This window comes from Ornithorhynchus anatinus, chromosome 4 (genome assembly GCF_004115215.2).
Source record: "Ornithorhynchus anatinus isolate Pmale09 chromosome 4, mOrnAna1.pri.v4, whole genome shotgun sequence".
NCBI lineage: Eukaryota > Metazoa > Chordata > Mammalia > Monotremata > Ornithorhynchidae > Ornithorhynchus > Ornithorhynchus anatinus.
Window position 1 is genome coordinate 58,327,176 of NC_041731.1, and position 144,179 is coordinate 58,471,354.

Sequence of the window (144,179 nt, forward strand, 5' to 3'; positions counted from 1 at the left end):
GAAATATTGGAAAGTTGATAAATTATTCTAGATGGAACTGAATTTATTTCAGAATGCCCAATTTTATTGCCACTGGATCCTTTCTATAGGTGCTTTGGCCCATTATTCCAATTCTCCTGGCTTTCACGGGGTAAAGATGCTACAAATTGCTTCTTTCCCTCTTGATGACATCGTAGTTCCATACACCCACATGTATAATTTGACCCCGGAACATAGTAACGAATAATTTGACCCCGGAACATATTAAGGAGTTGAGCTCAAAGCTCCTACAAAATCTAAGTATCTTAACACGGGAATGAAACTAGCAAAGAATGGTTCGTAACTCACAAATGAGGTCTTAGGTATTGGTTCCATATTGATTCATCCTGTTAGCAAAATATTTTCAAGTAGAAAATAGGAAGAGCAACAGAAGATATCGTGTGGCATCTTGTGAAGCTATAACTATATGCTGCGATTCACTTAGTCTCAATGAACGCCAAACTGACAGTATGAGTCTTAAATTTATAAATGTTTAATTTTTGAAAGGGAAAGCAAGTTGCGACTGGCTGACTTTTAGGTTAAACCGAGTCGAACCGGTTGTTACAATAGAAGATGGCTGATTTGCGGGAAGGACTTTTTGCAGAGACTCCGGCATTGCTTTCATTGCAACTCTCCTCTTCTTGCTGCATTCATTCTGATCTGTTTAGTTTTGAACGCTAATGACATCCAAGAGCTGAAGGTGGCTAAAGAGAGAGCAAATGACAGGAAGATGAGGTGGCGAACCTGCTTTTCCCGAAGAAGTAAAGGTCTTACCGTGGGAGTTGAAGGCTCCATGTCTCCCAAAGAGAAGCCCGAGGTTGCTTTCTTAATTTTGAACCGACGTGGAGTGAAACCAGTGATTCAGTGGTAGGAAAACAGATCTGGAAAAAACCTCAGTGAAATCTGCTCCAGCCCCCTGCCATAGCACCATTGGGTGTATTAGAATGAAAAGCAGCAGGGCCTAGTGGACAGATCACGGACTTGGGAGTCAGAGGACCTGGTTCTAATCCCGGCTCCTCCTCTCGCCTGCTGTGTGACCCTGGGCAAGTCACTTCTATTCTCTGGGCCTCAGTTTCCTCAACAGTAAAGTGGGGATTCAGTACCTGTTTTCCCTCCTGCTTAGACCGTAAGCCCCATGTGGGACAGGAACTTCGAGCTGATCGATTCAAATCTTAGAACAGTGCTTGACACGTAAACACTTAAATACCAAAAAACAACAAAACCAGTTCTCCAGGAATGTTGCGTTATGTCCAGGAAGATTCTAGTCACCTCAAATAGTGTGGGATTCGTTTCATTGATCTGCTTTTTTACATCAGCATTTATCCTCATTCTCCTTTTAGAACAGGGAGGGAGGAAGTATGCTTGAAAAGTTTGAAGAATGTGGGTCAATCCTGAAAAGGTAAGCCTGGTTAACAAAACTCTGGGCTTAACTAGTGAACGGGCCCAAATGCAAAAGATTTCCAGGTCGCAGAGAGGAGGAGAGGGAGGCGGCAGGGATTTTGGCAGAAAATCAAGTTTTAACATATGGATTGAAGCTGAAAAAAGATGTGTGGGAAGGGATTTGGCAGGGCACCATCTTAGATTTGCTTAGAGGCAAGTGCACTGGCTTGGGAGTCAGAGGATGTGGGTTCTAATCCCAGCTCCACCACTTGTCTGCTGTGTGACCTTGGGTAACTCACATAACTTCTCTGTGCCTCAATTACCTCATCTGCCAAATGGGGATTAAGACTGTGAGCCCCATGTGGGGCAGGGACTGTGACCAACCTGATTACCTTGTATCTACCCCAGTGCTTAGAATAGCACTTGGCACAGCGTAAGCATTTAACAAAATATCGTAATAATACCTATTTAGACCAGTTGCCAGTTTGGTGTAGCCGTGATGGCCTTGGAGGGGACCTGGAGGTGGATGGTCAGTCCTCTCCCTCCACCCAGCCCCTCCCCCTGCAAAAAAAAAGTGGAGTAAAGTCTTCAAAGCCTGTAGAGGATACTTCCAAAGGCGCCTATGATCTTGCCAGGTACTCATATGAGGTGTCGCTCAGAAGAGGCCCAAAGCCCTTGAAGTCGTCAAAGCTTCAGGGCGGAGCTGCTCGAGAGAAGCAGCATGGCCTAATATCTAGAGCATGGGCCTGGGAGTCAGAAGAACCTGGGCTTTAATCCCAGCTTTGTCACATGTCTGTGTGCCCTTGGGCAAGTCACTTCCCCTCTCTGAGCCTCAGTTACCTCATCTGTAAAATGGGGTTTAAGACTGTGAGCGCTATGTGGAACAGGTACTGCATCCAACCTAAATAACCTATATCTACCATAGTGCTTAGTACAGTACCTGGCGCACATTAAGCGCTTAACAAATACCACAGTTATTAATAACCAGGGCAGTGCTCTGCACAGAGTAGACACTCAAGTAGGAGGCTGACTGGCATTGACTACTTGGAATTACCACCAAAAACCTAATTTGGTATAAGAAGTTCGGGTGAAGGAACAGGACCTAGTTTCACACCTGATTCCAAGTTCAGTTTCCTAAGTTTCCCTATACATTATTAATAAAAATAATAATAATGGCACTTGTTAAGCGCTTACTATGTGCTAAGCTCTGTTCTAAACACTGGGGTAGATACAAGTTAGGTTGGACATAGTCACTGTCCCACAAGAGGCGCACAGTCTTAATCCCCATTTTACAGATGAGGTAACAGGCCCCGAGAAGTGAAGTGACTTGCCCAAGGTCACACAGACATGTGACAGAGCCAGGATTAGAACTCGTGACCTAAGCGCTTAATTAAACACTTCTTAGAGTGCTTTGCACACAGTAAGTGCTCAATAAATACGATTGAATGAATTTAGCAGATCGTGGGCTCAATAGGACACAGATAAAATGGATTTGAGCTGTGTCCTTCCTACATAAATCCCTTAAAAACTAGGATTTACATTTTTATATTTAACATATTCAGTCCCTCCACTGTCCCCTCTGCCCCCGCAAGCCTCCCCCTGCCACCCATCAAAACCATGTCTGCATAGTTTCAAACTTTTTCTCGCAGAAAAAAGTGAAGGAAAATTCTTTCCTATGTGATGAACTGAAACTCCCAAGTTTCAACTCAATGGATGGTTTAAATAAGACTTTATGTAAGCACTGAATTTGAAAAGTTCCAGGAGAGGCAGTGATGTTGTTCTTAAATACAGCATTGTGAAAGTGACGCGTGTGCTAATTTTGAAAATACCTAAGAGGAGCCACAGAAATAGGGAGAAAAATTATATTTTGGCCTTCTAAAGATCAACGATCGCTCTAAAGAAAGTATAAGATTAGCAAAAATCGAGCCATATTTATTTAGGTCAGTAGTTTGTTTTTATTCCCTTTTATTCATTCCTAAAATGGTGTGGTTTAACAACTGCTGATTTTTTTTTTCCAACTCCCCTCTGTTTAGCTTAAGAAAATCCCTGGAACAGCGTCAAACTGTCATGTACTTTATTATGACAGTCAAAAGTGTTTTAATTAGAGTTCCATCTGCCAACTGCCTTGCTAAGCTCCAAAGATCCCTTGGGACTGTTTCGCTGCAGGACTAAGATGGTTTGGTGTCAGTGACTCAGGACTACTGCAAGCACAATCCTCTTTAGGTAAGAACCAGCCTGACTTGAGGAGGACAGTTGACTTTACCAAGTTAAAAGAAACAAATTCTTACTGTGGTTTTCCTTCCTGGTCTTCGAGTAGGGAGTGGATCGACCATGGAACTGAACAGAAAAATGGCCCCACCGATTAAGCGTCCATTTAGGATTAATACCGCTGAGTCCATAAATGAGCAACCAAACCGCTTTAAAGGCAGTTGGACGACTGTACTGTTTTTTGCCATCCGATACACTTTAACCTTTAAGCCTCCTGCTCTTAAACTGGAAGTATATCGAGGCCCATTCATGGGTAAAGCGTTTTATAGCTTAAATTGTGAAATTTCTAACACCCAAATCATTCAGATTTCAATCACATTTAATAATGTGTGGCATTTAAGTGCTCACTATGTGCCAGGCACTGTACTGAACACTGGGGTAGATATAGGGTGATTGGGAGACTGGCTTGGAAACTCCCTTTCCCACATAGGAGTCACCATCTTAATCCCCATTTTAGAGATGAGGTAATTGAGACACAGAGAAGTTAAGTAACTCACCCAGGGGCACAGCTGACAAGGGGAGGAGCTGGAATTAGAACCCAGGTCCCTTTGTCTCTCAGGCCCATGCGCTATCCACAAGACCACGCTGCTTGTCCATAAGCACTTGTGTAAGAGTACTGTAATAAGCACTTGGGAGAGCACAGTACGACAGAATTAGCAGACAGGTTCCCGGCCTACAGTGAATTTACAGTCAAGAGGGGGAGACTGATATTAATATGAATAAAAGATGACCGTATTTTGAGAGGAGTCAGTAACTCGAGGACCTCTTTGGATGCTCTGATCCATGGTGAAGTTAATGTCTACCTGGCTTTTTCCTTAGGATGCTGTGAAACTCTAGAGCATAGCTTGGTGGACGGAGACCTGGTTTCTAATCCCAGGCCTACTTGTGGCCTGTTGTGAGATTTTGGTAAAAGTTCACTCTCTGGGCCTGTTCTTCTGTAAAATGGAAATAAAATAGATTATGAATCCTGTGTGAGAGAGAGAGCAGCATGGTGTTGTGGAGAGAGCAGAGGCCTGGAAGTCAGAAGGTCTTGAGTCTAATCCCGGCTCTGCCACTTATCTGCTGTGTGACCTTGGGCAAGTCACTTCACTTCTCGGTGCCTCAGCTCCCTCATCTGTAAAATGGAGATTGAGGCTGTGAGCCCCTGTGGGGCAGGGACTGTGTCCAACCCCATTTGCTTGTATCCACCCCAGCGCTTAGTACAGTGCTTGACACATAGTAAGCGCTTAACAAATGCCATAATATTATACTAATAGCCTTTTATCTACAGCAGTGCTTAGCATACAGCAGGTGCTTAGAAAATGTTGTCATCCTACGGAACATTGAAGTTATTCAATGTTTGCCTGTATAAACAAAGAGAGGAACACGGTTTTCAATTTGGATGCTGGGGCAAGGTGAAAAGGGGACAGGGATTTTAGGGAGGGATGAGAACTGGGAAAGGGATCGGCTATCCGGAAAGCCATAGGCTGCATAGAGCCAACAATCCAGAATGCCACCATTTGGCTCTTTTCATCCGAGTGGAGACTCTCCGGTCATGTATGAGGCCTGGGTTGTGCAAGGCTAGGAGTCCAGCCGAGAAAACCACAGGGACTGCCATCCCAGGTAGTGGGCACCTTTATCAATAATCCCCAAATAGAATAATAATAATTATGGTATTTAAGTGCTTACTCTGTGCCGAGCACTGTTCTAAGCGCTGGGGTAGATACAAGGTAATCAGATTGGACACATTCCCTATCCCACATGGGGCTCAGAGTTTTAATTCCCATTTTACAGGTGAGGTAAATGACGCCCAGAGAAGTGAAGTGATTTACGCAAGGTCACACAACAGGCGAGTGGCGTAGCTGGGATTAGAACCCACATCTGCTGACTCCCAAGCCTGGGCTCTTGCCACTAGGCCATGCTGCTTCTCTAGCACTGGTCTATTAAGGAAGTGTTGCAGATTTTGTAAGAAGTAGGGTAAAATTAGGACTCATCTTTTCAGATAACTGACTTGTACAGAGCACGAGTCCCTTTCTTTGGATTTCAATCTAAATTGTGTGTAGGACTTTTTATTAGGAAAACTGGAGATGGTCAGATAAGATTGTATGAGGGTAACATTCTTGTGTGTGCATGTAGTGTGGCCTTTGCCAGTCAGGTTCATGCGGGGCTAGAAAGCTAGCAGAAGTGCCAGAAGCTCTGTGGTGTGTGCCCATGTGGATAGCCTGCTGAATGTCATTCCCTCCCAGTTAATATCACCAGGTTGAGGGTCGGTAGGTGAAGCATTTGTAGTCCTCACTGAGTCACTGAGGACATTGAATCGCTGCGGTTTTTTTGGATATTTGTTAAGCACTTAATAGTTATGGTACTTCTAAGTGCTTACTATGCACCAAGCAGTTTTCTAAGCGCTGGAGTAGATAGAAGTTAATTAGGTTGGACACAATCCCTGTCCCACCTGCGGCTCACAGTCTTAATCCACATTACAGCTTAGGTAAGTGAGGCACAGAGAAGTCAAGTGACATGCCTAAAGTCCCACAGTAGACGTGGTGGAGCTGGGATTAGAACCTAGGTACTTCTGATTCCCAGGTCTGTGCTCTGTCCACTAAACCATGCTGCTTCCTGTGCCAGCCACTGTACTAGGTGGTGGGGTAGATACAAGGTAATCAAGTTGGACACAGTCTGGGTCATTCATTCATTCAACTGTATTTATTGAGTGCTTACTCTGTGCAGACCACTCTACTAAGTGCTTGGGAGAGTAAAATATAATAGTAAACAGACACATTCCCTGCCCTCAACAAGCTTACAGTCTAGAGTGGGGGAGACAGACATCAGTACAGATAAATCCCACATGACGCTCACAGTCTTAATCCCCATTTTACAGAGGAGGGAACTGAGGCAGCGAGAAGCTAAGCGAGTTGCCCAAGGTCACACAGCAGACAATGTGGCAGAGTTGGGATTAGAACTCAGGCCCTGTGACTCCCAGGCCCGTGCTGCATCCCCTATGCCATACTCTGTTCCACTGGGTGTGCGGTGTAGCGTAATGATATCGTCAGCATCGTTTTGCGGAAAGTCAGTCTGAATCCAGAGCATTTCTCCAGGTGCTCTAGGGGTTCCATTTAAGTTCCGTTTCCAGGTCGTTTTTATCACAGATGCCAGTTTTGAGCCACAAAACTCCATCTCAGGCTGGAAGCTGAAAATAATAATAATGGTGGTATTTGTTAAGCGCTTACTATGTGCAAAGCACTGTTCTAAGCACTGGGGGGGATACAGGGTGATCAGATTGTCCCACGTGGGGCTCACAGTTTTAATCCCCATTTTACAGATGAGGTATCTGAGGCCCAGAGAAGTTAAGTGACTTGCCCACAGTCACACAGCTGACAAGTGGCAGAGCCAGGAGTCGAACCCATGACCTCTGACTCCGAAGCCCAGGCTCTTTCCACTGAGCCATGCTGCTTCCCCAATAGAAAATAGAAATACCAGGCATAAAAGTGTCTGATGTCTTATCCCTACTGGACAGACAGACCAGCTAAAAACTGGGTTATTTGATATCAAATCAGGCAACAGGCTATCAGGTGATTGTCTCAAAATTAGAAACCGTCGGGGGAAGGAACACGTATTAAAAGGACTGTGAGGAGTCTGAACCGCACAGAATTCCTAAAACGGTCTTTTAAATGAGTTTGTTCTGCAGCTATTGAGCAGCTACTGTGTGCCGTGCTGTGTACAGTGCTGTGCACCTGTACCAAATGGTCTAGACTGTAAGCTCGCGGTGGGCAGGGCATGTGTCTGGAATATTGTGAGACTGTACTCTCCCAAGATCTTCGCACAGTGCTCTGCACACAGTAAGCGCTCACTAAATACCATTAATTGATGGAGAGGACGAAAAAGTTAGAAGACGTGATTCCTCTGTCCTCGAGGAGTTTACAAGTCATTTTTGTTGCCTCTTCGGATCTGGTTTGGTGCACAGTGGGTGTGCCTGCCTCAAGATGAAGTCAGCGTGGAAGGGAACGGGTGTACAGCAAGCGACTCTGTCAGTGCCTTTGGATAATCATGGCCTTGGACGCGGCCACCGCTGCTGTTGAGGGGGTTGGGGTTTCTGCCTCCTGCCCGGGATTCCTGCCATCAGTAACTACGCTGTACTACCCCCATCGGGGGGGGGGTGGGGGAGAGAAAGAGAGAGATTGAGATTGAGAGACATTTACACTGAAGGAGGTGACCAAAGGCGAGGCGGTTCCAGAAGGGTAGGTACCTTTTGCCCCTCTCTCTCCAACTCCAGGGATATCTGGGAAATTCCCCTTCACAGCATAAAGTCATACCACTCAAATCCCAGGATCAAAAGCAGAAACCGAAGTAGCTCTGCCCTTTGCAATTCCATAATTGTCTCCAAATGATCATCCTCCAGCTCGGCAGGGAAAACCCCTTTTCTTAGTCATGTTCGGGGAATATGTTTATCACTTAGTGGTATTTATTGAGCACTTGCTGTGCGGAGCACCGTACTAAGCATTTGGGAGAGAACAGTACAATCAATCAATTTATTGGGTACTTACTGTGTGCAGAGCACTGTACCAAGCACTTGGGAGAGTGCAATATAACAGTGTAACATGTTTCCTGCCCACAGTGAGCTTAGAGTCTAGAGGGCTAATGGAGTCCCACGGGGGGCTCACAGTTAAAAGTAGGAGGGAGAACGGGTATTAAATCTCATTTTGCAGATGAGGGAACTGAGGTACAAAGAAGTTAAGCAACTTACCCAAAGTCACACAGCGGGTAAGTGGCCGATCTTGGGATTACAGCCCAGGTCTTCTAACTCCCAGGCCCGAGGTCTTTCCACCAGGCCACGCTGCTTCCCAACTTCGTTGTACTTTTCCCAAACGTTTAGTACACTGTTGAATTAATGCCATTGGTTGATGTTCATTCCTGGTAGAGACCATCGGAAAAACCGTGCAGAGATATGAAACCTCACCTTGCCATGGCAATGCATAGAGAGGCAGAATTTTGTTTGAGGATGAAACGGTTGCGCCTCATTCCAGAAACAACGCTATCAGGATGTGAGCCAACTTGTGTCTGAACTCGAGGTTAGGTGAATTGAAAATATTTCTAAATATCTGTTTCCTGTTCCATCCTTGATCATTGGATGAAAAGCTTAGAAGGTTTCTGTTTTCAGTGCAATTCCACTGTTTTTATTTGGCAACCAAGCACAACCAGTAGTGATCACACTGTATTTACGGAATGTTGATCTCTGCTGCTTTGCTGCTATGCTCCAGAACTGAACCTGGGAAAATCCCTTAGGAGGTTCTGCTAATTAGACACCAAGGTAAAAAGTTCAGTATTGGCTAAAAGCGACCACCACCCCATAACCCCAAACCCCATAACCCCACGTGCTAACAAAGAAGAATCTTTTCTCCATTCATGGGTCATATTTCGTTTCATCTTTCCGGCATCATTTTCTGTTTAACTAAGGCCCCTGTGCGTGGTTCTCTATGTTTGAGTCCCTCGTGTCAGTTGGCCGAGTCGTGCGGCCCATCCCATTCCCAAGTCACGTGATTTGACGGGTGCAGGAGGGTGGATTTATTAGCCTCTCTGCCAAGTGCCGGAAGGACAAGCTGTCCCCGGCGACTTTTTTTTTTCCACTCGATCTTACAACCCTTTGGGTCTGGTGCCATTTGTGTTTTCTGTTCTCGTCGAGGTGGCCAAACTATCTGTCAGCAAAACTACCCAGCCGGAGTCCTCAAAAGCCCTTCCTGGTTTTCAGGAGAGTGTCCGTGGCAATTACATTACTCATCCGGTCCTACAGCCCCCTCCCTTCTCTCTGTTGGACAGGGAAGTGGAGTCGGTTTAACACGGACCAGTTTTCATCACGTGTCTTACAATCGTTGCTGTGCCTTTTCTATTGGTATTTTCTTCCAACTTTTCAAATTCCTCCGCTCACTGATTTATGAGGTCCTTAAGTTTGGAATTCGGCGTTTATGGATCTCTCGCGTTTGCCAGCCGAAAAGTCCCCTCTGAGAACTGCGTTCTTCATTTCTCCCAGCTGAATGGGCTCCGGACTTCAACATCCTTAAAGCGAAAGTGCTGTTGAATTAACGTCCTCCTATTTTCTGGGCTCAGAGGGTCAGGGGTTGGGACCAATGGAGGGAGGAAGAAAAGAGTAAGATAATCAGTGGTATTTATTGAGCGCTTATTAAGTGCAGAGCACCGTACTGAGCATTTGGGAGAGTACAAAAGATGAAGACAGAGGGAGCACACATAGGGATGAGCCAGAGGGGCAACAGCCAGGAACAGCTCCCCTAACAACAGCTTCTGGGAGCTCTTTTTTATGGTATTTGTTAAACACTATGTGTCAAACACTCTGCTAAGCTTCTAAGCGCCAGGGTAGGTACAAGTTAATCAGGTCGGACACAGTCCCTGTCCCGCATTGGGCTCAAAGTCTAGGTAGCAGGGAGAACAGGTATTTAATCCCCATTTTACAGTTGAGGAAAGAGAAACAGAGAAATTGAGTGACTTGCTCAAGGTCACAGAGCAAGCATGTGGCGGAGTCAGGATTAGAACCCAGGTCCTCTGACTTCCAGTCTCATGCTTTTTCCACCAGGCCACACTACTGCTCTTGCCATGACTCCCTGGCCCTCAGGACCTCTTGTAGCGTGACTGGCGGAAGGGGAACGCAGAGCACCGCTTCAGTTACCTCCTACTGCTCCATTCCCTGCGATAGTGTTCCACCACCGCTGCCTCAGCCAAAAATGAGATGGTTTGCAAGTCCTGCTGATCACGTGGGGAACCAATCATCCCAGTCCAATGAATGATACCTGGAACTGGGTGTTCCCAATCAAGGCGGAGGCCACTGGTAAGTTCAGTTGGATTACTGTAACAATAATAATAATAATAATAGTGATAAATGAGGTATTTGTCAAGCGCTTACTATGTGCCAAGCACTGTACTAAGCACTGTAGTTACAGGGTAATCGGGTTGGACACAGTCCCTGTCCCTTATAGGGCACCATCTTAATCTCCATTTTCCAGATGAGGTAATTGAGGCCCAGAGAAATGAAGCGACTTGCCCAAGGTCACACAGCAGACCTGTGACAGAGGTGGGATTTGAACCCAGGTCCTTCTGACTCCCAGACTCCTACTCTCTCCACTAAGCCACATCGCTTCTCTGGTGAATGCAAGCCAGGTCGGTTGACCTCTTCCCGTAGGCCCCATCCAGAGTGTAAGGACGATTCTGGGGAAGTCAGTGGGGGCGTGGAAGGAGTTCGGGTTCGGCCAGTGATTATAAATCCGCTAGCGACTATCCGTACATCCCAGATGCTCGCTTGAGTCCTTTGGTGAAATGGGCTCTTGGAAGATTATTCTTGATGGAATTTGGGGTAGTCTAGAAATTCATCCAGATATTATCCCAGAAATGTTTTCCATGGTTTGAAAAACTCGGGGACCGTCAGGAATAAGGTCGGGCCGCCTCTGGATCGTTAGGTTGACGGCACTCGTTCTGTAGAGCAGACCTCTGATTGGCACCGGGACTGCTTTGGAGCTGCACTTTTTCCTTAGGAGTTGAAATTGCCATGTAAGGGCTTTAGAAAACCGAGCACAGTTCCTGTTAGATAAGGTCAGAATGGGCTCAGGAGCACAGCCTGACCCTGAGAAGCTGCTCACCACCACAGATTCTAATTCTGTTTTTAGCAGAGAATCGAGACCGATCTAGGTAGTGACATCAGGAACAAACCTGGGCTCCCGTGTGGCCGCAAGATAGGTATTGGGGTTATTTATCTGATGACACAAGGGAAGTGCTCAGGGATCGATTTCCCCCTAAGCCTGGGTTGTTTGTTTGGTGAGATTAGTCGACTTAGATGCTTTTGAAAAATTCCTCTGCCGGGTACGTGAAGTGAGAGAGGCTGAGTAGTTCTGCAAGCCCAGCCATGCTGTTTTCAAATTCTTCGGCCGCTGAATCAGAGCGGCCAAGAACAAATCCAGTTTTGTGCCCCTAGGTCGGTTTTCTTGCCTGCCAATTGGCAGCGATGCTGCCGACATCCCATAATAGCACGGCACTATTAGCGACAAGGCTCCTAAAGAACACTTTGAAGATAAAGAGTTTTCTAAGGGTCAGGAGGGATTCTGTTGTCGTGCACTTGGCAATGTTATTTCACCTATGTCGTGTCAAGGAAGGTACTCCACAAAGTGTATTATAAAGGGCCTTTTGCTTGCTACAGGTTTTGTTACCATTCGTTGCGTATAAATTCCCCGAGGCTGCTCAGGATTATATTCATTTTGCTTTGGGAAAATGACGCTAGAGAGATTAAAATGATCTCACCAAGCAGAGAAGCAGCGTGATCTAGTGGAAAGAGCACGGGCCTGGGAGTCGGAGGATCTGCGGTCTGACCCCCACTCTTCCAACTGCTTGCTGTGTGACCTTGGGCAAGTGACCTAATTTCTCTGTGTCTCACTTTCCTCAACTGTAAAATGGGGATTCAGTATCTGCTCTCCCATCTACTTAAACTGTGAGCTCCGTGCAGGACAGGGATTGTGTCCAACCTAATTAACTTGTACCTTCCCCAGTGCTTAGAGCAATGGTTGACACATAATAAGTGCTTAATAAGACCATAAAAAGCAATGTTATTTATTGAGCTCTTAGCTAAGGTTCTGGGAGAGTGCAGTAGAGTAAGTACAAAGAGTCCCTGCCCTCAAGGACTTCTCAATCTAGAGAGGAGACTGAAACTCCCTTCAAAACCCAGAGTCTGGTCCATTTCCCCTCACAGAACACTTAGAAGATTTGGACCAAAATGCTAGATTCCCTTCTGCGTTCAAGTGATTATTTCCCCCAGGGCTAACCAATAGAAATTTAGGAAGAAATCTTTTGCTTGCTCTTTTGGTGGATATGATCTCATTTAGAGGTTGCAGTGGGTATGAAGGACCCAATTTTTGGTAGACACCAGACATTTAAATGTCTCTTGGTAGAGAAGCAGTGTGGCTCAGTGGAAAGAGCCTGGGCTTGGGAGTCAGAGGTCATGAGTTCTAATCCCAACTCTGCCGCTTGCCAGCTGTGTGACTTTGGGCAAGTCACTTAACTTCTCTGGGCCTCAGTTGCCTCATCTGTAAAATAGGGATTAAAACTGTGAGCCCCACGTGGGACAACATGATCACCTTGTATCTCCCCCAGCGCTTAGTACAGTGCTTTGCACATAGTAAGCGCTTAACAAATACCACCATTATTATTATTAATCCAGTCAAAAGCCATGAAGCAGTGAGCAGATGCTAACGTGATCCACTGGGGCCTACGGTATCACGAAGTTCCAGATGACCGCTAGTTTCCTGTCTACGCTGGATACCATGGGTCATGTCTTGCCTGTTTGCAGGGTTGCACCAAGCCATTTACTCTTTAGCAGGTAGTTGACACTTAATTCACCAAGTAAGTGTTGGCTCAGGGCAAATATCCGTAGATTATATGTCTGTCTTTCATTCACTTTCTCTGTCTCTCCCTCTCTGTCTCTGTGTCACTCTCTGTTACTTGCTCACTGTCTCTGTCACTTAGCTCACTCGCTCACTCTTGTTCTCTCACACTCTTTCTCACCTCTCTCACTTACTATCTCTCTCTCTCTCTCTCTAATAATGTGACTTGAAGTGAACTAAGTGAACTAAGCATTGGGAAAAATATAAGATACAATCCCTATCCCATATGGGACTCAAAGCCCAAGTAATAATAATAATAATAATAGTATTTGTTACTATGTGCAAGGCACTGTACTAATAGCTGGGGTAGATACAGACTAATCAAGCTGGACATAGTCCGTGTCCCAAATGGGGCTCAGAGTCTTAATCCCCATTTTCCAGATGAGGTAACTGAGGCACATAGAAGTCAAGTGATTTGCCTAAGATCACACAGCAGAATCATGGTAAAGCTGGAATTAGAACCCAGGTTCTTCTAACTCCAAGGCCTGTACTCTATTCACTAGACCACGCTGCTTCCCTAGAAGGGAGAATAAGAATTGAATCCCCATTTTATAGATAATAAAACTGGGGTACAGAGAAGTGACTTGCTCATGGTCACACAGCTAGAAATGGCAGAGCCCGGACTAGAACCCCAGACCTCTGACTTCCAGGCTTGTGCTCTTCCCACTAGGTCATGCTGCTTCTCAAGCAAGAGCCCCTCTGGGGTCAAGCAAAGACTGTAAAGGCCATGAGAGAGGATAAAAATGGATTATAATCCTGGAAATCTAGCAGAAGATTTGATAATTCACTCCCCTCTCCCCTCCTGGTGGGATGAAATGTCTTCTCTGGGTAGTTTCCCCCACTCCTGGCTGGACATTTCAGTGCCCGTCAATGGGCAGGAACTGTCTCTCTCTGTTGCCGATTTGTACATTCCAAGTGCTTAGTCCAGTGCTCTGCACCTAGTAAGCGCTCAATAAATACTATTGAATGAGTGAATGAATCTTGCTCACACTGACCCCAGACCCTGCTCCTAGGCCCCATATCTTAAACTCCCTCGTCCTCAAAGTCTTACCTAAGTTTCAACTTCTGTATCTTCAACTGCTTCTTGAACTTTATTCCCATTCCTCAATATAGGTTTGTGTGTGTGAGAGAAAGAGGGAGAGAAAGCATTCACTTTTCTAATTTCGGATTCCACTGCCTGTAAATAATTCTGTGTCCTTCTCCCCCCTTAGACTACCTTCTGGGCAGGGACTAGGTTTTGGGCTTCTGTGTTATGTCTCAAGGACTTTGTGCAGTAAACTCTCAAGAAATAACGTTACTACTGCTTTTACCAGGAATGGTGGAAGGAGCAGAGCAAGAGCTTGACAATGACCCAAAAACCAAGGGCAAGGGAAACAAGTGAATGCCAAGAGGAACAGGAATCAATACTGCATGGCGGTCACCGTTAGAGACAACCATTTGGACCAAAAGCAGAAATTGGTGAGCAGGCAACTGCTCCTTGCCCTCCAAAAAAGAATGTGAAAGTGTAGAATTTTGGGTTGATCAGCATCTTTTATCCTACAGTAAAAGATAAACATTTCCGTGTTGCAGATGATAAAACAGCTGCAGAAAGGATCTACTTGTTTTTACAGCAGTAAAGCTCTGTAATCTAGACTTTTAACTTGTCATGGGCAGGGAACGTGGCTACCAACTCTGCTGTATTGTACTCTCCCAAGCACTTACTACAGTGTCCTGCACACAGTAAGGGCTCAAAAAATACCATTGATTTAATCAGGAGAAAAGAGTGGCAAGTTTTCAAGTCCATAGAAAAATGGGAAACTTTTTTCTGTAAACTTCACTGTGCAAAGCAGAATTTGTAGATATTTCAAATATCTGATGCCCACCAAAAGAACAAAATAACAGTGGAAGCAACACATTGGTTTTAGGAGAAATCAAATTACTGTTTTTTTATTTGTCCCTAAAGGGGAGAGAGTACATTTTAACCATCCCCAAAAGTCACTCATTCAGTAGCATTTACTGAGCGCTTACCATGTGCAGAGTAGTATACTAAGCACTTGGGAGAATACAATATAGCAGACAACTAGAAATTGTCCCAACTAGACTCTGCTAACAGCCAGTACCAAGGTACACACTGGGAGTCCTAAGAGGACTAAGACCCAAGTTAGAGGGGATGGTAAATATTTTTATTTATCTGGAAGGCTTGTATCAGCATCAATCAAACCAATGTTCAAAAGCCCTCTCACAGTAATAGTGGGTTGGTTGTTTGAGTTGAAGACATTGCTGACAGGCTTCATCTGTGAATGCGAATGTCTATGAGAGAGAATCTTTTCCCAGGAAATAAATGAATCATAACTACCACTCAAGGTCCATCAGGGCAAGAGAAGTTGGGAAATCATCTCATGCAACTTCAGAAATAGCTCCTGGTCACCTCGCCTGGGGTGATTTTGCCAAGTGAGAGCCAGAGCCTGATTTCATTCTACCCTTGTAAACTCTATGGATGTGGTTGAGAGTGTAAAACATTTGTGGGGGTTCATAGATGGTTTGTTCTTAAATACATTGACACTTCTCTATTCTTCCCCCATTCCAATAGGACCACTCCTGCAACCATTCTGGATCAGAGTAACAAGATGCTGTTTACTTTGGGTTCATGCAGCATTTTACTGTTCCCCAAATTCAGGTCTCTGGGCTTTGGATCTAGATTCTTTCTGCCAAAATTTTGTCATTCTGTGGGATGCCGAGTGGCTTAGGAGAACTCAGGCACTGAAACATTCATGACTGGAGAAAAGTTTGTGGCCTGCTCTGAATTGATTTTTATTACCCTGAAACAGTGCATTCTGTGTCAGCCAAGGCTCCAGAGGCTCCTCGTGACTCAGGCCTTATCAAGAACGGGAAGAGACAGTTTAGTTTTTTATGGACAAATCAGTTAGCATCTATTAGGGCCCTCCGGGCGATAAGCTTTCTACGGGGTGATGATTACTAGACTGTGATGGGATGATGGAGGAGTTCAGAACAGTCAAATATAAGAAACGTCATCCTTGCCCTCAAGAAGCAGAAAAATCTAAATCAGTAAGTTAAACTTAGGTGATATGTAATAATTGTGGTATTTAGTAAGCAATTACTATGTGCTAGACACTTTACTAAGCTCTGGGGTGGATACATTTATATCGGGTCAGACACAGTCCCTGTCCCACGTGGGGTGCACAGTCTCAATCTCCATTTTACCGATGAGGTTACCGAGGCACAGAGAAGGTCAGTGACTTGCCCAAGGTCACACAGCAGACGAGTGGCAGAGTTGTGTATAGCCTATATTACAAAGGGACAGGACAGTAAATCAATCAATCAGTTGTATTTATTGAGTGCTTACTGTGTGCAGAGCACTGTACTAAGCACTTGGGAGAGTACAATACCACCAAATTAGCAGACACGTTCCCTGCCTATAACAAGCTTACAGTCTATAAGGGGAAACAGGCATAAATAAGTAATTTATGATATATAATTTAAAGATATGAATATAAGTGCTTTGGGGTTGGGGGTGGGGAGAATATCAAATGTCCAAAGGTCACAGATTGATTTGCCTAGGTGGATTGTAAATGGATCGTAGGGGGGAATGGAAGTAAACTGGAATGATCTGCAACTTGGTCCGGTAAGAGGAAAAAATTTCTCAATTAAATGGTTCCAGAATGAACATTATTAGTAAGAACTTTAGCTTTGGTAGTCATTTTGGCCATTGTGTGTGTGTGGGGGGGGTGGTCTGTTTCCCCTGCCCCCCTCCCTTCCCAAATCTGTGCAGCTCTGGGCCAGGGAGGGGCTGTGGAGCCCACCTCATCCCAGTCCCTCCTAGGGCCCATCTCACCCCGTCACATGGTCAGAAAATATTCTTACTTTCACTCCTGAATGTAGGATTACTCATACATTCCTCAGCTTGATTCAACCACTGATCTTTACGCTAACTCTGTTTACAATATACATAGTAGGTTTCATTCTTGATAATATAGTCATGTAATTATTTGGGGCCTTGTCCATTTTGGGATATTTATTTTTTGTGGGGATGGGATACTTTACAGAAAGCACAAGGCAGCAAAGCAAAACTGAATCTAGGCAATCATATCCATGGCCAAGAGGAAGAAAGTGGAATATTTTTTATGGTATTTAAGCGCTTACTATGTGCCAGGCACTGTACTAAGTGCTGGGGTAGATACAAGTTAATCAGGTTAGACACGGTCCATGTTCCATATCGGGCCTCACTGTCTTAATCTCCATTTTACAGATGAGGTAACTGAGGGCCAGAGAAGTTAAATGAGTTGCCCAAGGTCACACAGCAGACAGTTGGCAGAGCTAGGATTAGAAGCCAGGTCCTTCCAACTCCCTGATTGACCAGGGAAAATGTGTAGGTTGGTGAAGTGTTTTCTAGTTCTTCAGTGCAAAGAAAAGCAAACTCTTTGACAGGCGGGCTGACCCTTGGGATTTAGTGAATGTGACCCCTGGTTGAACCTTGTTGAGGTCAAAAATGTGGTAGGTGGAGAACAGTGGATAAGATGACATTTAGGATTGTTAGTGATTCCAGTTCCCTACGCCGAGGCTATAGCCACAGCTTCTGGAATGGGGAAGTGAGTTGCAGACCAAGAAGAGGAGGTGTTTTTCTGGCCAGTTCACCAGCCGTAGGTTTGGATCTATGCATCTAATCTCCCATCAGGAATGATGGACCGGCCTCAGCCCTGAAACTTCAGGATCGAGATCCGGTGAGCAAGAATCGTTTGTTGTGCCAGTAGTTTGCTTAATGCCACTCACATTCTCGTCCCTGCAAACTGACTCCTTCGGGGCCCAGAGTAATAATATAATCATAATAATAATTGCGGTGTTTTAGCGCCTACTACGTGCCTAAGCACTGGGGTGGATACAAACAAATTGGGTTGGATACGGTCCCTTTCTCATGTGGGGTTCGCAGGCTCGATCTCCATTTTACAGATGAGGTAACTGAGGCACAGAGAAGTGAGGGACTTGCCCAAGGTCACACAGCAGACATGTGGCGGAGCTGGGATTAGAACCCGTGACCTTCTGACTTCCAGGCCCGTCCACTACCACTCCGCCATGCTGAAGAACATTCACAGCTGCTAAAGGTAGGTGCCAGAGTGACCTTCCGCTGTTCCATTTTCATCGCCTGGCCCGGTGCTGATTATTTAGCGTCTGAGTACAGTGCCTTTCACCGAGGAGATGCTCAATAATGATGATGATGATGATGGCATTTAAGTGCTTACTGTGTGCAGAGCACTGTTCTAAGCACTGGGGAGGATACAAGGTGATCAGGTTGTCCCACATGGGCTCACAGTCTTAATCCCCATTTTACATTTGAGGGAATTGAGGCACAGAGAAGTGAAGTGACTTGCCCAAAGTCACACAGCTGACAAGCGGCGGAGCTGGGATTTGAACCCATGAGCTCTGACTCCCCAGCCCGGGCTCTTTCCAGTGAGCCACGCTGCTTCTCGAAATAAATACTACTACTCTAGACTATAAGCTCATTGTGGACAGCCAAGTCTCAAGCGCTTGGCATAGTGCTTTGCACACGGTAAGCACTCAATAAATAAGATCAACTGAGTAATCCTCCTCCTCCTCCTCCTCCTCCTCCTCCTGCTAATAATGTTGCTATTTGTAAAGCGCTTACTATGTGCAGAGCACTGTTCTAAGCTCTGGGGTAGATACAGGGTAATCAGGTTGTCCCACGTGAGGCTCACAGTTGATTCCCATTTTACAGATGAGGGAACAGAGGCATAGAGAAGTTAAGTGACTTGCCCACAGTCACACAGCTGACAAGTGGCAGAGCAGGGATTCGAACCCAAGACCTCTGACTCCCAAGCCCGGGCTCTTTCCACTGAGCCAGGCTGCTTCTCTGGGGTAGGTTCCTACTAGGGTAGGAACCACTGAGAAGGGCATAAACTGTGCCTTCATTAATCAAAGCAAGTTGCCTCTCTCCAGGGATGAGAAAGCTGGAAGGGGCAAGGCCTTCTGAGAGTCTCCAGTGAGGTGCTCGGTTTGCCCGTGACCATAAATCGGCTCTGCCCAGGAGAAGCATTCCACCCAGTTTTCGTTTAAACAAATGCACTTTGTTGTTTATATCTGACTCATGCTCGGCCTGACCTATTTGTGAAACTCCTTCCCTACCAAACTGGCTGGAGAAGATAAATGCAGGAAATTATACGGTGGAGTCCCCTATTCTCTCATTTTTCTACGTTCCTGCCCTCTCATTGGCACGGGCCGATGGGGAGAAAAGTGGAACGGCGGGTGATGTCGCTTGGTGAACGAGACCTTTACACATTCAAAGACCTTCGTGGGTTGGATGCGTCTTGAGGTGGGGTGAGCATCATGGAGGTCGTAGTTGGGGGGTGAGGTGATTAGAGTTCTGGGGATCCGTTTCTGATTCTGCTTTTGGTTTATAATAATGATAAATGATAATAATGGTATTTGTTAAGCTCTTACTATGTGCCAAGCACTGTTCTAACCACTGGGGTATATACAAGGTAATTAGGTTGTCCCACATGGGGCTCACAGTCTTCATCCCCGTTTTAAGGATGAGGCAACTGAGGCACAACAAAGTGAAGTGACTTTCCCAAGGTCACCCATGGCGGACAAGTGGTGGAGCTGGGATTTTCATTCATTCAGTGGTATTGAGTGCTTACTATGTGCAGAGCACTGTACAGAGATCTTGGAAACTACAATTATAGTGTCCCCTTGCCCCCATCCTGCACACTCCTTCCTAGGCCCCCACTGAAAATGAAATTGTTCCCTGAGTACAAAGCTGGTTATGTAAAGGCTGGTTATAAACCCATTCAAAAGCCTGAGAAATCAATGCTACTAGAGCCAACTGCTGCACACTAAGAGGGGAACATCCCATCACTTGCACCCTAGGGGCTATTCTCTAGGATAATAATAATAATGATATTTGTCAAACACTATGTGCCAAGGCACTGTTCTAAGCGCTGGGGTGGATATAAGGTAATCAGGGTGGACACATGGGACTCACAATCTCCATCCCCGTTTTACAGATGAGGTAACCGAGGCACAGAGAAATGAAGTGACTTGCTCAGGGTCACACAGCAGACAAGTGGCAGAGCCAGGATTAGAACCCAGGTCCTCCTGACTCCCAGGCCCGGGCTTTCTCCACTATGCCATGCTGATGGTGAGTGGGTATGATGCTCTAACAGGGTCAGTGTTCTAAGAGGGCATGGGATAGCCAGTTTCCACTGAATAGGTTTCTAGAGGAATGTTGTATTTGCGTATGACTGATAGAATAGCGACTGTTATCAAAGAAGCTTCCCCTGTAATAATAATGATGTTATTTGTTAAGCGCTTATTATGCCAAGCACTCTTTTCATGGTGGGGCCTACAACAGTCACGATAGGACAGTTAGAGATGCAGGCGGATAGGTTGAAGAAGATTGAAAATACGTAAGCGATATTCAGGGGCAGACCAACAGTCCAGATATTCTTATGGCTGCCCTTCTTGATGTCCTTCCTAGCGGTTATAGATGTATCATGGAACAGTCAGTCAGTCGATCGTGTTTATTGAGCACTTACTCTGTGCAAAGTACTGTCCTAAGCTCTTGGGAGGGTACAATGTAACAATATATAGACACAGTCCCTGCCCACAGTGAGCTTACAGTCTAGAGAGGGAAATGGATGTTAATATAAATAAATAAATTACAGATATGGACCTAAGTGCTGTGGGGCTGGGAGCCGGTGATGACTAAAGAGAGCAAGTCAGGGTGACGCAGAAGGGAGTGGGAGAAAAGGAAAGGAGGGCTCAGACAGGGAAAGCCCCTTGGAGGAGATGTACCTTCAATAAAGCTTGGAAGCGGGGGAGAGTCGTCATCTGTCGGATATGAGGAGGAAAGGTGTTCCAGGTCAGAGGCAGCGGGTGGGCGAGAAGAGCCGTTAACCTTTCTTATCTCCTCACCAAATTTCCTTCCAGTAGTCCATTATGGCCCCTCTCAGGATGGCACCTGGAGAGTTTCCAGTACTCTACCAGTCTCGACTATGGGAGGGAGAGTCAACTAGAGGCATACCCATTCCAGTCCTAGCTTGGGCAGTGGGTAGCGAGTGGAAGGCAATCTGCTACAAGTCAAAACTAACCTGGGCTGGGCAACAGCGGCATGGGAGAGAGTCAAGGGGGAAGACATAAGTTTACAGTGCGGAAGAGGGCAATGGTAAACCACTTCCTTTTTTTTACCAAGAAAACACTATGGATACACTACCAGAATGCCTGCAGATGGAGGCAGGGTGTTCTGGGAGAGATGTGTCCATGTGCTATGGGTCGGAGAGGACTCGACGACGTAAGACAAGTCCATTATGAATCTCCCAAATGTGAATTTATACCAACTCTTAAGATTACTGACAGTTTCAGCCAGCATGACTTCCTCTGGGAACTAATTCTAAATGTTGACCAACTGCCGTTCTTCTAGGTTTGACTCTTCGGAAAGCCACGTTCTGCTGGAGTGAATCAGCCGGTGTTGATATCAAATGAGGCTCCATGAACAAAGGTCATGAGATGGTTTTCTTTTTCTTTTCACACTGCATAATCCTGAGGACAATGGGTAGGAGCACTCTGCCTCCTGTTTTCTGGCCCAGGATTGTAACTTTTCAAGTTGTGCCAAGATGTGCCCTTCCTATGAGAAGCAGCATGGCTCAGTGAAAAAAGCACGGGCTTGGGAGTCAGAGGTCATGGGTTCTAATGCCGGCTCCGCTGCTTGTCAACTGTGTGACCTTGGGCAAGTCACTTCACTTCTTTGTGCCTCAGTTACCTCATTTGTAAGATGGGGATGAAGACTGCGAGCACTTCGTGGGACAACCTGATTACCTTGTATCTACCCCAGTGTTTAGAACAGTGGTTGGCATATAGTAAGTGCTTAACAAATGCAACATTATTATTATTATAGACGCGTTCCTTCCTCACTTGCTCCACTTGGCGGGAGTATAAATATCTGTGTGTCACTCTTCACTCTTCCTACGTGTTTCTAGAATCTTGATTCCCCTTCTCTGTTTTGAGCCCCTTGTTGCCTTGGTCTACATATTAATCAATCAGTGGTATTTATTGAGGACTTAATTGTGTGCAGAACACTCTACTACTAAGTGCTTGGGATAGTTGATTACACATTCCCTACGCATAGGAGCTTACAGTCTGTGGGGAGACGGACATTAAAATAAATTGTGGTTATGTACATAAGTGCTGTGGTGCTGAGGGTGGGGCGAATATCAAGTGCTTAAAGAGTACAGATCTAAATGCATAGGCGACCCAGAAGGGAGAGTAAGGAGAGGGAAAGAGGTTTCCTGGAGGAGATATGATTTTAATAAGGGTTATGAAGGTGGGGAGAGTAATGGTCTGTCAGATATGAAAGGGGAGGGAGTTCCAGACTAGAGGGAAGATGTGGGCAAGGGGTGGGTGGTGAGATAGATAAGATTGAAGTACAGGGAGTAGGTGGCGTTGGAGGAGTGAGACGTGGTCTGGGTTGTAGTAGGAAATCAGTGAGGTAAGATACAGAGCGGGCAAGGTGATGGAGTGCTTTAAAGCCAATGGTAAGGAGTTTCTGTTTGGTGCGGAGGTGGGCGGGCAACCACTGGAGGGTCTTGAGGAGTAGGAAGATGTGAATTGAACAGTTTTTTAGAAAAACGATCAGGGCAGCAGAGTGAAGTTAGGACCGAAGTCGGGATAGGCAGGAGACTGATGCAGTAGTCAAAGTGTGTTATCATAAGTGTTTGGATCAGCATAGTAGCAGTTTGGATAGATTCTGCAGATACTGTCAAGGTAGAAGGAACAGAATTTGGTGATAGATTGAATCTGTGGGTTGAATGGGAGAGATTATCTCACAAAAAATAATCCTTGTGAGACAGGGAGAATCATGGTGTTGTCTACGGGGATGAGAGAGACTGGGGGAGGGTTTGGGTGGGAAGGTGAGGAGTTCTGTTTTGGACATGTTTAATTTGAGGTGTAAGTGGGACCTTCAGGTAGAGATGTACTGAAGGAGGAGGAAATTTGAAGGAGAGAGATCAGGGTGGAGAGTAGATTTGGAAATCATCTGCATAGAGATGGTAGGTGAAGCCAAGAAAATAAGTGAATTTTCTAAGGGAGTGGGTGTAGATGGGGAATTGAAGGGGATCTAGAACTGTGCCTTGAGGGACACCCCCAGTTAGAGGTTCGGAGCCAGAGAAGGAGCCTGCGAGAGCCTGAGAATGAGCAGCCAGAGATAGGAGGAGAACCAGGAGAGGACAGGGTCTGTGAAGCCGAGGTTAGATAATGTTTCCAGGAGAAAGGAGGTGGTCCACAGAGTTGAAGGCAGCTGAGAAGTCAAGGAGGATTAGGATGAAGTAGAAGCTGTTGGATTTTTAGAAGATGCGACCTATCCATGGAGTCCCTTTCCTAAATAATTATGGTATTTAAGCGCTTCTTATGTGCCAAGAACTTTTCTAAGCACTGGGGTAGGTACAAGGTGATCAGGTTGGACACAGTCCCTGTGCCACATGGGACTCGGTCTCAGTCCCCATTTTACAGATGAGGTAACTGAGGCACAGAGAAGCGGAGTGACTTGCCCAAGGCCACCCAGCAGACAAGTGGAGGAGCTGGGATTAGAATCCATGACCTTCTGGGTGAGGCCCATGCTCTATACATTACACCATGCTCTTTCCTCCTCCTTGATTGTTCACCTCGGTTATTGCATTAGACAGAATTTCTTTTAGATGAATTTGAAAGTTAGTTTTGTCCCTACGGAGAGCTGATCTGGGTTGTACTAAGAATAGGCAATTTCCCCCAAAAGAATACAAATCCTGTTTGGGCCCCAATGTAGGGAGAGAACGGATAAGGCTTGGTCTTGAATTTAGCCTCTCGAGATTTCCCATTCACCCTTCCTGATAATCTGGCTTGGGAGAGGGGAAGGGCAGGGAGGAGAAGGGGGAGGAAGAAATGGAGGGGGGCAGGCAGGACAGGACAATTGAATGGGAAGGAAGCTAAAGTGGTTCCCTTGCTAGAATTCGCCTTCTGTGACTCCCGCAGTTTTAGAATCTGACCATTAATGATTAGCACTTGCTGCCCACCCAAACCTCTGCTATCATTGGTTAAGCAAGCCGGGCGGAAAGTTTGCCTGGGGCTGCTTCCCAGTCTCCCGAGGAGAAAACCGATCCTCGAATGGCAAAGTCCACCCCACTCAAGCGAAGAGGATCGGCTACAGCTTGTGAGGATCGCTCAGGAGTGTGTCTCTAGCTGTTTTATTAACCAAATCAGAGTTCTGACAGGCTCAGGTAGGTCCCAGAGGCAGAAATAAGCTAGACTCGGTCAGGATGCAGTTCCGGTAAAGCGGTCTGCCAGGACGGATGGTCCAGAAGGAACCGTTTGGTTGGGCCAAGCCTCCCTCGGACGTGGCGCCTCTTGTCGAGTTGGCGATTGGGCCCGGCCTGGTGCCCGACCAGGTGGGGAACAGGAAGTCTCGGGAGTCCACGGGCAGGAACAAGAAGTCCCTAGGATGAGGAAAGGGACGGTCATGGGTCGGGTGCGGCGGGGCCGCTCCCTTAGTGGGTCTAGCCTGGCTTTGAGTGGAGGCAGCTTGGGTGCCCCAGTCCTCTAGCTGGACAGTGGGAGGTGGGGGGGGTGGGGAGCAAGAGCCTCTGGTCTGGGCACCACCCGCAGCAGTGACGCATTGGCAGCAGAGGCAGGTGGGCTGCGTGCTGGGCAGGGGAGTCCTGTACTAGACTGTACTATACTAGACTGTGAGCAATAAAAATCATCATAATCGTGGTATTTGTTAAGCACTATGTTCCAGGCACAGTCCTAAGCGCTGGGGTGGATACAAGCCAGTCAGGTCAGATACAGTCCCTGTCCCAATACAGTCCCTGTCCCACATCAGTCTTAATCCCCATTTTACAGATGAGGTAACTTGAGGACCAGAGAAGTGAAGTGACTTACCCAAGATAACACAGCAGGCAAGTGGTGGAGCTGGGTTTAGAACCCAAGTCCTTCTGACTCCCAGGCCCGTATTCTATCCACTAGGCCACGCTGCTTTGAGAATGTGTCTGCTATGTTGTTATATTGTACTCTCCCAAGTGCTCAGTACAGTGCTCTGCACGTAGTAAGCGCTCAAAAAATACGATCGATTGGCATCCACGGCCCAGTCATGGTGGCAGCAGCAGGCAGATGGGGATCATTGCGGGTGCCTGTCCCTACTGGGTACAGAGGGCTAAACTAGGCACCAGGGAGGGTGAAAACGACCCTTTCCTCAAGGATCTTGTTTGTCACCCCAGTCAATCAATGGTATTTATTGAGCGCTTATTGTATGCAGAACACTGTACTAAGCACTTGGGAGAGTACAATAGAAACGAATAACTAAATTATGGACGTGTACAGAAGTGTTATGGGGCTGAGGGAGGGGTGAATAAAGGGTGCAAATCTGAGTGCCAGGGTGACGCAGAAGGGAGTGGGAGAAGAGGAAAGGAGGGCTTAGTTAGGGAAGGTCTTTTGGAGAAAGATGTGTCTTCAATAAGGCTTTGAAGGTGGAGAGAGTCATTGTCAGCTGTGAGGAGGGAGGGCGTTCCAGGCCGGAGGCAGGACGTGGGTGAGAGGTTCCCCCCTCTGATGTTGGTTATGCCCTCACGACTGGTAAGAACGCTTTTTCCGTCCACCCCCGAGGGTTCCTCCTCATCCTCTGTCAGATGGGGAGCATCTCTGCTACCTCCCGGAACTGCCCTTCCCAAGCAGGTTCCCGGACGTCCAATCGACGTCTGGGCTGATGCGCGGCTCCTCCCCATTGCCCTTCGCCCACTCAGTGAAATGATGCTGCCTGCCCGAGTAGGAGATAAGAAAGCATTAGAGCAGCAGCATGCTGACGCCCCAGACCCGATCTTTGGGTTTCTCTGATTCTAGCCTCGCTCGGGGCACCGATGAGCCACTGGGATAAATGCGTTCTTACGTCGCTGGTGACAGCAGCTCAAATCCAGTAGCTCAGAAGAGAAACCGGCTCAGGGCTGCTTTGTGGCAAGTAGCCGGGCCCTGCCCTGATTCTGCGGCCCGATTTGGGAAGCCAGCCAGTCGGTCGTCAACTGGAGCACTGTACTAAGCGCTCGGGAGAGTACAAGATAATTTACACATTCCCTGCCCACAACAGGCTTACAGTTAAAAGGGGGAGACAATCATTAATATAAATAATTGAATTAGAGATATGTACATAAGTACCGTGGGGCTGGGGGCGGGGATGAACAAAGGAAGCAGAGTCGGGGCGATGCAGAAGGGAGTTGAGAAAAAGGAAAAGAGGGCAGAGGAAAGGCCTGTTGGAGGAGATGTGCGTTCAATAAGGCTCTGAAGAGGGGGAGAGGAATTGTCTGTCAGACAGACGTGAGGAGGGAGAGCGTTCCAGGCCAGAGGCAGGATGTGAGCGAGAGGTCGGTGGCGAGAGAGACGAGGTAGATAGAAGGCTCTCTCATTTGGGAGGCCAAATGAGGTGATTATACGAGGTCATCTGGGATGCCAAAACGGAGCTGTGAAATAAGTAACCAAATGATCTATGGGAAAGAGGCCCAACGACAGCAGCTTGCAAATATGTAAATTCAAGTTCTTGTCCAAACATGTTTAGACTTGCTGGAATCCTGTTAATACAGTTAAATGACTGAAGTCTGGGGATTAAAAGTCAATTGCTTACTAACTCCATTATGATAAACTGATTACCGGTGAAAAGGTATGTGCTAATCACCGGTTACATTTTAGAAAGTCATTGTTGTGAATTGAGGGGGCCCGTTTGGATCATCTTCAATTTTGGATTACTAGGTTTATGAGGGCAACTGCCAGTCCCCTAGTAGGAGGAGAATAATGAGGATATCTGTAATTCTAAGCCAAGGCTGGTCACTGGGATCGAAATGGGTGTAGACGATCCAATTAAAACTGTACCTGACCCCCACGAGAGCTGGGAAGTCTCCATTCTGCAGATTAAAAAAGCAAGCCCCAGAAAGGTTAAGTGACTTACCCCAATGTCAACTAAAAGAGCAGAGGCGTATGAGATGCATAAGAGAATTAAGACAGTTGTGCGTAATGGCAAAGTAATAATAATAGTAGCTGTGGTATTTAAGTGCTTAAGGTGTGCCAGGCACTGTGCTAAGCGCTGGGTGGATACAAGCAAATTGGGTTGGACACAGTCCCCATCCCACACGGAGCTCACAGTCTCAATCCCCATTTTCCAGATGAGGTAACTGAGGCCCAGAGAAGTGAAGTGACTTGCCCGTGGTCACACAGCGGACAAGTGGTGGAGCCGGGATTAGAACCCGTTGCCTTCTGACTCCCAGGCCCGTGCTCTATCCACCGTGCCACGCTGCACGGCCTTTTTGCATTAGTAGTGGTATTTATTGAGCACCCACTGTGAGAGGTGCACTGTACTAGACCCTCTGGGATGAAGTTTAGCTGCCATTCCTTTGGAATCCCGTACTGGCCAGGCAGATGGGGCTCCTAAGCCTAAACCTGGATAGGCTATAGTGTATCGACCCCAGTTTTTTAGTAGAGCCTCGACACAGAATACGTGCTTAATAAATACCATTATTATTATTATCATTGTTGGCAGGAAAGGCACGCGGGGAAGAGCTGCGCTGGCATGGTAGGATCCAGAGCTGGCCTGTGGCCAGAGTTTGGCATGTGGGATGGAGGTTGCCAGGGCCGGGGCAAGAGTTCAGTGATTTTCTACTTTAATCAGAGCCCTTCTCTGCCACCCCTGTTTGGATTAGCCATTAACTCTCTTTGTCACCAACCAACTCTCACCGAAACTTCCCCGCAGAGGGGTGGGGGAAGGGGCCGCCCCAATTTCGTACAACCCTACCTCGGGTGAGGTCTAGCTGCCGACACTGATCTTTATTTTTGATTTTTACGGTATTTAAGCGCTTACTATGTGCTAGGCACTGTATACTCAAGCTTCAGGGTAGATACAAGGTAATCGAGTGGGACACCATCTAAGTCCCGCATGGGGCTCCTGGTTTTAATCCCCATTTTACAGATGTGGTAACTGAGCCACAGAGAAGTGAAGTGACTTGCTCAAGGACACACAGCAGATAAGTGGCATTTGTTGGAACAGGATAAGAGGATGAGGGCTAATTAGTAATAAATTCAGAAAATATCCCCGTAGCCTCCTTTTTGACCAGGCAGGGCAAGAGGTGATTAAAGCACTGAAGCAGCGTGGCTCAGTGGAAGGAGCCCGGGCTTGGGAGTCAGAGGTCGTGGGTTCTAATCCCGTCTCTGCCACTTGTCTGCTGTGTGACCTTGGGCAAGTCACTTAACATCTCTGTGCCTCAGTTACCTCGTCTGTAAAAATGGAGATTTAAAAAAAAAAAAATGAGTCCCACGTGGGACAATCTGATTACCCTCTATCTACCCCAGTGCTTACAACAGTGCTCTGTACATAGTAAGCGCTTAACAAATACCATAATTATTATTAAAGCATCTGGTGTGATAGGGGCTTATTTGTATTTTTAGGGGAAAGTTCAGCCTCTGGCCGGTCTGAGCGAAGGGAAGACCAGAGCGGGAGGAGTTTCCCCCTGAAGGGGAGTAAAAAGAAGGGCGGAGCGGGCCCGTGGCCCTGCCTGGAACAAATCCCTGGCCCTGCTGGATGTACAAGAGGCCACGCTGCGGGTTCAGCCAAGCACCGACATGACGGCTTATATTGCCTTGACAGGGTGGAGCATGGGGGAGGAGTGGTGTGTGTATGTGTGAGAGAGAGAGTGAGGGAGAGACTTCAAAATCAAATATGAAAAAGCTTGAGGGCACCGTTCACTGTCCGTGCCCCAAATACCAATCTGTGCCCCAGGTGGGGACAGCCTGGTTTCTCCTGGATGGCCTAGTGGATAGAGCACAGGCCTGGGAGTCAGAAAGTCATGGATTCTAATCCTGGCTCTGCCACTTGTCTGCTGTGTGACCTTCGGCAAGTCATTTCGCTTCTCTGGGCCTCAGTTACCTCATCTGTAAAATGGGAATTACGACTGTGAGCTCCATATGGGACAGGGACCGTGTCCAACCTGATTATCTTGTATCTACCCCAGTGCTTAGAACAGCGCTTGGCACTTCATAATGTTGGTATCTGTTAAGCGCTTACTATGTGCCGAGCACTGTTCTAAGCGCTGGGGTAGACACAGGGGAATCAGGTTGTCCCACGTGGGGCTCACAGTCTTCATCCCCATTTTACAGATGAGGTAACTGAGGCACAGAGAAGTGAAGTGACTTGCCCACAGTCACACAGCTGACGAGTGGCAGAGCTGGGATTCGAACTCATGACCTCTGACTCCAAAGCCCGTGCTCTTTCCACTGAGCCAAGCTGCTTCAAAGCCAAGCTGCTGCCGCTTAGTAAATACCACAAATATAATTATTATTTTCCTCAGGCTCCCAGCCTGCCCGAGCTGCCTGTCCTACCGCAGCGTGACACAGACAAGCCATCAAAGTTATTTCACTTCCAGCTTGGCCTCTGACAGGCTGGACATCTTCAGAAAAGCCAGGTCCCCTCTCTGGGCAGGCAGTCTCGGGGCTGGGAATGTGGGTTGCGTCACCCATGGAGTCTGAAGAGACGATCTCGGTTGCTTGTGGGCAGAGCATCCTGAGTTAGAAAACCTTGCCCTGCTGGCCTTTCTGATCTCATACACTACTTGGAATAGTGCTTGGCACATAGTAAGCGCTTAACAAATACCAGAATTATCATCATTTTTATCATTGGGGAGGGACCCTGGGAACTCAGGCAGTCCAACCCCCTGCCTCTGGGCAAAAGTGAGGCAATCAAAGAATTCATTTTATTTATTATGCAGCATGGCCTAGTGGATAGATCACGGGCCTGGAAGTCAGAAGACCAGGGTTCTGATCCTGTTCTTAGTCCACTGCTTGGCACATAGTAATAATAATGTTGGTATTTGTTAAGGGCTTACTATGTGCAGAGCACTGTTCTAAGCGCTGGGGTGGACACAGGGTAATCAGGTTGTCCCACATGAGGCTCACAGTTAATCCCCATTTTACAGATGAGGTCACTGAGGCCCAGAGAAGTGAAGTGACTTGCCCACAGTCACACAGCTGACAAGTGGCAGAGCTGGGATTCGAACCCATGACCTCGGACTCCCAAGCCCAGGCTCTTTCCACTGAGCCAAGCTGCTTCAAAGTAAGCAGCTTCATACTGCTTCATAGTAAGCGCTTAACAAGGACCATTTCCCACAAAGGAGTTCCTGTGGGACCTGATTATCTGGTTTCTACTCCAGCACTTAGGAGTAGTAATAATAATAATAATAATGGTATTTGTTAAGCGCATACTATGTGCCAGGCACTGTACTAAGCACTGGGGTGGATACAAGCAAATCGAGTTGGACACAGATCTTTGTCCCATGTGGCGGCTCACAATCTCGATCCCATTTACAGATGAGGTAAATGAGGCCCAGAAAAGTTTAATGATTTGCCCAAGGTTACATAGACAAGTGGCAGAGCCAGGATCAGAGTCTTCCGACTCCCTGGCCCGTGCTCTATCCACCACGCCATGCTCCTTGGCACATAGTGAGTGCTTAACAAATATCAGTTATTATTAAGTGCTTACTGTGTACAGAGCACTGTACTAAGCGTTTGGGAAAGAACAATCGAATAGAGTTGGTAGACATGATCTCTGCCCACGCCTTTGGCGATCTGGAGAGACGGGCACCTGCCTAATCTTTAAAGACCAACAAAGCCCAAGCTGCTTCAGGGGTCTAGCCCAGGGTTTTAAAAAAATACCAGACCTGACAACTCCAGCTCCCGGGAGGAGGAAGCATCTCTGGCATCAGACATTACAAACACACTGAGAAGCAGGGTGGCCTATTGGATAGAGCATGGGCCTGGGAGTCAGGACCCGGACTCTGATTTCAGCTCCAACACGTATCTGCTGTGTGATCTTGGGCAAGTCACTTCCTTTCTCTGTGCCTCAGCTACTTCTTCTGTAAAATGGGGATCAAGATTGTGAGCCCCATGTGGGAAATGGACGGTGTCCTACCTAATTAGCTTGCATTTACCCCAGCGCGTAATACAGTGCCTGGCACATAGTGAGCACTTAACAAATGCCAGTAAAAACATAAAATAAAAATTACAAGCCTGGTAATTTCCTGACTAAGCCCTCATTTCCTTTTCTTCCCCTCCCTTCCGCATCATGCTGATTTGCTCCCTTTATTCACCCCTCCCTCAGCCTCACAGAACTTACGTCCATATCTGTAATTTATTTATTTATATTAATGTCTGTCTCCCACTCTAGACTGTAAGCTTGCTGTGAGCAGGGAATGTGTCTTGTTATATTGTACTCGCCCAAGCCCTTTTGTGCATATCTTTAAATTAGATATTATAAATTACTTATATTAATATCTGTCTCCTCTTCTAGTCTGTAAGCTCGTTACGGGCAGGGAACGTGTCTGCTAATTCTGCTGTACTGTACTTTCCCAAGAGCTTAATACAGTGCTCTGCACATAGTAAGTGCTTAAGAAATATGATTAATTGCTTGATTGCTGTGCACACAGTAGTGCTCAGTAAGTATGATTGATTGACTGTTGATTGGTGGTCACCCAGGGAAGGAGACCCCACTGCATTTTAGAAGGAAGTCCTTCCAAATGAGGAATCTGTGGAGCTGAGCAGGTTCCAGGGCTCAGGTTTGGCATCCTGTGATCTAGCAGCATCCATCCCAAAGGCTGGGGACTCTGTAGACCGAGGTGCAGAAAGGGAGTTGCAGAGAAGCAGGAAAAACGTTGTCAATGCTGAGGGGAGGGTGTGGAGCTGGAAAGGCCACGGCCCAGGTGCCGGGGATGGTCCGGCGTGGGGGGCTTTTGTGCTTTTGATGACTTTTGGCAGCTCTCCAAGGGCCTCAGTTCACTGCTGCAAGACAAGTGTCCTTCGATGGCTCCAGGTGGAGATTCTAGCTGTCGGGGGGTGCTTCTCGTCCATGAGGACAGCTTCCTAGCTTCTTTGTGGTAGAGGGGGGCGGGGGTGGGCGGCCCCCCAGCTCAGGAAGTCTTCTGGGACTTGCTGCCAGTCATCAGGCTGCAGAAGAGGTTTCTTGGTTGGGCGGAGGGAGAGGTTCCCATTGTAGATCCTGTTAACTTGCGGGCAGAGAATGGGTCTGTTTATTGTTAGATTATACTCCCAATCATTTAGTACAGTGCTCTGCACACAGTAAGCAATCATCAATTAATTAATGAACAAATAATCGATGATTGGGCGGGGGGACGGGAAGGGGAGGCCAATAATCCATGGAATTTATCATTCATTCATTCAATTGTATTTATTGAATGCTTACTATGTGCAGATCACTGTACTAAGCACTTGGGAAAATACAGTACAACCTTGAACAGTGACATTCCCGGCCCACAACGCGCTCACAGTCTAGAGGTGGGAGACAGACATCGATATAAATAAATAAAATGACAGAGGTGTACATAAGTGCTGTGGGGCTGGGAGCCGGGGAGGAGCAAAGGGAGCAAGGGTGATGCAGACGGGAGTGGGAGATGAGGAAAATTGGGGCTTAGTCTAGGAAGGCTTCTAGGAGATGTGCCTTCCATAAGGCTTTGAAGATGGGGGAGTAATTGTCTGCCATATTTGAGGAAGGAGGGTGCTGCAGGACGTGGGCGAGGGGTCGGCTGCGAGACAGGTGAGATGGAGGCACGGTGAGAAGTTTAGCACTAGAGGAGCGAAGTGTGCGGGCTGAGTTGTAGAAGGAGAGAAGTGAGGTGAGGTAGGAGGGGGTAAGGTGATGGACTTCTTTAAAGCCAATGATGAGGAGTTTTTGTTTGATATGGACGTGGATGGGCAACCACTGGAGTTTGATGAGGAGCGGGGTGACATCCTGAACGTTTTGGTAGAACAACGAAGGGTATGGGGAAGTACGTAGAGTTGGTAAATATGGTCTCTGCACTCAAAGGGCTTACAGTTCTGGGTGGGGTAGGGAGTCACTAAAATAAAGTACAGATGGTGGGGAGTGATAAAGTATAAATATAGTACATAAGTGCTTGGTGGGGGGAATCCCCAATAATAATAATAATAATTATGGTACCTGTTAGGCACTTACTATGTGCCAAGCACTGTTTTAAGCGTTGGGGTAGATACGAGTTAATCACATTGGACACAGTCCCTGTCCCACATGTGGCTCACAGTCTTAATCCCCATTTTGCAGATGAGGGAACTGAGGCACAGAGAAGTGAAGTGACTTGCCCAAGTTAACACAGCAGACAAGCGGCGGAGCCGGGGTTAGGTCCTTCTGATTCCCAAGCCTGTGCTCTATCCGCTAAATGACGCTGCTTCTCTAAGTACTTAGGTAGTGCAATTGTGCAATTGGAGCATAGAGGGTGGGGAGATGAGAAATTAATCGGCCAACTCATCTGGGAAAAGTTCTGATTTCAGAAGGGCTTTGAAGACGGAGAGGGAGAGTGGCAGGAGGTAAAGATAATAATTACAATAATTATGGTATTTGTTAAGCGTTTACTATGTGCAGAACACTGTTCTAAGCGCTGGGGGAGATACAGAGTAATCAGGTTGTCCCACGTGAGGCTCACAGTCTTAATCCCCATTTTACAAATGAGGGAACCGAGGCACAGAGAAGTGAAGTGACCTGCCCACAGTCACACAGCTGACAAGTGGCAGAGCTGGGATTCGAACCCATGACCTCTGACTCCCAAGCCCAGGCTCTTTCCACAGAGCCACGCTGATGATAGCATGGTTCTCTCAAGCCCATGGTAAGAGGATGGTGATGCTGTCAACTGTGATGGGTAGAGGAGAGGATTTAGGAGGGAACATGAAGAGTTCAGTTCTGAGCCCATTTTTTACAGTATTTGTTAAATGCTTTCTTTGTGCCAGGCAGTGCTGGACTAGATACAGGTCTAATCAGATTGGACACAATCTCTGTCCCACATGGGGTGGTGCTTCTTAATCCCCATTTTACAGATGGAGTAACTGAGGCACAGAGAAGTGAAATGACTTGCCCAAGGTCACGCAGCAGACAAGTAGCAGAGCTGGGATTAGAACCCAGGATGTTCTGACTTCCAGGCCAGTTCCCTCCTAGGCCATGCCGTCTCTTGAGGTGCCTTTGGATTATCTATGTGAAATCAAAACTGCAGAGGTGGGGGATCAGAAGCAAAGGTGGGTAGACTTGGGAGTCATCCACATAGAAGAGCACAGGTCTGGGAGTCAGAAAGTCATGGATTCTAATCCCGGATCTGCCACTTGTCTGCTGTGTGACCTTGGGCAAGTCGCTTCACTTCTCTGGGCCTCAGTTCCCTCATCTGAAAAATGGGGATTGAGACTGTGAGCCTCACATGGGACAGGGGCCGTGACCAACCCGATTTGCCTGCATCAGCTGCAGCACTCAGAATGCTTGGCACATAGTGCTTAACAAGTACCAAATTATTATTATTGTTATTATTATTATTATTGAGTGTGGTGTTCAAAGCCATGGGAGCAGTCAGTCCGGGTCCCCGTCTACTCTGCATCTATCTACCCTGCATCTACACCCGCTCCGTTGGAGAACTCACTTGCCTCCCGTGGCTTCAACGACCGTCTCTACATGGATGATTCCATATCTCCATCTCCAGCCCTCACCTCTCTCCTTCCCTGCGGTCTCGCATTTCCTCCTGCCTTCCTGACATCTCTACTTGGATGTCCGACGCCATATGCTGCCGACGCCTGAAACTTAACACGTCCAAAGCAACTCGTCTGCCCTCCCAAACCCATCCTCCCTGAATCTCTCTTATCACTGTAGTCCTGTAACCTCGGTATTATCCTCAACTCATCTCTCTTACACAACCCGCATATTCATTCTGTGGACTCTACCTTTGCAGCGTCGCTAGAATCCACCCTGTCTTTTTTTATCCAAACTGTTACTAAGCTGAGCCAAGCACTTATCCTGTCCCAACTTGACGACTGCATCAGCCTCCTCTCTGACCCCTCTGCCTTCTGTCTCTCCCCACTTCAGTCCTTACTTCACTCTGCTGCTTGTATCATTTTAAAAAACACCATTCAGTTCACATCTCTCCACTCCTCAGAAACCTCCGGTGGTTACCCATCCACCTACGCGTCAAACAGAAACTCCTTACCATTGGCTTTAAAGCAATCAGCTTGCCCCATCCTACCTTACCTTGCTGATTGCCTATTAAACCCCAGCTCAAATGCCTCGCTCCTCCGACGCCAACCAACTCGCCACTTCAGTCTTGTCTATCTCGCCACCAACCCCATGCCCCCGTCCTCCTGGCCTGTGATTTCCTCCCCTTTCATATATGACAGGCCATCACTCACCCCAACTCCAAAGCCTTATTAAAAATCATATCTCCTCCAAGAGGCCTTCCCTGATTAAGCCCTCATTTCCCCTACCCCTGCTCCCTTCTGGGTTGCCCTTGAACTTGGATCTGTATCCCTTATCCACTCCGTCAGCCCCTCGGCACTTACTTACCAATCAATCAATGATATTTACTGAGTGCTTACTGCGCGCAGAGCACTTTACTAAGCACTTGGGAGAGTACAGTACAACAGAGTTGATAGACACCTTCCCTGCCCTCATCAAGCTTCCAGTCTAGGGACCGTTGGGGAAATAACAAATGGGTACTCTGCGTTTGTTGCGGAAGTAACCCAAAAGGCTCTTTTAATTTGAATTATGCGGTGTACAAGCGATTGCTCGGAGGACTTGTTGGTCCAGAGGAGTTTCATCTCCTAGACCGAGGAGCTCTCCCTCCCGACAGGAGTTACAGAGAGAGTACATACCGTTGGCTGATGCAATCCTAGTCGAGGCTGAAACAAGGAAGATGGATACATGTTTCCACATAAGGTAGGGAGTAGGAAGATTGTGACACCTTTCCCTACAAGTTAGGGAGGTCTTTAGTTTCGGTGTCAGGGGTCTCCACTGACTAAGGAATTTGAACTGCACGGGCACGTTTACTGAATGAGTAGATCTAAGGATGGAGTTCAGTTGGTGGATCTTTTCCCTCCACAAGATCCATAATTTCTTTTAATGTCTGCCCCTCTAGACTGTAAACTCTGGGCCGGGAACAAGTCTAGTGACTCAGTACTGTGCTCTCCTGAGTGCTTAGTACAGTGCTCTGCACACAGTAAGCGCTCAATAAATACCACCGATTGATTGACTGATGGAGGGCATGGGTGCAATTTGAGAAGGGGATCCAGAACTAAACCTTGCGGAGAGTCAGAGGAAATAGAAGGAGGTTATTGGATGTCCTGAAAGTGGAGTTAAGGCTGCTAGAGAGTCAAGGGAGGAGTTGGAGCAGCAGGTTTATAAAACCTGTTCTAGGAGTTTGGACAGGAATGGGAGGAGGGAGCGATAGCCCGTGCAGAGGGGCCTAAGGAAGGAATTTTTTTTAAGACAGTGGAGACCTGGGCATGTTTGAAGGCAGAGGTGGGATAGGAGCTAGCAGGGCCCGAGTGGTTGAAGATGACAGATTGGAAAGGAAATTGTAGTGCAAACTGTAGTACGAAAGTTTGGAACTGTGAAATGTCGATTTTAATACAGTGAACTAAGAGAAGCAGCATGGTCTAATGGGAAGAGTACAGGCCTGGGGGTGAGAAGGACCTGGGTTCTAATCTTGGCTCCACCTCTTGTCTGCTGTGTGACCTTGGGCAAGTCACTTCACTTCTCTGGGCCTCAGTTACCTCATCTGTAAAGTGGGGATTAAGCTTCAAAGCCTTATTGAAGACACATCTCCTCCAAGAGGCCTTCCCTGACTAAACCCTCCTTTCCTCCTCTCCCACTCCCTTCTGCATCACCCTGCCTTGCTCCCTTTATTCACCCCCTCCCAGCCCCACAGCACTTATGTGTATTTCTGTAATTTATTTATTTATATTAATGTGGGTCTTCCTCTCTACATAAGGGGAATGTCTGCTTATTGTTATATTGTTCTCTTCTAAGTGCTTAGCATAGTGCTCTACACACAGAAAGCGCTCAATAATACATGAACCGTGAGCCCCATGTGGGACATGGACTGTCCAACCTGAATACTTTGTATCTACCCCGGCCGCTTAGAACAGTGCTTGGCACATAGTAAGCACTTAACAAATACCATCATTATAAATGCCATCGTTATATAGTAAGTGCTTAACAAATGCTATAAAAAAAAAAAGGCCAGAACCTCCTCCCGGGCATGCAGATACGGTGAAATGGCAGAGAAAGCGTGTTGCGGTCAGTATCCGCGAGGTATCTGAGCCTTCCCACCCCTGGGGATGTCATCGAATGCTGCTGGGGTGGCCGAGAAGGAGGCCAGCACAGGCATGGAGAGATGGGATTTAGTCACGCCCTGGGCTGCTTCTGTTAAAACACCTGCCACTAGAGCATCCCCTGCCCCGGGACACTGGTTGGCAAATAGGAATCCTTTAAGAAAGCCGACGTCCATCTAAATGACTCCTACCTGGAGAAGGAAATGCGGGGGCTGGAATTCTGCCCGTTGGAGTTTGCCTCGTTATTAACTAGCCAATAGTCACACCACGGGAGCGGATGGGGATCAGGGAGGGACAGAGGGGCCCGGAGCAGAGAGCCCCGCTAGTCCCACTTCCACTCTCGGACCTTCCTGAGTCTATGTGCTGGGCTGGAGACCCGAGCACCGGGCTTCCCCCTCTCCCTTTGAGCTAGAGAAAATCAGTTTAGAAAACTCCAGGCCCCAGTGAGGCGTATGGCAGGAGTCCCAGCGTATAAACTTCCTGAAGAGGAAAAGGAAGAAGCTTATGAGAACAAGGCAGAGCTAAGCGCTCAGCCCAGGGTTTGGCTCTGGATCCGTGTCGGAAAGGGACCTCCCCGCCCCTGGGCCCCCGGATCTGTCCTGTAAAGCAGGAAGTCCAGCAGGAAATGGAGCTTGGACCCTGAAACGATTATTCAAGGGGCCGAAAGTTTGTGAAGGGGAAAGTCCCTGGGGAAGAAATGTCTGTGTTAATTGGAGGAAGGCTGAGGGAGAGACCCACGGCGTGCATTTCTCAACAGCTCGGCTCAGGGCCGGGCCATCCGGTGGTCAGGGACTCTCGAGAAGAGAGTCACGTGTTTGGCTCCCCTTTTGTAACTTTCGAATGGGGGGTGTGTGCCGGGGAGAGAGGAAGCATCTGCATTCTGATGGCGTTCCTGCTCACTGACACCGTATCTCTCTTCCTCTCATTCTCTCAGCCCCTTCCTCATCGTGCCACCGCCTCTCCCAGCTGGTCACCTGGGCTTTGCACTCACTCCCTTGGGCTACCCTTGCAAATCCTTTGAGCCTTTCAGGATGGCCTAGTGGGTAAACACACGGGCCTGGGAATTAGGAGGACAGGGATTGTATCCAACCTTGTATCTTGTATTAATTATCTACCCCAGTGCTTAGTACAGTACCTGACACATAGTAAGCACTTATCAAATGACACCATTATTATTATCCTACTATTATTATTCAGTGTCGGCACAGCCTTTGGTTCTACGTAAGGTTTCCCGGCGGTGGACTGGTCCACGACTTCTGCTTCCTTCAGACTTTTTGTCAGCACTGTGCTGAATCAGCACTGTCTTCTCGTATACATGGAGTCATCTGAATATGGCGGTTTCTGAGCCACCATCTCCAGGACCGTTGGTCGAAAATGCCTTTGGCCCGTTGAACTGGAAGGATTTCCCGGCGGGTTGGAAGCATAGACTTACTCCAGCTTGCAGATTGCACAGAACAGGTCGATCGGGGCCCGGTCTGCCGCACGGTCTCGTGTCATCCTGGGGTAGCCTGAAGATCTTGGTGGACTTAACGGCAATACTAATTAATAATTATGGTATTTGGTAAGCTCTTACTACTTGCCAGGCACCGTACTAAGTGCTGGGGTGGATTCAAGCCAATCGGGATGGGCACAGTCCCTGACCCAAGTGGGGCTCACGGTCTCGATCCCCATTTTACAGATGAGGGAACTGAGGCCCAGAGAAATGAAGTGACTTGCCCAAGGCCACGCAGCAGCCAAGCGGCAGAGCCGGGATTAGAACCTTCTGACTCCCGGGCCTGTGCTCTATCCACTGATGCCGAACTTCTCTGAACAGCCAAATTTACTTAACAGATTTCTGGGCCCTGGCCTCGTTGACGGTAAGAGAATGCCAGAGATTATAATTATAGTATTTTAGCATTTCTGAACCGGATCAGGCAGAGTGCCCATCCCAGAAGGGGCTCCTGCCGCCGTGAGCAGCCTCGGCGGGCCTAGGGACACCCTCCCACAGCCTACGCGGACTCTGCCACGGTGAGTCTCCCTCTCACAGGGAGAGGGAGAAGGAGCATTTCGTCCTCGTTTTACAGATGAAAGAACCAAAGCACAGAGAAGTGAAGTGACTTGCCCAAGGTCACCAAGCAGACAAGTGACAGTCGTCGGGTTTAGAACCCAGGTCTTCTGACTCCCAGGCCCGTGCTCTTTCCCCTAGGCCACGCTGCTTCAGAGCTGGGTCAGACCCCCGGGCTGGAACTGGAGCGCAGTCATGGGCAGGGAACGTGTCTGCTAATTCTGTTGTTTCATACCCACCCAGGTGCTTAGAACAGTGCTCTGCACATAGTAAGCGCTCAATAAAACAGTGCTCTGCACATAGTAAGCGCTCAATAAATGCCATTGATTGATTACAGGGAGAATACAGACGGTAGGGAAGGAGCATGACATAGCAGAAAGATCATGGGTATGGAAGTCAGAGGACCTGGGTTCTAGTCTGCTGTGTGACCTTGGGTAAGTCACTTAACTTCTCTGGACCTCAGTTCCCTCATCTGCAGAATGGGGATTCAATATCTGTACTCCCTCCTACTTAGACTGTGAGCCCCATGAGGGGCTTGATGATCTTGTATCTACCCCAGTGCATAGAAAAGTGCTTGGCACAAAGTAAGCACTTAACAATTAAGTTTCATAATTATTACAGTTGGAGGCAGCTAGACCAGTTGGTTCCTTGAGTTTAAAGATTTGGAGTGGGGGAGTTCTGCAGGTAGGCTCAGATAATCAGGGCTCTAATGGTTAAAAATAACGCCCCCCACCCCCCCCCCCGGGCTCAGAGCCTTGGCCTGTCCTCTTGCGGATGGGCTGTCTCTTTTCGCTCTTCTTTTTCCTGGATTCGGGTCTTCCTTCCCCCAGTTCTGCTGCCTCTTGATTCTCTCCTGTTTGTTGGCCAGCCTTCCCGGCCGGCTCCCTGGATGAAGTAATAATAATGTTAATGATGTTGGTATTTAAGCGCTTTCTATGTGCCAAGCACTGTTCTAAGCACTGGGGGAGATACAAGGTTATTAGATTGTCCCATGTAGGGCTCAGAGTCTTCATCCCCATTTTACAGGTGAAGTAACTGAGGCACAGAGAAGAGAAGCAGTGTGGCTCAGTGGAAAAGAGCACAGGCTTTGGAGTCAGAGGTCATGGGTTCAAACCCCGGCTCTGCCACTTGTCAGCTGTGTGACTTTGGGCAAGTCACTTCACTTCTCGGTGCCTCAGTTACCTCATCTGTAAAATGGGGATTAAGACTGTGAGCCCCACGTGGGACAACCTGATTCCCCTGTGTCTACCCCAGCGCTTAGAACAGTGCTCGGCACATAGTAAGCGCTTAACAAATACCAACATTATTATTATTATTATTAAGTTGTGACTTACCTAAGGTCACACAGCAGACTAGCGGCGGAGCAGGGATTAGAACCCATGACCTCTGACTCCCAACCCTGGGCTCTTTCCTCTGAGCCATGCTGCTTCTCCAATGATGGTATCTGTTAAGCGCTTACTATGTGCAAAGCACTGTTGTAAGCGCTGGGGGGCTACAAGGTGATCAGGTTGTCCCACATCTTAATCCCCATTTTACAGATGAGGTCACCGAGGGCCAGAGAAGTGAAGGGACTTGCCCAAAGTCACACAGCTGACCAGTGGCGGATCCGGGATTAGAACCCATGATCTCTGACTCCCCAGCCCGGGCTCTTTCCACTGAGCCACGCTGAAGGCCACCCTAGTGGTCCCAGGTCCCGGGCAAGGGTCACAAGACCAGGTTTTGTAGGTGGAGTGAAATGGCAGCAGGTAGAGGCTGGCAGGCTCAGCTGGACCTGCATTTAAAGATGACTTTTGGAGGGAATAATAATGTTGGTATTTGGTATTTGTTAAGCACTTACTATGTGCAGAGCACTGTTCTAAGCGCTGGGGTATTTACAGGGTAATCAGGTTGTCCCACGTGAGGCTCACAGTCAATCCCCATTTTACAGATGAGGTCACTGAGGCCCAGAGAAGTGAAGTGACTCGCCCACAGTCAGCTGACAAGTGGCAGAGCCGGGAGTCGAACTCGTGACCTCTGCCTCCGAAGCCCAGGCTCTTTCCACGGAGCCACGCTGCTTCCCCAGTAATAATAATGTTGGTATTTGTTAAGCGCTTACTATGTGCAGAGCACTGTTCTAAGCGCTGGGGGAGATACAGGGTAATCAGGTTGTCCCACGTGAGGCTCACATTTAATCCCATTTTACAGATGAGGTCACTGAGGCCCAGAGAAGTGAAGTGACTCGCCCACAGTCACACAGCTGACAAGTGGCGGAGCCGGGAGCCGAACTCACGACTTCCGACTCCCAAGCCCAGGCTCTTTCCACCGAGCCACGCTGCTTATCATAAATGGTGTTTGTCAAGCGCTTACTATGTGCAAAGCACTGTTCAAAGCGCTGGGGGATACCAGGTGATCAGGTTGTCCCACGTGGGGCTCACAGTTTTAATCCCCATTTTACAGATGGGGTATCTGAGGCACAGAGAAGTTAAGTGACTTGGCCACAGTCACACAGCTGACAAGCGGCAGAGATGGGATCGTGCAGCAGGCAGTGGGCCTGGAGCCCGCCCCCGCAAGCCTTTCTGGGGGGTCGCTGGCCATCGGGCAGGGACCTCCCGCCCCGCCGGGCTCTGAGACAGGCACCAGCTGGTGGCCCCCAAACCTGGCCTGTCAACATACGGGGCTGATGGCGGTAAACCAGGCTCCACCCTGTGCAGGCCTAACTCGTGTCACCAGACCCGCTTGCTGGAGAATGGGGGTGCGCGTGTGGTGGTGGTTGTGGGGGAGGAGGCGGCAGGGGCAGCAGCAGTGTGGCCTAATGGATAGAGCACGGGCCCGGGAGGCAGGAGGACCTGGGTTCTAATTCCGGCTCCGCCATTTGTCCGACGCGTGACCTTGGGCAATGTCACTTCTCTGGGCCTCAGTTCCCCCCTCTGTAAAATGGGGATTAAGACTGAGAGCCCCATGCGGGACAGAGATCGGGTCCAACCTGATCGGCTTGGATGACCTACTATGCGACAAGCACTGTTCCGTGGGCTGGGGAGTCGGGTTGGACACCTTCCCTGGCCCACGGGGGGCTCCCAGTCTCAGAGAAGCGGCGCGGCTCAGTGGAAAGAGCCCGGGCTTGGGAGTCAGAGGTCATGGGTTCGAATGCCGGCTCTGCCACTTGTCAGCTGTGTGACTGTGGGCTAGTCGCTTCACTTCCCTGTGCCTCAGTCACCTCATCGTAAAATGGGGATTAACTGGGACCCTCACGTGGGACAACCTGATTACCCTGTATAATAATGTTGGTATTTGTTAAGCGATTACTATGTGCAGAGCACTGTTCTAAGCGCTGGGGTAGATTCAGGGTAATCAGGTTGTCCCACGTGTATCTATCCAAGCGCTTAGAACAGTGCTCTTCACATAGTGAGCGCTTAACAAATACCAACGTTATTATTATTATTAATCCCCGTTTTCTAGACGGGGGATCTGAGGCCCAGAGAAGTGACTTGTCCAAGATCATCCAGCGGACAAGTGGGGGAGCGGGAACCGGAACCCCAGGTCCTTCTGCCTCCCAGCCCCGTGCTCTATCAGGCCACGGTTTAGTACAGTGCCTGACCCAAAGTAAGCACTTATATACCGTAAAAAAAAGAAAAGAGAACGGGGAAGCAGCAAGGGGGCTTGGGAGCTTCAGTTCCGTGGCAGCGGGGGCCTTGTCAGGGGAAGCGTGTGGGGATGGGGAGGAGGCCGGTGGGCCCTGGAAGAGAAAGCGGCTTCTGCCTTGCTCCCCACAGAGACCGCTTCCCCCCAAGAAACCCAGTCACCAGCTGTGGCAGGGGACAGGCGCGGTGGGAGAGGGACCCGGCAAGCGAGGAAACGGAAAGGAAGAGAACACCACCCGCTTAGGCCAAGGTCCCTGTTGTCTCCCTCCCTGCCTCCTCTGTCGCCTTCAGGATCTAACCGTAAGCTCGTCGTGGGTGGGGAATGTGTCCGTTAGACTGTGCTCTCCCCGGCGCCTAGCACAGTGACCTGCGCTCTGTAATTACGGTCGATGGACGGATCGATTCCACCTGGGGAGGCCGGCGGGTCCGAGAGCGGGGGCTGCTTCAGCTGCCTCCGGCGCCGCTGGTTGGCGCCAGGTCCGGCCTGCAGCCTCAGACCAGGAGCTTGTAGGACGCTTTGGCGTGGCTCAGTGGAAAGAGCCCGGGCTTGGGAGTCAAAGGTCCTGGGTTCGAATCCCGGCTCTGCCACTCGTCAGCTGTGTGACTGTGGGCAAGTCACTTCACTTCTCTGGGCCTCAGTGACCTCATCTGTAAAATGGGGATGAAGACTGTGAGCCTCACGTGGGACAACCTGATTACCCTGTATCTACCCCAGCGCTTAAGCGCTTAACAAATACCAACATTATAATTATTATTAATCCTTCCTCCCCGTTTTCTTTGCTCCCCATCCCCACCCTGGGCTTGCCTCTCCCTCCCCATGTGACCCTTCCCATTGTCGGAGAGGCACCTGCAACTCAGCAAAAACTAAGCAAAACCTTGTCCCGAAAGAACTAAAGGGGGAGACAGGGTAGATCTCCCAATTTTGGTATGCGATCTAAGGTGGACAACTGTCCCACCTCCTGCTGCACCTTCCCTGCGCCAGCCTGGGTAGGGAGGGACGGGGGCGGAGTAGGAGGGAGGGGAACCTGTTGGAGGAGAGTTGGGATGTCAAGCACTTAGTACAGTGCTCTGCACACAGTAAGCACTCACTGAGCGCTCACGAAAGGCTGCCCGGCCTATGAGATGCAGCATGGCCTAGTGGAAAGGGCACTGGCCTGGGCCTCAGAGGACAGGGGTTCTAATCCCCTGGGAGATTCATTCATTCATTCACTCAGGTGTATTTATTGAGCGCTTACTTTGTGCAAAACACTGTACTAAGCGCTTGGGAGAGTACAACGTAACAATAAACTGACACATTCTGTGAGCCCACAACGAGCTCAGTCTAGAGGAAAATGGGAATTCCCCATGTGGGACGTAGACTGTTTCCAACCTGATTAGCTTGTATCTACCCCAGCGCTTAGTACAGTGCCTGGCACGGAGTAAGCACTTAACAGATACGGTTAAAACACATAAATTCCATTGATTTACCTACTGATGCCATCAACCTCCGACGTGGCCAGCTCTGAGTCCTGGCGCCAGCTCTGCTCAGAACACCCCTTTCCTCTGCGGCCTGAAAAGTTACGGGGCAACTGGGAGCCAAGTTGGCTTTGACCAACTGGATCCCGCAGGTGTCTCAGGGTCTTTGCTAGCAGCGTAGCTCAGTGGAAAGAGCCCGGGCTTGGGAGTTAGAGGTCATGGGTTCGAATCCCGGCTCTGCCACCTGTCAGCTGTGTGGCAAGTCACTTCACTTCTCTGTGCCTCAGTCACCTTATCTGTAAAATGGGGATTAAGACTGTGAGCCTCATGTGGGACAACCTGATTACCCTGTATCTACCCCAGCGCTTAGAACAGTTCTTAGGACATAGTAAGCGCTTAACAAATACCAACATTATTGTTATTATCCTTGGAGGGAATTAATAAAAAATGATAAAGGGTGAAATATATTAGACAGGAGAAGCAGCATGACGTAGTGGAAAGATCGCAGGCCTGGGAGTCAGAGGACCTGGGTTCTCATCCTGGTTCTGTCAATTGCCTGCGTTTGTGACCTTAGGCAAGTCAACCAACTTCTCTGGGCCTCAGTTTCCTCAACTGTAAAATGGGGATTCAATACCTGTTTTCCCTCCTGTTTAGACTGTGAACCCCATGTAGGCAGGGATTGTCTCCAACCCGATGAACTAGAATCAACCCCGGTGCTTAGAACGGTATTTGGCCCATAGTAAGGGCTTAACAAACCATGGTGATTTTTACTTAGAATGTGAGCCCCACGTGGTGCAGGGACTGTATCCGACCTAATTGACTTGTACCCTACCTCGGTGCTTGGAACGGTGTTTGACACATAGTAATCGTTTAACAAATACCGTAAAACAAAAATAGGGCTGATGGTGGCTCGCCGTCCGGCTGGGGAATTACCAGAAACGGAGGCTCAGAATGTTGCCTTTCACCAGGAGACTTAGGAGGTTGAGGAAGTTACTATCTGGTAGTAATCAGTAGAAAGACACCGCTCCCAGGACGGCACATGATCACTTCTCTGGACACCCTGGGGCTGTTTTAGTGTCGGTTTGTATTTTGGTTTTCTTATTTTTTTTTGAGGACTCCCTCCCCAGGGAGTTTCTGGAAAGATCAAGGAGTTCAGAACCCAGAGCTGCAGAGGTCTGAGCAGCCGCTCAGACCTCAATCATTCAATGGTATTTATTATAATAATAATCGTGGCATTTGTTGAGCGCTTACTACGTGCCAGGCATTGTTCTAAGCGCTGGGGTAGATACTAGGTAATCGGGTTGGACACAGTCCCTGTCCCACATAAGGGCTCATTGTCTTAATCCCCATTTTCCAGATGAGGGAACTGAGGCCCAGAGCAGTGAAGCGACTTGCCCAAGGTCACACGGCGGACAAGTTGCAGAGCCAGAATTAGAGCCCAGGTCCTCCTGACTCCCAGGCCTGGGCTCTATCCACTGAGCCATGCCACGAGTGCTTACTGTAGAAGCTGTGTGGCTCAGTGGAAAGAGCCTGGGCTTGGGAGTCAGAGGTCATGGGTTCTAATCCTAGCTCTGCCACTTGTCAGCTGTGTGACTTTGGGTAAGTCACTTCACTTTTCTGGGCCGCAGTTACCTCGTTTGTAAAATTGGGGAATGACCGTGAGCCCCACGTGGGACAACCTGATTACCTTATATCTACATCAGCGCTTAGAACAGTGCTTGGCACATAGTAAGCGCTTAACGAGTACCATTATTCTCGTGGGGAGAGAATAGTGGGGAGAGTTAGATACGATCCCTGCTCTCAAGGAGTTTACAATCTAGTGGGGTGGCAGCTGCCAATGGAGGGGACAAGGAGAATGTCTTCTCCTAACTTACGCGTCCCCCCACCTCCCTGCCTGTTTGCACGTACGCTTTCTCCGTCTTGGAGACAGGATCCCTGGGGCTGCTGTGTCGATGCTCGATGACAACGTTTCATCTTTGGAAAAACAAACGATCTCAATTTTACCCTCCAGAGCTGTCTTAGAGCAAGGCCTGGAATCCCCTCTTGGCACGCTTTGAGGAAGCTGGGCCAAACAGTTGATCTCTGAAAATAATGATGATGCTGATGGCGGTAGTTAAGCCCGTGTCAAGCACTGTTCATTCAATAGTATTTATTGAGCACTTACTATGTGCAGAGCACTGTACTAAGCGCTTGGAAAGTACAATTTGGCAACAGAGACAATCCCTGCCCAATAAAGGGCTCACAGTCTAAACAATAGCAATGATGGTATTTAAGTGCTTACTATGTGCCAAGCACTGTTCTAAGCGCTGGGGTAGATACAAGGTAATAGGTTGTCCCACGTGGGGCTCACACTCCTAATCCCCATTTTACAGATGAGGTCACTGAGGCACAGAGAAGTGAAGTGACTTGCCCAGGGTAACACCGCAGACAAGTGGCGGAGCTGGGATTAGAACCCACGTCCTCTGACTCCCAAGCCCGGGCTCTTTCCACTGAGCCACGCTGTTCTAAGCGTTGGGGTACATATAAGCTAGTATCTGTATCCCTGTCCCACACGGGGCTCACGGTCTTCATCCTCATTTTACAGATGAGGGAACCGGGGCACAGAGAAGTCAAGTGATTTGCCCGAGGACACAGCAGACAAGTTGCAGAGTGAGGATTAGAACCCAGGACCTTCTGACTCCCAGGCCTCTGCTCTAAGGGCTAGGCCACTGTGAGAACGCACGTTACAGCGTGGCCAAGTGGATGGAGCTCGGGCCTGGGAGTCAGAACATAAATGACTCTGGGAAAACCCCGGAGGCTTTCGTTCCCCTGGTCCCGTCTGCGGCATCCGGGGCAGAAAGAGGGGGTCCGTGGGGGGGCGGAAGCTTGACAGTCGGACCAGCTCGGCCCGGCACTGCAAGCGGCACCTGGAACCCCTCCCCATAACATTGGGAAATCGAACATTACCCCTTAATAAGCAACCGATGAGCTAGAGGAAGTGCTTTGGTTGCTATCACCACCCATCGCTTGCCACTGTTGACTTCTCTTTCGAGAGATAGCCGTAGATAAAGAAAATGCTCAAAAAGCCCCTGCAGCTGGAAGCTTGAGATTGGTGACTTTTTAACCTCATGCTTGCCGCGCTAGATTTCCAGAGAAAAAGAATGAGCTTTCTTTAAATACTCTCCTCTCTCTGCCATGCTGTCTGGTCCCCGTGAACCTCTGAACCTGTGGCAGAGTGACGGGGGAAAGTCACCAACTCTCCCCCGGCCCTGGTATCGGTCAGGTGCTGTGGCGAATGTGCTCTTCCCTGTTTGTGATGCCAGGGGCCGTCGATCAAGCAGTGGTATTTATTGAACAGCTACTGTGTGTGGGGCCCCGAGGTATTAAATGCTGGGGCGTCTACAGTGTAACAGAGTTGGTAGACACGTTCCCTGCCCACAGCGAGCTCACGGGCCAGAGGGGGAGACAGACATTCCTATAAATTATGGAGATGTGTGTACGTGCTGAGGCTGAGGGAGGGGTGAATAAAGGGTACAAATCCAAGTGCAAAGGCGATAGGGCACGGGCCTGGGTGTCAGAAGGTCACGGGTTCTAATCCCGGCTCCGCCACTTATCTTCTGTGTGGCCTTGGACAAGTCACTTCACTTCCCTGTGCCTCGGTTACCTCGTCCGTAGAATGGGGATTAAGACTGTGAGTTCCATGTGGAATTGGGACTGTGTCCAACCTGATTTGCTTGGATCCATTCCGGCGCTTACTCCAGCGCTTGACACGTAGTAAGCGATTAACAAATGCCCCAGTTATTATTATGGGGGGAGTGGGAGAAGAGGAAACGAAGGCTTAGTCGAGGAAGGCCTCTTGGAGGAGATGAGCTTTTAGTGAGGCTTTGGCGTCATGTAATTTGCCCCCCTGAGGGGCAAGGCAGTGCCGGCTAGGTGGCTTAATGGGGTCATGTGGGTTCTGCGGCCCTATGCCGTCTTTTCAGATAAGCAAGAGAGAGACCCCGTGCCTCATCTCCACATAAACACCGAGAGCTGGTCTCGGTTATGCGGCCCTATGCCGACTCTTCAGATAAGCACGAGAGAGACCCCGTGCCTCATCTCCACATAAACACTGAGAGCTGGTCTCGGCAAGTATGACGGGGTCCCGAGGGCACACTCCTAGGGCAGCTCAGAGCATGTGGAGCCAGGCGGGACCTATCCTCCCTCCAACCGACCCTCTGCCCTTTAGTGCTGAGGGACACTTTAGACTGTAAGCCCGTCAATGGGCAGGGACTGTCTCTATCTGTTGCCCATTTGCACATTCCAAGCGCTTAGTACAGTGCTCTGCACATAGCGCTCAATAAATACTATTGAATGAATGAATGGTACTTGTTAAGCGCTTACTAGGTGCCAGGCACCGGACTAAGCGCTGGGGTGGATACGGAAGCAGCGTGGCCTAGTGGATAGAGTACAGGCCCGGGAGTCAGAAAGACCTGGGTTCTCAGCCACTTGTCTGCCGGGTGTGACCTTGGACGGGTCACTTCACTCTGAGCCCGTTATTGGGCGGGGATTGTCTCTATCTGTTGCCGAATTGTACACTCCAAGCGCTTAGTACAGTGCTCTGCACATAGCGCTCAAAAAATACTATCGAATGAATGAGCGTGACCCCAGTGTGCGACAGGGACCGTGTCCAACCTGATTACCTTGTATGTACCCCAGTGCTCAGAACAGGGCTTGGCACAAAGTACTTAACAAGTACCATCATTATTATACAAGGGAGACACAGCCCATGTTCCACGTGGGGCTCACAGTCTTCGTCCCCATTTTACAGATGAGGTCACTGAGGCACAGAAAAGTGAGGTCCATTGCAGGTGACGCTGTTGAAACTGCCCTCCGTGGTCTGCCCAAGTTTAACCACCAGTCAGGTCTGTAATCCTTCAGGACGGAGTGACGTCTGCCGTCCTCCTATGTGGCAAGACTCTTCCCGTCCTCCGAAAGCCATGTTGGTCTTCATCCCAGTTTTCCACCGTGCCTAGCCGGGAAACAGTTCCTGGGGAGGACGCTCCCTCCGAGGCGGAACTGCGTCGCCGCACCGAGCTCTCCGCTGCCGGTCAAAATCTTTCTGGATTCCTGCTTTCCCGCCTGCAGGCCGGTGAGTGACTTCCACGTTTACCACCAGTCGGTCGGCGTACGGCGGCTTCTGTGAAACGGTTCGCAATCCCTGGCCGAGACGGTGGCCAGGTAGAACGGGAACGGTGTCCAACCTAATTAACTGGCATCTACTCCAGCGCTTAGAACAGCGTTTAAGATACGTACCTAATAATGATAATAATGTCGGTATTTGTTAAGCGCTTACTATGTGCCGAGCACTGTTCTAAGCGCTGGGGTAGACACAGGGGAATCAGGTTGTCCCACGTGGGGCTCACGGTCTTCATCCCCATTTTACAGATGAGGTCACTGAGGCACAGAGAAGTGACTTGCCCACAGTCACACAGCTGACAAGTGGCGGAGCCGGAATTCCAACCCGTGACCTCTGACTCCAAAGCCCGTGCTCTTTCCACTGACCCACGCTGTTACGTAAGCGCTTCACAAATACCCTACCAGTCCCACGGCACTCAGGGACGTCACTGTAATTTATTCATAGTAGTCCGTCTCCCCCTCTAGATTGTAAGCTCGTTGCGGGTGTGAAAAGTGTTTGATATATTGTACTCTCCCAAGTTATTGTCTTCTCCCAAGTGCTCAGTACGGTGCTCCGCACACAGTAAGCGCTCAATAAGTACGATTGGCTGGATGAAATACCATTTTTTAAAAAAGCTACCAGATGAGATAGATTTATTTACAAGCGAGCCTCTTGCAGTGTCGTCTTTGTAGGTCTGCTGTACTTCCTGTACCTTTCTAAACATCCCTCTCTTAAAGGCACCGTACCCCAACGAACTGGAGTTGAGGCAGCGCTGCTCTGCCGTGGCTTTTTTTCCCACATGGCCCTGGTGCATGGACTGGCGAAGGGTCATTGGGAAGCAGCGTGGCTCAGTGGAAAGAGCCCGGGCTTCGGAGTCAGAGGTCATGGGTTCGACTCCCGGCTCTGCCACTTGTCAGCTGTGTGACTGTGGGCGAGTCACTTCACTTCTCTGGGCCTCAGTGACCTCATCCGTAAAATGGGGATGAAGACAGTGAGCCTCACGTGGGACCACCTCATTCCCCTGTATCTATCCCAGCGCTTAGAACAGTGCCCTGCACGTAGTTAAGCGCTTAACAAATACCAACATTATTATTATTATCATTCTGGCTCTGTGGTTTCTAATTCTAAAAGATATGTGTATGTGTGATGGTCCTTGTTAAGCACTTACTACATGCCAAGCACTCTACTAAGCGCTGGGGTAGATAGAAGATCATCAGATGAGACAAAGTCCATGTCCTACATGGGGCTCACAGTTTTCATCCCCATTTTACAGATGGGTGAGGCCCAGAGAAGTCAAGTGACTTGTCCAAGGTCACACAGCAGACAAGTGGCAGAGCCAGGACTAGAACCCAGGTCCTTCTGGTCCTCGGTTCAGTGGAAAGAGCCCGGGCTTGGGAGTCAGAGATCGTGGGCTTCTAATCCCAGCTCCGCCACTTGTCAGCTGACTTTGGGCAAGTCACTTAACTTCTCTGTGCTTCAGATACCTCATCTGTAAAATGGGGATTAAAACTGTGAGCCCCACGTGGGACAATCTGATCACCCTGTATCCCCCAGCACTTAGAACAGTGCTTTGCACATAGTAAGCGCTTAACAAATACCACCATTATTATTATTATAATATAACAGAGTTATAACAGAGTACTTTTGTAAATATCTTTATGCTCTCTTATTTCCCCTATGCACAAGCAGCACGGCCCAGCGGATAGATCCCGGTTCTGCCACTCGTCAGCTGTGTGACTGTGGGCAAGTCCCTTCACTTCTCTGTGCCTCAGTGACCTCATCTGTAAAATGGGGATTAACTGTGAGCCTCATGTGGGACAACCTGATTGCCCTGTATCTACCCCAGCGCTTAGAACAGTGCTCTGTCCATAGTAAGCGCTTAACAAATACCAACATTTTTATTATTATTATCGTTAGAGCATAGGCCTGGGAGTCAGAAGGACCTGGGTTCTAATCCCAGCTCAACCACTTGCCTGCCGTGTGACCTTGGACAAGTCATTTCACTTCCTCTGGGCCTCAGTTCCCTCATCTGGAAAATGGGGATCAAGACTGTGAGCCCCACGTGGGACAGGGACCGTCTCCAATTCCATTATCTCGTATCTACGCCAGTGCTTAGAACAGTGCCTGGCGCATAGTAAGTCCTTAACAAATAACAATCAATTTTAATGTGTGTCTTCCTGTAGGCACTTTGTGGGCAGGGATTTTGTCTGCCAAGTCTGTTGTGTTGTACTTTCCCAAGCTTTGCATACATGAAGTGCTCGTGTATGCATATGTGAAGTCAATACCCTGACTGGGTGTCACATTTAACTCCTTTTTCCTTTCTCCTTTCACACTCCTCAGCTTCACCTACAGCTCTCTGGGCCTAAACTGAAGACGAGTTAAACATCAGGAAATAGATCAATCAATCGATAGTATTTATCGAGCGCTTACTGTATGCAGAGCACTGTACCAAGAAGTTGGGAGAGTGCTATATAACAAAGTTGGTAGAGACGTTCCCCGCCCACAGTGAGTTTACAGTCTAGAGGGGGAGGCAGACATTAATCTAAATAAATAAATTACAGTTATGTAGATAAGTGCTGCGGGGCTGAGGGTGGGGTGAAGAAAGGGATCAAATCCAAGTGCAAGGGCGACGCAGAAGGGAGTGGGAGAAGAGGAAACGAGGAGTTAGGTGGGGAAGGCTTCTTGGAGAGGTGCTTTGAAGAAGGTTTCGACGGTGGGGAAAGTGATATGAAGTCGGAGGGCGTTTCAGGCCAGAGAAAGGACGTGGGCAAGGGGACGGTGACATGACAGACTAGATGGAGGCCCAGTGAGTAGGCTGATGTAAGAGGAGCAGAGTGTGTGGGCTGGGTTGTAGTAGGAAAACCGAGAGGTGAGTAGGAGGGGGCAAGGTGATCGAGTGCTTTAAAGTCGATGGTGAGGAGTTTCTGTTTTATGCGGATGTGGGTTGGGTATTAAAAGGTTACAGGTTCTATATTTCCAAAAAGAAGTTGGAACTTAAGACCAAAGGTGAAGATAGTTGCAGTACAAACAGCAGAATAAGAAAACTGAAGTCATCATTATGACCCCCCTCCCCTCCTTTTCCCTCTGCTCTTCCCCCTTCCCCTCTCCTCAGCTGAGCCCTTTCTCTCTGCTCTCCCTTTCCTCCCCTCCCCATCCCAACCTCTGCTCCTCCCCCTCACCCCTCCCCTCAGCACTGTCCTCATTTGTATATATTATTTATTACCCTATTTATTTTGTTAATGAGGTGTACATCCCCTTGAGTGTATTTACTGTGATAATGTTGTCTTGTTTTAGTTCTGTTTTGCTCTGTTGTCCGTCTCCCCCGATTAGACTGTGAACCTGTCATTGGGCAGGGATGGTCTCTCTCTGTTGCCCAATTGTCCATTCCAAGCGCTTAGTACAGTGCTCTGCACATAGTAAGTGCTCAATAAATACTACTGAATGAATGAATGATGTTAAGCTGTGAGGACTTTTTTCTAGTAAAGATCCAACTCAGGTATTCCAACAGTTTAGGCTAGATTTGAAATTGGCAGTATTCATTCATTCGATCTTATTTATTTAGAGCTTAATGTGTGCAGAGCACTGTACTAAGCGCTTGGGGGCCAATGCATCACCAGGTTTATTTATCAATTGACCTCACGTTCATTTGTCTAAAATAAGCTACTCAGAATGTGTTCGAGAGGGAGAAATCTAAACTAGGGAAATAGATTGTTTTTTCTCAGTGCAATTCTGTCTCCTATTACAAAATCACTATGTTTTACTGGGGAAAAAATGTTTCCAAGCACAGCTCTTAAATACAGCCATTACTCAACTTCGGCTCTGATGGTTTTTTTTTTTCCCTTTAATGGTATTTAAACAGATCATGTGCCAAGCACTGTTCTAAGCGTTGGGGTAGATACAAGGTTATCAGGCTGGACACAGTCCTTGTCCCACATGAGACTCAAAGTCTAGGAAGGAGAGAGTACAGATGAGGTAACTCGGCCCAGAGAAGTTAAGTGACTTGCCCAAGGTTACACAGCAAATGGCAGAGCCAGGATTAGAACCCAGGTCCTCAGACTCCCAGGCCTGTGCCCTTTCCATTAGGCCACACTGCTTCATAACTCTGTTGGGGTAAAAAAGGCTTTAGGATTGTGCATTCTATTATATCTTGTGTTATCTCTAGTTAGGGGCAAGGAGTATTTCTAGCATAACTAATGATATTTGAGTTCCATTTTGGAAACATTTCCTTCAAGTTATGAAGGATAAGATGATAAGAGGGCCTCACACTGACTTTCCAGATCCAGCTAGTGATTTCCTTAGTTGGGAAACTTGTCAGACCTCAACCCTCCCCAGTAGCCAATCTGCTTTTATGGATACATTACTCTTTTTAGGGCAGTTTCTTTGATACATTTACTGGAGGGAAGGGTAACTTCTATTTCTCTCCAGTCCTAAAGACTCGTTTGAACTTTTCTCTTCAAAAATCGTTACCGCTGCCCAAACCCTCATTAGATGAACTCCTTTCCCTTAGTTCCTCCACATCCGCTGGCATCATTCCTGAGCCTTAATTGTTCTGGGTCTCCCTTCAAACAAGGAGCTCTGGGTGTGCCTTTCGTTTTTATGCTACAGGAACTGTGAGAATGTGCACGATGAGTGGGAACAAGGAGATTTTTTTCACAGGTTCTGGGATTCCTCCTGAATGGAAAGAAAAAAATAGTCTAGGTGGTTTGCAGTTCACATACTATAGTGATGCTTCTTTCAACCCTTCACCATTGTGTTTTGAATTCAGGTAGGCTGGCAACGAGGGCATATCACTCCTGCTGAGACCACCGGAGACATCATGTGGCTACCATGGTTGGCATCACCATCAGGTTTGCTGTTTATTTGTTTTCAAAAACCCTTCCCTCTCAGCTTCTGGAGTAGGAGGAAACAATTTAAGTGTTTCCTAGGGGTTAAATACTCTACTAAGAACGGGGTAGGTACGAGATAATCAGGTTGAACACAGTCCCTGTCCCATGTGGGGCTGGCTCTCAGTCTGAGGCATTTAATCCCTATTTTACAGAGGAACGAAATGGAGGCACAGAGAAGTCACGACTTGCTCAAGATAGAACAGCAGACAAGTAGTGTGAGCCAAGGTGAGAATCCAGGTCCTCTGATTCCATGTTCTCCTCAGCAGGAAATGCTGCTTCCTCCAAAGACACCAAAGTAAGGGCAAGCTTGTTCCAAAATCAGAATTCTTGACTGTTATTATTATTGTTAATAATGATGATAGTACTGGTATTCGTTAAAGAGCCTCTATGTGCCAGACAGTCTAAAAGCGCTGGGTGGATACAGGCACATCAGGTTGGACACAGTCCCTGTCTTAATCTCCACTTTACAGAGGATGTAACTGAGGCCCAGAGAATTGAAGTGACTTATTCCAAGGTCACACAGCAAATAGAGCAGGGATTAGAACCCAGGTCTTCTGACTCTCAGACCCGTGCTCTATCCACTAGGCCATGCGGCTTCTCTTTTTACAGGTAATTAATGTTGGTATTTGTTAAGCACTTACTATGTGCAGAGCACTCTTCTAAGCGCTGGGGTAGACACAAGGGAATCAGGTTGTCCCACGTGGGGCTCACAGTCTTAATCCCCACGTTAAGTGACTGGCCCAAAGTCAAACAGCAGGCAAGGGACAGAACTCAGGTCCTCCGGTTCCCGGGCCCGTACTCTTTTGACAAGGTCACATTGTTTCTCACCTAATTTCACCTCTCCCATCCCCACGTGTAAGGATTAAACCCAGATGTGTAAGCAAGGGTAGAGAGGTCCTTCTAAACCAGAAGTATTTGTTTGTTAAGCACTTACTATGTGCAGAGCACTGTTCTAAGCGCTGGGGTAGACACAGGGGAATCAGGTTGTCCCACGTGGGGCTCACAGTCTTAATCCCCATTTTACAGATGAGGTAACTGAGGCACAGAAAAGTGAAGTGACTTGCCCACAGTCACACAGCTGGCAAGTGGCCGAGCGGGGATTCGAACCCATGACCTCTGACTCCAAAGCCCGTGCTCTTTCCACTGAACCACGCTGCTTCTCTGTCTCTGCAGTTAATTGTCCTGACTGTTGCTTGGAATAATTGTAAAAACTGCAGAGAACGTGAGCCCCATGTGGGATAGGGATTGTGTCCAACCGATTTGCTTGTATCCAGCCCAGCGCTTAGAAGAGTGCCTAGCACCTAGTAAACGCTTAAATACCACAGTTATTATTTTTTGCCATAGTCACTGTAAGATCATTGTGAACAGGGACTATGTCTGTTATATTGTACTCTCCCAAGTGCTCAGTACAGTGCTCTGCACAGAATAAGCACTCAATCGATACAACTGACTGTTGAATTGGCTTGATGACCACTATTGCTGTAGAAGTTCGTTTCTGTGAACGGAATTTTTCACGACTATTGTGCCTTTCCCCACCTTCACCCTGTGAGCTCAGAGCAGGCAAGGGCCCTGTATGTTTTCCCTTGTCATTTCTCCAGCTCCCAGACCAGTGCAGTGCAAAAATAGCTACAAGTATTGTCGAGACCCTCACAGAAAGGTGTCTTTGATCCTTAAAGATTAAGCTTTATATATTAAATGCTCCGGGGCCCCACGAAGTGGGCACTCAAAGGCTATTGCTACTGCAAAGCAGGTGGGGAGGTGCAAAACAGTCAGATCAGACCCAAGTGGTGTTGGACTGGGAGTCAGAGGATTTGGATTCTAATTCTGGCTCTGCCACCTGTCTGCCATGTTAACTTCAGCAAACCGCTTAACTTTTGTCCCTCAGTTTCCTCGTCTTTCATTCGGTCGGATTTGAGCGCTTACTGTGTGCAAAGCCATCTCTAATATGAGGATTAACTACCTATTCCCCCTCCTACTTAGACTGCGTCCAATCTGATGCTCTTTTATCTAGTACAGCACAAGTGCTTAAAACATTCTTATTATCAATCAATGGTATTTAGTGAGTCCTTAATGTATGCACAGTACTTGTATCGCACTTGGGAGAGTACAACAGAGGTGGGCAGATATGTTCTCTGCTCACAAGTGACTCACAATCTAGTGGGGGAGACAGACTATGGTATAGATAAATTACGGATATGTGTATTAAGTGCCGTGGGCCTGAGGGTGTATCAAGTGCCTAGGTGACACAGAAGGGAATGACTAATCTTAGAAGGAAGGAGAATAAGTCACTTATCCCCATTTGACGGATGGTGGAACGGAGGCACGGGGTGAAGTGATCCGCCCGAGGCCACACGGCAGGCAACGGCTACCCTGTGCCTGAGACGCGGCGTGGCCTGTTGGAAAGAGCGGGGGCCTTGGAATCAGAGGACCTGGGTTCTAATCCCACCTCTGCCAATTGCTGGCGGTATGACCTTGGGCAGATCTATGTGCCTCAGTTTCTTCAACTGTACAAGGAGGGTTCGATATCTGTTCTCTCTCCTATAATCGGTGAGCCCCTTGTGGGACGGGGACTGTGTCTCACCTAACTGATCTGTACCTACCCCAGCACTTAGAACAGTGGTTGACACATACTAAGTGCTTAACAAGTACCTAAAAATAAGAATAAACACCAACAACTCAGGTCTCTGTTCCTCCAGGCCCTGGCTCTTTCCACCAGGCTTCAGTTAGACATGATCTGCAATAAAAGTCCAGGATCGGGTTGGTGTGGGCCTAGATATTTTGGACGTTAAAAAAAAAAAAAAAGGGGCGGACTTTATGTCCTCCGAAAGTGGTCAATTTTTGCTTTGTACATAATAGCACTTTGCAATTAACCTACAGAATAATAACTGTAGTATTTAAGTGATTATTATATTCCAGGCACTGTACTAAGTGCTGGGGTAACAAGATAATCAGGTCCCACATGGGGCTCACAGACTAAGGAGGAGGGAGAACAGAATATTATCTTCAATAAAGAGTAAAGAAAATGTGAACAACCAACCAGTAATTATGACTCTGAGTGGAAGAGGTTAGTCTGTTGCTATTGCCCAGAATGAGAAATACATTGAAGACACAGATTAAAACATCTGCATTTTTTAAACAATTCATCTGAAAACAATCTACCCTTATATAAGAGAAATGATTATAATCTTCTCCATGTTATTAAAAATAATCATACTTTATTTGAATTATAATCTTTAACAGAATAAGATACATAAATACTCTTTGCTCTCAATTTAATATTTTAAATAGGGTAATACTAAAGTTTATAAGTTGATCCTCAGCTATTAAAATAACACCCCACTTTTTTTGCCTTAGTGATATCCTGTTTAAATGCTCTCTGTTCTAAGTATATATTTACCTAGCCATCTTAGTACACTGTGAACTGAAATTACACGCTAGTTAAACTATATGAATATCGACTGTCTTCACAGATACAACTATGAAAAAAATCTGGAGAGCTATTTGGGTCTCCTCAAAGTGTGGGAAATATTTTTTTACTAAAATTAATACGATGAATAGGAATTTTCTAGTTTCTAATGTAAATAAAATATGCCTGGGCAGCATATTAATACCCCGGTTAACACTTCTAGGCTTGAATGGATGGGGCTTGACTGATTCTCAGGATAGCTGGTTCTTCTTATATTATTGAAATTTAATAGAATACATTTATCATCATCTGTGTGTAGCCCACACACGAGATGCTGATAACTAGACTGAAAATTCTTTGAGGGTAGAATCACGTCCACTACCTTGACTGTACTCTGCCAAGTGTTTAATTCAGGGCTCTGCCACAGTAGGCAACCCGTAAATAATTCAATGGTGTTTATGGAGCACATACTGTGCGCAGAGCACCGAACAAAGCACTTGGGAGAGTACAATTCAAGAGTTGATAGATATGTTCTCTCCCCTGCCGGAGCTTAGAATTTATTGATGAAATGCATCTTTAATTAGGCAGGACACAAGAATGGAAGTTAAGGATTCATAAATTATAACCCATTGTGCCTTTTCAGCCATTTACATAACATCCCTACTACTAAGAGGCTTAAAGTAGTGGAAAAAGAGCCTCCTTACTGGTACTCCAGGGAATATGATAATTCCCATGCTCTCTTCCTTGGCATGGAGGAAGCAGGGAATTGAACGGTTGTGCCACCATTTCCTTGTTTTATTTTTGTTGAAGTGGTCACACTGAGGCTCCACTGTTGATCCTATTTTTCTTTTGGGCCCAAGAATGCATGCTTTCCTCCCTTACCTTCTCTAGGCAATGGCTGATTTTTTCATCCAGTAAAGGAGATAATCACAATTTGCTCTTTGTTCCAGGAGATGGGATCACTTGGGCAGAACATACATACCGTAAGGTTTTGGAGCCACGGCAAGTCCTCTCACTGTAACAGCACACCCAGCGGGTCACTGTTGCAAAAGGGGGATCGATTCCCTGAAGATGGGACATATTGAAAAAGTGTTGGTGACATACCTCGGCTTTTTCAGAGTCCTTCGGGCACCCCCAGACCTGGAAGAAGATGCGGTTTTGCCAGAGGTAATCATACTGAGTCCTAAAGTGCTCTCGGGTGTACGGTAACAAATCCTCACCACCTATCATCCCAGGTTGCAGCAGTTGGACATCTGCTCCAAAGAGAAAAATCACTACCATCCGCCGCCCAGCAGACCTCTTCCGGAAGCCCTTTAAGATGTCTGAGTGGAGTGGCGACACCATCAATAGCAGAATTGTTCGGCACATACGCGCGCTCGGCCAACAACCCGTCCACTGTTCAGAGTATCCGTACGAAGCCACCGCTTATCGTCTTGCCCCGATGGTATGGAGACGGAATCATTCCGTGCATCTTGGCGAGGTGTCGGCTGGAAGTTGATGCGGGCCCGATATTAGCCATATGGAACAAGTTTCGATAGAGTTGGGGTCTGCAACCTCTGCCCGCCTGACAGTTTCTCCCGTTAAAACGGCGACGGTGCAAACCGTGTTTCCCTAGAACCGGAGATGTTCGTTCACCTCTAATAGTGTCGCCAAGAGGTTTGCCGGTTTCTCCCGTTACAATGGTGACAGTCCTGATCCAAACCACGATCCGGCAAAAACCGTAGACGTTGGGTCCCCTGCTGTCGGTGTCGCCGAGGGTGAGGTCTGCCAGTTCGGTGAGGCCTGGCGGGATTCTGATGAGCAGGAGGGCACGCGTCGGGATCGTGGAGAAACCGAACTTGGGCTGAATTCAGTGACTACCTAGAAAAGAATGATTTACGGCGTTTGTCCTCCACAGTCCAACTACCCATCTGAACTGACATTAAAAATGTCAATCGTCTTCTGTCGGTTGGACGGGGTTCTATCCTGGGGCTAAATGCTTGTCCTCGGGTACAAGACATTTCAAAGCGTTAGCCAGCGCGTGAGAAGGCTTCATCCTTTATGTTGACCACACACCCAATGAAGCCGCTGGGCTGTTTGGAGATCAATAAGCTCTTCAACGGATCTCCAGCTGCACTGGCAGGCGTAGGCTCGGGTTCCCTTCTTCTTTACCAATCTGGCTTTTAATTTGCCGAGTTCTGGCATGTTATTCCTATTAATAAAGACAGGGAAATAAGTAGCACCGGCAATGTAGCATTGAAGAGCGTATACTCCATTGTTTATACATGCTGAGTATTTTATTTAAAGTACTAAATACATCTTGCCTACAGACTTTTCTTTTACTGATGTTGATTTTTTTTTTATCTTTTAACTGACTGCTCAATGAACCAAAGAAAGCACTGAGCAGACCACTGAGCAACCAGTTTGAAGAGAAAAATCAGGGTTATGGAATGGCTGCAATTTTTATTTATAATTCCACTGAATTGGATCCCGTGGGTAACTGCCATCAAAAATATATCCCAGAATGCAAATTTACCACCAGCAAGCAGTACAGGGAAAATGAATTATAACTAAGGTGGTTAATAGCCTCTGTCTCCACTTTCTCCCCTCCAAATCCCTCCTTGACTCTGCAGTATGGCTTCTACCCCTCTGGGTCACCGAATCAGTGGTATTTAGAGTGCTTACTTTGTGCACAGCACTCTACTAAGCAAGTGGGAGAATACAGTTGGTAGACATAATGCCTGCTCTCAAGGAACTTTCAGACTACCCACTGCTCTCTCCAAGGAAGTAAATTGCCTTTACTCTTTCCTGATCCTCCACAACCTCTAGATTGCCTTTAAAAACAAATATCATAACAGTATAATTATTATTTGCAAGGTGTAAAGTATTAAAGGTTGGAGTAGATAGGACACAGTCCTAGGCCCACACAGGGTTTACGCTCTAAGGAGGAGGGAAAACAGTGATCTTATTCCCATTTTTATATGTGATACTAACTGCCCTAGGTTTGGCTGATGCTGTCCTTTTCTGTTTCTCCCCTTACCTTTGCTTGTATCTGCTTGTAGTCACCCTAGTGAATGCTACAGTGCCTTGCACACGGTAAGCGCTTAATACCATAATTATTATTACCTTTCTGGCAGTTCCTTTCTGCTTTCCATCTGCGGGGTTGCCTCAGGGCTCAGTTCCATACTTATTCCCTTGGGGTGCTCATCTGTTCTCATGATTTCAACCTCTACGTAGATGACCCCCCACCCCCGATCCCTCTTCTCCTTCCAAAATCTTGCATCTTCACATGGATATCCCGCCGCCACTTCAAGCTCAACGCCGGGGGCGGCGGGGAGACAGGCGAGATGGAGGCCCAGCGAGGAGGTTAGCACCAGAGGAGCAGAGTGCGCGGGTCGGGACGTAGGAGGAGAGAAGGGAGGTGAGGTAAGAAGGGGTCGTACCCCATCTCGATTATTGCGTCTCTTCCCCCATCCTGTCCCTACTTAGCTGCTCCCTGCATCATTTTTGCACACATCTCCTTACTTGACCTCCAGTGACTGCCCATTCCTCTCCGTTATCAAGGAGGAACTCCCAACTGTTAGCTCTATGGTCCTCAACGGCCTCTTCAGCTATACCCAGAGCATATATTTTGCTCCTCTCAAGCCAACCTACTTACTGTGCCTTGTTCTTCCCTCCCTCTCCACCATCCTCGCTCCAGCCTGGAACTCCTACTCCCTTCACCTCAGGCAGACCCTGCTCGCTCCACCTTCAAAGCCCTCCTAAAATCATACCTCTAGGAGGTCTTCTCTGATTAACCGTTCTTTTCCCCACCCTCTTTCAGCCCTTGCATACATATACCCCCTCAGCTGCTTTTACATAGCTAGATTTAAATTTTAGTGCCTGCCTATCCTGCCGGATTGTTAACTCCTTGAGGGCAGGGAACATGTTTGCTAAGTCTGTTGTGCTCTCTCAAGGACTTGGTACAGTGCTCTGCTCAGAATAAGTGTTCACATATTATTAATTTCTACTACAAACAGGGGATGAGGAGACGGTGATCCTCTTCTTTCTGGTAGCAAGGATTCCTTTCTCCTTATCCCAATTGTCTCATCTTTAATTTCCCGCTAACCTAGATAGAGTGTGGGCGGCTGGGAAGTCGTCACCTCTAATGCCACCGAGGGTCACGAGGGAAAAGGGGAAAGCAGGGAGTTCTGAGCCAGCAGAGGAAACTGCACGAAGTGACCTAGGGATCAGAGACAGCTGAATTAGCACAGGGATTTCCCCAGACGTGCTGTTGCAATCTACATCCCACTCATCTCTAAAGGCTCAGGATGACCCATGCCAGCCCTATAAACTGTAAAGTTTTTTTTTCCTTTTTTATTGGGGGGGGAGTCTGGGGATGTAATTTGTTAAGCACTTACTATGGGCCAGGCACTGTACTAAGCACTGGGGCAGATACAAGCGAATCAGGTTGGACATAGTCCACATACCCATTTTACAGATGGGATCACTGAGGGTCAGAAGTCAAATGCCTTGCCCGAGGTCCCACTGCAGACAAGCGGTGGAGCCGGGATTAGAACCCAGGTCCTTCTCACTCCCGGGCACCTGCTCTGTCCACTAGGCCATGCTGCTTCTCAGGACGTTGTTCTGAGTTTCTAGAGTTCTGTTTTCCATACCTGATATAGCTCCTGCACCGAAGGCTACTGTTCCCACCCCGCTTAAAGAAAAATAGAACATGCACTACTACATCCAGTCAGTGTTTTCCCCTGTACCCTGAGTTAATCATCATAATAATTATGGTATTTAAGCACTTACTACGTGCCAGGCACTGTACTCAGCACTGGGGTGCATACAAGCAATTGAGTTGGACAGGGTCCCTCTCCCACAGAGGTCTTACAGGCTCATTCCCCGTTTTATAGATGAGATAACTGAGGCCCAGAGAAGCAAAGTGACTTGCCCAAAGTCATACAGCAGACACATGGCGGAGCTGGGATTAGAACCCGTGACCTTCGGACTCCCGGGCCCGTGCTCTATCCGCTACGCCATGTTGCTTTTCAGTTAAGAGGTCTCAATCCTAACTGTAGCCCTCTCAGTAAAGATCTGGCTTTTATAATCTAAAAGTAAGTAGTATCAACGGTCTCCGTAGGCATTTACGAAGCTTAATAAAGGTCTGGAAAGAAAGGGTAAGGGATAATTGTACTTTCACATGAAATCAAAATGAGGTAAATTTATCAACCGCCCCAAAGAGATTCTTTAACAGTGAAAATGAGAGAAATTTCATTCGTTCCAGGGATGCCAACTAGCAAATTTTCAAAAAAATAAGGAAAAGGAAAAGGACATTTTCTCCGCCTATCATTAATCTTACCATCGAAGTGTTATATGCAAGTTGCTATGTGCCCTCTGGTGGTTACTTGGACATCTTTTAGTTAGGAACAACTGCAGCCTGAACCATTTGCTGGCATTTCACGGTCCAACGTTTTCACCAGGATTCACATCTTTAGCACTTACCTGAAGCTCCACCGATCTGAGAAGTGGACATAATGGGAGTCCGTGAACAATTTAAATATCTCCGTGAACAATTTAAATATCTAGCATATGTCTATCTTTAAAATATTTTTCTCTATTTCTCCAGTTTAGTTCATTTAGTGTGCTTGGATCGAAACGGTTTGAATTTCACCTTGCAAGTTACTCGGTATCGATTCTCCACTTAAAAGACGGGAAAGTGAACCTAAGCTTGACCTAGGCCGCCTGTAAACAATACCCAAGGCCACTGCACTGATTATAAAATGCCCTGTAAAATGTACTCTGCAAAATAAATATAAAAAGTACTAAAGGCAGTTGGAAGGTAGAAATAAAACCTTCATTAATCAATTGTGTGGGGGCAAGTACTTTACTCATTATTAGCAAATGACACTATATAGTACAGCAAAAAAATTTAGGGAGTGTGCTAGAGAGGGGCACACCCATGCACTTCCAAATTATTGATTCTAGTGTTTAGAGTTATTCTCTGGTAGGGACTTTTGGAGAAGTACTTCAGATTACTAAGGGCCCATGTAACACACTGCAGCAAAATGGGCCCTAGGTTAAAACAGCATCACATGCCTATTAGTCGGAAAGTCAAACACTCCTCCAGAACAGCCCGATTTGTCATCGTCATTAGAGAGAAGCAGCATGGCCCTGGGAGTCAGAAGGACCTGGGTTCTAATCCTGGCTCTGCCACTTGTCTGCCGTGTGATCTTGGGCAAGTCACCTTAGTTCTCTATGCCTAAATTCCTTCATCTGTAAAATGAAATTTAGACTGTGAACCCTTTGGGCCAGGATCTGTGTCCCACCCCAATATCTTGTATCTCAGTGTTTAGAACAGTGCCTGTAAGCACTTAACCAATACCATAATTATTACTATTAACATCATCAACAATGGTATTTATTGAGTGCTTGCACTCTGCAGAGTACTGTACTAAGCGTTTGGGAGCGTACAATATAATCAAGTTGGCAGACATGCTCCCTGCCCATAATAAGCTTACAGTCTAGCAGGGAGAGAGACATTCATATAAATAACTTAAAATATATAATTTGAAAATACGTACAGAGACGCTGTGGAGTTGAGGGTGGGACAAATATCAAATACCCAAAAGACACAGATCCAAGGATATAGATGATGCAGAAGGGAGCGGGAACCAGGTAAAAGGCGGCTTAATCTGGGAAGGCCTTTTGTGGACAGTTTACCCTAATAATGCTTTGAGGAGGGTGGGGTCTGGAGTGAATGGAGGGGGAGGGAGTTCCAGGCTAGGGGGAGGATGGGGGAAAGGTGTCAGAGGCGAGATAGACGAGATCAGGGCACAGTGAGTAAGCTGGCATCAAAGGAGTGAAGTCTGCAGGCTGGGCTGTAGTCGAAGATAAGTGAGGGTAGGATGGGGCAAAGCCGACTGAGTGCTTTAAAGATGATGGTAAGGAGTCTCTCTTTGATATGGAGGTGCATGAGCAACCACTGGAGGTTCCCGAACAGTGGGGAGACATGGACTCAACGTTTTTACAGAAAAATGACCTGACGGCAGAGTGAGGTATGGACAGAAGTTGGGAGAGACAGGAGGCATGGAGACCAAAGAGGCAGATGCAGAAGTCAAGGCAGGATAAGATAAGTGCTCCGATCAGCACGGTAGCAGCTTGGATGGAGAGGAGAGGGCTCATCCGAAGCAGTGTTGTGGAGACGACAGAATTTGGTGACACTGAAAGAGACGTGACTCGAGGACAACGTCAAGGTTTGTGAGAGAGGAAGTATAGTGGTATTGTCTACAGTGATGGGAAAGACGGGGGAAGACAGGGTTTGGGTGAGAAGATGAGTTCCTGTTTTGCATATGTTTAGTTTGAGATGTCGGCAGGACACCCAGGTAGAGCTGTCCTGAAGGCAGGAGGAAATGCGAGACTGCAGAGGAGGAGAGAGGTCAGGGCTGGAGACGTAGATCTGGGAATCATCCGCAGAGAGATGGTAGTTGAAACCAGGGGAGCAAATGAGTTCCCCAAGGGCTTCCAAGTTCAAGGGAATCCTAGGACTAAGCTTTGAAGAACCGCCTTCCCCCCTTTCAGAGGATGGGAGGCAGAGGAGCCTGCTAAAGAAACTGAGAAGGAATGATCAGAGAGATAGGAAGAGAACCAGGAGAGGACCATGTCATTGAAGCCAAGTTTGGATAAAGTTTCTAGGAGACGGGGTGGTCTACAGTGTCGAGACAGCTGAGAGGTCTAGGAGGATTAGGAAAGAGTAGAGAACAGAAGATTTGGCAAGAAGGTCAGAGGGTTATTGTACAGAGGGCTGTACAGATTGGAGTGGATCAAGGATAGAATTGGAGGATGGGAAGTGGAGACGGTGTAAATAACCCTCTTGAGAAATCTGAAGAGGAATGATAGGGGAGGGAGGTGGGGCAATAACTGGAGGGTGCTATACTTCAAACCAAAGTAGCTAAATATGGACTGCAGTCCAGATCTGACCAAAGGACTCTTCCCAATCTGGGAGTGGATCTGGCTAGGTCAGAGAAGGTTAGGAGCTGTGGCAGGTGAAAGTGGATGGATTTCTGCATCTTAACCCCTCCTTCAATCATTCTGTAATAACGGAGAGAAATGTGGGGCCAACAGGAGCTTTGAAAACTCCATAAGTGGTCCACCAGCCTAAAGGACTGGCCATCTCTGTTTTAGGTACTAGAAAATTTGGCTTCAATATTAACTGTCTATATAGTACTATAAAAGACATACCTGAAAAATAGGTAATCACATGACTTATCCCACAGATAGTCGTCGAAACTTAACACACGGAAATCACATGCTGTACAGCGCAGCTGGTCACATGTTCTAGTCAAAGAAAAAACACCCAAAATTTCTGAAAGTGTGTTAAATGAAATACATAGTTCACCCACCTCTGACCCCACAGCACTTAATTACATCTTTAAATTATATATTACAAAATATGTATTCATATTAAAGTCTATCTCCCCCTCGAGACTGTATGCTCATTATGGGCAAGAAACACGTCTGCTAATTCTGTTGTATTGTACTCTCTCTCCCAAGCATTTAGTACAACACTCTTGCCCATAGTGAATGCTCAATAAACATGACTGATGTATTTACCCTCTCCTCAGCTCCACAGCACTTTTGTAGATATCTATTATTTCATTAATGTCTGTCTCCCTCTCCAGCTGTAAGCTTGTTATGGGCAGGGAATGCGTCTACCAACTTTGTACTGTACTCTGCCCACAATAAGTGCTCAATAAATACCATTGATAGATATTTGCTATATATAAACGATAACAATTGCTATAGTAAGATACTCATGTTGAAGAGAGATTATGTTAAAAAGATTTATTTATTTAATGATATTTGTTAAGCACTTACTATGTGCCAAGCACTACACTAAGTGATGGGGTGGATTCAAGCAAATCAGGTTGGCCTCAGTCCCTGTCCCTCATCGGGCTCAGAATCTTAATCCCCATTTTACAGATGTGGTAACTGAGGCACAGAGAAGTTAAATGACTTGCCCAGGGTCACACAACAGAGGAGTGGTAGAGTCAGGATTAGATCATAGGTCCTTCTGACTCCCAGGCCCATGCTCTATCCACTAGGTCATGCTGCTTTGATAACTATTGGGCTATATTTTGGCTTTTCAGTCCAAATTTCATCCCTACCCAAATTAAAAATAGAATTTTCTTGAAACTTCAACTCTACTTTACTATGTGCCCATTCCATGCCTAATACACTAAAGATCCAGCCACCTATGTAAAGACGGCAGTTAACAGAATGTTTTTCCATGCACTAACAAATGAATAGTGTACTCTGTTTCACAAAAGGCAGGCCAATTTGGGTAACTTCCCATTTTCCAATCAAGAATTCCAAATAATAATTCATTAAATTCACATGCACTTCCTTAAATAAAATAATTAAAAAACAAAACAACACAGAGTTTAAATGATGATTTCTAAACTTGATTCAAGGACAGAATATCTGGATGGGAAATTTGAGTTTCTGTTTGGGATACCTACTTGGGATAGGAGGTACCTTTCCTCATGTTGTCTTTAAAAATAAATTTCCTCAATTTCCCCGACCATCCCACCACTCTACAGGTGCTTTCTCCTGCTTCCCAGCTATTTTTCAAAAGGAAGTCCCTGCCTGCTCTCTAAATTCATCCCCTCCACCTCCTAAATCACCAGTTCCCACTGTCATCCCCTCTTTCACTCTCTAAAGACTCCTTCTCCTCCGCCTTCAAACCCAGGCGAGCTGCATCATATGATAAAGACTCTCCATGATCCCACAGGCCTTTCCAGCTATCGCCTCTTGCCCTGCTCCTATTCCTATCTAAACTCCTGGACCTGATCAAACACACTGGGTTCTAATCCCAGCTCTGTCACTATCTGCTGTATGACCTTGGGCAAGTCACTTAACTTCCCCATGCCTCAGTTACCTCATCTGTAAAACGGGGATTAAGACAGTGAGCCCCATGTGGGACATGGACTGTGTCCAACCTGATGAGTTTGTGTTTACCCCAGTGCTTAGTACAATACCTGGCACCCAGTAAGCACTTAACGAAGACCATAGAAATGAAACAAAAAAAACAAAACACACTTCGTTTTGGCTTCATTTCCTCTGAACCTGCTACGTCAAACTTTTGACCAATATGTATCTTAGGGGACAATACTTCCTAGGCTCATAAGTGACCACTTACTAGCCAAATCCAAAGAGCTATTCTCCAACACGATCCTCTCAGCTGCCATGGACGTTATGGACCACTCCTTCCTCTTCAAAATACTATCGGGCTTGGCTGACACGGTATTTGACCTGTTTCTCCTTCTCCCTCTCTAAATGTTCCTCAGTTTGGCTCGCTGGCTCTTCTGCCTTTCATCCACTTCTGTGAGCATTCCACAAGCTTTGCCCTGGGTCCCTAACTTCTTTAGCTACCCTCACTCTCCTCGGAGAACTCATCATAAACTTGCAGGGTTTTAGTGCCACCATCAATCGATCAATCAGTAGTATTTACTCAGCGCTGTGTGTAGAACACTGTCTTAAGCGCCTGGGAGAGGACAAAAGAGTTGGTAGATGCTCACATGGAGTTTACAGCCTTGAGAGGGAGACAGACATAAAAATAACGCTTCCTTCCTATGTCCCTCTGCAACAACCCGATCACAATGGGCTTCAAGACTCTCCACCCTGCCCTCTCTTTTCACATCTGTGCTCTTCACCCGCTACTCTAGTCTCGCTCTCTTCATGCCTTCCACGGCGACCTTCTAATTTAACCTCACTCTTTTTTTTCCTCTGGCTCAAAATCCCCTCCCTTCCTAAATCTGACAGACTACAGCCCTCCCTTGTATTCACAGCCCTCCTGAAATCCCACCTGGTAAAGAGTGATAGTGTTTAAATATCTACTCTTCGCAGAGCACTAGGAAAGGATACCCAGATGTGTTAGAGACCAGTCCCTGGTCTCCAAGAGGCTCACGACTTTAGAGTAAAGGTTGGTGACAGACACATGAGGAAAGATGAAACACACAAGGTAAGGGCAATTTACATTTTTTAAATATTTCTGTACCTGTCTCCCCACCCCATTAAAATGAAAGCCCCTTGTAGGCAAGGAAAATGTCACTTCTTTGTTTTGTATTCTCCACTGGCTTAATTCAGAGCACAGATCCAGAAAGGCACACAATAAATGCTATTATTTCTACTACTGCTATTTCATGATGAAACTTCTCATCTTTGTCCCTAATTCAAAAGGGAACTTTTTCAAAAGTGTAATTCACTCAGCCATTTTCACATACCAAACAGAGGGTTTAAAATATTTTTCGGATCCTCTCTTCACATTTGTTCAACTTAGAAAATTTCAGGCCAGGAAGAGTTTGAGAATTGGCAGCTACTGTTTTTCCATGAGAAAAAAATGCTCCAAAAATATTAACTTTAATGAAATCTAAGTTGCAAAACTGATGTTCTGTACTCTTACGCTCTGCTCCATAATTTTTATTACATTAATAATTTTCCATGTTCCAAACAAAAACATTAAAGAGTTACATAAGGCAAGGTTAAATTGAGATTTTTGAATGTTCAAAGCAGGAAATAGAAAATTATGGTTCCCCAATTATTAGAACATATTTCTTTATACTTTTATAGTTTATTATGTAACTGTGGAGAGTGTTAACTTTAATGCTTTAGTACAAATATGCAATTTTAACTGACTTATGACTGCTGTGAGAACCACACCTCAATTTCCTGACATTCTATATGTGCAAAATCTCAACCGTAATGTCGAATTAATAATGTAACTTTTGAATAGAATTTAAAATATAGTATTTTAATCAAGTCCACTTACACTACCACGGTTCCCTCTAAACACTATCCTCACAAAAATACCACCAGCTTACAGTTAGGAAATCATTTTATTGCTTGAAATTCACTGTTAGATCATAATTCATTCCAATCTTTGGAATAACCTAGGCTTGCAAACACTTTTCAGAAATAGGTGGGTCTGAAAATTTTATGTGGCCCGCGAGATTTGTTTTTCCCCTAGGAAGGAGTGACCAAAAAGCTGGCTCTTGCTCACCTATAATGATGCCCCTTATCCCCCTCCCTTCTGTGATGCCTATAAGCTTTGGAGCTGTATCTTCTGGGCTTTTGGTATTCACCCCACCCTCAGCCCCACAGCACTTATGTACATATCCATAACCCATTTTTCAATCAATCATATTTACTGAGCACTTACTATGTGTAAAGCACTGTACTAAGCGCTTGGGGGGGAACTGTATATATGTTTATCACCCTATTTATTTTATTTTGTTTAATGAGATGTACATCACCCTGATTCTATTTAGTTGCCATTCTTTTTATGAGGTGTTCTTCCCCTTGACTCTATTTATTGCCGTTGTTCTCGTCTGCCTGTCTCCCCCAATTAGACTGTAAGCCCGTCAAACGGCAGGGACTGTCTCTATCTGTTGCTGACTTGTTCATTCCAAGCGCTTAGTACAGTGCTCTGCACATAGTAAGCACTCAATAAATACTATTGAATGAATGAATGAATGAACTAGTAGACATGTTGCCACCTTTAGTAAGGGCGAGAAAGGAGCAGACCTGATCTCTATGCCACACTGACAGCAAAATGGACGAAGCTTCGCCATTCCTTGAAAATGTTAATATGGACCTGTGGAATCTTCCTTTCCTCCCAAATCAGGACTCAGATTTGTAGATGATCAGGAACGGTGTTAATGGTCTTTTTCTCCTTTCTTGAGTCTCCCGAAAGCCTCCACCCAAGTTTCGGTATATCTTTGATTGCCTTTGTCGGGCCTAATAAAGATTACAGGAATGTGGGAATGGAGCAGGGGAAAGGCAAGAGGAGGAAAGCAGGATGCAAGAAAGAGTAGGAGTCTTCGGTGAACTATATCTGCCAGATTGTATTTGGGTCTCCCTTTGTGTGGGATTTCTTCTCCTGGTTTGGAACACTGGGTTGGGTTGGGATAGTTTCTGGGCTTACAGTCCCTAAAACTAAACAGAATATGGGTATGACTCTCATAATAATATTTTCTCACCGCAAATGCCAAGCAGTGCTAATTTCCATCTAAAACGTACCTGTTGTAGTTAAACGACACAAAGGAATGAAAGAACTTTTCACTTAGTCCAGTGCCCTGCATACAGATGGCACTCAATAAATACCACTGATTGATTTTTCCTCTTGTATTACACTCCCTCTCTGCAACCTAAAGGGTCAGGATAGCTATTTCATATGAGATCAGGGTAGAGAGAAATAGGTAGGCTTTTTTGAAGGAATTGTAAAAAAATTTTTTTGGAGTACTTGTAGAAATGTATCTAGCAAACAGTAAATAAATATCAGTAGCACCTAGTTCATATCACATGAACAGGTGTTTCTGTCATATAAAATCAATTGAAAAAGCATGGAACCTATATAAAAAAGGACTATACTAATGCTAACAATGTACTATTTGGGGGATTTCCTACCTCTGTGAAATATTTGTTCCAATACCCCATGGTGCGGAGCTTCCACCAAGGTACACTGGACAGCATCTAGACATGTTTAACAAATACATATAAAAAGGAAAGTGAATTTCACCTACATTGATTTTATGCTCCAGTAACCAAAATAGATCTTTTCAACAAATCTAATGTTTTTGGGAATAGATATGTATTCTATGGTTATGAGTGCTGTTTTCCTGAATGTAATCTGCACATTCAGGGATGCTCAAAGAGTTAAAATAGCTCAACAAGTAAATCATTAAGTCACAGAAATATTATACCACACGCCATGCATTAGCCAAAGGAACAAAGTAAACATCGAAGAATGTAACAGAACATTAATTCTGAGCAAACTTTCACACTTCGTTATTTTACGGCAGACTGTTACCTACAATGGTAGTAATATTTAGTACAAAAACGTCCTTTACTTATAGTCACAAAACCATGAGCCATTTCCATGGTATTACTATTGGTTTCTGAAAAGCAATGCTTTGCTACATAATGTTGATGTGGTTGAAATGACAATAAAAATATTTTCTAAACTCATCATGGCAGTTGTTCACTGTGGCATTTTTCTTTTTTTTCCAAAACTGAATTTTCTTCTTAGATCGTATCCCACCAACTATTCACCATTCACATGACACGTCTAATCCTGACTCCAGGACATCACTTCAAGAATGTCCTGCTGGCACCCTAATAATAATGACAAGTAAGCTATTCGTTAAGCATTTACTATATGCCAAGCACTGTACCCAATGCTGGGGTAGAGACAAGATAGTTATATTGGACACAGTCCCTTTCCCACGTGGAGCTCACAGATGAAGAAAGTGAAACTCAGCAAGTTAAGTGCCTTGCCTGAAACCCCAAACGAGTGGCAAAGTCAGGATTAAAACCCAGGTCCTCAGACTCCAAGGCCCATGTTCTTTCCATTTGGCCACTCTGCTTCCCAAGCACACTTCCAAAACTGAACTCATCGTCCCTCCCGATTCCTCTCCTCCTCCTAACTTTCCCATCGCAGTTGACAAAACCTCTGTCCTCCCCTCCCCTTAATCCCTAAAACCATGGCATTATCCTTGACTCCTCTCTCTCTCTCTCTCCAGCCCCATCATCAGTCTGTCCCCAAATCCTGTCAGTTCTCTAATATATCTCCAGAATCAACTCCTTCTCCATCCAAACTGCCACCATGCTAGTCCAAGCTCTAGACTGCCAGCTCGTCGTGGGGAGGGAATGTGTCCTATACCTCTGTTGCACTGTGCTCTCCCAAAAGCTTAGTACAGTGTCCTGCACACAGTAAGCACTCAATAAATACCACTGATTGATTGACATGCCTCAGCTACCTCGCTAACCTTTCTGTTTCTATTCTCTCCCCACCTCAGTCCATACTTCACTCTGCTACACGGATCACTTTTCAAAAACACAATTTTGGGCATCTCTCCCAACTTCTTAAAACCCCCACTGATCATTATTCTCCCTATCAAGTAGAAACACCTGACCACTGACTTTAAGATACCCAATCAACTCTCTTCCCCTACTTATCCTTCCTCCTCTCCCACTCCACCCCAGCAAGTACACTTCACTCCACCCAAGCCAATTTACTACACCTCATTCTCATCTTTCGCCCACCCCGCACGCTCCGCTCCTCTGCCGCCCACCTCCTCACCATCCCTCGGTCTCGCCTATCCCGCCGTCGACCCCTGGGCCACGTCCTCCTGCGGTCCTGCAACGCCCTCCCACCTCACCGCCGCCAAACTGATTCTCTTCCCCTCTTCAAAACCCTACTTAAAACTCACCTCCTCCAAGAGGCCTTCCCAGACTGAGCTCCTCTTCTCCCTCTACCACCCCCCCTTCACCTCTCCGCAGCTTAACCCTCTTTTCCCCCCATCTCCCTCTGCTCCTCCCCCTCTCCCTTCCCATCCCCTCAGCACTGTACTCATCTGCTCAACTGTATATATTTTCATTACCCTATTTATTTTGTTAATGAAATGTACATTGCCTCGATTCTATTTAGTTGCCATTGTTTTTACGAGATGTTCTTCCCCTCGACTCTATTTATTGCCCTCATTCTCGTCTGTCCGTCTCCCCCGATTAGACCGTAAGCCCGTCAAACGGCAGGGACTGTCTCTATCTGTTGCCGACTTGTTCATTCCAAGCGCTTAGTACAGTGCTCTGCACATAGTAAGTGCTCAATAAATAAATACTATTACATAAATAAATACTATTGAATCTTTCTTTGCAGTGAAGACTCTTTCACACCCAACCTTCTGCCTGTTACTTCCTCCCTCTTCACATCTAACAAACCACTGCTCTCCCCATCTTCAAAGCCCTTCTAAAAACCCATCTCCTCCAGGAGGCCTTACCTGACTAATCTCTCATCTCCCCACCCCATTTCCCTATGGTTTTGAGTACTGTTTTCCTTCAGCAATTTGGCATCACTTAAAAACTTAGGTACTACCCAGTTACCATTTCAAAAATGTCTGAAAACTCTTTTGCTTTTCCCTCCCTGCAATTTTAGTGCCTGCCTCCCCTTCCATGATTGTAAGAACCTTGAGGGCAGGAATCATATACTCTTCCAAGCACTTAGTACAGTGTTCTGCACATAGTAACTGTGCGATAAATGCCAGTGACTCATCCAAGTGCTTAGTACAGTGCTCTGAACAGAGCAGGCACTCAGTATGTCGCAATGATTGATCCTGTGCATACTGATTTAAGCACCCTACAATCTAAGAACTTACTCATCTGCATGACCATTTTTCCTCCCTTTTTCTATCTGCAAATGATTTTATCTCTGGCTACCCTGCTATACTGTAAGCTGCTTGAGAGCAGGAAGTGTATTTTCTAATGCTATCGTACTCTCCCAAATGTTAGTCAGTGTTCTGTACACAGTAGGGATTGACTGATTGATCGAAGCACTTTCAGTTTACCTTTTACTATAAATTTGAGTAGAAATTCTGACAGATGTGTGACTTGAATATTTATTTATATGATTGATCGAAACACTTTCAACTTACCTTTTATTATGAATTTGGGTAGAAGTTCTGACAGATGTGTGACTTGAATATTTATCTTTCAATTTCTATAAAAACACAAAACAATTACACAAAGCTTCAGAGCAGCATATTATAAACACTGTAGTACTTTGTCACAAGACTATTTAAAAAACAACTGAAAATTTGCATAGTATCTTCACATTTCTGGAACGAGAGCATTTACCAAAACCCTTCCCAGGCAAGTTCAGGGAAGCAGAAGCCCCTAAGGAATTTGCAAATCGCTAAGCTAACTACCTATAGAGGGAAAGAAATGCTGCCATTATTAGTATGCTGAGATTTACAACCACTTTATAACTCTTCGGTAAATACTTCAATTCAATCACTTAATATGACGAATCTACTGTTTAAAACACTGTTCTGGAAAAATTCAATTGAGAAAAGAACGAAATCAATTTCAGTTTCTCAGTATAGCAAATGTAAATAAATGATAATGAGACTGGTTCTTCCTGAACTGGAAAAAAAACCCTCAACATCTCCTGGATAATTTCAATAATATGAGTTGTAATCAAATGGAACGGCCTCAGCAAAAATATGCTTTTAATTTTAACTGGGCAGTAGCTGCTATTTCGTTTAAAACCTCATCATCATTATCTCCTGCAATCCCTCACTGTTTGAAGCAGGTATCTGCTTCAAAAAGAAGCTAAGGGAGGAGGGTGGATTAATTAATGGCGCTTTTCTTTCCATGACTGCCAAAATTGCACTGCTGTGCCTTTTTATACATCTATTGTTGTTTCTGTATAATATTTAATCCTTGTCCTGTAAGAGCTTGCAGTCTAAGGCAGAAAGAAAGACTTCAAATCTACTGAAGAAACAGTTTATTCTATAAAACTGCCCAAATGCTAAATAAAGCATCCTGGCCACTTGGGTATCGTTTTAGATTAGTGTTCTCACTTTCCAATTGTAATTTGGCAAAGTAGGTTTGATGGGGAAGTGCAAGAGCCATACTGGCTTTGAAAAATTGAGAAATCTAGATAAGGTGGTATTTGAAAGATCTGTCAAAGGACAGTATTTCTTCTGGCACTAAGAGGATCCATCAGGACCTGCCCAGCATAATGTCCTGATTATTCTGAAATTTAGTATCCAGAAATAGTAGTAAATAAGAGCTTAGCTCCTTCAGCAAAATTACCAACCATTCCTGCCAAAAGGAAAGGCAGGATTGAAAGAACACATTTTGCAACTGCAGGCACTCAACTCCTTTTTGGAAACTTTCAAACATACATAATTCTCCCCTCTACTTAAAAAAAAAGCCTTTTCTGGGTCAGGCTGCACCCCCTGGGTAATTCATTAATCTTCTCCAAATGCCACTGAGTCGTTTCTGACCCATAGCGGCTCCATGGACACAACCTTTTCAGAACGTTCCATTTTCTGTCATAAAGTCATTCTGGTATGTGCATCCAGAGTTTTCTTGGTAAAGATATGGAAGTGGTTTACCACTGCCTCTTTCTGCGCAGTAAAAAAAAACTTGAGTCTCTGCCGGTTTTTAATCAATGCTTTCATCATTTGATCATCTGCCTTTGATTCTTTCCCATGCCAGTGCTGCCCAGCACAGGTAAAATCAACTTTGCCTCAGACCTTTCCTTTATGGGTAGCCCTATGTGGCACACCTCTTTATTTGCTATTATTTTAATAAGATGTTCTTCCCCTTGATTCTATTTATTGCCATTGTTCTTGTCTGTCTGTCTCCCCCGATTAGACTGTAAGCCTGTCAAAGGGCAGGGATTGTCTCTATCTGTTACCAATTTGTACATTCCAAGCGCTTAGTCCAGTGCTCTGCACATAGTAAGCGCTCAATAAATTCTACTGAATGAACACCTCTAAGCTTCATCAGCACACGCAAACTCTCCTACCATGATAAGGCATCAATTCACTAGATAGAATTCATTCATATTCATATTCTCTCTGCCCCTCGCTCTCTCCTCCATTTCTGTCCAAACTCCTCAAATGGGTTTTCTATACAATCAATCAGTGGTATTTAATGAGCACTCTGTGTGCAGAGCACTGTACTAAGCACTTGGGAAAGTACAATATGACAGAGTTGGCTGATGAGATACCTACCTTACAAGGGGTTTACAGTCTACAGTCCTTGTCTGTCGGATTTGAGGAGGGAGAGTGTTCCAGGCTAGAGGAAGGACGTGGGTTGATGGCGAGACAGACGAGATCAAGGTACAGTGAGAAAGTCAGCATTAGAGGAGCTAAGTGTGTGGGCTGGGTTTTAGGAGGAGAGTAGTGAGGTGAGGAGGAGGGGGAAAGATGATTGAATGCTTTAAAGCCAATGGTGAGGAGTTTGTTTGATGCGGAGGTGGATGGGCAACCACTGGTGTTTTGAGGAGTGGGAAACACATCCTGAATGTTTCTGTAGAAAAATGATCCAGGCCGCAGAGTGAAGTATAGACTGGAGTCGGGGGAGATAGAAGGCTGGGAGGTCAGCAAGGGAGCTGATGCGGTAATCCAGGCGGGATGCCTTTCTCTCCCTGGCTCACAGCGGAGTGAAAAGGGCAGGGATGAAAGTCACAGAGTAAAAACTACCTCCACGTCCTCTGCTTCAACTCCATCTTCTACAATCTGCTTTCCACTTCCTTTATTCCATCCACTGAGACCACACTCTCCAAGGTCACCAAAGACTCCCTCTTGCCATAACTATCAGATTCTACTCAGTCCTAATTCCCCTTGACCTCTCAGTTCTGACACCAAGTACCATTTTCTTCTGGAAATGCTAACCTGAGTTTTACTAACTGGTTCCCCTGCAAGAAGTTAATTGAGATAATTCTATTCACAAATCACCTTATAATGTAGTAGAGTACTATAGTTCTAAAAATGACTTTATAGTAATTGGCAGTTTATCAAATGTGCAGCCTGCATGAAAATATATAACTGCCTCAAAAAGTCATTCACAGGAAGCAGTTTGACAAGATGTTTCAATTCGCAAATCAGTTTTCAATTCGCAAATCAGTTTTGCAAATAGATACAAGTACATAAATACTGATTCATAAATTCAATTTAGTCATTAACAACATTCCTTATTTGAAGAAAAAACTCACTCGAGAGCTCTCAAATTCCATTTTTCTTAACAAAAAAGAACATTTTATTACATTACTATGGTCACTTATGCTTTCCTCAAATTCTGACACTGATCTAAACGTGTGCAATAAAGGGGAAAATGACCTGCATTTCCACAGAATTCTACTTACAATCGGCGTTTTGTCAAAGGGGGGCTCCTCAAAGATTTCATTAATAAGGCCATCTATATCTTCTTCGCCTTTTGAAGTTTCACTGCACATTTTACTTAACCTAAAAAATAGAGAATCAACTTGACTGCATTTCCTCTATCTGTAATTTATTTTAATGTCTGTCTCCCCCTGTAGACTGTAAGCTCCATGGGACAGAGATCACGTCTAATAACGCTAGTTTGTTGTCAGTCAGTACTTACTGAGCACTTACTGTGTGCAGAGCACTGTACTAAATGCTTGGGAGAGTACAATATAACAATAAAAAGACACATTCCCTGCCCACAACGAGCTTACAGTCTAGAGGGATGAGTTTATAACTCCCTAAGCACATAGTACAGTGTTCTGCACTTAGTAAGTGCTCAATAAATACCACTGATTTGTTGATTACGTTAAGGGGGGGAGTCTCAGAGGTTATTGGGGAGCGTGAAAAAGAGGGAGGATTACAGCAGAGGGAGAGTCAGAGCAGCAGTTACTGCAGGGAGAGAGGGGACCAGAGTGGAGCTCCTCGGAGAAGCTGAGGAGAGGAGAAGTTGGAGGGTTATTCATTCAAACATATTTGTTGAGCGCTTACTGTGTGCAGAGCACTGTACTGAGCGCTTGAGAGAGTACAATATAGCAATAAATAGAAACATTTCCGGCCCTCAATGAGTTTACAGCCTAGAGGGGGAAATGGACATTAATCTAAGTAAATCTAAGTAAATAAATTACAGATATGTACATAAGTGCTGTGGAGCTTTGGGAGGAGGAATGAATAAAGGGAGGAAATCAGGGCGATGCAGAAGGGAGTGGGAGAAGAGGAAAGGAGGGGCTTAGTCGGAGAAGGCCTCTTGGAGGAGATGGGCCTCCAATGATGCTTTGAAGGGGGGCGGGGAGAGTAACTGTCTGTGGGATTTGAGGAGATAGTGAGACCCAAAGGAGGGAGGGCCTGAGCTGCCGGGCGTAGAGAAGGAGGCTAGCTCCCTCTGCCCACATCTTCCTACAGCCTCTGGACTACCTCCCTTTAATACCTTCTCTAGGTTTACCTTCCCAGAAGGAAGAAGTCATTCAATAGTATTTATTGAGCGCTTACTATGTGCAGAGCACTCTACTAAGCGCTTGGAATGAACAAGTCGGCAACAGATAGAGACAGTCCCTGCCGTTTGACGGGCTTACGGTCTAATCGGGGGAGACGGACAGACGAGAACAATGGCAATAAATAGAGTCAAGGGGAAGAACATCTTGTAAAAACAATGGCAACTATACGGGTGAGGTGTAGGAAGGATACTGCTTTGGCCTTAATGGCAGGATTTATTAGCAGGGACCTGAATTATGTGAACAACTGCCTTAATTGTACCAGTATAGGTGCTGTGAGACTGTACAAGTATCAATGCTGGCTAGGTTATAATCAACTTAATTTCCCTAGACCCAGGACATTAGACAATAGGATATCCCTCTACAATGTAAGTGTATTGTGGGCAAGGGACGCGTCTACTAACTCCAACCAAGCGCTTAGTACAGTGATCTGCACACAGTGAGTCCTCAAATGATTGATTGCTAATACGGGTTAAAATTATGCACAAAATTCAAGCACATATTTTGCTAAATTTTTTGAGTGTTTACAAAAACTTGAATTACGGCTAGAAGAAGCACTACTAGACACTTCGTATAGTTGGTTTAAGTTTTTTGGGGGGACAAGTCTCTCATTGCTAGCAAAATTATTGCACCTCTTTCCCTAGTTACAAAATGGGAAGCAGCGCGGGCTTCGGAGTCAGAGGTCACGGGTTCTAATCCCGACTCTGCCGTTTGTCAGCTGTGTGACTTTGGGCAAGTCACTTCACTTCTCTGGGTCTCAGTTCCCTCATCTGTAATATGGGGATGACGACTGTGAGTCCCACGTGGGACAACCTGATTACCTTGTATCCTTCCCAGCGCTTTGAACAGTGCTTTGCACATAGTAAGCGCTTAATAAATACCATAATTACTGTTATTCATTCAATCGTATTTACTGAGTGCTTACTGTGTGCAGAGCACTGTACTAAGCTCTTGGAAAGTACAATTCGGCAACAGATAGAGACAATCCCTGCCCAACAACGGACTACCAGGCTAAAAGGGGGAGACAGACAGCAAAACAAAACTAGTAGAAAGGCATCAATACCATCAAAATAGATAAATAGAATCATAGATAATAATAAAAAATTAATTTTAATTGTAATAAAATGGTCCTGAGGTAACTGCCTGGAAATCACCTTTTGCTAATGTGGCAAAAAGCCCTTGTAGGTATAAAGACCCATTCCCTTTAGATTATAAGCTCCTTATAAGCAGGGAACGCATCTACCAACTCTGTTGCGGCAGCGTGGCTCAGTGGAAAGAGCCCGGGCTTGGGAGTCAGAGGTCATGGGTTCGAATCCCAGCTCTGCCACTTGTCAGCTGTTTGACCGTGGGCAAGTCACTTCACTTCTCTGGGCCTCAGTGACTTCATCTGTAAAATGGGGATGAAGACTGTGAGCCTCCCGTGGGACAACCTGATTCCCCTGTATCTACCCCAGCGCTTAGAACAGTGCTCTGCACATAGTAAGCTCTTAACAAATACCCTCTCCCAAACACTTAGTACAGTGCTCTGCACATCCTAAGTGCTCAATACAATGGATTAAATTTTACCACTCTCTACACGTGCACTCAATTTTTAGGTAAAATTATAGATAAATACGATTCATAAACAGAAGATGAATAAGATAGCCCCATGTGGGACCACCTCATTACCTTGTATCTCCCCCAGAGCTTAGAACAGTGCTTGGCACATAGTAAGCGCTTAACAAATACCAACATTACTGTTATTACAGCCACAGCAAGGAGGCTTAAGAAACACACGTCGGGGAGCAGGCGGTGGGGGGGAACATGGGTTCTAATCCCGCCCCCACCACCTGTCTGCTGAGTGCCCTTGGGCAACTCACTTCACAAGTGAAAGAGAAGGAGAAGGAGCGTGGCTCAGTGGAAAGAGCACGGGCTTTGGAGTCAGAGGTCATGGGTTCGAATCCTGGCTCGGCCACTTGTCAGCTGTGTGACTTTGGGCAAGTCACTTAACTTCTCGGTGCCTCAGTTACCTCATCTGTAAAATGGGTGTGAGCCCCACGTGGGACAACCTGTTTCCCCTGTGTCTACCCCAGCGCTTAGAACAGTGCTTGGCACATAGTAAGCGCTTAACAAATACCAACATTATTATTATTATTATTCACATCTCTGGGCCTCAGTTCCCTCATCTGTCAAATGGAGATGAAGACTGTAAGCCCCATGGGCGACAGCCTCATCACCTTGGTTCCCCCGCCCCTCCAACGCTTAGAACGGTGCTTGGTGCATTGTAAGCGCTTAATAATAATAATATTGTGGGTATTTGTTAAGTGCTTACTATGTGCACAGCACCGTTCTAAGCACTGGGGCAGATGGCTTAAGAAATGCCATCACAAATAAGATAAAAGGGGGATGAAGACCGTGAGCCCTACGTAGGCCAACCTCATGACCTTGTATACCCCCCCCCAGCGCTTAGAACAGTGCTTGGCACATAGTAAGTGCTTCACACATACCAACGTTATTATGGGGATGAAGACTGTGAGCCTCACGTAGGCTAACCTCATGACCTTGTATTCCCCCCAGCGCTTAGAACAGTGCTTGGCACATAGTAAGCGCTTCACACATACCAACATTATTATTATGAGTCACATCTCTGTGCCTCAGTGACCTCATCTGGAAAATGGGGATGAAGTCTGTGACCCCCACGTGGGCCAACCTCATGCCCTCGTACCCCACCAGCGCTTAGAACAGTGCTTGGCACACAGTAAGCACTTCACAAATATCAATATTATTATGGGGATGAAGGGCCAACCTCATGATCGTGTGTCCCCCCCCCAGTGCTGAGAACAGTGCTTGGCACATAGTAAGCGCTTCACAAATACCAACATTATTATTATTCACTTCTCTGTGCCTCAGTGACCTCATCTGGAAAATGGGGATGAAGACTGTGAGCCCCACGTGGGCCAATCTCATGACCTTGTACCCCCCCCAGCGCTTAGAACAGTGCTTGGCACACAGTAAGCGCTTCACAAATATCAATATTATTATGGGGATGAAGGGCCAACCTCATGACCTTGTATCCCCCCAGCGCTTAGAACAGTGCTTGGCACATAGTAAGCACTTCACAAATATCAATATTATTATGGAGATGAAGGGCCAACTAGATGACCTTGTGTCCCCCCCAGCGCTTAAAACAGTGCTTGGCACATAGTAAGCGCTTCACAAATACCAACATTATTATTATTATTATTAACTTCTCTGGGCCTCAGTGACCTCATCTGGAAAATGGGGATGAAGGCTGTGAGCCCCATGGGGGCCAACCTCATCACCTTGTATCCCCCCAGTGCTTAGAACAGTGCTTGGCACACAGTAAGCGCTTCACAAATACCAACATTATTATTATTCACTTCTCTGTGCCTCAGTGACCTCATCTGGAAAATGGGGATGAAGACTGTGAGCCCCACGGGGGTCAACCTCATCACCTTGTATCCCCCCAGCGCTTAGAACAGCGCTTGGCACATAGTAAGCGCTTCACAAATATCAATATTATGGGGATGAAGACTGTGAGCCCCACACGGGCCAACAAGGTGACCTTGCATCCCCCCAGCGCTTAGAACAGTGCTTGGCACATAGTAAGCGCTTCCCAAATACCAATATTATTATGGGGATGAAGGGCCAACTAGATGACCTTGTATCCCCCTCAGCGCTTAGAACAGTGCTTGGCACATAGTAAGCGCTTCACAAATATCAATATCATTATAATAATGTTGGTATTTGTTAAGCAGCGTGGCTTAGTGGAAAGAGCACGGGCTTTGGAGTCAGAGGTCATGGGTTCAAATCCTGGCTCGGCCATTTGTCAGCTGTGTGACCTTGGGCAAGTCACTTCTCGGTGCCTCAGTTGCCTCATCTGTAAAATGGGGATTAAGACTGTGAGCCCCACGTGGGGCAACCTGATTCCCTTGTGTTTACCCCAGCGCTTAGTACAGTGCTCGGCACATAGTAAGCGCTTAACAAATACCAACATTATTATTAAGCGCTTACTCTGTGCAGAGCACTGTTCTAAGCGCTGGGGCTGATACAGGGTCCTCAGATTGTCCCACGTGAGGCTCCCAGTCTTCATCCCCATTTTCCAGATGAGGTCACTGAGGCCCAGAGAAGGGAAGTGACTTGCCCCCAGTCCCACAGCTGACAAGTGAAGCAGCGTGGCTCAGTGGAAAGAGCACGGGCTTTGGAGTCAGAGTTCATGGGTTCAAATCCCAGCTCAGCCACTTGTCAGCTGTGTGACTTTGGGCAAGTCACTTAACTTCTCTGTGCCTGTTACCTCATCTGTAAAATGGGGATTAAGACTGTGAGCCCCACGTGGACAATCTGATTCCCCTGTGTCTACCCCAGCGCTTAGAACAGTGCTTGACACATAGTAAGCGCTTAACAAATACCAACATTATTATTAAGTGGCAGAGCCGGGATTCGAACCCATGACCTCTGGCTCCCAAGCCCGGGAGCGCTTAGCACAGTGCTTGGCACATAGTAAGTGCTTCACAAATATCAATACTATTATGGGGATGAAGGGCCAACCTCATGACCTTGTATCCCCCCAGCGCTTAGCACAGTGCTTGGCACATAGTAAGCGCTTCACAAATATTCATTCATTCAATAGTATTTATTGAGCGCTTACTATGTGCAGAGCACTGGACTAATATCAATGTTATCAATAATATGATGGGGATGAAGACTGTGAGCCCCCCGTGGGATAACCTCATGACCTTGTATTCCCCCCCAGCGCTTAGAACAGTGGTGGGCCCGTAGTAAGCGCTTCCCAAATGCCAACATCACTACCCCGTCCCCTGAGGAGGGAGGAAAGAAAGGGCCGTAATGGCGGCGGCCCGCTTCGCCTGGTCGCGTCCACCTGCCTGTGCCGGCTCCGCCCGCCGCCGCTGGGGCCTCCTCCGCCCCTGGGCGTCCCTCCGGCCTCGTCCGGCCCGCAGAATTTCGACTCCACTTCATCGAGGAGCTCGTCCAGGCCGTCCGCCATCTTCCCTCCCTCCTTCGCCTCACCGCCCCGCCCACGCGCCGGGCCCGTTACCAGGGGCAACGCGCGGGAAGGGGAGGGCTGCGCCTGCGCAGGGCAAGGGCGGACCGTTGCCGGCCAGCGCGCGCCCCCCTCTCTTCACCCGCGAAGGGGGGCGCAGGCGCAGTGGGGGCCGTTGCCGGCCAGCGCGCGCCCCCCTCTCTTCACGCGCCGGGGCGCGCGCGGGCGGGCGAGGAGGTCATTCATTCATTCGCCCATTCCGTCGTATTTATTGAGAGCTTACGAGGTGCAGGGCCCTGGATTAAGCACTTGGAATTCATTCAGTCCTATTTATTGAGCGCTTACGAGGTGCAGAACCTTGGACTAAGCACTTCTGTTCTCCATTTACACTCACTCCCTCGGTGAACTCATCCGCTCTCACGGCTTTGACTACCATCTCTACGCGGATGACACGCAGATCTACATCTCCGCCCCTGTCCTCTCCCCCTCCCTTCAGGCTCGCATCTCCTCCTGCCTCCGGGACGTCTCCACCTGGATGTCGGCCCGCCACCTGAAACTCAACCTGAGCGAGACTGAGCTCCTCATCTTCCCTCCCGAACCCGGTCCTCTCCCAGACTTCTCTATCACCGTCGATGGCACGACCGTCCTTCCCGTCTCTCGGGCCCGCCATCTCGGTGTCATCCTTGACTCGTCTCTCTCGTTCACCCCACACATCCTATCCGTTACCAAGACCTGCCGGTTTCACCTCTACGATATCGCCGAGATCCGCCCTTTCCTCTCCACCCAGACGGCTACCTTACTGTTACGGGCTCTCGTCATATCCCGGCTAGACTACTGTGTCGGCCTTCTCTCCGACCTCCCTTCCTCCTCTCTCGCCCCACTCCGGTCTATTCTTCACTCCGCCGCCCGGCTCATCTTCCCGCAGAAACGATCTGGGCATGTCACTCCCCTTCTTAAACAACTCCAGTGGTTGCCTATCGACCTCCGCTCCAAACAAAAACTCCTCACTCTAGGCTTCGAGGCTCTCCATCACCTTGCCCCTTCCTACCTCTCCTCCCTTCTCTCTTTCTACCGCCCACCCCGCACGCTCCGCTCCTCTGCCGCCCACCTCCTCGCCGTCCCTCGGTCTCGCCTATCCCGCCGTCGACCCCCGGGTCACGTCCTCCCGCGGTCCTGGAACGCCCTCCCTCCTCACCTCCGCCAAACTGATTCTCTTTCCCTCTTCAAAACCTTACTTAAAAATCACCTCCTCCAAGAGGCGTTCCCAGACTGAGCTCCTCTTCCCCCTCTACTCCCTCTGCCACCCCCCCTTTACCTCTCCGCAGCTTAACCCTCTTTTTCCCCTTTTCCCTCTGCCCCTCCACCTCTCCCTTCCCCTCCCCACAGCACTGTACTCGTCCGCTCAACTGTATATATTTTCGTTACCCTATTTTTTTTGTTAATGAATTGTACATCGCCTCGATTCTATTTAGTTGCCATTGTTTTTACGAGATGTTCTTCCCCTCGACTCTATTTATTGCCATCGTTGTCGTCTGCCCGTCTTCCCCGATTAGACCGTAAGCCCGTCAAACGGCAGGGACCGTCTCTATCTGATGCCGACTTGTTCATTCCAAGCGCTTAGTACACTGCTCTGCACCTAGTAAGCGCTCAATAAATACGACTGAATGAATGAATTAATTCATTCAATAGTATTTATTGAGCGCTTACTAGGTGCAGAGCCCTGGGCTAAGCACTTGGAATTCATTCATTCATTCATTCATTCATCCATTCATTAATTCGTATTTATTGAGCGCTTACTAGGTGCAGGGCCCTGGACTAAGCACTTGGAATTCTTTCATTCTTTCATTCTTTCATTCATTCATTCATTCATTCATTCATTCAGTAGTAGTATTTAAGAGCTTACTAGGTGCAGAGCACTGGACTAAGCACTTGGAATTCATTCAGTAGTATTGAGCGCTCACTAGGTGCCGATCCCTGGACTAAGTACTTGGAATTAATTAATTCATTCATTCAGTCATATTTATTGAGCGCTTACTAGGTGCAGGGCCCTAGACTAAGCACTTGGAATTCATTCAGTCATATTTTTTGAGTGCTTACTAGGTGCAGGGCCTTGGACTAAAACCTTGGAATTCATTCAGTCATTTTTTTTGAGAGCTTACTAGGTGCAGAGCACTGGACTAAGCACCTGGAATTCATTCAGTAGTATTTATTGAGCATTTAGTAGGTGCAGAGCCCTGGACTAAGCACGTGGAATTCATTCATTCAGTCGCATTTATTGAGCGCTTACTAGGTGCAGGGCCCTGGACTAAGCATTTAGAATTCATTCATTCATTCAGTCGTATTTATTGAGCGCTTACTAGATGCAGGGCCCTGGATTAAGCACTTGGAATTCATTCGGTCGTTTTTTTTGAGCGCTTACTAGGTGCAGAGCCCTGGACTAAGTACTTGGAATTCATTCATTCATTCATTCAGTTGTATTTATTGAGCGCTTACTAGGTGCAGAGCTCTGGGCTAAGCACTTGGAATTCATTAATTCATTAAGTCGTATTTATTGAGCGCTTACTAGGTGCAGGGCCCTGGACTAAGAACTTGGAATTCATTCATTCATTCATTCATTCATTCATTCAGATCATATTTATTGAGTGCTTACTAGGTGCAGAGCCCTGGAATAAGCACTTGGAATTCATTCATTCATTCAGTCGTATTTATTGAGCGCTTACTAGGTGCAGGGCCCTGGACTAAGCACTTGGAATTCTTTCATTCATTCAGTCAGTAGTATTTGAGAGCTTACTAGGTGCAGAGCACTGGACTAAGCACCTGGAATTCATTCAGTAGTATTTATTGAGCGTTTAGTAGGTGCAGAGCCCTGGACTAAGCACGTGGAATTCATTCATTCAGTCGTATTTATTGAGCGCTTACTAGGTGCAGGGCCCTGGACTAAGCACTTAGAATTCATTCATTCATCCAGTCGTATTTATTGAGCGCTTACTAGGTTGCAGAGCACTGGACTAAGCGCTCGGAAGGTACAATTGGGCCACAGAGAGAGGCAACCCCTGCCCAACAACGGGCTCACAGTCTAAAAAGGGGAGAGAGACAGCAAAGCAAAACAGAACTAAACGAGTAGTCTGGCACTACTACTGGCACTAGTCTGATGCATCATTAACCAAATAAATAGAGTAATAAATAATATATATTTATATAAATATATATACATATAATAATATATATACAAATATGCACAGTGCTGTGGGGAGGTTAAAGGGGAAGAGCAGAGGGCGGGAGAGGGGGAATGGGGAGGAGGACCAGAGGGAAAAGGGGGGTTCAGTCTGGGAAGGCCTCCTGGAGGAGGTGAACTCTCAGTAGGGCTTTGTACTACTAATAATTATATGATAATAATTATTATAATATAATAATGATGATGATGGTATTTGTTAAGCGCTTACTATGTGCTGAGCACTGTTCTAAGCGCTGGGCTGGATACAGGGTAATCAGATCGTCCCACGTGGGGCTCACATGTTTTAATCCCCATTTTTACAGATGAGGGAACTGAGGCCCAGAGAAGTGAAGTGACTTGTCCGGTTGTGATGAGGGATGGCATTTATTCCATCCTTGGACGGAGAAGATCACGGGAGCCGCATGAGGGTGACCAGAGGGACCCCTCTGCTCTTGCCCCTTCCCCTCAGCACTGTGCTCATTTGTACATATTATTTATTACCCTATTTATTTTCATACTGAGGTTTATTATCTCCTTCATTCTATTTATCTTGACGTTGTCTTGTTTTTCTTTCGCTCCCTTTTGCTTTGCTGTCCCCCGTTTAGACTGTGAGCCCGTCACTGGGCAGGGATGGTCTCTATCCGTTGCCGAATTGTCCCTTCCGAGCGCTTAGCCCAGTGCTCTGCACATAGCAAGCGCTCAATAAATACTACTGAATGAATGAGGGGAACCCGAGCCCTCCTCGTAAGCCCACTTTCCCTCCATTCATTCATTCATTCACTAGTATTTATTGAGCGCTTACTATGTGCAGAGCACATGGGTTCTAATCCCGGCTCTACCACTTGTCAGCTGTGTGACTTCGGGCAAGTCACTTCACTGGGCCTCGGTTCCCTCATCTGTAAAATGGGGATGAAGACTGTGAGCCCCATGAGGGACCACCTGATCACCTTGTATCCCCCCCAGCGCTTAGAACAGCGCTCTGCACATAGTAAGCGCTTAACAAATACCAACATTATTAATACAAATCGGCAACAGATAGGCACAATCCCTGCCCATTGAAGGGCTTAGAGAAAGGGGGGCGATCACTGGCCTTTGTCACTTCTCCCGCCTATTTTTCTTGCCGTTTTCGGGGGCCTCTAAGCAGGCCCCTCCTACCCCCCTAATGTCTCCCGCCCCGGGGATCTGCAGGGGTTCGATGAAGGAAAAAATAAACAAATTAAAAAAATTTTCCGTAGTCGGCAGGATTCGAACCTGCGCGGGGAGACCCCAATGGATTTCTAGTCCATCGCCTTAACCACTCGGCCACGACTACTTCCTTTCCATTTGCCTCTTTCGACTCATACCAGCTGCATTACCCAGCCCTGGCTAATAAGCTTTTCCTCCTTAGGTTTTGGGGGCCTAGGCGTCACTCCCTGTCGGCTGCGGTTCTGTCTCTCCTTCCAGCCGACTTGATTAGAGCTCAGAATTTGCAAGAAAGTTCCCTAGGTGCGAGGGGAGCCGTTCGTAACCAGCCTAAAATGACCAGCTTTGAGAAATAAAGAATTGGGGCCCTTGCACCCCGATGGAGGGGTGGATTGGCACCTCCTCTCCTCCTCCCGGGACCCCTGTTCCCCTCCTTTAGATCTCTGCAGTTGCCAAAAGAGATGCAGTTCTAAATGGCGATGGTGGTGATAGAATAATTATAATAATAATGTTGGTATTTGTTAAGCGCTTACTATGTGCAGAGCACCGTTCTAAACGCTGGGGGAGATTACAGGGTAATCAGGTTGCCCCACGTGAGGCTCACAGTTAATCCCCATTTTAATAATAATGTTGGTATTTGTTAAGCGCTATGTGCAAAGCACCGTTCTAAGCGCTGGGGGAGATTACAGGGTAATCAGGTTGTCCCACGTGAGGCTCACAGTCTTAATCCCCATTTTACAGATGAGGGAATTGAGGCACAGAGAAGTGAAGTGACTTACCCACAGTCACACAGCTGACAAGTGGCACAGTCGGGATTCGAACCCATGATCCCTGCCTCCCAAGCCCGAGATCTTTCCACCGAGCCATGCTGCTTGTCATGGCACTTGCTCATTCCCCAATCGTATTTATTGAGCGCTTACTCTGTGCAGAGCACTGTACTAAGCACTTGTTAAACGCTTAATAATAATAATAAATAATAATGTTGGTATTTGCTAAGCGCTTACTATTTGCATAGCACTGTTCTAAGCGCTGGGGTAGATACGGGGTAATCAGGTTGTCCCACGTGAGGCTCACAGTCTTAATCACCATTTTATAGATGAGGGAACTGAGGCCCAGAGAAGCTAAGTGACTTGCCCACAGTCACACAGCTGACAAGTGGCAGAGTCGGGATTCGAACCCATGACCTCTGGCTCCTAAGAGTGTTATTTTGTTCTATGGCACTCTCCCAAGGGTTTAGGACAGTGCCCCGCACACAGTAAGCGCTCGATAAATACGACTGACTGGGGATGGTAGTGGGGTGCGGCTATCGGGATGGGAAGCACTTTGGCGGGGGTCTAGTCCTTGGAAGCAAAATCGGGAACAGGGGTAGGGATCTGGGATTAGGACAGTGAGTGACACATAGGAAGCTCTTAAACAGAATAATGATAATGACAATACTTGGGCAGCAGCGTTGCTTACTGGGGCTTGGGAGTCAGAGGTCATGGGTTCTAATTCCGGCTCTACCTCTTGTCAGCTGTGTGACTTTGGGCAAATCACTTAACATTTCTGTGCCTCCGTTACCTCATCTGTAAAATGGGGGTGAAGACTGTGAGCACCACGTGGGACAATCTGATCACCTTGAATCCCCCCAGGGCTTAGAACAAAACAAGTCGTCTGGCATAGAAATCATCAAGATAAATTGAATCGTAGATATACACACATCGTTAACCAAATAAATAGAGTAATAAATAATATATACAAATATGCACGGTGCTGTGGGGACGGGAAGGGGGAAGAGCAGAGGGTTGGGGAGGGGGGGAGGAGGAGCAGAGGGAAAGAGAGGACTCAGTCTGGGAAGGCCTTCTGGAGGAGCACATAGCACATAGTAGTGCACATAATAAACCCTTAATAAATACCATCATTACTACCAGTAAACCATGATGCTTAATGGATAGAGAGAAGCAGCGCGGCTCAGTGGAGAGAGCCTTGGCTTGGGAGTCATAGGTCATGGGTTCGAATCCTGACTCGGCCGCTTGTCAGCTGTGTGACTGAGGGCAAGTCACTTCACTTCTCTGTGCCTCAGTTCCCTCATCTGTAAAATGGGGATTAACTGTGAGCTTCACGTGGGACAACCTGATTACCCTGCCTCTCCCCCAGAGCTTAGAACAGTGCTCTGCACATAGTAAGCGCTTAAATACCAACATTATTATAGAGCTTGGGCCTGGGAGTCAGAAGGTCATGGGTTTCAATCCCAGCTCTGCCACACATCTGCTGTGTGACCTTGGGAAAAAGTCACTTCACTTCCTCTGGGCCTCGGTTACCTCAGCTATAAAATGGGGATCAAGAATGTGAGCCCAATGCGGGATACCCAGCACTTGGGATGCAGAACAGTGCTCGACACATAGTAAGCACTTACCAAATAAGATTTTTGTTATTACTAACTACTACTATTATTGATGATAATAATGATTGAGAGGTGAGGGACAAGAAGCCCGAGTTGGAGGCCTGTGCCCATGTCCTGGAGCAACTGGAGAAGGCCGAATGGAGTCTGTCGGAGCCCTGGAAAGCCAGGGACAGCACAATGGGCATTCATTCATTCATTCAATAGTATTTATTGAGCGCTTACTATGTGCAGAGCACTGTACTAAACGCTTGGAATGTACAAATCGGTAACAGAGACAGTCCTTGCCCTTTGATGGGCTTACAGTCTAATCAGGGGAGAGGGACAGACAAAAACAATAGCAATAATGGGCACAAAAGGAAAATCAGGATGAAGGTCAACCACTGTTCTCCAAAGCTTATCTCAGTTTCCTCCTATCAGATTCCAACCCTCCCTACCATCAACACAAATCCACCCTTTGTTTTCTTTCTCCCCAACTTCAAAGCCTTATTGAAGGCACATCTCCTCCGGGAAGCCTTCCCCGACTGAGCCCTCCTCTCTTCTCCCACTCCTTTCTGCGCCGCTCATACTTGCTCCTTCATTCATCCTTCCTTCCTTCCCCACAGCACATATGTATATATCTGTAATTTATTTATTTATCTCTCTATTTATATTAATGTCTGTTCCCCCCTCTAGACTGTGAGCTCGTTGTGGGCAGGGAATGAGTCTGATGTTACACTGTACTCTCTCAAGCATAGCTTTGATGATAATAATAATAATAACAATCCACCGGTGCAATCTCCTACCTTTAAGCCCACCCACCCACTTTTTCGGCCCTCCCTATCTACATCCTTCCCCCACTCCTCCATTCTCTTCCACAGTTGCTTTAAAAAATCCTTCTGCTCCTCCCATGTCGCCTTGAACATTTTTTGCCTTATCTTTTGGTTCTCTTTTCTTTGCTTCCCTCATTGAACTACTCTGCTTTGTTTCCCTTCTGCACTTTCCTTTGACCTCCCTCCTCTTTCCTTCCTTACCTCCCTCTTTCTGGCACGTCTTTCCCTCATCTTCTTTGTTCTTCACTGAAGATGATTCCTCTCCATTCATTCTTTCATTCATTCGATCGTATTTGTTGAGCGCTTACTGTGTGCAGAGCACTGTACTAAGTGTTTGGAAAGTACAGTTCATCATCTCTCAGACACTCAGATTCTGGGAGCAGTGGGCTCATTTTTTTTCTGGGCCTGGGTCTGCTGCTCTGAGGATCCCACCCCATGTTTATACTAGGATACCTTGGGTACTCTCCCAAGTGCTTAGTGCAGTGCTCTGAGCACAGTAAGAGCTCAGCAAATATGACTGACAAAAACTAGAGAAGAAGCAGCCTGGCTTAGTGGAAAGAGCCTGGGTTTGGGAGTCAGAGGGCATGGGTTCTAATCCCAGCTCCGCCACTTGTCAGCTGTGTGACCTTGGGCAAGTCACCGCCACTTGTCAGCTGTGTGACCTTGGGTAAGTCACTTACCTTTTCTGTGCCTCCGTTACCTCATCTGCAAAATGGGGATGAAGACTGTGAGCCCTACATGGGACAACCTACTTACCTTGTATCTACCTCAGTGCTTAGAACAGTGCTTGGCACATAGTAAATGCTGAACAAATACCAACACTATTATAAGCTGATCAATCACTTATTGAGCACTTACTGTGTGCACAGCACTGTACTAAGCACTTGGGAGACTACACTATAATAATGGAGTTGGAAGACATGTTCCTTGCTCACATTGAGTTTACAGTTTAGAAGGGGAGACAGACAGTAATGTAAATAAATTAAATTACTATGTGCTATGGGTTTGAGGGATTCAGAGTTGATCCTTAAGGAAATTTTGCAAATTTCAAAGTAAAATCATTCTTCCTCCAAAGCAACTCTGCCAATCATCCCTAGCTCTCGACTTGTCTCCCTCTGCCTCACCAACCATGTCCTTCTTCAAAATCCTCCGACAAAGGCACCTCCTTCAGAAGGAATTCCCCCTCCTCCCCAGCCATGGAGTTAGGAGACCTGGGTTCCGATCCTGACACTGCCACTTGCCTCCTGTGGGACCTTGGGCAAGTCGCTGAAATTCTCTGTGTTTGTTTCCTCATCTGTACGATGGGGATTCAATTCCTGATCTCCCTCCCTCTTAGACCGTGAGACCCCCGTAGAACAGGGACTGTGTCTATCCTGGTTTTCTTGCATCTACTTCAGTGCTTACTGTGGTGTCTGGTACACAGTAGGTGCTTAACAAATACCCTATTATTATCATCACCGCTATTACTATTGTTAAAATTATTATTATGCCTTCCTGGGGTTATCCTGAGAGTCAGGTCACTCACTCATTCAAATTGTATTTATTGAGCAATTACTGTTTGTGTAGAGCACTGTACCTTGAGCTTAGGAGAGTACAGTACAACAATAGACAGAAGAAGCAGCGTGGCTTAGTGGAAAGACCACGGGTTAGGGAGTCAGAGGTTGTGGGTTCTAATCCCGGCTCTGCCACTGGTCAGCTGTGTGACTTTGGGCTAGTCACTTCACTTCTCTGTGTCTCAGTTCCCTCATCTGTAAAAGGGGGATTAAAACTGTGAACCCCATGTGGGACAACCTGATTACCCTGTATCTACCCCAGCTCTTAGAACAGTGCTCTGCACATAGTAAGTGCTTAACAAATACCAACATTATTATATATTCCTGTCCACAACAAGCTTACAGTCTAGAGTGGGGGAGGCAGACATCTATACAAATAAATATTTGTACTGGGGTCAATTTGGGGTTATTACCCTGGGACCTCAGCCCGAGAGGCCCTGTGATTGTCAGCAAATGCCCTCTGGAGAAATGTTACCATTTGTGATGGCAGGAGGAAGGGTTGTGGGTCTGCGTCTGAATCGAAGACTCTGTTTCCATTCTTCCTATTTCCAAAGGGGTAGAATTGAAGAGATGGTGCGATTTTTTTTCTTTCCACCACATACTTTTTCTGGAATTCAAATGCAGGAGGAGGGAGATTTTCAATAAGCACCTGACCCGCATCTTCAATTGACAGATATTCACAAAATGACATCAGGGCAGGCTGTCTGTTATTGTGTGGCTGAGAAAAATACTAGGATGTCTTTCAGAGAAGAGGCTACTGATTGACTTTCCCAAGGAGCTGACCAAAAACTCAGAGCCCGTTTCCAAGTTGTGGCAGGGGCTGTGATAAAGCGAGGGCCTGTAGTCCTCAACAGCTCAAGGCAAAGGCCCTCAGTTACAGGGTGTTTTATAATCCTCCCGGTCCCACAAATCATGAATTTGCAAGCCCTCTTTGGATTCCCATGTACTTCAGTTTTATTTTCCCAGCTCTCCTTTCTTCAGGCCTTCCAAATACCCGCTGCCTTGTAATGACCACGACGTGAGGGGAGCCGTCCGGCCGAATCGCTGCAAGTCTCCCAGCGGTCGATGCTATGGAAGAAACTGAATAGCGTTGATGGCATTCCAACTCTTTTAAATATTCCCTTGCTTAGGAATTGGTGTCCTGTAGGTAAATCCAGACCAGCAGAAGTGGATTCTTTAGTGGAATTTTTATATTCATTTCTCGCAGCTGTGTAGAGTTTAGACTAATCACAATTCTCCCCCTCGCCCCCCACCGTGGGATACTATCATCTCTGTAATTTGAAAAAGGGTCAGGAGCCTCCCGGCTTGGAAAATCTTGAGGAGACTCTGGTCCTAAAATACATCATCACATGTGGAAAGCCCACTTGCTGCATCATCACAGAGAGCTTAAGAATGTTGAAATCAAGCACTTCTCTGGCAGGTTTTCAAATGGCTCGAGAAATTGGAGAACATTCTTTTAAAAAAAAAGACTCAACAGCAATACGGACTCTTTCCTCTTCTATCAACCCCTTTGCTGTCTGTCATTAGGTGCCAGAAACAAGTAGACTCTCTTAATGATAACAAGAGCGGGGTTGGTCCTGCCCCAAATGGCGATTCCTTTAATGTGTCAGGAGGCGTGTTTTGAGGCCTTGCCCCTTCATATTTTGGCCTCTGACCATTTCTTTTTAGCAGCTTGGGTAGAGCTGGTCGCTTTCTGACAGAGCCTTCTCCCGCTTTTTGTTCTCCTTGTTCTCACCATTTCTCTTAAGTCCAAACTGTTCCCGTTATCGCCTGAGGAGAGTGACCGGGTGGTTTGCTGAAGTGGAGGAAGTGTGAGGAAGAATCTGAGGGAGCACATGCAGAGCTGGTAGGCTGCAGCGGTTCTAGGCTGCACTGGGCCAGGAGGATCCTGTGAAAATACCAGTGGGCCGCTGCCCTGTGGGCCGTCTGGACCGCACCTGGCTCTGACGGCTCTTTACTGGCTCAGAAGTTCAGATCAAGCAAGGAGTAACTCCGAGATCGTTGCCAGGAATTCCCGGCATGAACACTTGAGACCAACAGATGCAAGTAGAGGAGCTTCTGCTCTTCAAAATACCATCCTTTCCTCAATGATAATAATAACGATCGTGTTTGTTAAGCACTTACTATGTGCCAGGCACTGTTCTAAGTAGTGGGGGGAATACAAGGTAATCAGGTTGTCCCACATGGGGTTTACAGTCTTAATCCCCATTTTACAGATGAAGTAACTGCAGAGAAATGACCTATCCAAAATCACACAGCTGACAAGTGGTGGAGCTGTGATTAGAACCCATGACCTCTGACTCCCAAGCCCGGGCTCTTTCCACTGAGCCACGCTGCTTCTCAACTGTTCAAACCGGGATTTCCCCACAAAGGTTGCTCGGTCGGCCTGGTCCTGGCAGGTGACCATCCTCTCTTGGCCCCCTGGATACTCTCTCAGGGTACTGAGGGTCCCTTTCCCACACTTGGGAAGCAGCGTGGCTCAGTGGAAAGAGCCCGGGCTTGACAGTCAGAGGTCATGGGTTCAAATCCCAGCTCGGCCACTTGTCAGCTGTGTGACTGTGGGCAAGGCACTTCACTTCTCGGTGCCTCAGTTACATCATCTGGAAAATGGAGATGAAGACTGTGAGCCCCACGTGGGTCAGCCTGATTACCCTATATCTACCCCAGCGCTTAGAACAGTGCTCTGCACATAGTAAGTGTTTAACAAACAAATACTTCTGGTTTAGAAGGACCTCTCTACCCTTGCTTACACATCTGGGTTTAGTCCTTACACGTGGGGATGGGAGAGGTGAAATTAGGGAAGAAACAATGTGACCTAGTCAAAAGAGTACGGGCCCGGGAACCGGAGGACCTGAGTTCTGTCCCTTGCCTGCTGTTTGACTTTGGGCCAGTCACTTAACGTGGGGATTAAGACTGTGAGCCCCACGTGGGACAACCTGATTCCCTTGTGTCTACCCCAGCGCTTAGAACAGTGCTCTGCACATAGTAAGCGCTTAACAAATACCAACATTAGTATTATTAACTTTATTGGGCCTCAGTTTCCTTATCTGTAAAATGGGGATCATCTCTCCTCCCCACTACAACCGTTAGTCTGTGAACCCCATGTGGTATAGGGACTGTGTCCAACCTGATTATCTTCTATTCATTCACTGTATACGACTGTATTTATTGAGCGCTTTCTGTGTGCAGAGCACTGTACTAAGCTCTTGGGAGAGTATGAGCAGCGTGGCTCAGTGGAAAGAGCCTGGGCTTCAGAGTCAGAGGTCATGGGTTCGATTCCCGGCTCTGCCACTTGTCAGCTGTGTGACTCTGGGTAAGTCACTTCACTTCTCTATGCCTCAGTTACCTCATCTGTAAAATGGGGATTAACTGTGAGCCTCACGTGGGATGACCTGATTACCCTGTATCTCCCCCAGCGCTTAGAAGAGTGCTCGGCACATAGTAAGCGCTTAACAAATACCAACATTATTATTATTATTATTAAACAGAGACATTCCCTGTTCACAGCGAGCTTACGGTCTAGAGGTGGGGAAACATTCATTAATATAAGTAAATAAATGACAGATATGTACGTAAGTGCTGTGGGGCTGGGAGGAGGGAAGAACAAAGAGGGCAAGCGAGGGCGATGCAGAAGGGAGTGGGAGAAGAGAATGGGGGCAAGTCAAGGAAGGCCTCTTGGAGGAGATGGGCCTTCAATAAGGCTTTGAAGAGGAGGGTCATTGCCTGTCAGACTTGAAGAGGGAGGGCGTTCCAGGCCACAGGTAGGACGTGGGCAAGAGGTTGCCAGTGCCAGACGAGATCGAGGTACAGTGAGCAGGTTGGCATTAGAGAAGCAAAGCGTGCGGGCTGGGTTGCAGTAGGAGAGTTGCGAGGTGAGGTAAGAGGAGGCGAAAGGATTGGGTGCTTTAAAGCCAATTGCGAGGGGCTTATGTTTGATGCAGAGGTGGATGGACAACCACTGGAATTTTTTTGAGGAGTGGGAAAACATGTCCTGAACATTTCTGTAGAAAAATGATCTGGGCAGGAGAGTGAAGTATGGACTGGAGTGGGGAGAGACGGGAGGCTGGAAGGTCAGTATAGAGACTGATGCAGTAATCTAGGTGGGATACCCCAGTGCTTAGAACAGTGCTTTGTATTTTCATTACCCTATTTATTTTGTTAATGAATGCACATGCACATGTTAGTGCCTGGGGCAGGTAGCACATACGTGATCTTACTGACCAATCTTTATTCTTTCCGTTCAGAGCTCATCAGCAGATGCTATACTTCTTTTCCCAGTAGGACTTATTTTTCATTTATTATTCATTCTCAGCGAGTTAAAAAACAGCCATACTCTCTCAACAACCTCCGGCAAACAATTTGACTGAGAAGAAAGGACCAGCTACGTGGATCAATATGCGAAGTTTGCTTGATTAAATACCTTAGTGTGCATGTTGAAAGATATCAACGAATATAGTACAGGCCTTGTGAGCAGGGCAGAAATAATAAAACGGAATAATAATAGTGGTAATTGTACTCATCAACTCCCAGGGCTATATGTCTTTGAGAACTGTGAAAAACTTTCCCTCTGTCCATGTATCTATGGGCGGAGCCTTGACATTAACTAATCCCATCAATTTTAGTTTAGGCTGAGAACCCTGTCATCGTTCTACGGACGAGCGCTTTTCGCTGGCTGTCTACAGCTGCTCTGAATGCTTTTCTGATTTTTAAACTTAATTTCATTTAAAGCCCTCTATTTTTCTTGTTTGACAACTCACACTTTCTGGAGGGATTTTGGATGCTAGACTTTGCCTTTGAACAAAACAATTCAAGATGGTGACGCAGGGAAGCTGATAGTCGGCTCTCCCTAATATCTGCCCCTCGGGGGGTTGTATTGAACATTTAACATTAAACTCCGTAGCAACAAGTCTGCCTCCGGGTTTTATTCTCAAGACAAGCAGACTCTTTCCATTCCCGAGAAATATGAGGTAATTATTGAAGTACTACTTTGTAAGCCAACTTCATCTGAAGATCTCAAAGCATTTTGTTCATTAACACAACATTATGTAGGGATTATTGAGTGCCAATAACGATTAGGTGGTGTTCAGCCTGAAACAAAATTAGATGCTGAATAACCTGTCATCCTGCCTAACAGGCTTATGTGGCAAAGAAAGCACATATTTCCTTAGAAGAGAAACTGAGGCTTTCAGGGTACGGTACGGTGCAAGTGCTCAGTACAGTGCTCTGCACAAGTCAATGCGCAGTACTTTGCATCGATTTACTAAGGGTTCCCTTGAGGACCTTTCTCTCCGGACTCTCCTTTCTAGGCACCACCGAACCCAGACAATGACAGGGTAATGAAAAAAATCCCCATCTTTTGCCTCTTGACATAGAGCGTGAAGCAGAGTGGCTTCATGTGAGGCTGTGTGGCTTAGTGGAAAGAGCCCGGGCTTGGGAGTCAGAGGTCATGGCTTGGAATCCCAGCTCCGCCACTTGTCAGCTGTGTGATTTTGGGCAAGTCACTTAACTTCTCTGTGCCTCAGTTACCTCCTCTGTAAAATAGGGATTAAGGCTGTGAGCCCCATGTGGGACAGCCTGATTACCTTATATCTACACCAGTGCTTAGAACACTCCTTGGCACATAGTAAGCGCTTAACAAATACTATTATTATTATGTAACATTCGACTATACTAAAGCCAAGCAAGCCAAGGAGTCCAAGCCAACGAGACAGGATCAGTTCCAGGGACACTAAATTAATGACAGAATCTCCCATCAAGAATGACCAATGAACTTCAGTCCCAAAAAGCTGTGAGGGGGATGGATTATAGTGCTAGTGATTTACTTGGTGCCATCCACTCTATCATTCCTGCCAGTCGTCTTTCCGGTGGGGCACAGAGGGTGATGGGCAAGTGCGTGGGCAATGGTGCTGCACTTTGAGAAGCAGTGTGGCCTAGAAATAATAATAATGTTGGTATTTGTTAAGCACTTACTATGTGCAGAGCACTGTTCTAAGCACTGGGGTAGATACAGGGTAATCAGATTGTCCCACGTGAGGTTCACAGTCTTAATCCCCATTTTACAGATGAGGTAACTGAGGCAATTAAGTGACTTTCCCACAGTCAGCTGCCAAGCGGCAGAGCTGAGATTCGAACCCATGACCTCTGACTCCCAAGCCCGTGCTCTTTCCACTGAGCTATGCTGCTTCTCTAATTGTTGTTAATCAATCGATTGTATTTACTGAGCTTGCACTGTATGCAGAGTGCTGCAGTAACTGCTTGAGAGAGTACAATATAACAGAGTTGGTAGTCATGTTGGGAAGCAGCGTGGCTCAGTGAAAAGAGCCCGAGCTTGGGAGTCAGAGGTCATGGGTTCGAATCCCAGCTCCGCCCCTTGTCAGCTGTGTGACTGTGGGCAAGTCACTTCACTTCTCCGGGCCCAAATTCCCTCATCTGTAAAATGGGGATTAACTGAGCCTCACGTGGGACAACTTGATTACCCTGTATCTACTTCAGCGCTTAGAACAGTGCTCTGCACAGAGTAAGCGATTAACAAATACCAGCATTATTATGATTGACTTTTTTCCCCCGATTAGACTGAAGCCCGTCAAAGGGCAGGGACTGTATCTGTTACCGATTTGTACATTCCAAGCGTTCAGTACAGTGCTCTTCTGCACATAGTAAGCCCTCAATAAATACTATTGAATGAATGAATGAATGTTCCCTGCCCACAGTCCGGAGGGGGAGACAGACATGAATATCAATAAATAAATTACAGATATGAACACAAGCGATGTGGGGCTGAAGGGGATGGTGATTAAGGGGGTCAATCCATGTGCAAGAGGGATGCAGAGGGAGAGAGAGTAGGGGGAATGAGGGATTAGTCGGAGAAGGCCTCTTGGAGGAGATATGCTTTTAATAAGACTTTGAAGGTGGGGGAGAGTGGTGGTCTGTCAGATATGAAGGGGGAGGGAGTTCCAGGCCGGAGGCAGTCTGTGGGTAAGGGGATTGGCAGCGAGATAGGCAAGACTGAGGTACAGCGAGTAGGTTGGCATTAGAGGAGTGAAGAGAGTGAGCATGTTGGGTTGTAGTAGAAAATTAGGAAGGCAACGTAGGAGGGGCCAAGGTGATTGAGGGCTCTAAAGCCAATGGTAAGGACTTTCTGTTTGATGCGGAGGTGAATGGGCAACCACGGAGGGTTCTTGATGAGTGGGGAAACATGGACTGAATTGGTTTTAGAAAACTGAGCCCGGCAGCAGACTGAAATATGGACTACAGTCGGGAAAGACAGGAGGCAGGGACGTCAGCAAGGAGGCTGATGCAGTAATCAAGGCGAGATAGGATACGTGCTTGGATTAATGTAGTTTGGTTGGAAAAGAAAGGGCAGATTTTAGTGATGTTCTGACGGTTGAATCGACAGGATCTGACGACAGATTGAATGTGTCGGTTGAATAATAATAATAAGGTTACTTATTAAGTGCTTACTCTGTGTCAAGCACTGTTCTAAGTGCTGGAGCACTGTTCTAAGCGCTGGTAACTCCAAGGTTATGGGCTTGTGAGACAGAGAGGATGGTGGTGCTGTCTTCAGTGATGGGAAAGTCACAGGGAGGACAGGGCTTGGATAAGAAGTTGTGTTTTGTATATGTTAAGTCTGAGGTACCTGCAGGACATCCAAGTAGAGCTGTCCTGAAGACAGGAGGAAATGCGAGAGGGCTGAGAAGGAGAGAGGTCAGGGCTGGAGATGGAGATTTGGGAATCATCTGTGTAAAGATGGTAGTGAATGAATTCACAAGAGAGTGGGTGTAGGAAGAGCACAGAAGGGGACTCGGAACTGAAACTTTAGCACTTACTATACGTCAAGCACAGCACCGAGCACTGGCATAAATACAAGATCATCAGGTTCCACTTGGGGTTCATTCTGTAAGTAGGAAGGAGAACAGGTACTGAATCTCAGTTTTATGGATAGAGGAACTGAGGCCCAGGGAAATTAAGTGATTTGCCCAAGGTCACACAGCAGGTAAGTGACGGAGGCAGAATTAGAACTCAGGTCCTCAGACTCCCAGGCCCGTGTCTTTTCCATTAGGCTTCACTGGTCCTCTGGGCCGCAGTTCCCTCATTTATAAAATGGGAATTAAATCTTACTCCCTCCTACTTAGACAGCAAGCCCTGTGTGGTACAGGGACAGTGTTCAATCTGATTATCTTGTAACTACCCCAGTGCTTAGTTCAGTACTTGGCAGATAGAAAGTGTTTAAAGGATATAATAATAATGATAATAGCAATAATAAGCTATATTTTTGCTCACGTTAGCCAGCTACAGACAGTATGGGATTAGAACCCAGGATTTCTGATTCCCAGAGAAATGATCTTCCCACTGGACCAAGAGCAGGGCTAGGCACATTAAATAAAACCAAATTAAAATGTGGAGTATCTATTCTTTGTCTTAGCTTTCCAGAGTGTGGTGAAGAAATTCAGAACCTAAAAAAAAGAAAAAAACAGCAACAAACCCCATATTAAGCAGCGACCGAGGTCTAAGGTTTCCCCGGGTTGTCAGTTCACGGTCAAAATTTACCCGCAGGAGTAAAATCCGGTTCAGGTTTTTAGAAAAAAAGCTGGGAATCAGCTTGACCTAATGGAAAGAACAGAGGCTTGGTGGTCAAAGGATGTGGGTTCTAATCCTCACTCTGCCAGTTTTCTTCTATGTGACCTTGGCAAGTCATTTAACTTCTCTGCACCTCGGTTATCCTCATCTGAAAATTGGGGATTCAATACCCGTTCTCCCTCATACTGTGAGCCCCATGTGGGGCAGGGACTGTGTCTGACCTAATTAACGTGTATTGATCAGGCACTTAGAACAATGCTTGACACATAGTAAGAGCTTAATACCATAAACACTCCCAAAACTCATAAATCATTTTAAGGAAGGGGGAAGTTAATCTAATCCAATTTATCTCTTCTGCTTTGGTTCATTCTAAATGCACTGTGGCATTTTTTAATAGCACCTGTCAATATCCTCTTCCTCTAAAGGTGGTCTTCAACTCTTATAAACCCCCAGTTAGAGCTACCTTCCTCAGTAACTTATACCATACGTTAAGAATCCTAATTCTGTCAGAATAACCCTGTTTTGTTCAGCATCTTTTTTAAAAAAATGGCATCCCTTAGATAAGGAACCCTTTACTGGAAAAGAGAGCGAGAAAAAAACTCATTCAGCTTATTTATATGTTTTATTCAACTAACCAACCAGATTCCCACCAACTCTCTCTCCCTCATCTCCTTCCCTCAGTAGTTGGGGGTGGGATGAGTCAGAGGCCTGGCTGCTCCCTTTGTCTTGCCACTGTCCCCTTTCCTCTGTCCTCCCTCTGTCCTGCAACTCCTCCCCCTCCATATCAATCAATCCATGGTATTTATTGAGTACTTACTGTGTGCAGTGCACTACGCTAAACCCTGGGAAGAGTCCAATACAGCAGAATTGGTAGGGACTTTCCCTGCCTATGAGTTTACAGTCAAGAGGACTCCGTGTGTGCCAGACCACTACGCTTTGTGTGACTGTGGGCAAGTCACTTAACTTCTCGGTGCCTCAGTTCCCTCATCTGTAAAATGGGGATTAAGACTGTGAGCCCCACGTGGGACAACCTGATTCCCCTGTGTCTACCCCAGTGCTTAGAACAGTGCTCGGCACATAGTAAGCGCTTAACAAATACCAACATTATTATTATTATTATTCCCAACTTCAGAGCCTTATTAAAATCACATATCTTCCAAGAAACATTCATTCATTCAATAGTATTTATTGAGCGCTTACTATGTGCAGAGCACTGTACTAAGCGCTTGGAATGTACAGATCGGTAACAGATAGAGACAGTTCCTGCCCTTTGACGGGCTTACAGTCTAATCGGGGGAGATGGACAGACAAGAACAATAGCAGTAGATAGATAGATAGATAGATAGATAGATAGATAGATAGATAGATAAATAAACATGCCCTGATTAAGCCAGCCCTCTTTCCTCAGCTCGCTTTCCCTCCTGCGTTGTCTACACACTTGAATTTTTACACTTTAAGCACACGGTATTCACTCCACCCTCAACCCCACAGCACATACACAGAGCCCTAATTTATCTATTTATATTAACGTCTGGCTCTCCCTCTAGACTGTAACCTTCCTGTGGGCAGGAATGGCGTCTACCAACTTTGGTGTATTGTACACTCCCAAACGCCTAATACAGCACTCTGATTTCGTTTATCCATTTCATTTGTTTTGAAAAATTCTGTGAGAATACATTTAAATCTGCCTATTTCCAACAGGGATCGGCTCAGTTCCCCTATTTTTCCTCATACAACTGCATTTCCGGAAGCCCAGTGTTGGAAGATGGCCCTAGGATTCCCCCTTCCTGCCTACTTCCTGCCCATTTCCTGCGGCAGCTTGTGCTTCTTAGGACGAGGGATGGGCACCGAACCAAGTTTTCCATGTGAACACCTAACAAGAATGCCATATGGTAAGTAACAAGATCTCGTCTCTGGTTTTCCAGTCAACTCCTTTGCCAATTCCGACTCAGATTTAGTTTGTCTTCTTTAACTGCAGCTGTGCCCTGGATCGATGATTTCAAAGCTTTCTTTCTTTCTTTTTTTCTTTTTTTTCCAACAACCCCATCTCACTCCTGGGCCCCCCTCCACAAGCTCCCCAAATGACTTTTCCTAATCGGTGCCCGAAGTAGACCGATCCACGAGCCGCATATTCCGTTGCTCGGCTCCCCTGCTCCCAGACTAATTATTAGTAGAAGCAGCATGGCTTAGGGGATAGAGCACAGGCCTGGGAGTCAGAAGGACCTGGGTTCTAATCCTGGCTCTGTCACTTGCCTGCTGTGTGATCTTGAGCAAGTCACTTTACTGCTCTCTGCATCAGTTACTTCATCTGTAAAAAGGGGATAAGAGACTGAGACCCCAGACTGAGCCCCCCTTTCCCTCTGCTCCTCCTCCCCTCCCCATTCCCCCCTCTCCCGCCCTCTGCTCTCCCTCCTTCCCCTCCCCTCAGCACTGTGCATATTTGTATATATTATATTACCCTATTTATTTTCTTAATGATGTGTATATCTATGATTCTATTTATCTTGATGATGTCTGCTCTAGATCGCTTGTTTTGTTCTGTTTTGCTTTGCTGTCTGTCTCCCCCATTTAGACTGTGAGCCCGTTACTGGGCAGGGATTGTCTCTATCTGTTGCCGAATTGTACACTCCAAGCGCTTAGTGCAGTGCTCTGCACATAGTAAGCGCTCAATAAAAACTATCGAATGAATGAGTGTGAGTCTCATGTGGGACAGGGACCACGTCCAACCTGATTAACTTGTATCTACCCCAGTTCTTAGTACAGCGTTAGTAAATGCTTAACAAGTACCGTAATAAATAATAATAATTTACCTCTTCACTAATAATTATCTTAGGGATGAAAAATCTTTTCCTCATGAAAAATTCCTCATGTTTTTGCTCACGTTTTCTTTCTTGTGTACCAACCTGCTTTATCGCCATTTACCTCCTTCTGCTACCCTTCAAGGAGACAGTCACCCTGGGTGCCAGAGAAAGCAGGTGCTGGAGCTGAGGAAAGTGCTCCCAGGGCCTGGCAAGGCTCTGTTCATGGGGAGGTGCACTTAATTACTGTTGATTTGTAAATCTGACCTTTTCGATCCACAGCATGACAGGCTGGCAGGGAAGCCAGAAAGTCGCTTTGCAGTGTTTGCGGTGCCTCAAGGAGATCAAATCACCATGATTATGCTCCACACTCCCAGTTCCATGCCAAGCTCATGAAGGGGAGAGTGGCCCAGGGGTAGATATTTTTTGCATCACCACATAACTTTAGAGAGGAAAACAAACAAAAACACTCCACTGGATTTACTCACGCATGTTCGACGATTGCGTCTTTGGAAAGCTTGTTGGTGTGGCTGTCACATAAATGGAAATCATCCCTGGACCTCGGCAGGGGGGATGGTCAGTAGTTCCATGTTTCCTCATAGGGTGTGGCTGTCGGCCTTCCTGCCCCCTCTCTCACTTGTGACTGGGGCCAGGCTAAAGAGGGATGGAAGAGGGGAGAAAGAGAGACAGACAGAAAGACATACACGTGATTATGAGAAGCAGTATGGCAAAGTGGATCGAGCACGGACCGGAAGGTCATGGATTCTAATCCGTGGCTCTGCCACTTGCCTGCTGCGTGACCTTGGGCAAGTCACTTCACTTCTCTGGGCCTCAGTTACCTCATCTGTAAAATGGGGATTGAGACTGTGAGCCCCGTGTGGGACAGGGACTGTGTCCCTCCCAATTTGCTTGTGTCCACCCCAGCACTTACTACAGTGTCTGGCACATAATAAGCACTTAACAAATACAGTAGTAATAATAGTAAACTTCTTGGTCCTAGGTTGTACAGGCCCCAATTCTGCCTATCTTGTCCTCCCTTCCCCTTCGTCCTTTTCCCTTGTAGACTCCCTCTTGCTTGCCCCCCTCCTCTATCAGTTAATCGGTCAATCCATAAATGGTGTTAACTGAGAGCTATCTGCGGAGCACTTTGCTAAGGGCTTGAGAAAATATACTATGATAAAGTAGATAGACACGATCGCTGCCCACAAAAAGCCACAGGCTAGATTGGGAGGCAGATGTTGAAATAAATTATAGCTATCTTTCTTTATTTTGCCCTCCTTTCTTTCACTCTCCTCTTGGTTTTGCTCACTTCAACAGCTGAATCACTAGGCTGATGAAGTTACTACACCCCTGTCTTTCCAGGGCTTAATGGGTTTTACTCAGGTTGCAGGTGACTCAGTCAATGTACTTATTACTGTACTAAGAGCTTGGGAAAGTATGGTACAATAGAGTTAGTTAAACTTATCACACATGGGCTGTTTCACTAGGTTCATTACATTCTGGTAGAGCCCGGGGAATGCTAACTGTCTTGGAATAGGGCACAGTTGTTTGTGGAGAAGTTGGTGGCTTTCCAGAGCTGGAGAGAAAAGCCCCCACACCCACATCCCTTCTCAGAATGCCTATGGCGGGTGCCCCCATTTCGGTGGAAATAATAAGTGTAGTATTTGTTAAGCACTCACTATGTGCCAGGAACTGATCTAAGTGCTGGGGTGGATATAAGCAAATTACATCTCTGACCCACATAGTAATAATAATAATAATTATGGTATTTGTTAAGTGCTTGCCAAGCACTGTTCTAAGTGCTGGGGTAGATACAAGGTAATCAAGTTGTCCAATGTGGGGCTCACAGTCTTAATCTGCATTTTACTGAAGAGGTAACAGGCACAGAGAAGTTAAATACCATGCCCAAGATCACACAGCAGACACATGGCAGAGCTGGACCCTCCTCTTCAAAGCCCTACTAAAAACCTATCACCTCCAAGAAGCCTTCCCTGACTCACCCTCTCTTTCCCCTATCCTATTCACCCTTCATTCTGTGTCACCTATGTATTTGGGTCTGTAATGCTTAAGCATTTTGATACTCACCCATGCCCAGTCCCTAAGCAGTTATGTGCCTATCCTTATAATCAATCAGTGGTATTTATTCAGCACATACTATGTGGAGAGCACTGTCCCGAGTGCCTGGGAGAGTACAGTACAACACAATTAGCAGACAAGTTACCTGCCCACAGTGAGCTGTACTATCCTCAGTAATTTATTTTAATGTTTGTCTCTTCCCCCAGCTGTCAGCATCTTGAGGGACATTATCAACCTCATTGCATTGTACTCCCCCAAGCCCTTAGTACAGTGCTCTGAACACAGTAAGTGCTCAATAAATATGATTGAATGATTCTGTGCATCCCAGGTTAGCTTCCTAATTGTATTTTGCTTTCTCTTTTCCCTTCTTGACCCCTGCTCATATCATTTCTCATATATGTACCTCTCTTCCCGCTCAAATCATCCAGTCCATGTCCCTTCCTCCTTTCAAAGCAATCCTAAAAATTCATGTTGTTCAGGAGGCGCTCCCCTAATAATCCCTACCTTTCCTATCTGCGTCACTTCATCAGCTATCACATGTGAATGTGCACGTATTGGCTAGTCCTATTTACCAGTGATGTATACTAGTAATGAGAGTTATTATTATTATGATGATGGTACTTGTTAAGCCTCCTTCTCAGGACTGCACCTGGAGCGTTTCCAGTACTCTACCAGTCTCTTTATGGGAGGGAGAGTGAAGCAGCGGCACACCCACTCCATTCCTAGCTTGGTCAGTGGCTAGTGAGTCGAAGGCAATCTGCTATAAGTCAAAACTCACCTGTGCTGGGAAGCACCGGAGAGAGTAGAGGGTGGAACACAGTTTGGCAATCAGGCAGTCATTTTTTAAAAATGGTATTTAAGTGCTTACTGTGCTTACTAGGTTGGACACAGTCCCTGTCCCACATAGGGCTCATTAGGAGGGAAATCAGGAGAACTGAGGCACAGAGAAGTGAAGTGGCTTGTCCAAGGCGACACAGTAGACAAGTAACAGAGTCAGGATCAGAACCCATGCTCTCTGACTCCCAGACCCATGCTCTTTCCACTAGACCATGTTGCTTTCATTAGGATGCGCGGACAGGACGAGGAGCCTAACGAGGAGTCAAATCAAGGAGTCTGACACGTGTGAGTTAGGGGTTCACACGCAAGCCCCTCAGGGCACAAGTAAAGAACAGTAAGCACTGACAGACAGCATTCGGAGGCGTCTGCCTGGCAGAGATGGCACCCACATCTGTCCCCCTGAAGAGGCATGTGTCTGGGCAAGACAAGGTAGAGGTGGTCTGAGCTGGCCTGGTATACTGGATAGAGCATGGGACTGGAAGTCAGAAGGTCATGGGTTCTAATCCTGAGGACTCCACCACTTGTCTACTATGGGACCTTGGGCAAATCACTTCACTTCTTGGGGCCTCAGTTACCTCATCTGGAAAATGGGGATTGAGACAGTGAGCCCCACATAGGACAGGACTGCATCCACCCCGATCTACTTGTCTCCACCCCGGCACTTAGGTCATTCACTCAGTGAATCGTATTTATTAAGCACTTACGGTGAGCAGAGCACCAAACTAAGCACTTGGGAAAGTACAATACAACAGTAAACAGTGACATTCCCTGCCCATGGTGAGCTCACAGAATAGAGGAGGGGAGACAGACATCAATACAAATTCAATTAAAGATAAATACATAAATGCTGTGGGGCTGGGAGTGGGTGGGGGAAGAGCAAAGGGAGCAAGTCACGGATACACAGAAAGGAGTGGGAGAGGAGGAAAAGTGGGGCTTAGTCAGGGTTTAGTACAATGCCTGGCACAGAGTAAGTGCTTAACAAATACCACAATTAGTTATTATTATTAAATGGTCCCGACATACAAATCTGGGTTTTGGACAAGGATACGGGGTGAAAGCCTGATGGAACCCACCAGAAACTGGTTACCTCCAAAGTCTCCTCCAGGGGCAGGAATGCTTCATCTTCACTTTTATCTGGAAAAGCAAACTATTAGAGGTCCTGGGGCTGAAATAACTTGAACCTGGTGGTCCCTGCCTCCCTAATATTTATTTTGTCTGCCTGGCCTAGGCACCACTCATGCTAGTGAGGTGCTTAGCAGTGGGCTTTTCTCATGCAGCCCCAAGGCCCAAGCAACGTTGAAAATTCTCTCTCCCAAACCACTAACAGCCTCCAGACATCTTCATTGCATATATTGCACCGTACTAGGAGCTGTGAAGAACTGTACAATAATTACCATAGAAGTTCCTTGCCTCCAAAGAGGTAACTGAAATAGGAGGTATCTCAGACACAAATAAAATGGTACAAAAAAGCAGACATAAATATATAAGCAGTGAAGCTGCATGGAGAAGTGGATAGAGCCTGGACCTGGGAGGCAGAAGGTCATGGATTCTAATCATGCTCTGCCAACTGTCTGCTATTTGGCCTTGAATGAGTCACTTCACTTCTCTATGCCTCAGTTACCTCATCTGTAAAATGGGGATTAAGACTGTGAGCCCAATCTGGGACAGGGACTGTGTCCAACCTGATTTGCTTATATTCATCCCAGCACTTTTACAGTGCCTGGAATATATAGTAAGCACTTAACAAATACCACAATTATTATTAAGTATTGAAGATCCAACCAGATCTCTGCTGTCCAGAGATTTATGCAAGTGTGGAAGGGGGTGTCGATCTCCCAGGACAAAGGGCAATGACAGTCTCAGCTGGGACCCTTAACTGAGTTTGTGAATGGGGAGCCCTGGAGGAGAGCAACCAAAATGTGGGTGCTCTAGGTGAATTGGGGAGTGTTGCTTTGCCTGCTTATTTTACTAGATTATCGCCTATGAAAGTGTCTACTTTTCTTGTGATGAAAAATGGCAGGCGTATACTTTTTTTTTTACTTTGCTGAAGGAATAGGGTGTGTGTGTGGTAATCTGATTTAATTTAATTAGGAGGCTTGTTATACTGTTTAGGGAAAAATGAAAGTTATGCCCCCGGCTGGACTTAAATAATTGAAAACACCACATAATGCTAAATTAGTGAAAAAGACATAGTATAGAAAGAACACATACATGCACTGGGATTTGTTAGAATGAAAATACCATATTATCCCAGCTTTGAGGAAAAAAAACCACAGGTTACTGTAGTTTTGTGGATTGGGAAAACCACAGTATACTAGAGTTCTGTGTACTGGGAATTACTAGCAAGGAAAATATGATTAAGGGACTGGAGGGGTAGGCTGGTAAAAAGAGATTAAGAGAATTAAATGTGTAGAGTTTGCTAAGCCAGGAGGACCTCATAATTGTCTGTAAGTATTTGAAGAATGCGACTCTTAAAAGAAGAGGAATCACTTAGGGGCATCAAGAGGGAGACGGTTTCTATTTGAGAAATAAAAGGAAGTCTAATTTTGGCGGAATATCAAGAATATCAAGAAATCTCAACTACCCCGAGGGAAACATTTTAGAGAACCATCTCTTGGTCAGTTCAATTAGATTTTCACACTAAATGCCTGTCAAATAACTACTTCTACATGCCAGGACCACTTTGGATTTTTACCATTTTGGCTTGTCCAGGCAGAATCAATCAATCAGTGGACTTTTTTGAGAGTTTACTATTCCTATTCCCATTCGATCTTATTTATTGAGCACTTACTGCATGCAAAGCACTGTACTAAGCACTTGGGAGAGTGCAGTATAACAAGAGACATAACCCACAATGAGCTCACAGTCTAGAGAAGTGTTTACTGCGTGCAGAGCACTGAACTAAGCACTTGGGAGAGTACAATACAACAGAAATAGCAGACACATTCCCTGCCCAAGATGAGCTTAGAGTCTGGGGGGGTGGGAGACATGTCAGAACTTGTTATAGGTTCTAGCACATGTGTTCATGCTCCACTGACTCAAAATAATAATGTTGGTATTTGTTAAGCACTTACTATGTGCAGAGCACTGTTCCAAGCGCCGGGGAAGATATAGGGTAATCAGGTTGTCCCACGTGAGGCTCACAGTCTTAATCCCCATTTTACAGATGAGGTAACTGAGGCACAGAGAAGTGAAGTGACTTGCCCACAGTCACACAGCTGACAGGTGGCGGAGCAGGGATTCGAACCCATGACCCATGACTCCCAAGCCCGGGATCTTTCCACTGACTCACGCTGCTTCTCTAAAGAACATTGACCTTAGAGTGAATTCTTTCCTAAGGCAAACATTCAAAAGGTCATGCTTGAAAATATCAGGTATTTTAGAAAATATACTGTGGGAGCAGCTCGACTTGCAGTATGCACTTGTCTTTTGTCGTCGAGTCGTTTCTGACCCACAGCGACACCACGGACACACCTCTCCCAGAAGGCCCCGCTCTCCATCTGCAATCATTCTGGTAGTGGATCCAGAGAGTTTTCTTGGTAAAAATATGGAAGTGGTTTGCCATTTGCCACCTCCTGGGCAGTAAACTCGAGTCTCCACCCTCAACTCTCTCCCAGGCCGCTCCTGCCAGCACGGGTGAGTTTTGATTTGTAGCAGATCGCCTTTCACTCACTAGCCACTGGCCAAGCTAGGAATGGAATGGGTAGGTCTCTGCTTGACTCTCCCTCCCGTAGCTGAGACTGGTAGAGTACTGGAAACTCTCCAGGTGCGACGCTGAGAGGGGTGTATTGCATTAGGCGATGTTAATTTAATAATACTCGTTCACTGTTTTCTACTTCTGTTCTCCCAAAATGTGTGATTGCATATAATGGCAGTGCTCTGAAAATTTCACCTTCGGTTTGACATTCCTTAGGCCATCCAGTGAGCTGTTTTCTCCACACTAGTGGAAGAAACATCTCTCTGATTTTTTTCCTCCCAAACTTCCCCAAAGAAAAATACAGGGTCTGGCATCTTGTGGGAACTCTCCCAGTGTTAGCCTGGTCTCAATTAGCTCAAGGATCAATCAGACCTTCTAAAAGTGTCAGCAGAATCCTTCATTAACTTTTTAGTCTGTTTTTAAATTTAGGCTACAGGCAAGAACACAGAACTATAACTAAAACTGTTAGTTCAGGCCAATAGTCAATCAAATTCAATTTGCTGGCTCCGACAGTGGCAACAGGAAGCCTGGAGGAAATATAATGGTTGCCTTCCTGCATATCCATCTGCTTCATGACTAGGGATGTATCATCTATCATCCCTAACCTTTCCCTCTATTTTTTACACAGTACAAAATAACGAGATAATTGGGGGTTCAAGGATAGATGAAGGCAGGGCCTTAAAGACGGTCAGGTTTAAAAGAGGGAAATGGGAGCTAGGGACTAGAGAAGGGGAGCTGTGAATAAGGTAGAATTGAGAGGTTTGATTGGGAAAAGTACTCTCCCAAGCGCTTAGTACAGTGCTCTGCACAGGGTAAGCACTCAATAAATACAGTTGAATGAAGGGTTGAGTAAAAGAGCACCAATCATTGTGAAGTACAACAGAGATCTTTCCTCAGGATTAGGAAGGAATGTTAGCCTATTTTGCAGACTGAGAAGCTGAAGTACAATGGGGTCATGGATTCAATTAATAGGATTTCCATAATAATAATAATAATAATTGTGGTATTTGTTAAGCACTGTACTAAGCAGTGGGGTGGATCCAAGTAAATCAGGTTGTTCCCCATCCCTGTCCCACATGGGACTAGTGGTCTAAATCCCCATTTTCCAGATAAGGAAAAGAGCAGTGTGGCTCAGTGGAAAGAGCCCGGGCTTGGGAGTCAGAGGTCATGGGTTCGAATCTTGGCTCTGCCACTTGTCAGCTGTGTGACCTTGGGCAAGTCACTTCAGCTCTCTGGGCCTCAGTTCCCTCATCTGGAAAATGAGGATTAACTGTAAGCCTCACAGGGGACAACCTGATTACCCTGTACCTACCCCAGCGCTCAGCACATAGTAAGCGCTTAACAAATACCAACATTATTATAAGGTAATTGAGGCACAGAGAAGCTAAATGACTTGCCCAAGGCCATACAGAGTCAGAATTAGAACCCATGACCTTCTGACTCCCAGGCCCGAGCTCTGTCCACTATGCCATGCTGCTTACTGTGTGGAGGGCACTATCTTAAGGGCTTGGGAGAGTACAGTGCAAATAACACAGTCCTAGTTCATAAAGAGTTTACAGTCTGGAGGGTAAAGTTTTTCAAGCGCCTGGGTATAGTTTACAGACCTGCTTCTCTTCCAACCTCTCCTTAGGAGTCTAACGACGTGATAAAGGAATCTCGGAAAAGAGGCACCTGCTGAGCCAGTAGCTTTACCATTGAGCATAGAGACAAAGAGGGCTACTCACAGCAGCCAAATATTAGCTATGATTGCTTTCTCTTCTGGAATTTAAGCCACTGGGAAGGTCACATAGAAAGTCAGTGAAAAAGGAATTCCTATTTCTGACATCACAAGTTATTTTGCTAAATTTGATCTAGGGACTGTCTTCTAGATTGCTGTATGAACAGTGAAATTTTATCCATGAATTTTACTCACACTGCTAGGTTTCCAGCCAGGAGACAGGTCTTTGGCATCTGCTCATTAAAAATAATGATAATTATGGTATTTGTAAAGTGCTTACTATGTGCCAGGCACTGTACTAAGTGCTGGGGTGGATAGTGCAGAGAAGCAGCACTGCTTAGTGGAAAGACCAGGGGTTTGGGAGTCAGAGGTTGTGGGTTCTAATCCCCGCTCCACCACTTGTCAGCTGTGTGACTTGGGGCAAGTCACTTCACTTCTCTGGGCCTCAGTTCCCTCATCTGTAAAATGGGGATGAAGACTGTGAGTCTCACGTGGGACGACCTGATTACCCTGTATCTCCCCCAGTGCTTGGCACGTAGTAAGAGCTTAACAAATACCAACATTATTATTATTATATAAGCAAATGGGATTGGACACAGTCCCTGTCCCACATAGGGCTCACAGTCTTAATCCCTATTTTACAGATGAGGTAACTGAGGCACAGAGAAGTGAGGTGACTTGCCCAAGGTCACACAGCAGAGAAGTAACAGAGCTGCAGTTGGAACCCATGACCTTCTGACTCCCAGGTCCGCGCTCTATCCACTACACCATGCTCACTGTGGGCAGGGAATATGTTTGCCAACTCTGTTGTATTGCCCTCTCCCAAATGTTCAATACAGTGCTCTGTACATAGTAAGTACTCAGTAAATCCCATTGATGATGATCATCTGTTTTAAAACAAATTAAGGATTGATAAAAAACAACTGCGTCACTTGATCCCAGCTGAAGGGATAAATTTAAAAGGGAGGAAGCAGCAAGTGGGTGAGATAGAAAGTGTAGGAAGGAAATGAAGGGCAGGTCTAGAAGAGAATTTTGGAGTGAGGTTTCTGAAGGTTTTTCTTAGTTTTTCTCTCAGCTTTGAGGAGAGTGAGCAAAATTTTAATCTTTAGTTGGCTGAATGTGGGGTATTCCTTTGGATTTGTATTACCAACTAGAGTTTAACAGGTGAAACTGATAAAGGCAGATTACCAAGGACAATTACCAATTAGTGTTAAGCAGAAGAAACAGATATAGGCAGGTAATTAAGAATAATTGTTATATTACTCTATGGCTTCCTTGTTCCCCTGCTGTTTCCTGAATTCCTTCTGATTTCTGACCCCGCTAAACCTAGAATCATCAGAAAGGCAGTGTTTGACATCTTGTCCATGCTTGATCCTGCTCTGGCAAAGACTCATATACACGAGGATTTATAGAAAGGTAAGTTGTTGTCCCTGGGAAGGGGGTTTCAAAGATGCCCCCTGATATCTTGGGAAGGTTTCTTTTTCTTTGAATCGTTAAGTGAAACTACTGCCTGCCCCTTCTTCCTCCCTGCAAATGAAGCCAGAATAGAGCAAGAGAGAAGTTAGGTTCCTGGACTTGTGGGGGTAGAGAGGAGTCCCATGAAAGGTTCAACTGGCCCAGCCTCAATTTAATTAAACTATTAAGTACTTACTGTGTGCTGAGTATTTTTCTAAGTGCTTGAGAAAGTACAATACAACAGTAAAGAATGACAATCCCTGCCCACAACAAGCTCACTTTTGTTCCCCCATGACATGTCATACCTCTTAACAAGTATAATAATGTGAGGGAATGGCTATTTCATTTTGGAGCATGAGAAACTGACTTTTAAACTTATTTTTATTTATGCTTTAACAAGTCTAAAAGTTGTCTGGTCTAAATCTGTGTTCTGTCCTTTTCCCTAGAACCCAGTGATTTATTTTTAATGGTAATTAGCCCTTACTATGTGCCAGGCACTGGACTAAGCGCTAGGGTAGATACAAGATAATCAGATTGGACACAGTCCCTGTCCCACATAAGGTTCACAGTTTTAATGGTACTTGTTAAGAGGTTACTGAGCACTGAAGCGGGTACAAGTTTATTAGGTTGGGCACTGTTCCTGTCCCACATGGCGCAGTAGGAAGAAAGGAGGAAAGGAATTGAATCCCCATTTTGTAACTGAGAAGTGAAGTGACTTGCCCAAGGTCACAGAATAGACATATGGCTGAGCCAGGATTAGAGCCCAGGTCCTCTATCTCTCAGACCCACAGTATTTCCCCTGGACCACACTGTCTCTTAATTCCCATTTTACAGATGAGGTAAGTGAGGCACATAGAAATAACTTGCCCAATGTCTCAAAGCAGACAAGTGGCAGAGTGAGGATTAGAACTCGGGTCCTTTGACTCCCAGGCCTTTGCTCTTTCCAATAGACTACACTGCTTCACTCTCCTTCTCCCCCATCCTTCATTCTCCTGGAAGTGGCATCAGGGAGGATAGAGGGTTGAAAGGATGTCCGTAGTCAGGATGCAGCCCCCTAGTCCCTCTCCTTCCAATAATAATTGTGGCATTTGTTAAGCACTTACTATGTGCCAAATACTGTACTAAACTCTGGGGTGGACCCAGTCTCAATCCCCATTTTACAGCTGAGGTAACTGAGGCCCAGAGAAGTTAAGTGATTTGCCCAAGGTCAAGCAGCAGACACATAGCAGATGTGGGATTAGAACCCAAGACCTTCTGACTCCCAGGCCCTTGCTCTATCTGTTATGTCATGAGAAGCTAAGGGATGAAGCAGTTTGGGGTGTGGAGGAGAAAAGAGCATGTACTTGCCGGCAGGGGATATGCGAAACCAGTTTGCTCCCCTGGAGTACAAAATTGGATTACTCTACCACTTATCCTGGGAGGTACAGTACAAGTGCTATTCTGGGCCAGGATCTCTCTGTGCTGCTTTCCTTTTCTGGTCTCCCGACCAGAAGCAAGAAAACATCTTCCTTTTATAGAAAACACAGATAGTAATTATAATGTTGGTATTTGTTGAGCACTTACTATGTACCAAGCACTGTTCTAAGCGCTGGGGTAGATACAGGGTAATCAGGTCATCCCAAGTGAGGCTCACGGTTAATCCCCATTTTACAGATGACATAACTGAGGCACAGAGAAGTTAAGTGATTTGCCCACAGTCACACAGCTGACGAGTGGCAGAGCCGGGAGTCAAACCCATGACCTCCGACTGTGAAGCCCAGGCTCCTTCCACTGAGCCATGCTGCTTCAGTAACAGTACCTCTGCAGGAAATGAGTGTATTGCTAAAAGGAGTGCCTCAACTTTTCTGCCATCCAAAAAGGCAGGTAAGGAGGGGGAAAAAATGGATTATCTGAACTAGAAAACAGAACATAGACTGGAAGCTCATTGTGGACAGGGAACGTATCTATTACCTCTGTTTTATTATACTGTCCCAAACTCTTCGGTGCTTTGCACACAGTAAACACTCAATAAATATCACTGAAAGGATGACTTTTTGTTCTACTTTCTACTTTTTTTGAGGGGCCAGAAGATGGCACTGCAGGGTGAGTTTTTTGTTTTTTAAAAATAATTTTTAGTTGGTTGGGGGTGGCTGGGGAAAGAAAGGATCTGTAAGAAATTGTAAAGCAACAATTTCAGGCATAAGACTTAGTCTTAGTTTGTCTTTAAGATTTAAAATAAAAACTGATCCCGAGGCCTGAAAAAAGAAATCAACAGCTTTAAAAGAATCTGGAAGTGCAAAATAACAGTAAACGGAGGCCAATGTGTGCCCACTGCGCTTGGTTCACAGGAGTCTGTGAACTTAGGTTTAGCATCGAACTCTAAGCATTCTTTTAGTTTTTAAAGATTGCTAAGCAATCAGTGGAGGAAGTGACAATCTTTTTTTTTATTAAGAAAGGAAAATTAATATGCTGAAAAGCACCAGAAAAGGAGAGAGGAGGGGAAAAATCAAGTTGGGTTATTTTGTGATTCAAAGATGTTACAGTTAAGATCCCATGAAGGTCTAAGATTATTGTTACAACTTATGCTCTGAAAACAAGCATTTGCTGAAGAGTAGAAAAGAGCAAGGTGCTGAACAGTTTATAGAATTAGAGCCAGGGAAAAAAAATCCCAGAAAGTGTTAGATAACTAGAAAAATTTTAAAAAAATCAAATGAAGACAAAAAGAAAAAATGTCATATTTGATAAAATGGCTGATGAAAAAATAAGATTGAAATAGAACATGCATGGGATATGGTATTATGAAAATTTAGATATTAAGTTATAGGAAAAAGCACAGTGACATATAGAATAAACCACAACCTTTCAGAGATTGAGATTGACACTGTCTCCTTTAGATGGGCCCTTATTAATACATGTGAGAAGAATGGAGATTCTTTTTTGACAGAAATGCCAAAAAGGACTATCCAGTCCCATAGAATTGAACACTGTATTCTCTCATAAATCAAAGTGAAGAATTCCCAGCATTCCCATGCTTGACCACTTAGCGGTCTTTTTTCAATCTTGTGAAATACTAATAATTATAATTTACAACCACAGAATTAGGGTTATGTGGGCTTGTCATTTTTATGGGATGCTTGCCCAGTGAGAGCCCCTAGCAAAGTGCTGGAAGGGTTAATGTCTCAGAATTTGCATCGGCGCTCCAAGGTAAGAGAAGGTGGAAAGAAAAAAGAAGTCTTATTAAGGGCTACTAAAATGCACAAAAGGTAACTAAAACAAAACTGGAAAATCTTTTTTTTTTTTTTTTTAAATTTAGACAGGGAAACTTCAGCATAGCCAGTGGTTAAAAAGGATCCAAGGTGCAGGTGGTTCTAACATTATATAAGGAATGGGGTGATGGGAAATTCTGTAAGTAGTGATTTTTTTTTCCCAAAACCCATGAAACTCTTCCAAGAGGTTTCCCGACTAAGCCCTCATTTCCCCTATTTCCTCTCCCTCTGCGTCACCCTCGCACATGGATTTGTCCCCTTTATTCTCCCCACAGCACTTATGTACATATCCATAATTTATTTAGATTAATATGTCTTCCCCTCTATGTTGTTAGCTTCTTGTGGGCAGGGAAATATCTACCGACTTTGTTTGTACTCTAAGTGCTCTGTACTGTGTTCTCCACCCAATAAGCACTGACTGAACTTGCAACCACTGTGAAAGTCAGTGTGGCCTATTAGAAAGAGCACGGCTCTGTGACTCAGTAGACCTGAGTTCTAATCCCAAGTCTGAACTTGCCAGCTGAATGACCCTGGCAAGTCACCTATATCTCTGCTTTGATTTCCTCACCAGTAGAATATCTGTCGTCCCTCCACCTTAGAGTATGAGCCCCAAGTTGGGCAGGGACTGTGTCCAATCTGAATATCTTGTATCTATTCCAGCACTTAGTACACTGCTAAGCATATAGTAGGCATTTAACAAATACCATACTTATTAGGTATCGGAGGAAAGGTAGGGGAAGAAAAGGCTTAGGCAATCCCCAGATGGATGGCCAGTCCTTGAATAATAGCGAACTATCAAAGCACAAATGAAGAGATCTAGATAAAGGCAGAAGGTGAAAGGATATTAAACTTCCCCAGAGAGCTAGAGCATGAAAATCACTTTTCTGTTGGACCGTCTTTAAAGGAGGGCAGAGCAAACACCTTGATATTGTAGGGCGTAACCTCATGAAGTGTTCGTCACTTCTGGGAAGATCTCTGATGAAGAAAGGTTGGTACGTTTTCCATTTTCCTGGAATAGGAGAGGGTGGAAGGTATGTATATAAATGGGACACACATTGTGAATTATTCATTCACGAAGGGACATGGAGAACTTGGAGAGTGTTCAAAGCTCTGCAACCAAGATGATTAAAGGGTTGGGAAATCAAGCCTATGAGGAAAAAGTCAAGGAACTGGGATTACTTAGGGCGCACAAGAGAAACCTGTGGGGACTTCATTCTGGTCTTCAAATAAGGGAAGAGTTGCCAAACAGAGGGTGATGATAGGCTCTTTTCCAACTCCACTGAGAACTGAATTACTAGAAATGTTGCTTTAGATATGAGAGAGAACCCCCTGACAGTGGTAGTAAATCTCCTTTTCAAAATGGCATAAGCCCCTCTGTCAGCAGGTGGGCCAGGTGTGCTCTCCCTCTGAAAGATGGACTAATAATAATAATGATTGTGGTATTTGTTAAGCGCTTCCTATGGGCCTAGCACTGTTCTAAGTGCTAGGATAGATACAAGGTAATCAGGTTGGCCACAGTCCCTGTTCCACAAGGGATTCCCACTCATCTCTATTTTACAGATGAGGTAACTGAGGCCCAGAGAAGTGAAGTGATTTGCCCAAGGTCACACAGCAGACACATGACAGAGCGGAGATTAGAACCCATGACCTCAGATCCCAGGCATGTGCTCTTTCCATTCGTTCATTCAATAGTATTTATTGAGCGCTTACTATGTGCAGAGCACTGTACTAAGCGCCTGGAATGAACAAGTCGGCGACAGAGACAGTCCCTGCCGTTTGACGGGCTTACAGTCTAATCGGGGGAGACGGACAGACAAGAACAATGGCAATAAATAGAGTCAAGGGGAAGAACTCAAGGACAACACTGGGGGATTAGGAGTCTCCAACCTGCAACTCGGCTCTTCCACTTGTCTGCTGTGTGACCTTGGGCAAGTCACTTCACTTCTCCGGGCCTCAGTTACTTCATTTGTAAAATGGGGATTGAGACTGTGAGCCCCATAGGGGACAGAGACTGTGTCCAACCCCATTTGCTTGTGTCCACCCCAGCGCTTAGTACAGTGTCTGGCACACAGTAAGCACTTAACAAATGCCACAATTATTATTATTATCTGGCCCACAAAGCCATCCTAGACCACCCCTCAACCATCGACCACGACTTTTCCAGTGGACTTGGACTTGGGGGATTTCAAGACAAAAGCACCAAGCAGCAATACTGCCTAGTGGAAAGAGCACAAGCCTGGGAGTCGGAGGACGTGGGTTCTGATCCCGGCTCTGCCACTTGTCTGTTGTGGGACCTTAGGCGAGTCACTTCACTTTTCTGTGCCTTGGTTACCACATTCTGTAAAATGGGGATTAAGTTTGGGAGCCCCATGGAGGACGTGGACTTTGTCCTATCTGATTTAGCTTGTGTCTACACCAGGCTCTAGTACAGCACTCAGCATAAAGTAAGCATTTAATAAATACCATTTTTTTAAAAAAGGGACTCTGAACATATTTTCTTGTTTCTTATTTTGAAGTCTGTATTGCTTTATTGAACTCTTTCGCTTTGAGACTGGGAACAACCTAGACCTTGAAGTGGATAAAGTATTCTGCAAAGTTAGACTGAAAAGACAAAGACTCTTCAGGCTGGAAAGATGAAGTCTGAAAGAGGATCTGACAGAACTTTATAAAATCGGGAAAGGTGTGGACAGGGAGATATCAGAATTGTTGTTCATCAGATTCCACATTGCCAGAGTGAGGTGGGCAACCACTGATGCGTGAGTGTGGTAGGTTTAAAAAAACCCAAAAGGAAATATATTCATTCATTCATTCAATAGTATTTATTGAGTGCTTACTATGTGCAGAGCACTGTACTAAGCGCTTGGGATGAACAAGTCGGCAACAGATAGAGACAGTCCCTGCCGTTTGACGGGCTTACAGTCTAATCGGGGGAGACGGACAGACAAGAACGATGGCAATAAACAGCGTCAGGGGGAAGAACATCTCGTAAAAACAATGGCAACTAAATAGAATCAAGGCGATGTACAATTCATTAACAAAATAAATAGGGTAACGAAAATATATACAGTTGAGCGGACGAGTACAGTGCTGTGGGGAGGGGAAGGGAGAGGTGGAGGGGCAGAGGGAAAAGGGGAAAATATTCACACACTGGGTGGTAATTATTATAATGATGTTTGTGAAGGGCTTATTATGTGCATCGCTTCTTTTGAAATGTGATGTTGGAGAAGGCTTTTGTGAAAACCGTGGACTGCCCCCAAAACAAACAAATGGATTTTGGAGCAAATTAAGCCAAAGTGGTCTTTGGAAGGCCAACTGACTCGACGTAGCATATTTTGGACACATAATCAGGAGGACTAATTCTCTGGAGAAGACACTAGTCCTTGGAAAAGTCCAAGGAAAACGTGGAAGAGACGGACCAGCAGCAAGGTGGATAGAGATCATAACAATGATAAGGGAAGAACCATTAGAAAGCTTATGGATTATGGTAGAAGACAGGATGTTCTGGAGAAAATCTATCCCTAGAGTAGCTATGAATTGGAAACAACTTGATGGTACTTGATAATATGTGCCAAGCACCGTATTAAATGTTGGAGTAGATATAGGATAATCAGATCGAACATAATCCCTGTCTAGTATTGGTCTTGCGGTCTAAGGGGATGGAATAACAGGTATTTTCCCCTCTCCCCCCATTTTACAGGTGAGGAAACTGAGGCACAGAGCAATTAAGTGACTTGGCCAAGGTCCTACAGCAGGCAAGTGGAGGAGTCAGAATTAGGACTCCCAGGCCAAAGTTCTTCCTACTTTGTCCAGGTCAAAGCTTGCTGCTATTTTAAGGAAGTTTTAGAAATACTCACGGATGAGCTGTTCTTCATGGGTTACTATAAGGTGGATTAGGGATGTAGAGGGAATAGCCAGGAAAACTAAATAGCAAATCCCTAAACATGAGTATGAATGTTCAGGAGAGCAACCAGCATACTGTATCTCCAAGATTCTGTTGTAACTGATAGAAGCAATGCAGGGCTGAACGAAAAGCAGTGTGGCCTAATGGAAAGAGCGTGGGCCTGGGAGTCGGAGGACCTGGATTTTTCTAATCCTGGCTCCTCCCCTTGCCTGCTATGTGACTTTGAGATAGTCATTTAGCTTCTCTGTGCTTCAGTTCCATCATCTGCAAAATAGGGATTCAGTACCTGCTCTCTTTTCTACTTAAACTGTGAGGCCTATGTGGGACCTGGTAAGCTTGCATCTACCCCGTTGGCACATAGTAAGTGCTTAATCCAAGCCACTATTATTATTTTTTTATCACACACCACTGATCTAATGCAATAATGGCATTTCTTATGCTCCCAGGTCCATATTCACTGTGTAACTAAATTGTGCCCGGCTTGGACCAGTAATTGATTCTAGACTGTAGACTGTAAACTTCCTTGAGGGCAAGAGTGAAGTCTGCTCAGTAAATGCCATTGATTTAGTGATTAATTGAAGGCACGCTGTGACTGGGAAACATTTTTTTTCCCCCTGAGGTGCTGCACTTCACAAGCATTAATTCTTTGGTCTTCATATTGAGGTTCCAGTCAGTGTCTCTCCTCATCGCCTTCCCCATTTGGCAGGTGAGGAGATGAGACCTTTAGAGAGAAAGTGACCTGTGAGTGCATGGAAAAATTAGCTGCAGAGCTAGAGCTGGGCTTCCAACCTAGCCATTCCTGCATCTTCATAACCACTCTCGTCTGACTGGGGAGACTTTCGGATCACCAGTATTCATCACTTTAGCATCATACTAATCATTCAATTGTATTTAATAATAATAATGTTGGTATTTGTTAAGCGCTTACTACGTGCAGAGCACTGTTCTAAGCGCTGGGGTAGACACAGGGGAATCAGGTTGTCCCACGTGGGGCTCACAGTCTTAATCCCCATTTTCCAGATGAGGTCACTGAGGCACCGAGAAGTGAAGTGACTTGCCCGAAGTCACACAGCTGACAAGTGGCCGAGCTGGGATACGAACCCATGACCTCTGACTCCAAAGCCCGTGCTCTTTCCACTGAGCCATGCTGAGAAGTGAAGTGACTTGCCCACAGTCACACAGCTGACAAGTGGCCGAGCTGGGATTCGAACTCATGACCTCTGACTCCAAAGCCCGTGCTTTTTCCACTGAGCCACGCTGCTTCTCTACTTCTCTGCTTCTTTACTGAGCACTTGTGTGCTAAGCACCTGGGAGACTACAACACAACAAAATGACACATTCCCTGCTCACAAGGAGCTTACAGTCTAGAGGGGGAGACAGCCATTAATATAAATGAATTACAGATATGTACATCAGTGCTGTGGGGCTGGGGGGAGATGAATAAAGGGAGCAAGTCAGGGTGATACAGAAGGGAGTGGAAGAAAAGGAAAAGAGGGCTTACTTTGATTTAATTTTTTATGTGGTACTTTTATTCCCAAAGGATTTTCACCTAGCTTGTTTTTGTCCTCCCAACATGTCTGTGAGGTGGGAAAAGGCTTGTATTATTATCCCTATTGTGTAGATAAGGGAATTGAGGCATAGAGAAGTTAAAATGATTTACGCAAGGTCACACAGCAGGCAAGTTGCAGAACTGGAAATAGAACCCAGGTCTTTTGACTCCTAGACCCCTCTTCTTTCCATTAGACCACACTAATAATAATTGCATTTGTCAAGGACATACGATGTGACAAGCACTGGACTATGTGCTGGACAGATATGATAATCAGGTAGGATATAGTCCTTGTCCCACATGGGGCTCACAGTCTCAGAGGGAGAACGTGTGCTTTATCTCTCTTTTACAGATGAAGAGATAGAGGCGTGGGGCCGTTAAGTGACTTGTACGAGGTTGCATGGCAAGCAAGTGGCAGAACCAGGATTAGAACCCAGGTCCTCTGACTCCCAGGCCTGCACTCTCTCTACTAGGACACACCGTTTCCATTGCTCACCTCTATAAAGTTGAAGCAAAGTCCTGGAAGGGCCCTTGAGATATCAACAGGCCAGTTTCCTGCCTCGGGCAGGCGAATAACAAAATTCTCCCAGATTGATTGGTATTTATCCTTCCCAAAGAGATCTCCAGGGAAGGAAAACTTCACAGCAAAGCCAAGTGGAAAGAGCACAGGCCTGGGAGTCACGGGAACTGAATTAATAATAATGTTGGTATTTGTTAAGCGCTTACTATGTGCAGAGCACTGTTCTAAGCGCTGGGTTTAGACACAGGGGAATCAAGTTGTCCCACGTGGGGCTCACAGTCTTAATCCCCATTTTACAGATGAGGTAACTGAGGCACAGAGAAGTGAAGTGACTTGCCCACAGTCACATAGCTGACAAGTGGCAGAGCTGGGATTCGAACTCATGACCTCTGACTCCAAAGCCCATGCTCTTTCCACTGAGCCACGCTGCTTCTCATCCTATTCTAATTCTAATCCTGCTACTCCACCTGCCTGCTGGGTGACTTTGTGTATACTTAACTTCTCCTTCCTATTTAGTCTGTGAGTCCCATGTGGGACAGGGCTGCCTCCAGCCCGATTATGTTGAACCTACCCCAGCGCTTAGAACACAGTGCTAAGTGCACAGTGAGCCCTTAACAAATACCGTAATGATGATGATAATAGTGATCTCCTTGGGAACCTGTTCCACGCGGAGCCAAGCAGTTTTCTAACGTGCTACCCCAAAATTGCTTAATTCAAGCACATTTCTTCTAGTCGGGTGCTCAGTAGACACAGAGCACAGATGGTTAGCATCCTCCCCATACAAACACCTTGCAGGGGAACAAATGATCCCATTATGAGCTCATTGTGGTAACATTTAGGAACCACAATTAATAGTCTTATTTTTCTCCCGCGTTCTTGGCGTGATCTGGGGGAGTCGGATATTCCCCTTTCTGTACACTATTCCGCATGGCTCGTATTACTCAATGGAAAGTTGAGTGGGAAAAGCCTCGAGAAATAGAGGGGCCGAGGGCGGGGGTCTGGGATCCCAGTGATCTTTACTTCGGACTCCCGGCTGCCCTTCCCATCGAACCCTTCCCGCTTGCCCGTAGCGACCCGGGAGCAGGTGAACGGTCAGTACCTGATGCCATTCCCGACGCTGATGTCAGACTCCGGCTTCGGGGGCCGACCGCGCGGAAAATGACCTGTTTGGTTTGAAAAATGCTGGCTCCGGGTGGCGCGAGCTGTTGGCAGAGCTGTTTTCTCTTTTTTCTTTTTATTGCTTGTTCCACTGCCGGTGGAGGCTACACAGCTGGTTGGCAGGTCTGCGGCTAATTCCATGGCTGCGGAGCCTCAGCCAGCTAGAGCTCTGATGTGGTCGTCGAGCCTGACAGCTGGGGACAATGACATTGATAGGGGGCTTGGGTCCTCACCCGAAGATACCCTTTTTTGGGCCGGATCCTAATAGAAGCTCCGGCCCCGGGGGGGCTGCTTTCCACGGGATGCGGTTCTGGGCCTCTTCACGGCACCTCCCGCTGTCGCCAGCTTTTTCATTGACTATAAAGCTTCTAGTTTGGGTGGCTATTTATTAATCCTTGGTGGAAAAAGGGAAGTTATACCAGCAATAGCGTTGCAGTACTTGGCCTTGATGCTCATTTTTTACTCTGTCCCAGAATACCCTCCACACCTGGAAACCACACCGATGTGAGAAGTAAACTGCGGCTCTTTCCAAACCTGTTTTGTGTTTTCACAACTGCAGATGTCCGGGAAACAGTAAACTGTTGTTTGGAAGCTTTTTTATGGAGCTTTGGATTCCAAACGATTGAAAATGGTTCCTGTTTATGTTGCTTATTGGTGATAGTTTAACTAGCTGAATTTTGTTTTCTCTGGATTATGTTTTTTTTAATGGCTTTCCTCTTGCAATTTACCAGTCCCCTGGGGATACTAGTAGCAGAGGGGGAAAAAAGGGCTAGAGAAAGTTGAATTAGGTTTACGTCCACCTCTTCCAATTCCCGCGGGGAACATGGTTTGCCCTTGCAGGTCTAAGGCAGAACTTTCTCTTCCCGACTAGGGAGTCGGTGGTCAAAAATCAAGCCTGAGCCATTTTAACCATGTCTGATTCTTTGACGAAGCTATCCGGACTTAGAGATAGGTTCAAATAAACCTTGAAGATGGCAGAATTTGCACGAAGGCTTTCAACGTTCAATGATGACGGAGAGCGATGAGGCAGGTGATGGCAGAGGGAATCAGTAACCTAAAGTAGAGTTGGGATGTCGGAGGGTTGATCATTGAAGAGCTAGGCAGAGGTTCACATTGGGTGAATGAGGTAAATGGGGATTGCTTTTTCCTCTCCCTCCACTCAAGGCAACCAGGGGTCCACTTCAGGACAAGATTTTTTGGGGGGTTCTGATGCTTGACTTAATAGCCTCGGGTGGGACCCCTCTAGCTGAGGTGGCGAGGGGTGATTGTCAGCTGAGGCTTTTTTTAAATGATATTTTAGCACTTAATATGGGCCAGGCAGGGTACTAAGAGCTGGGTTAGATATAAGATAATCAGAATGGACAAAGTCCACGTCCCGTATGGAGTTCACAGTTTTAATCTCCATTTTACAGATGAGATAACTGAGGCACAGAGAAGCTAAGAAACTTGCCCAAGGTCACACAGCAGACAAGTGGCAAAGCTGGGATTAGATTCCAGGGCTTTCCTTTCTGACTCCCGGGCCTGGGTTCTATCCACTAGGCCACCCTACTTCTCACGTTGCTATTCATGCAAGCTCGTTGTGGACAGGGAACGTGTCTACCTCCTCTGTTCTATTGTACTCTTCCAAGTGCCTTGTACAGTGCTCTGCACACAGTAAGTGTTCAATAAATACACTTAGAAATACATCTTCCTGGGAAGATGCCTGGAAGGGCCAGTCCTGGCAGGGTCTTAGTTGCCATAGCCCTGGCTGCTGTTGCTGCAGACCTCAGGGGGCAGAGATGGTGGTGGCGAGTTTTCTGGTTCCAGCAGAACTGGTCAATTACTGGTATTTATTGAGTGCTTACTGTGTGAACAGCACTGTACTAACTACTTGGGAGAGTACAACATAACAGAGTTGGTAGACACGTTCCCTGCCCGTGATGAGCTGAGAGGTCGAGGAGGATTAGGATGGAGTAGAAGCATTAGATTTGTCAAGAAGATTTTCAACTAGACTCTAAGCTCCCTCTAGACTATAAGCTCACTGTGGGCAGAAAATATCTGCTAATTCTGTTGTATTGTGTGCTCCCGATCGCTTACTACAGTGCCCTGAAAAAAGTAAGCACTCAATAAATATGATTGGTGACCTTTGAGACGGCATTTTTGGCGGAGTGAATGGGGTGGAAGTCAGACTGGAGGGGGTCACGGAGATAAACAGGGAGAGGAGGTGGAGGCGGTGGAAGAGGAAGTGGAAGAAGTGGAGTAGAAGATCATTTTGAGTCTTTCTAGCTACTGTGGCAGTGGAAACAGAGAGTATGACAGGAAATGGTGGTGATGGAAGAGAAGAATGATGCCTTCAGTCATTTCTGATGCATTTCCCTGGCATTGCCTTTCCTCCTTATTCCCCCTCAGCCATTCTTCTTTCCCTACCCTGTCTCTGTTTTTTCTCCCCTTCTCCCCTCCACATCCCCCTCTCACTCCCAACCCTGCTCTCTCTCACATCCTTCTTTTCTGTCTCCCTCTCTCCCACTCTCTCTGAATATGGTAGAAATACATTGGACCACATTTCCAATATTTATCAATATTTTTGCTGTCTTTCAGAGCCAGAGCCTATTGTCCCTCTGGCTTCTACCTGGCTACTTTAAAGCCAGAAATGGGTTGAGACTCCTGTGGAAAGCAAGTCACTTAACCTGATTCATATCTAACCGAAAAACAAAACAAAAAAACCTCATTCCAGATCTGCAGGTTTTCTGTGAGGCTTCCAAACTACCCAATCCACCCAGGCTCTCCCTCAAGTATGCTGTAAACAAATGGGATTGACCTGAACTGTTGATGGAATAGTATTTTTTAAAATGGATTTAAGTGCTTACTATGCACCAGGCACTGTTCTAAGTGTTGGGGTAGATAAAAATAATCCAGTTGGATGCAGTCCATGTCCCTCAGAAGGCTCACAGTAATAATCCCTATTTTACAGATTAACTGAGGAACAGAGAAACCAGTGATATATACCCTTGCGGTGCTTTTGATTTAGAAGATATTCCTTCTGAAACAGCTTTTGGAATCCCATCTCTTCTATGAAATCTCTCCTGTCTACCTGGAAGAGAGGCCATGATTTCTCACGGACTCTCTCCTTTCTGAACAGTTAAATCCCATTATACTTTTAGTTCACAAGACATGCTTAGTGCAAGACATGCTTAGTACAAGAGCATGGGCCTGGGAGTGAGGAGATCTGGGTTTGAATCCTGACTCCATCACTTGTCTGCTGTGTGATGTGGGTCAAGTCACATTGTCTGTTCCTTAGTGTCTTCCTTCCCTCTTAAACTGAGACCCCCATGTGGGACAGGGACCTGATTGTCCTGTACGTACCCTACCACTTATTATGGTGCTTGGAACATAGAAAGTACTTAATATCAAAATATTCTGTTACTATATTTAATTTATGAATTTTAGAGATATGTGTTTGGATCTGTTTTGTTCATCTCAGATTGGAAGCTCCTGTAGAAAAGATACCTTGTCATGCCCTGTCCAACACGACATTCAATTCTTAGTAAATTGTTTACGATAATGAAAAAATTGAAACAATGAGGAAAGGGGAATGTGGATGAAGCAAAGCAATTAAAGGACATTGGTTTTCTTGTGAATTCCCGAACGGAAATGCTCATCTTCCCTCCCAAAACCTCTCCTCTTCCAAACTTACCCATCGCAGTTGAAAACACCTTCGTGCCCCTCACTTCTGAAGCCCACAACTCTGGCAATGTCCTTGACTTGCCTTTTCATTTGACCCCATCTTCAGCCTGTTATTAAATTCAATCTTTTTGTTTAATCCACCATATATTCAGTAATTGCCCACTCCCCCTCAGTTGAAAAGCCACCATCCTGGTCCGGACAGTTGCCATAACCCCGCTGGATCAGTACATCAGCCTCTTCACTGGTCTTTCTCTTTCTCTAAATTGTAAGTTCATTTTAGGTGGGGAACATGTCTACCAATTCTGTTGTATTGTACTCTCCCCGAAACTTAGTACGGTGCTCTGCATACAGTAAGCACTTTATAAATACCATTGCTTCATTGTTTTTCTTAATGGTATTTAAGTGCTTACTATGTGCCAGGCACTCTAATAAGTGATGGGGGTAGATACAAGCTAAATAGGTTGGACCCAGTTCATGTCCCTCATGGGATTCACAGTAGTAATCCCCATTTTATAGATGAGGTAACTGAGACACAGAGAAGTTGAGAGGCTTGCATGAAGTCACCCAACAGACAAATGGCAGAGCTGGGACTAGAACCCAGGTCCTTTTGACTCCCAGGCCCGTGTTCTATCCACTAGGACATGCTGCTTCTCTGATCCTTTCTGCAGTTCATAATTCACTCTGTTGCCCTGATAGTTCTTCTGAGGCATCATTCTGCTCATCTCCCTGCTCCTCAAAATCCGCCAAGGGCTACCCATTCCTCTTCACGTCAACTTCTGACCATTGGTTTTCAAGGTTTTTAATCTACTTTCTCCTTCCTTCCTATCCACTTCTCCTCCAAACTCCCACTCTTCATTTCTCTCCCTGTAATTTACTCACTGAACATGGTCTCCTCTTTCTCACCGCCGCCCTCTTGCTCCTGCCCTCCCGCTTCAAATCTGACAAGACCACTGCTCCTCCTACATTCACAGCCTTTGTGAAATCATATCTCCTCCAAGAGGCCTTCCCCAGTTAATTTCTAATTCTCCTCCGCTGATACCCCCTCATCTACCACTTCAATACTTTTATGCCACTTAAATCAGTAAGTCAATTGTATTTATTGAGAGCTTATTGTGTGCAGAGCATTGTATTCAGTGTTTGGGAGAGTTGATGAAAATACAATAGACATATTCCCTGCCCACAACGAGTTTATAGTCTAGAGATCTGCTATACTCATAATCTCCTAGACTAACTGTGTATATACCTCAGGTACCCTAATATTTAGAGCGCTAACTCATGTAAAGAAAAAGAGCTGCTTCATGCACGCCCACAGCATGAGACCACCAACAAAAATCCAAGGAAGCCTGGTGGCTGCAGATGTGGCCTGATCTCTGAGCCCCAAGGAGCCTGAAATTCTGTGCCTCTAGCCACAGCAGCCTACTGATTTTTTTTATTTTGTGGATTTGTCCATGTTGTGTTTTAAGGTTTCATCATTCCTGATAAAGAAGCAGCGTGGCTTAGCCGAAAGAGAACACGGGCTTGGGAGCCAGAGGACGTGGGTTATAATCTTGGCTCTGCCACTTGTCTGCTGGGTGACCTTGGGCAAGCCACTTAACTTCTCTGGGCCTCAGTTGCCTCATCTGTAAAATGGGGATGAAGACTGTGAGTCCCACGTGGGGCAACCTGATTACATTGTATCTACCCCAGCTCTTAGAACAGTGCTTGGCATATAGTAGGTGCTTAACAAATACCATAATTATTATTATTATAATTATTATTTCTCTCTTCATCCCCCCGCCCTTTCCCACTTCTACTTTTAGAATGTAAGCCTCAGGAGGGGCAGGGACCATGTCTAATTCCCACCTGTGTATTCTCCCCTAGAGCTTAGTACAGTGTTCTGCACATGATAAGCACTTGACAAACATTATTACTATTACTGCTGCTTTTTTCCATATTATCCCTGTGATTTACTATTTTTTTTACCCCATTAGGCTGAAAAACACCTTTAACAGGATTTTGTTTGTTAATTCTATTGTACCCTCCCAAGCTCTTAGTACAGTGCTCAGCAATAACAATATTAATATTAATAATGATATTTGTTAAATGCTTACTATGTGCCAAGCACTATACTCAGCTTTATGGCAGATAAAAGATAATCAGATTGGACATAGTCCTTATCCCACACTAAGGGACTCACAGTCTTAATAATTATGGTATTTGTTAAGCACTTACTATGTGACAGGCACAGTACTAAGCACTGGGGTGGATACAAGGAAATCAGATTGAACAGAGTCTCTGTCTCACATGGGGCTCAGAGTCTTGATCCCCATTTGACAGATGAGGGAACTGAGGCACAGAGAAGGTAAGTGATTTGCCCAAGATCACACAGACATGTGGCAAAGCTGGGATTAGAACCCATGATCTTCTGACTCCCACAGCCCATGCTCTATCCACTACACCAGGCTGCTTCTTAAGGGAGTGGGAGATCAGGCATTTAATCCCCATTTTACAGATGAGGAAATTGAAGCCCAGAGAAGTAAATGACTTGCCCAAGATCACACAGCAAGGAAGCGGTAGAGCCAGGATTAGAACACAGATCCCGTAACTCCCAGGCCCATGTTCTTTTCACCAGGCCTTGCTGCTTCCCACAATATAGGCATTCAACAAATATGAGTAACTGATTAACTGCTCCTAAAAAGTGTACATCACAACTAAGTTTAAGCAAATTTTTCCAAACATATATAGGAGGTCGTCTAATCCTTTAAATTTCCACTTAATGTGACTGGAGAGAAAGAAAGTCAGGCACATGTTTATTATGTCTTGGGCCATTTCTGTAAATTGTGGAGCACAGAACTTTCTCTTACTGAATTTTTCAACACATCTAATTATTGAAACATCTGAAATGTTGGAGAATCTAAAATCCCTGAGAGTTAGACATAGTCTTGCTCCACACAGGCGGCAAAAAGCAACAGGAAAATCACAACCACCAAAATTCCCCAGAGGGAACAGATGACTCAAACCTTCCACGCACCATTAGACATTTTACCCCCTACTGTTTCACATCAGGATATTACTCAAAGGTGAAACAAGTGACTGCCCTTAAGGAAAAAAAAAAAAAAAGGCAGGCTGAGAGGAAAAGCTTGCTTGAGATAATAATGAACCTGGATTTTCTGCACAGTACTTTTTACTTGAAAATCTCAAAGTGATTTTGCTCATTTCAGACAACCTGGTTAACTTAATCAGAAGTGCTCGCAACCCTATCCAGCCCGACTTGTATGTCCATCAATCAGTGGTATTTACTGAGCACTTTCTACCAGCAGAGCACTGTAGTAAGCACTTGGAAGAGTCCAATACAACAGATTTTGGTAGACATGGTCCCTGGCCACGATGAGCTTTCAGTTTAGAAGTTGATAGGCAGAAGGGAGGGAAACTTGTCCAGTGAGACATGGCCTGGGAGAAGCCCTGTTCAAGAGGAACAAGGCAGTCAGAAGCAGGTTGGGAGCATGTCATCCCCAGCTTGCTGCCATTAGAGTTGTCCTGTCCATAGAGAGGCCCCTCTCCCTTCTTTCTTATTCATTCAGTAGTATTTATTGAGCACTTACTGTGTGCAGAGCACTGTACTAAGTGCTTGGAATGTACAGTTCTTACTTTCCATCATTAGGGAGAAACCCTGCTCCACAGGAAGGGGCCAGAAGGAAATGTGACTTCCCAACAGTTGGAATCTTGGGAAGATCACAACTGTTTCTATCCCGGCTCGGCCGCTTGCCAGCTGTGTGACTTTGGGCAAGTCACTTAACTTCCCTGTGCCTCTGTTACCTCATCTGTAAAATGGGGATTAAAACTGTGAGCCCCACGTGGGACAACCTGATCTCCTTGTATCCACCAGCGCTTAGAACAGTGCTTTGCACATAGTAAGCGCTTAACAAATATCACCATTTACTTAATTTTTTTAATGGTATTTAAGTGCTTACTGTGCACCAGGCACTGAACTAAAGGCTGGGGTAGGTACAAGATAATCAGGTTGGGCACAGTCCATGTCCTCCTAGGGGCTCACAGTCTTAACCTCCATTTTACAGATGAGGTAACTGAAGCACTGAGAAGTGAAGACCACTTGCCCAAGGTCCCATGGCAGAAAGTGGTGGAGCTGGGATTAGAATTTAGGTCCTTCTGACTCCCAGATTCGTGCTTTAGCCACAAGGTCATGCTGCTTCTCCAGTATCCTGGTTTTTTTACCCAGGGCAACCTTGAGTGACAGAGAGGGGAGCCCTAAGGCTATTCCCTCCAACAGTAAGAGAGAATGGCTAATTTTTTTAAAATGCTATTTTTTAAAGCTCTTACCAGGCACTGTAGTGGTACTGGTATGCTCTTGCCAGGCACTGACTGAATGGGGTACGTATAAGCTAATTAGGTTGGACATAGTCCCTGTCCCCCATGGGGCCCACAGTCTTAATCTCCATTTCTCCGATGAGGTCACTGAGTCCCAGAGAAGTGAAGTGACTTGCCCAAAGTCACATAGATAAGTGGCAGAGCTGGGATTGGAACCTAGGTCCTTCTCCCAGAGCCATGCTCTATCGACTAGGCCTCGCTTCTTGGTTTTCAAATTTTTGCTTCTTGTCTGGACTTTGTCCTATTTTTTTTTTCCTCTGCCTCTCTCCCACCTCCCACTTTCACATAAGGAGCCTCCTTTGGGATAGGGATGGGGTCGGATCAATACCTTTGAATCTTTTCCCAGAGCCACGTACTGTGCTCTACACGAGTAAGCCCTCAACAAACGCAGTTAAGATTGCCTATAGCATGGTGGGAGCATGTGGCCCGTTACAAAGATGGCAGTGAAATATTCTTTAGACAGATTTTCACGATAGGTTATATATAATTTCCTTCGTTATGGGATAGAGCGCACAATTTTTTCCCTGCTTCAGGATGGATAAATATCTTAAGCTGGCCCTGGATGAGAAACAGAGCGGCTGGAGGGAGAAGAGAGAAAGCGGAAAAGAGACAGAAATAGAGATGGTCAACCACATATGTGGTGTGTGTCAGGCAGGCAGTTTTCAGTCATATTTATTGAGTGCTTACTGTGTGCAGAGCACTGTACTAAGTCGTTTGGCTAGTACAATACGACAGTATAAGGCACGGTCCCTGCCCACAAAGAACTTACAGTCTAGAGGGGGAGACAGATGTTAAATAGATATGTACATAAGTGTTGTGGAGATGGGAAGGGGGGAGGAATCAAGGGAGCCAGTGTGTGGCACAGGGGGTGAAGCATGAGCTTGGGAGTCAGAGTTCATTCAATAGTATTTATTGAGCGCTTACTATGTGCAGAGCACTGTACTAAGTGCTTGGAATGTACAATTGGGCAACAGATAGAGAGAATCCCTGCCCATTGACGGGCTTCTGTCCCCATTTATCCTTTTAGATCGCGAGCCTCCCCGGCCCGAGAGACAGGGATCATGTCTAATTCCCACCTCGGTGGAGTTTCTCCCAGTACAGTGCCGTTAGTACAGTGCCGTAAGTGCTTCATATTGTTACTACTACTATTATAGAATGTGAAATTGGCAATGAAAGAGCCATGAAGATAGGGTTGAAATTCATCACTCCTGCCAGGAACCTTCAAGGAAGGGTTTGGTGTTCGTATTAGGAGAGGTGAAGAGAGATTGATTCAGTCATATTTACTGAGCACTCACTGTGTGCAAAGCACTGCACTGAGCGATGGCTATAGCCTATGGTGGTGGGACTCCCACATTCCATATCGTCTGAGTCCCAGTCTACTGGAGTTGCGAACTGAACTTGAACTATTGGGAGATCTCAGTTCATTTGCTCTTGGCAACAAATCTCTCAGTGAAAGACTTTAAAAGGCTTATAAAAAAACTTAAAAGGTCCTTGGACATCAAATAGCTCTTACAAATTAATCAGAAACATAAGGATTAAATTTCTCTTAAAATACATTTAGGTTGAAAATTATGGGAAAAAAGTGCTGGGCAAAATGTCTTTTAGGTTTGGCCAAACCAAACCCCAAATGCTTGAAAAATAGTTTGAAACATCTGAAAACAACAGCGGGGTCTGCCTGACTTTGAACTGGCCATCATCAGGTATTAGAGGGAAACGGTGATGCCTGAACATGGGAACGGCAAACTAAAGTCAGTTTAGCTCTCTCTCTCTTCATTGTGTATTTATTAGCACGATAAGATCTTAATTGGTTTGCTTAATATTTTCTTGTTTCTAAATTTGTACTTAGTTTACAATCAAATTTCCTAATAATCTTCCATTTCATGAGTCTGTTGGTGGGTTCTGAATATTTTTTTTTAAAAAGGTCTCTATTTGTATAAACCTATGCATACATCGGGAGCTCAGATAGTTCTTTGTATTCATTTTTCTATCCAAGTTTATTTAAACTTATTTTCATTCGCTATTAAATTCCGAGGCTATTAAACAGGATCCTGCGTCAAATAAACCACATCTGCCTGTCTGGGAAAATGCACATAAATCTCTTCTATCCTCGGGCTGATTTACCATTCATTCACTTGCATGACAATAAACATATTTAATTTAAAATGCAGATTTTAAAGGAAAGAACACTAAAATGTAGTATCCTAAAGTTGCCATGAGAATCCAATTAATTTTATTATCTAGAAATTTATGGTTACACTTGCTTTACAAACTTTAGTGTCAACTCTGCAGTGGGGAAAAAAAATCAACTGCTGAGCATTTGTAATTAAAATGGAAGGTATAAGCATAAGGTAGTGTTCTATTTAATAGCACAATTTACAATCGTGGTGATAACTGAGTTTGTTTTTTTGGAAAGAAAAGATAGCGATATCTGTAACACTGCACCTGCAAGTAGGTTATAATTTCTTTGTGGCTTCGACGGATTTTTTTTCTGAGTTCATTGTGTATTTCCAGTTATTTACTACAATTCCTATAGGCATTAATCAGGCCTTTGGATAAGGAATGTTCTCATGTGGCCTGATATATTTATGTCTTCATGCACGTCGTGCACACACATTCATTCTGCATGTAATTTATGAAAAAGAAAATCCATAATCTAGATGACTAAGCCCCTACAAGATACTGGAAACCCAAAGAAAGGAATATTTATATCTGAATGTTAAACCTGGCAATTATTTCAGGACTAAATTCCTACCAGGGTTGTAAAAAGCTACTCCCTTAGTTCTCAAGGCAAAAGCTCCCTTAGGGCAATTAACTGGAGTGAGCGGGTAAAGTTCTCACCCTGTGTACTTGCACTGGTGGTCCATTTTCCAACCTGCCTTCTACCTTGTGAATCTCATTCACACTTTGCTATCCTTTGACCTAACCAGAATGAAAGAGAAAATAGCCCTCTTATCTATATTTTCTCCTTTTGATCAGGAATCACCAAAGACCAGTATTTCCCAGGTCACTTAGTGCCCGTGTCGGGGTTGCAGACATTTGACTGCCCAAGATAGGGAAAAATTCACTACTCCCTCCTGTCTGGTATGATAGCATCACATTACCCTGCATGTGCTCAGCATTCCATATGACATAATTATGTCACGTAAAGCATGCACGGACAGTGTAACGCTAGGATGTCACGAGGAAGCCTCGACTGATTTCTTCCAGCACCTAGACTGTTTCTCTGGGGGTAACCCTGGCCCATCTCCATTTCTCTACATGAGGTGTCCCTCCTCGCTCCTGCCCCACAGATCTCTGGCTCAAACCCACTCCACTGACTGCACCCCCTGAAATGGCTGCTTACTGGTGAGGTGGATAGAGCACGGGCCTGGGAGTCAGAAGGTCATGCGTTCCAATCCCCGCTCTTCCACTTGTCTGCTGTGTGACCTTGGGCAAGTCGCTTCAGTTCTCTGGGCCTCAGTTCCCTCATCTGTAAAATGAGGATTAAGACTGAGCCCCATGTGGGACAATGACTCTCCAACCTGATTTGCTTGTTTCCACCCCAATGCTTAGTTCAATATCTGGTAGAGACTAAGCGCTTAAATACCGTAATTACTATTATTTCTTCGTATACCATCCTAAGTGATCCTCGCTGGTGCCTAATGAGGTCCCAGTTCTACAGCCGGACGCTTCAGAAGCCGCCCTGACTCTTTTAAGTTTCTCGGGAGCTAGTTAGAAAAGAAGTAGAATCAATTCAGTTGGGGATGATTTAGCATAATAAATAGAACCTCAGAAATCTGGAGAAAGTAAAGCAACTTCCAAAAGCAACTAATTGAGCAGCAGGAACTAATTGAGCCCCAAAAGATAACCGTCTTATTCGACTGTGTGCTACGGTGTGAATCTCTTTAAAAACTCTTGCGCAGATCAATATGATTATGACTTATGACTTGCTGAAGAGATATATGGATCCTGCCCGTGTAAGAGCTAGAAGATATTTCTGTGAAATTGCTTCCTTGTGGGTACTGCTTGATGTATGCTGAACTGCTCTCTGTCCATTAAGTTGAAATGAAAAGCAAAGATGAGTGGACAGAGCATGGGCCTGGAAGTCAAAGGACCTGGGTTCGAATACCGGCTCTGCCACTTGTCTGCTGTGGGATCTTCGGCAAGTCGCTTAACTTTTCTGGGCCTCGGTTTCCTCATCTGTAAAATGGAAATTCAATCCTACTCCTTCCTATTTAGACTGTGAGGCCCCTGTGGGACAAGGACTGTGTCCATCCTGATTATCTCATTGTGTATCCTAGTGCTTGGGAAGGTGCTGGCATCTAGTAAGCACTTAGCAGGTACCATTAAAAAAAAAAAGCTAGGATGAAAGGGTTTCGGTGGGGAAGGGGTGTCTCAGAAGTGAGATGACGTGTTATGAGGCTCCAAAAACATTGACTTTTGTCTGGAGGGAACAATTTCTGTTACAGTTCAATAGATCATGAGCATGACACCTGCCTTCTAAAGCTTTATACTGAAACAAAATTCTCTTAGATAAATCTACAACACTAGGCTGCCTCTTGCCGCCAAGCCAGAAATATTTTCCTTATAAGGACAAATTTGATAAAAATGCTAATGTCTTCACTGTTATCACTGCAAAGCTAATGCGAATGACAGATTAATCAATATTTTTTAAAGTGCTTACTGTTTGCTTATTATTATATTCAGAGCTTGTGAGCCTGTTGGGTAGGGATTGCCTCTATCTGTTGCCGAACTGTACTTTCCAAGCGCTTAGTACAGTGCTCTGCACACAGTAAGTGTTCCATAAATACGATTGAATGAATGAACAATATAGTAGAGATGAGAAACACATTTCCTACCCACAAGGAATTCACTGACTGGAGGGATTGAACAGGTTCACTACATTTTTAGTTGCTTATTAGTAATTTGGGCCTAATTGATCAACGCATTATACTAAACTCTTGGAAGATTGCAATACAGCAGAGTTGGCAGACACAGACCTTGGACATTATGAGTTCACCATATAATCGTCAACTCTAAAAGACAGTCTAGTATCACTGTGAATTTGCTAGCACTAGAAAATTTTATTTAACCCCTTTCATTACAAAGGATCTCGGACTACAGTTCTGATAAAAGATCTCTCCCGTCATCTTTGAAGTGAAACCACTTTTTTATGGCCATTTTGGGGGTGGTTTTTTTTTGCCGTTATTTTATTATCTAGAAGGAGAGATAGTACACGCTAGCAGGCTTTAACAAGCCCTGAGTACAACTGGATTGGCTCAAGGATTCTATGCATTCTGCTTCATTTAAGTATTTGCACCACATCTTAACTTCATGAGTAGCATATGTATCGATGGGGCTTGAGATTCCTTTCAGCCTCGCTCATGGGAAATAGTCCCATGTGGTATTGGTACCTGTCACCTACATATATCTGGTATGTAACAGAGCATAGGAGCCATGTTTTCCCACAGGAAGTAATAATACTCTAAGGCCTAAATTAGGTGGTAGGGCTCATACACGGAGACCTTCGGAATACACTGGAGTTGATGAGGTCAGAAAGAGAAACATCAGATCTCAGAGATGGAAGAGGTCTCCTCATATCACCTAGACCATCACCCTGCTCTTAGGCTGGAACATGTTTAAACCATCCAAAGCAGATGGGAATATATCCTATTTTAAAACGTGACTACGGAAATCCATTCTTATCACACATTCCGATTAACAGCCCTCACTGAAAAATTGTTATCTAGAAGCAGAGAGAGTACACTCTAGCAGGGCTTTGGCAGGTCCCGAGTACAAATGGGTTGGCTCAAAGATTCTTTACCTTCTACCTCATTTAAGTATTTGCACCACATCTTAGGTTCATGAGTAGCCTGTACATCACTGGGGCTTTAGATTCCTTTCAGCCATGCTCATGGGAAATAGCATGGTGTTGGTACAGTTTATTTGACCTTTTTATGGGCTCTTACCTTGCACTTGCTTCTATTAAACCTAATTCTGTGTTTTTCTGACCATTCCATCAACCGGTCTAACCGGTTTAAGTTGGTTTGAATTCTAATTCTAGACTCCCAGGTGTTCTCTACCCGACCCTGTCATCTGTAAACACAGTGGGAATGCTCTCCGGCTGGAGTCACCGAGACGTGAATAGGTAAAATAGTTCACAATTAGAGAAATAGGAAGTCGACATGAAAAATTTGTCATATCAAATCTCATAAAACGTCTTATAGGTTTAGAAGAGGGACAAGTGCTCCAGATTTATCATTCTAATAATAATGATGGTATTTGTTAAACACTTACTATGTGCCACGTTCTGGACTAAGTGAAGGAGTGGATACAAGCAAATCAGGTTGGACACAGTACCTGTCCCACATGGGGCTCGTGGTCTCAATCCCCATTTTCCAGATGGGGTAACTGAGGCACAGGGAAGTGAAACGACTTGCCCAAGGTCACACAGCGATAAGTGGCAGAAGGGGGATTAGAACCATGACCTTCTGACTATGAGGCCCGTGCCCTATTCATTCATTCAGTAGTATTTATTGAGCGCTTACTATGTGCGGAGCACTGTACTAAGCGCTTGGAATGTGGGCGACGCTGCTCCTCCAATTCCAGGTCCATCTCCCTCCCCCATAGCACCCTTCCTTTTTCCCTTCCCTCTCGAACAAAGCCAAGTAGGAAAATAAATCCTATAAATGTTCATAGATAATTCCTCTAGATTGTAACTTCCTTGTGGGCAGGGAACATGTTTCCCAACTCTGTCATAGTGTACTCTCCCAAGCGCTTAGTATAGGGTTTTGCACAGAGTAAATGGTCAGTAAAGACGATTGAATGAATTGTTTGATTGAAAGCAAGTGCATATTCTTAGCCTCGGCCTTAGAGAAATCTCCAGCAAGTCTTTTATGCCGTTCTTCCCCTTGCACCTTCCTTACCCCGCTTCTTTCCAACTGTTTTCTGGACACCTGCTTCCTCTAGTGCTCTGGGCTCAAAATAGTGCTAATTCCAGCCTCCTATGTTGATAGTAAATACACTGTCAAGGCATATACGTGAGACTTCTCCAAGTGGCCTGGAAGAGCACTTTTAAGGCCACGCTGGATAGCAAAGGATCAGCACTTCAATAGGGAACTTCTTTCTAATATTGCCCAAGGGGACTGAGGATTTTCCTGTTATATATAGAAAAGCTCCAGAGTGAGCCATACATATTGTTTCAGGACTTTTGGTTGAAATTTTTTAAAAAAGTAATGTGGGAAACTAATGAAATTTTACTACTTGGGGTTTCAACTAAAATTTTAAAAATCTCACCACAAATGTCCATTTAACCAGCTCTCAAATAGAAGCAACTGCTCTGTTTGGGAAGTTGCTTTTGGGTTTGTTTTTTTCCCCACACCTTAGCCAATTAATATAGTCAGAGAAGAATATTCCTGTTAAGCAAATGAGTGAGGCTACAATGCTTTATATCCTCAAACGCCTGCTCCTTCTGGCCTTCTTTTAATGTTTGCTTTGAAAATGAGCTCCATGGATCTGCAGTGCTTCTTTGATTCAATGCCAGCATTTACTAAGCAAATTAAAGAGTACAGTGTGAAGAGTGTCAAATTGCAGTAAATTGGTAAACCAATGCATTATATTTTTTCCTAAATGTGGATGATGTCTCATCCCCAATTGGGGTGACCAGATACATGACTGTTCCTTTGAAACATGCTATTCTATGGTCTAAAGAAATAGAGAAATATTTTGAGAACAAGCAAACTGTCCCCTCCTTGGCATTGATCTTTGTGAGCTCAGGTTGAGAGAATCCTTGATGCCAGCTGAATAATGGAGCTAAGGGAGGAAGAACTGAAAGGGGACAAAGAATTCAAGGGGGAGGAACTGGAGTTCACCCTCCCTTTGAGCCTTCCAGACCCCAGGTCGAGCCTTCGATCCAATCAGCCTTCATGGTTTCTGTCATTTTTTTTATGGTATTCTCTGCCACGTGTCAGCTGTGTGACTGTGGGCAAGTCACTTCACTTCTCTGTTCCTCAGTTACCTCATCTGTAAAATGGGGATTAAGACTGTGAGCCTCATGTGGGACAACCTGATGACCCTCTATCTACCCCAGCGCTTAGAACAGTGCTCTGCACATAGTAACCGCTTAACAAATACCAGCATCATTATTATTATTAAGTGCTTAGTACGTGCCAAGCAGAGAAGCAGTGTGGCTCGGTGCAAAGAGCCCAGGCTTGGGAGTCAGGGATCATGGGTTTGAATCCCGGCTCTGCCACTTGTCAGCTGTGTGACCGCGGGCAAGTCACTTCACTTCTCTGTGCCTCAATTACCTCATCTGTAAAATGGGGATTGACTGTGAGCCTCACGTGGGACAACCTGATGACCCTGTATCTACCCCAGCGCTTAGAACAGTGCTCTGCACATAGTAAGCGCTTAACAAATACCAACATTATTATTATTATTACCAGGTTATTGGGTTGGACACTGTCCCTGTCCTTCATTGGGCTCACAGTCTAGGTAGAATAATGTTGGTATTTGTTAAGCGCTTACTATGTGCCGAGCACTGTTCTAAGCGCTGGGGTAGACACAGGGGAATCAGGTTGTCCCACGTGGGGCTCACAGTCTTAATCCCCATTTTACAGATGAGGTAACTGAGGCACCGAGAAGTGAAGTGACTTGCCCAAAGTCACACAGCTGACAAGTGGTAGAGCCGGGGAGTAGGATTTAACTGCCAATTTACAGATGAGGAAACTGAGGCACAGAGCAGTTAAGTGACTTGCCCAAGGTCACAGCAGACAGGTGGCAGAGCTGGAATTTTTTTAATGGTATTCATTAAGCACTTACTATGTGCCAGGCACCGTACTAAGCACTGGGATAGATGTAAGCTAATCAGGTGGGACACAGTCCATGTCCCACATGGGGCTCACAGTCTTAATCACATTTTACAGATAAGGCAGCTGGGGCACAGAGAAGTGAAATGACTTGCCCAAGGTCACACAGCAGACAAGTGGCAGACTGGGATTATTCATTCAATAGTATTTACTACTGAGTGTTTACCGCGTGCAGAGCACTGTACTAAGTGCTTGGGAGAGTACAATACAACAAGAAACAGACCCATTCCCTCCTCTCATGAGCTTACAGTCTAGAGATGTGCTTACAGTCCTCTGACGAGAGAAGCAGCATGGTGTAGAGGATAGAGCACGGGCCTGGGAGTCAGAAGATCATGAGTTCTAATCCCGGCTTGCCACGTGTCTGCTCTGTGACCTTGGGCAAGTCACTGAACTTCACTGGGCCTCAGTTACCTCATCTATTAAATGGGGATCCAGACCGTGAGCCCCGCATGGGACAGGGACCGGGTTCAGCCCGATTTGCTTGTATCCACCCCGGCACATAGTCAGTGCAGAGTAAGTATGGGCCTGGCACATAGTAAGTGCTTAACAAATCCCATCATTATTATTACTCCCAGGCCCATGCTCTTTCCACTAGGCCACGCTGCTTCCCCTGTGTGAATTGGCCACGCCTTGCCTCCGCGGACCCACAATCCCGTGACCGCTCCCAGGATCAGCCAGGAGTGCGGACCCCAAGGTGCGCACAGCCAATAGCTTGGCGTTTTCTGTTCTGTTATTTGTCTAAAATGATAAGCCGCCAAATGAAACCGTTGGAATGGCATATCCTGGAGCAGGAAGGGCAATCTGGCCCACGGTTTGAATTTATCCGTTTACTTTTCACCAATTATGGGGTCAGCAAACCTAAAGCCTACTCTGCCCGGCACTTTTTCCTCATAACTTTAAACCCATGTGTATTTTAATGGAAATCTAATCGTATGTTTCTGATTTATTTACACTTAAATCATCGAAATGTTGTTTTGTGAGAGCGGTTCAAGGTCCAAGAAGCCTTTTGAATTTTTTATAAGCCTTTTAAGGACCTTTTTCCTATAAACAGGAAATCATGTATCACCAAGAGCAAATGAACTCGAACCCCGGACAGGTTCAGGTTTGGTTTGCAAGTCAGAATATGCCTGAACATGGGGAAACCGCTGGGCGCAGTCAGACTCCCCCTTCATACTCCATTTTAACTTCTGGAAGAATCAACATGCATTTCAGCAGTGTACCCTGTACTTTGCTAAAATTCATGATTATTCCAAAACGGAATACTCACGTTGATTGTGATTTTCACAGAGCTGGCTTCCGATTTATTTTTCGTGATTCTTCTGTATAAAAGTTTAATTAAGTGAAGCACTACATCAGAAGCAAAGGACTTTGCTTTGTGTTGTTATTTTTTAGAATTAAAGTTAGAGGGGGAAAAAACTGGTGAAATGGAGAAGACTGAGATGTATACAACTGAAATCTAACCTTTCTGACTATGTACTTCTTGGCTATGTCTATTATTAATAATAATAATTGTGGTAATTAAGTGCTTACTATGTTCCAAGTACTGAACTAAATGCTAGGATACATATGATGATCAGGTCAGACACAAGTCCCCCTCCCATATGGGGCTCACGGTCTTAGAGCAGGGAGAACAGGTATTGAATCCCCATTTTAAAGGTGGGGAACTGAGGCCCAGAGAAGTTAAGCAACTTAACCACACAGCAGGCAAGTAGCGGAGTGGGAATTAGAACCCAGGACCTAATTCTTAGACCCATGCTCTTTCCCCTAGGCAATACTGTGGAAAGTTATAGTGCCTTTCCTCCAAAGTGATTTTGATGATGACTATACAAGTCACATCTAAAGCTCTTGCTGCTACGTTTTCTTGGACTGAACTATTTAGACTGAATTAACCCAGCATTGTGGGTCTAGAGGGTGGTGATCCAAGCCAGGCTCTGCCCAGGACAGAGCACAGGCCTTTTTCAGGGTGGCTTCCAACCACTTCAGCAGGTAGAGATTTCCAGGTGGTCTATGTTAAGTGCTTACTATGGGTCAGGCACTGTACTAAGCACAGGGGAGAATACAAGCAAATCAGGTTGGACAGAGTCCCTGTCTCACATGGGGCTCACAGTCTCGGTCCTCATTTTATAAATGTGGTAACTGAGGCACAGAGAAGTGAGGTGACTTGCCCAAGGTCACAGAGCAGACAAGCGGCAGAGCCAGGGTTAGAACCCATAACCCTCTGACTCCCAGGCCCGAGCTCTATCGGCTACGCCTTGCTGCTTCTCATTTCACTGACATCTCCCCACGTTTCCCTACACTCATCCTACACTAGTGCACGAGTGTATTTCTAAGGATGGAATCAATCAATCAGTGAATCAATCAATGGTATTTATTGAGCACATATTATAATAATAATGTTGGTATTTGTTAAGCACTTACTATGTGCAGAGCACTGTTCTAAGCGCTGGGGTAGATACAGGGTAATCAGGTTGTCCCACGTGAGGCTCACAGTCTCAATCCCCATTTTACAGATGAGGGAACTGAGGCACAGAGAAGTTAAGTGACTTGCCCACAGTCACAGAGCTGACAAGTGGCAGAGCCGGAAGTCGAACCCACGACCTCTGACTCCAAAGCCCAGGCTCTTTCCACTGAGCCACGCACTGTACTAAGCACTTGGGAGAGTACAACAGAATTAGCAGACATGTTCCCTGCCCATAACAAGCTCACAGTCTATGGGGGGGGGGACGGACACAGACATCACTATGAATAAATAATTTGTAATATTTAATTTAAAGATATGTACGTAAGTGCTGTCAGGTTGGGGGTGAAGCGAATGTCCAGTGTCCAAAGGTCTAAGATCCAAGTGCATAGATGATGCAGAAGGGAGAGTGACGATGGGAAAAGAGGGCTCAATCGGGGAAGACCTGGTGGAGATCAACTCCAGAACGGTGGCTATGGCAATGCAGATCAATTTACTGACGGGACATCATGAAAACTTGGATACTGCTTGGATAATGCTGTAAGCTCACTGTGGTCAGGGAACGTGTCTACCAACCCTGGTTTTTGTTAAGTGCTTACT

The 144,179-nt window shown here is 46.0% G+C and overlaps 1 protein-coding gene, 1 long non-coding RNA gene and 3 other non-coding genes across 9 annotated transcripts; 2 read left to right on the top strand and 3 right to left on the bottom strand.

The window, feature by feature from the left end:
- The first annotated feature begins 21,027 nt into the window (after positions 1–21,027).
- On the top strand, positions 21,028–21,165 carry LOC114811754. Its single transcript, XR_003759450.1, has one exon. It is a non-coding gene; the product is annotated as a small nucleolar RNA SNORA7 (small nucleolar RNA).
- A 338-nt stretch (positions 21,166–21,503) lies between these two features.
- LOC120638338 lies at positions 21,504–54,563 on the top strand. Of its 2 annotated transcripts, none has more exons than XR_005659949.1 (3): positions 21,504–21,582; positions 54,260–54,341; positions 54,533–54,563. It is a non-coding gene; the product is annotated as an uncharacterized LOC120638338 (long non-coding RNA). The 2 variants fall into 2 exon arrangements; XR_005659950.1 differs by lacking the exon at positions 21,504–21,582 and adding an exon at positions 49,140–49,467.
- On the bottom strand, positions 47,633–83,607 carry C4H8orf37 (chromosome 4 C8orf37 homolog). Of its 4 annotated transcripts, XR_005659948.1 has the most exons (7): positions 83,458–83,607; positions 77,465–77,564; positions 74,238–74,302; positions 71,215–71,280; positions 65,989–66,084; positions 59,492–59,977; positions 47,633–47,643 (listed from the first exon to the last, which is right to left on the bottom strand). XR_005659948.1 is itself a non-coding variant. In XM_029062400.2 (6 exons), exons 1-6 carry the CDS (start codon positions 83,577–83,579, stop codon positions 59,818–59,820), a joined length of 609 nt encoding a protein of 202 aa, XP_028918233.1. In that variant the 5' UTR covers positions 83,580–83,607; the 3' UTR covers positions 57,570–59,817. The 4 variants fall into 4 exon arrangements, 3 of the variants coding, with proteins under 3 accessions (XP_028918233.1, XP_028918234.1, XP_028918235.1); XM_029062400.2 differs by lacking the exon at positions 47,633–47,643 and having other exon boundaries at positions 57,570–59,977; XM_029062401.2 differs by lacking the exon at positions 47,633–47,643 and having other exon boundaries at positions 57,570–59,977; positions 83,454–83,603.
- Positions 83,608–88,020: 4,413 nt separating this feature from the next.
- TRNAS-AGA lies at positions 88,021–88,102 on the bottom strand. The gene has a single exon. It is a non-coding gene; the product is annotated as a tRNA-Ser (tRNA).
- A 22,549-nt stretch (positions 88,103–110,651) lies between these two features.
- Positions 110,652–110,789, bottom strand: LOC114811531. The gene has a single exon (XR_003759228.1). It is a non-coding gene; the product is annotated as a small nucleolar RNA SNORA7 (small nucleolar RNA).
- Between the last annotated feature and the right edge of the window lie 33,390 nt (positions 110,790–144,179).

Coding starts and splice junctions, on each gene's coding strand:
- C4H8orf37 (XM_029062400.2), bottom strand. CDS start 83,579: ATGGCGGACGGCCTGGACGAGCTCCTCGATGAAGTGGAGTCGAAATTC. Junction 77,565..83,457: donor GGCGGGCGGAGCCGGCACAG/GCAGGTGGACGC, acceptor TCTATTTTTTAG/GTTAAGTAAAATGTGCAGTG. Junction 71,281..74,237: donor ACCCAAATTCATAATAAAAG/GTAAGTTGAAAG, acceptor AAACATGTCTAG/ATGCTGTCCAGTGTACCTTG.